Source organism: Danio aesculapii, chromosome 21 (assembly GCF_903798145.1).
Source record: "Danio aesculapii chromosome 21, fDanAes4.1, whole genome shotgun sequence".
Taxonomy (NCBI): Eukaryota; Metazoa; Chordata; class Actinopteri; order Cypriniformes; family Danionidae; genus Danio; species Danio aesculapii.
Genome location: NC_079455.1, coordinates 39,643,110 through 39,787,288, shown reverse-complemented (window position 1 = coordinate 39,787,288; position 144,179 = coordinate 39,643,110). Strand labels below are relative to the sequence as shown.

The following is a 144,179-nucleotide window of genomic DNA, read 5'->3' as shown; positions in this document are numbered from 1 at the left end:
TCACGAAAGAGGAAGTTAAGAAGCTGTTCTTTTATACTGCATGGATGCTATGAGGATAAACAAGAGGCCAAGACCTTAAGTATGGTGAGAATGAATGAATGACAGCTTCTAAAATTGTCTGAGAGGCATCCCCTTTTCGCCCAGTAGGCCTACCTTGTGATTTATCTGCTAATTTAAGCTATTTTTAAAAGATAAATATAAATGTATTAAAACTATTACGATTCTTCTCGGAGGTCCAGCTTCCAGCACCTAGACTGTAGCTCTGCACAAGACGTTTGGCCATACCAATACAGTTTGTAATGCTTCTAAACGAGTACTCCAATCACTATCAGTGTAAGAACACCAAGTCTGATTCCCATTTTTGCTTTAATAAGAATATTTGGTAAGCAGGGAGATTGTTATCTAGAATATTGTATATATAGTAAGTTAAACCCTTTGTAGATACATATCTGGCTTTGTGCAACCTGTCTTTCAATAGAGATTTGTCAGGTATGTTAGGGAATGACTCCACTGTTTGACTTCTAATCCAATCTCTTATTTGCAAGTATTTAAAAAAAAATAGTGCTTAGGTAAATCAAACAATTCACATAACTGAAGATAGCAAATGTGCCATTTACATAAAGATCGCCAATTGTTTTAATTCCTTTCTTAATCCAGTTTTGCAAATATGCGTCTGCGACTATTGCAATTTCAACGCTGAAACAACATATTGTGCATCAATAGCCCAAACTGTTTATTTTTCACTATGACTGGCTCATGCCACAGAATGAAAGTCCTACTGGTTTGGAACGGCACCTATTTTTAGCTGAACTGTCCCTTTAAGTAAACATTGGTGTTGGGTTTGTTTGGAACGTCTTTTATGTGTGTTGTCTTTTATTTTCTGTGTGTTAAGCCTTTAAAAGGAGAGTGATGACACGTTGCCTAACTATAGGAATGCTGTGTCAACATTACTTGGGTTTCTCTGCGAGATGAGAGAGCCCGCTGGCTGCTGTTTTGCTGTCTAAGCTCTTGTCGCTGCAGATTGGGTGGAAGATACTGTACACAGGCAAACACACACTAATACACACTCAAAGCATTTCTTGTTGTAATATTTTCTTTCCTTCTATAACAAACAAACATTCAGTGTTTGGATATAAGGAGTAAGAGTTTGTTTGTCTGTGTAATACTTTTATTCAGCAAATATTCACTAAATTAATCAAAAAATGACAGTAAAGACATTTATAATGTTACAAAGATTGCGGTTTTAAATAGATAATGTTGTTTCAAATTATTTATTGACAACTAATCCTGAATAAAATCATGTACTGGTTTTATTTATTAGAATATATTAGAGCTTTCTTTAAATATATATGAATTATTATTATTATTATTATTATTATTATTATTATTATTATTATTAATATATTATTATGAATGCATTCAGTAAAATTCATAAATTGACTACTCAACATTTTTCTGAAGTCCAGTTACTTGCAACTTGCATTAAAATATGTAACAAGAAATAGGTTGACACTGAATCTACAAATAAACTTAACAAAAATATGGTATAGTTCACGTCTGTTAGTATTCTTTTACTTAGTACTATGACTGAAGACCAGGATTACTTATACCAATGAACATAACCATACTAATGCCTCCGTTAAATAGATTATTAATACATTTCCTAGGATTATGACATCATTTTTAAAATTTGAAAGTTGACGCCCAGCTCATTTGCATTTAAAGAGACACAGACAACAACAGTATCTTTTTGTTTCTGTCAAAAACTAGCATTTAGTATAAAATCATCTGTCAGGCATTTTTAGCTGAAACTTAGCTGAAACGAACAAATTCTGGTGATTACAAAAAAGTTGTATTACATCTGGTTAAAGGGGTACAAAAGCAAATATAAAAACACCCCCTGCCAAAAGTCTTGTCGTTGATCCCAGTTGAAAGAGCAACAAAAAATAACTTGACTTCTAGTTGATCATTTGGTAAAGTTGGCAGAAGGTAGATTTTTGCGATGAATCATCTGTTGAACTGCATCCCAATCATCACAAATACTGTGACCTGTTGGAACCCACATGAACACAAGATTCTCACAGAAATCAGTCAAGTTTAGTAAAGGAAAAATCATGGTTTGGGGTTACATTCAGTATGGGGGCGTGCAAGAAGCAAGAGATCTGCATCAACAGCCTGAGATATCAAGACATTTGTGCTCCCCGTTACATTACAAACCACAGGAGAGGGAACATTCTTCAGCAGGATAGCGCTCCTCATACTTCAACCTCCACATTAAAATTCCTGAAAGCAAGGAAGGTTAAGGTGGTCCAGGATTGGCCAGCCCAGTCACCAAACATGAACATTATTGAGCATGTCTGAGGTAAGATAGAGGAGGAGTCATTGAAGATGAATCCAAAGAATCTTGATGAACTCTGGGAGTCCTGCAATAAGGCTTTCTTTGTCATTCCAGATGACTTTATTAATAAGTGATTTGAGTCACTGCAGAGATGTGTGGATGCGGTCCTCCAAGCTCATGGGAGTCATACACAATATTCATCCTTTTTCTTCGGCTCCATGACTTTATATTCTGTACTTGACATTATTTCTGTTAAGTGACAAAACTTGTCTAAGCAAAGTCAGACCTTACTGCCCTAATTAAAGAATTAAAAATCAAGACATGATCATATTTTATTTGGGTCAAATAAGCGTAATCTAGAGGCTTTTGCCTTTCATAAAAGCCACTTCTGATACCAAATGACCAACTAGAAGTTATTATTTGTTGTAGAGGATAGGAGACGAGACTTTTGTCAGGTAGTGTATTATTCACACTTTATTGTATACTGTTCCTTAGATTACAAAACTATTTGACAGATTGCAATGTTAAAATTACTACATGTAAAACAACATTTTTCTTTACAAAAAGTACATTTAGGTGCTGTTCTTGGCGGAAATAGTAGCAAATATTTGTACCTCGGTATTAAGGGTACATAAAAAAAAGTTTGCTGTGTATGTCGGAGCTTGTTTCTGCCAGCTAAACTGGCTGAATGAATGATTTTCTCTATGTAAAGTGCCTGAGAAGTGGAGGGTTGTTAGCTGGTGATTGTCGGCATATGCAGTGTGAATTGGGCTTTCAGTGTAAATAAAAACCTCTGCCAGCATGGCAAGTGTAAACAGATGGTGTGTAATAGAAACTCACTGCAGGACATCGATGCGAGCATGTGGTGAATGAACTGGCCCGAGCCTCCTTTGTCAAATACATCTACAACAGCTCAGCATATGAACATTAGAATCAGTCCCACACAGACACACAACACGTGAAGGAGAGAAACACTGCATTCATCAGTGACAAACGCTGACAACATGGATTCTGCGATGATGTAAACGCTACAAAAAAAATCAGGCAAGAATAAAAAAAATGTATATACCTGTCATGTATTTTGAAATTATGTACTAAAATACAGGGATGGGGAGTATTTATGACATGTGATATTTGCAATGGAGAATCCCTGAGTACTTTTTAAATAATCTCTTAAAACTTAATTTTTTAGGGTAGCTTTTATTTGATTTTTAGATCTATTACTAATATTATTATTTTATGTGTTTTTAATTCTTATTATTATTGCATTTTTTTTTTTGGAGTTCATCCTTGTATCTTTTACTGCTGCACATTTTATATGTCTGTAAAGTGCCTAGAGATGCCACTTGTAAAGGCGCTACATAAAAAAGTATTATTTTATTATAATAAATAGTTTTATTCGTTTATTAAAGTTTATTATTATTATTATTATTATTATTATTATTATTATTATGTCAAATATGTATTTCAAGTACAAAATAGTATTTTGTAATGTGTATTTAATAGGGTTGATAAAAATGCCTTAATATTTTATATCAAAATACATTAGTGTCTTGTATTTTTGTATTGTTAAAATACTGTAACATAGAATTCTACATGATGACAACATAAAAATGCACCCTCTGATTGGTACTTTAGACATTATTGACTCCATTTAAAGAAGAACTGAAAACAATCTGTGAAGAACGAGTATACTGTAGAAATTATAGCAGTTTTGGATGGACTGCTGATGCCAAATGTTTGTCATTAAAACAAACAGCATAAAAAATAAGTAGGAGTAGAGGTAAACGCGGTGATATAAAAGCTATCAAACAGTGACTACGTTTACATGGACATCAGTAATCGAATTATTTGTCTTAATCTGAATAAGACGATAATATGGTTGCGGTGTTTACATGAGTTGCTTTTTGAATGTTCTTTTTATGATCCCGCATTTAGAATTAGACATAAAATAACTGCAGTGAAAATACAAATAAGCACTGAAAATGTAAAATGAACAATAAATGAAAGAAATCAAAATAGTTTCATTGCCAATAGACAGCTCGCTAAAATAACTACCACAGGGTCTGACCAAAGAAATTGACATTTTAATCCACTGGAAAGATTTATCAACCAGCAAAGCACAAACAAAATATATTCTTTCTGTGTACTGAGTGCTCGAATTTTCATTTAGTCCTTCAACTGCACTATACTAGTGTAGGGAATAGTGAATGAGGGTATAGACCAGAGGTAGGGAACTTATGGCTCGGGAGACACATGTGGCTCTTTGACCAAAAATATGTGATTCTCCAGCTCTCTCTCTCTCTCTCTCTTCAATAATAAAGTTTAAAAAACTATAACTGTCACTAGAAATCAGTTTCCTATTGAAAATACAATTATAATTCCCCTTTTATTGTATTTTCTACAGCAAAATGAATAAGAACTCCGTTTACAGTGCAATGACTTTTTAACCAATGTGCTTATGTGATGCTGTTGTTTAACTTAACAACATTGACAACATTAACTTAACAACAACGTGACACCAATAAAGGGCAAGCAACTTACATTTCTATGGAAACCTCGCAAACGTAAATTCAAACAACATTCATTAGTGGTGATGGCAAAAAGAAAAAAATCTATAAATTCCCTTTATTTATACATAGTGATGCGTTATATTTGTTTATTTTTGAGTTATGCATGAATATAAATAAAGGTTTTGTTTATTAATAAATAGAGGTTTTGTTATATACGCACCCCCAATGGCTCTTTAAAAAAATACATTTGATAAAAAAAATCTGAAATGGCTCTTTGCTGAAAAAAAGGGTTCCAGTCCCCTGGTATAGACGGTGATTAAGGACATAGCACTAGCACTAGTTATACGCCATTTTTGAACGAGATGCTAATGGTCTAATCCAGGGGTCACCAAACTTGTTCCTGGAGGGCCGGTGTCCTGCAGATTTTAGCTCCAACCCTAATCAAACACAGCACAAGGCTGGGCTATAATGCTTAAGTATTTTTGCAAGAATAAACCTCAACCACTGACTATTCACAGTTTCATCTTTGGGTAGAGAAAATAACACTAACTTTCCCCTCACACTTCCAATATTATCCAGCTGAGCACAGCCTCTTCATGACTTGATTCAAGGGGCCGCAGGTTTCAACTTTCCCAGGTTTGTGCGGGCAACAACTGGGCGGGGCTTAAGTTTCGTATCGACGTCACGCCGAAACGGCTAAAGACTTATCAAGACGATTCATTTGAAGCACTACAAGTCGACTCATTTATAAATTAACTTACAGATTTGAGCCTCAGCTGGATATTTCACTTCACTTAGAGCTGTGTTACACACACACTACATGGAAGATCATTCTCAAAAACCCATAATAGGGGCTCTTTAATTAGATTTTTCTTTAGTTCGATTATGACCTAAATCGGATTAAATGAATCAAAAAATGCTGTTTACATGGTAGACTCTTAATCAGAGTATTGTCTAAATCGTATTAAAATTGGATTATTGGTGTCTATGTAAACGTATACTCAAAGTTTACTTCGCAGAGTCAGTTTAATAGTAAAAGTATTAATCCAATAGAACTACTGAAAAAAATTGTCATTTTCCTTTGTAAAAGTATTTTGTTGTATTTTTAAAATACAAAACAAGCTAATCAAATTTTTACTAGGTATACTTGAAACACCCAAGCAGGTGTGTTGAGGCAAGTTGGAGCTAAACCCTGGAGGGACACTGGCCCTCCAGGACCGAGATTGGTGACCCCTGGTCTAATCCAATAAAATAACTGATGCTAAGCTAAGCTAAAAGTGCTCCTGGTTGATCCAGAGAATGGTATGAATTCATACGATCTGATGGATGAATATAGTCTGGATACCCAGTCATTTTCTTATGGTGGTCACTTCTGGTCCGGAACACCACAAGTGTAACAAGGTGGATTAAAACACGCTAAATTTAATGAAAGAGGTGATAATCACTCTTAAAAGTTCAAGTACATAGTGTGGAGGATATCATATGGCCTTGAGGCAATCAGATGTAAAACACAATATTTATGAGTATTTTAAGTTGTAAATCGGTCAGATTTGACCCGAACACGACAGGAAGATTAAAGTATCAACATGATAAATTTAACTTTTAGCTTGTTTTGTTTTTTTTCAATGAACATTGATTCCTCAAAAAGCAAACAGATACTCCTCATACACAAACCGATGAACTCATGCTGTCTAGACTGTGGATGTGCACGCTTTCACAATGGTCTCGTCAACTCCTGTTTAATCAGTCTGGTTTAGTCTTGTCCATCATATACTTTTCACACACGATGCAGACGTCTCCACACACACTAGCTGCTGACCTGTTTTTTCTGAATGAGCTCATGGTTGTGATGTCATCATAATCTAATCACAGTCATCTCTGAACTGGTTCTTACAGTTTTAATGAACTGATCTGACTGAACTGTGCTGGAAGGTTCGTTTCGCTCTGGACATCTGATCGTACATGTATAGAGTGAGTTTGTGACCTGAAGCTGTGTGTGTGTGTTTGTAGAGAGTGTTGTCCAGGACCTTGCTGTTCTGACCTGCGTCCTCTCAGTCCGTCCAGAGACAACAAATGCAGCGGAGGAGTCAAACTACGCATTAAAAACAGGTATGGCATTCTCTGTTTGGACATGACTACACATACATACTGTATATAAACACATACATACAGTACATACACACACACACACACACACACACACACACACACACACACACAGACGTGTTGTAAAGGTATGAGAATTTTATGGTATGAAAACGGCATTAGTATTGAAAACGGTCACAGTATTTGATAATACACAGTAATTTGTCATTTCTATTATAATTATCAGCTACGATGACACACACACACACACACGCGCACACACACACACACACACACACACACACACACACACACACACACATAATAAAACAATATATAATTTTAAATAAACATTTTAAATATGACTTTTTACTATTATTTGTTGCTTAAATCTGCTTAAAAATAAATCATAAATTTAAATGTTTATATATCATAAAAAATAAGTGTGTATTAACAAACACAACATTATATTTTTTATTATACAATTCTAGATGAGTTATATGAAATGAAAGGAGAATTATAATTTTACACATACCATTTTTATAATGCAATAATTTATATTTATAATAGTTTATTTTTAACAAAAATGTTTTCATGGATTTAGTTTTAGATTATTCTAATAACCCTGATCTGCACGTGTTTTTTTTTATATTGAGATACAAGTTAAATACTAGAAATCACCATGTTGCTTTTATTAAGTTTAATTTCAATTTATAACTTTCATTTTTTTTGTGCTTTTGGTTAATTATATTATTTTAAAGCATTATTTGAACTGTAGTAACTTGCTGAAATAAAACATTTATATTAATATATAAATATAATATTATGTAATTTAAATAACTATTTAAAATAAAATAGTTTCGATTTAAATTAAAATTTTAAACTTATTAATTTGTGCTTTTGGCTATTTTAGTTTTTTTATAACATTAGTCTGAAGTAGTACTTGCTGAAATATAATATAATAAATATTATATTATATTATATTATATTATATTATATTATATTATATTATATTATATTATATTATATTATATTATATAAAATAATACAATATAATATAATATAGAAATATTAGTTAAAAGTTTTGACTTCAATTTAAGTTTTAAACTTTATTTATTTGTGCTTTTCATTAATTAATTCATTTTCTTTTCGGATTAGTCCCTTTATTAATCAGGGATTGCCACAGCAGAATGAACCGCCAACTTATACAGCATATGTTTTATGCAGCAGATGCCCTTCAACCCATCACTGGGAAATTTTTGTGCTTTTAGTTACTTTATTTTATTTCCGTACATTATTTGAACTGTAGTAACTTGCTGAAATAATATAATATAATAAACAATAATACAATATAATATAATAAACAATAATATAATATAATAAACAATAATATAATATAATATAATAAACAATAATATAATATAATATAATATAATAGACAATAATATAATAGACAATAATATAATATAATATAATATAATAGACAATAATAGACAATAATATAATATAATATAATATAATATAATAGACAATAATAGACAATAATATAATATAATATAATATAATATAATATAATATAATATAATATAATATAATATAATATAATATAATATAATAGACAATAATATAATATAATATAATATAATATAATATAATATAATATAATATAATATAATATAATATAATATAATATAATATAATAGACAATAATAGACAATAATATAATATAATATAATATAATATAATATAATATAATATAATATAATATAATAGACAATAATAGACAATAATATAATATAATATAATATAATATAATATAATATAATATAATAGACAATAATATAATAGACAATAATATAATATAATATAATATAATATAATATAATATAATATAATATAATATAATATAATAGACAATAATAGACAATAATATAATATAATATAATATAATATAATATAATATAATATAATATAATATAATATAATATAATAGACAATAATAGACAATAATATAATATAATATAATATAATATAATATAATATAATATAATATAATATAATATAATATAATATAATATAATAGACAATAATAGACAATAATATAATATAATATAATATAATATAATATAATATAATATAATATAATATAATATAATATAATATAATATAATATAATATAATAGACAATAATAGACAATAATATAATATAATATAATATAATATAATATAATATAATATAATATAATATAATATAATATAATATAATATAATAGACAATAATAGACAATAATATAATATAATATAATATAATATAATATAATATAATATAATATAATATAATATAATAGACAATAATATAATATAATATAATATAATATAATATAATATAATATAATATAATATAATATAATAGACAATAATATAACATAATATAATATAATATAATAGACAATAATATAATATAATATAACATAATATAATAGACAATAATATAATATAATATAACATAACATAATATAATAAAATATAACATAACATAATATAATATACATAAATTCACATAAATTGTTTTGAGGTTTGTTTTTTGTTTTTATTTTACTATAATAACTCTTATCATTCGTCAAAGGTGATTCATAGGAAACGACTTTTATTTTTCATCTTGAGTGGGAAACAGGAAATGAATGTGCCTGTAACAGGAAGAGGAAGTGCTGAAGTAGATTTGGCTTTATTGGTCATGTTAGGGGTGACTCTCAGTGCATCCCGTCTCCGTTTACACTAAATCCACTATTACTGACTTGTTTACAGGCCGTTTAAGGGGATTTTCGGAGAAAGGCAAGATTATGCTGTTGTCTCGCATGCCAAAATGAACTTTATCCTTTTTTTCCCTGGATTCTCTTTTTCTTTTCCTCTCTGTTTCTGTGTAAATAAAACTGGAGTGCTGTGTACAGACGCTGTAAATAGCAAGATGACCCCGTCTCAAATAGCACTTTCAGCCCAATAAGGCTGTGATGGAAAGGTCACAAGACGTCCAGGAGCTTGGTTTTGGATGTAAAATGTCAAATTTAAAAAAGGAACAAGGCATATCTTTTCTTTTCTTTTTTTTTTCATTGAGGTCTCAGTGACTTTCTTTAAATATGTGAAAAGAAATAAGAAAAATTGTATTAATTAAAGGTTACATTAATTTCTTTCGGCTTATGCCACACTTACACTATAGATTGAGCATGCGAAATTCTGTCGTATGGCGCAGTGAAAATGAGTGGGATTAAACAAGACGATTGGATATAAAAAAGCAAGCGATTAGCCCATATTTTAAATTCCTGTACAGAGAGGTCATGTTTGATCTTTGATTGGTCTCACGCAGTGACGTGATGCGATTTCGCTGGTCAGAGTTCACCAAGCTTGAACTTTACAACGCAACGAACTGCAAAACTTGACGCATGAGCTTGCGTTTCCAGTCTGCCACATTCACGTGCGTATGACTGGAAGTCTGTGGGGAGAACAATGCAGTGTGACCGCAGCTTTAGTCCATAATATATCAGGGGTCGCCACTGCAGAATGAACCGCCAACTATTCCAGCATATGTTTTATGCAGCGGATTAAAGTATTACAATTATTATTTATTAATTTATTTATTATTGTTTATGATGTTACGGACTATTTCAAATAATATTAGAGTGATTTGTGAAGGATCGTGTGTGAAACAGAAAACTATTGATAGAGTAATGCACCCTGATCTTACGAGGAAACGTAATTATTTTACGTTTTGTCAGTTTAGTGGCTAATTCAGTCATACTAAGGTCAGTCGTAGGAAAATGTACGAACTTTAAAAGGAGGTGTGCCACCCAACCCCGCCTCTAAACCCAACCATGAGCAAATCCTACTAAATGTTATGAATGAGATCGTGTATTCATACAAAATAGCCACTAAATCAAAGAGTTACAAATTGCTGTGTGATCATGAGTAATGATGCTGGAAATCCAGGCGTCATATAAAATCTAATTTTAAATATATTTAAATAAAAAACATTCATTCATTCATTAATTTTCAAATAAAAGCTAGTTTATATGTAAACATAGCATTATAGTGCACAAAAAGTAGGATTTATTTTGTATTTTTTTTTTTTTTATATTTATATAAAATTATATTACATTTTTGAATATACTACAATAGAGACCATTTAAATTGTAACACTATTTCACAATTTTACAAAATAACAATTAATGAAATAAATGAATTGTTGAGCATATAAGATCATTGAAATGTTGTATATGTAAAAATGTAATAATAATGTAATATTCTTAGCATTCAGTGGACTTCCGACAGATGGTGTGCTGATTACCTCGGAGACACACACACACACTGATATCCTGCACAATATTTCCCACCCTTCTCATATAAACACTAGTCTTAATGTGATTCCATGTTTTGTTGCCAAGTTCAAACCTCCAGACAAGCTTTATAAAATGACCCTAGACTGATTCAGATGTTCAACTTACCTTTGGTGTCTGAATATGTGGCTGCAGACATCGTAATGCAAGACCTGAAAGTACAAATATATACAGTTGAAGTCTGAATTATTGGCAGAATTATTATTATTATAAAAAATTTAAAATATACAGGGGGGGGGGGGGATTTTTTTCCCCAATTTCTGTTTAACAGAAAGAAGATTTTTTCCAACACGTTTCTGAACATGATAGTTTTAATAACTCATTTCTAATAACTGATTTCTTTTATCTTTGTCATGACAGTAAATAATACTGTACTAGATAGTTTTCAAGATACTAGTATTCAGCTTAGTGACATTTCAAGGCTTAACTAGGTTAATTAGGCAAGGTAAGTTAATTAGGCAAGTCATTGTATTACAGTGGTTTGTTTTGTAGACAATCGAAAATAATACTATTTAAGGGGGCTAATAATATTGACCTTAAAATGGTTTAAAAAAAAATAAAAAACTGCTTTTATTCTAGCTGAAATAAAACAAGAACGACTTTCTCCAGAAGAAAAAATATTATAGGAAATACTGTGAAAATGTCTGCTCTAGTAAACATCATTGGGGAAACAGTTGACTTGATCAATAGGAGTTTTACAGACAGTGATGTTTTTATAGCATTTAAGAATATGCATATGAATAAAACAAAGAAGAAACCAACACAAAGGCCCAGCAGTTAATATCAGATGTGTATGTGCTATCGTACAGTTATTTACAGTAGGTATTTATGGAATGATTACAGGAAATGAGTCTAAAATGTCTCAGGATTTCAGCTTTTTCTTTCTCGCTCTCAATTTCTTCGTAATGCTGAAATTGATTCTTCTTGTTGGATGTTAATAACACCTAGTTCACTGGCAGTTCATCTGTCTTGTGTGTTTTTCATCCATGTTCCTGAATTGTGAACATTCCGATGTTATTCGCACACTCAGAGGTAGGATTTCCCATAATCCCCCAGTGACACACATTAATAACATAAACCTGTCTCCTGGATAGCCTCAGTCTGATCTTGTTCACTCCAAGAGCTCTGATCTGCACTGGTGGGTTTTTATTAGTCAGATGTTGGATTGCTTTTTTTAAATTCAGTTTAAATTAAAAGTTTTTTTGTTGTTTTTATTATTTGTTTTTGCTCCAATTTAAGTTATTTATCTTTTTAAACAACTTTTTTTCTTTCCAAAAGCAGGAATTTGTACATATTTCTAGACCAATATTCACCATAAACATATTACAGCTAATACTTTGTACCAAATAACATGTGACAGAGACCTGTCATGCAAATCCAATATACAGTCCAAAAGTTTAGGGGTTTTTTTTCATATGAGACAAGGATTTGTTTCTCAATTTTTATTTATTTTTAATTTTTTCATTTTAACATACAGTGCTCAGCATAATTGAGTACACAAAATGAATATGTTTATCCATTTCTCAGTGAATATAGGCAATGTATTTTGGTGCATTTAAACAAAACAGATATACTTAATTTCAGAATTTCATATATTTAATATACAGAATTTCAAAGCGCAGCCTTGGGCTGGAGGGGGTCCGGTTAGGGGACCACAGGATTTCATCTCTGTTATTGGCAGACGATGTTGTTCTGTTGGCTTAATCGAACATGGACCTTCAGCATGCACTGGGGCGGTTTGCTGCCGAGTGCGACGCGGCTGGGATGAGAATCAGCACCTCCAAGTCCGAGGCCATGGTGCTCCACCGGAAAAAGGTGGTTTGCCATCTCCAGGTTCAAGTTATCAAGTATCAAGTATCTTGGGGTTTTGTTTACGAGTGAGGGAAGGATGGAACGTAAGATTGACAGGCGGATTGGTGCAGCGGCAGCAGTAATGTGGTCAATACCAGTCCGTTGTGGTAAAGAAAAACCTGAGCCGAAAGGCAAAGCTTTCGATTTACCGATCAATGTGAGCTTTGGGTCATGACTGAAAGGACAAGATCTCGGATACAAGCGGCCGAAATAAGTTACCTTCGAAGGGTGGCGGGTCGCACTCTTATGGATAAGGTGAGGAGCTCTGACACCCGGGAGGAGCTCGGAGTAGAGCCGCTGCTCCTCCACATAAAGAAATGTCATATGGATAATATACATACATCCATACATATATATGTATATACATATATACACACACACACACACACACACATATATTTGTATATACATATATACATATATATATATACATATATACATATTTATATATACACACACACACACACACACACACACACACATACATACATTTGAAAGTAGAAGTATATATATGTGTGTGTGTGTGTGCGTGTGTGTGTGTGCGTGTGTGTGTGTGTGTGTGTATATATATATGTATATATATATATACACACACACACACCACACACACACACACACATACATACATATACTTCTACTTTCAATTATTTCTTACGTAATAATATATACGGTCCCATCCATTGTGATGCAACCCACACTATCTATAAAAACACACAGTCACTCCAGACAGATTTAGTGTCCACATCTCAGAGTTCACCATTCAGACACCCCCATCCCGTCTAATCCAATTCTCCAATTTCAGTTTCCTTTCAGATCAAACAGATTATTGTAGTGGGTGAGATAAGGTTTCGGCAGCGGGACACACCCTCTGCAGTCTGGCCTAGCCGGAGAGGCGACGGCAGGGCCTGAGAGAGAGACCCGTTTGGGATTCTTCTTTCTTTTTTCTTTTTGTGGGTCAGACCTTTAGATTTCCTGAGAGTCGGGTTACGTGGTGTGAACATCTCTCCTGGGAATGATGGGATGCTGTTATTGTTCTCAGGTGTCAATACTCTGTGATGAATCTGAGCAATATGTCAACACCACGCTCGTGTCAACTGGATTTAATCAGTTTCCTTCATCTGTCCAACACAATAAAAGTTGTTTTGAAGAAAGTGGTAGCCAGTGGCATCCATAGTAGGAAAAGTAAAACGTATGGAAGTCAAGCATTCTTTAAAACATCTTCTATTGCATCCAACAAAAAAGAAACAGCGGGGAGTGACTACAGTAAATAACCAAATGACTAAATTTATTTACAACAACAATGATAGAAGTTACTGTTGTCACGATACTGAAATTCGATACTAATCGGTACTGACATTTTAAAATTGTCCATTACCTCTAACATTTGAGTGCTGTTCAGCGTGTTCCTACGGCGCTGATTTGCCATTGTGCTCAACAGAAATGACTGTGATTGGCCGTGAAGGTCATCAGTTCAGCAAACTCACCACTGTTTACTGAGTGTAACCACAGATAAAGGGACACTGGAACATTTTAAAGCTGCAAAGATCAACGCTGTTCTGTTTATAAGCTGACACACAAGCGATCTGCTGATGAATCGACTGATCTTCACAGAATACACACAGCTTACTTTCCCTAAGCTGCTAAAATACCACATTTAATTTGTGGTTAGGTGGAAAATTGCTCAGATTACATTTTAGAGCAGCTGTTATGTTTTTGTTTTGTTTAAAATGCATTAAATTTATGGTTGTCTATAATAGAGGTTTATTTGGTGCAGAGTAACACCAAATTGATACTTTCATTTATTTATATCATAAAGGTTTTGTGTTTGTTGTATATTGTCGCTAGTTTTACTCGAGCTGTGTAGGAACTTGCTTTATGGCCCGTTTCCACTGAGTGGTACGGTACGGTATGCTTTTAGCCAAAGTGAACTGTATCGTACCACGTTTTGGTCACCCTTTGCAAAGAGTACCAAAAGGCGGAGCTAGCAGCTGAATGCTATTGGTTTACAGAGATACGTCATTCGCTCGCGCAAAAAGCCAGAATGAAAACAAAGGAATCGCCATGTTTTGAATACACAGCCGAGAGAGAACACCATAATAATATATACATATAATAACGAGCCATGGTCGACCCGGGCTCAAACAAACCTTGTCGTCGTCTTAATGAACAGCCACAAAGCCAAGAAAATTCTAGTGTGTGGTTTCTCTTTCTAGCTTGAGCTAGCTTGCGCGTCTATATTTGAAATAACAAACTTCTTGAGCAGATGATAATAACGTGTGCTTGATTATTGATGTGGTTTTCAAACTCGATCCCTTCAGAAACTGACAAACACGAGAGTGATGCGCAAAAAAAACAAAGGAGAAGACGGAAAAAAAAGAGCAAATAAATTTTTCAAACTGCCATGTTTAACTATTATCATCACCTTTTGGATTATTATGAACTCGTAATGATGGAATTACTGTCTAACAGAGACTACATGTGCTTCTGAAGATTACAGACACAGGTGAGAGGTTTGCTCTGACTGCGGGCTATATTTCGTGTTGTTTTTGAACCGCAATAAGGACTAAATGTGTCCTGTAATAGGTAACATCGGAGATTGTAACGGTCTGTATGTGTTCATATATGTTGAATTTATTTATTTGTTTTATATAATTGCTGACGTTACAGTAGGCTGTTTCACACTGTCATTGATCTGCAGTTATAATCAAATCCTATTCATAGAAAAGTTAATAATAAACATTATACAGAAGTATTTGTGTACAAAGCATCTGTTTTGTGAGAAGTGCATCTCGTATATGTGAACGAACTGTACAGCTTTAATGTTCACATTTTCCTGAGCGAAAATGAAGTCGACTGAAACTTTCTGTCCTACACAATGCCCACCAAAAGAGTATCATTCGTACCCTTTTAGCAGTGGAAACTCCAGCCTGATAAAGGTGACCTGTACCAACCTGTACCATACTGTACCACTCAGTAAAACAGGCCATAAGGGATAAATACACCAACTTTATGACGCTAAAGCAACTTTAGTTTTTGCTTTTTTTGTTTCAGAATATATTATTCAGCTGGTTTATCATCTTGTGATATTTTTTATATTTTTGTGCTGCTGGTCCGTCTTAAGTAATTTTTAAACACTAATTTATTTAAAGGGCACATAGTTTACCTCTTTTTTAATGATTTAATATTAATATTATGGCTCTTCTGAGTGTGCCAGTTTAGGTTCAGTTTAAAACACAATTCAGATTTTTTATTATAATGTGTTAAAAAGTGTCATGTTGGGGGCGTGTCCACAGTTCGCTGATTTAGGGGTGTGTTGCTTCACATGTAAATTAGTTTTGGCTTCCCGCCAACATAACAAGGGGCGGGGCCATGAGCTCACCCGCTCTGCGTTTGCAACAGAGTCTGACAGGCAGACAGAGAAGGAAAGAGAGGATCACCATTCAGCCGTACAACAGTCGTACAACTCTGACACAGACCAAGCAGAGAGTGCAAAATCATTTGTGTCTTTGTACAGTTTTACAGCCAACTGTGTGCTAGTTTCAAGTACCGAGCTTGTACACAGAAACTAATAACCACGCACACTGAATTAACTTTGACTGAGGCACCGGATGCGCCGCTCGAAGCTGCGACACGGCACACCAGACACTCTCTGTGGCGCACCAGAAGCATGAAGTGTCCCAAATCGTCGCGCCACGCATTTTTGAATTCTAAACATAGGTTTCTGCAGCGGTCCACGGCGCCCAGCCGTCGACTTGAGTGTACCCTGATAGAAACCGATGTTTAGAATTCTAAAACGCATGCTAGTTAAGATCACAGGGAACTTCTGGGATCGCGAGAAATGCAAACGGCTGAAGTATAAGGTAGACTCGATGAGAAGTACACATGTTTGCAAACCTACCTAAAGATACAACCAATAATTCATATTAGAGCGATAATGTGGAGAATATTGATCTTGTGTTGAGCCCAATGAGCCTTGCATCTAAAAATAGAGCTAGCGTGTTCCTTTAGTGATATCGATTCGACTCACGCTGAAAATGGACGTGAATCAACAAACTGAGGATATGTTGACGCGCCTGTCAATCAATATTGGTGGGCGGGGGGACCGCACTCCTACGTAAAGTTGCGGTCGGTTTGAAAACAGCTCCAATTGGTCCGCCGTTTTTTATGTTGTTAAATAGAAAAAAAAACACTGGGTGTGCTTATATCACCCCAATATGACGGTCTATACACCATACATGCACATATGTCTGTCCAAACAGCTTGAAAAGTAGATTTTTTACCATAGGTGCCCTTTAAGTCTAACTTCTGTTTTAGTTGTGAGAAAATTACAAATTAATTAAAAATGTAAAGCTGATCAACAGTGTATTCTCTATACAGCACTGAAGTGACGTTATAAGGGCATTAACAGGAATATTAAAAATGTTTTTTTGTAAAAGTAACTCAAAAATACTTTTAACAGTAATGCATTACTTTTTGGTGTAAGTAATCCATAAAGTAATTGAGTTACTTTTTGACAGAAGTAACTATTAACTGTAACTAGCTACTATTTTTCAGTAACTAACACCACTGGTTGTTAGTGTGAAGGGCTCTTTATATCCTGCATGAACACATGGGTGCTGTTACAGCTCTAATATCCCCTGCAGGTCAGAAACACATGAATGGACAATTTTATTTGACTAAAAACGTTATCACTAACAAGTCCCTCCCGACAAAGAAGAAAAAAATTAAATCCAAAAAATAAAACTGAATTCAGGAAGAAAAATAAAGAAATTTGAGCATCAATAAAACCAATGCCATATTGACTCCTATTTATCATTATGGTGGTGGTTGGTGTGAAAAGGTCTTTATCCTGCAGACAGGTGAGAAATACACCTGTAATATCCCCTGCAGGTCAGAAACACATGAAAGCGTCCCCGCGACACACCCTCGCCGTGGCCTTCCTGTTCCCATGCTAGCCTCTGGCCACGGATGGGCTTGTTGACTAGTATGGGATCACACTGACGAACAGAAAGGAAGATGCACACAAAGCTCAGTCTTTGTCCGATGTTGCGAACGCTGCTATCATGTGTTAACGTCCGCTCTCAGCTCTGAGTTATATCACTTTCTTTTCCGACTCCAGGACTCTCTAATATTTCCAAGCCTTTTCCTCCCTATCTCTGAAAATATGTTTGTCCCCAGTGCTGGCGAGGGCAGGATGTTTATTTAAGGTCTTATCGTGTCATTTTAATGATGCTTTAATTGCGCGTCTTAACGATTGTTGCGCGGACAGGCTTCGCATTTGGCTCTTGGTTTTATCTGTGGAGGACAACATGGAGCTGCTCGGGGCCTTTTACCGCAAAAAACTGCGGAGGAAGCAGAAAACGTCTCTTGGACGGTCAGACGGGGCTCTTTGTAAGACTCCGTCAGAGACAAGCGTGAATGGTTTGGCTACTGGACTGATCTCCAGAGTGCTCAGACTTACTGGAAGGTAAAATGATGATTGTGTTGGGAATGATGGGTTAGGGGTAGACTTGAAATCGTGTGTTGTGGGTTTGATAAGGGACATTTAAGTTGAGTATTTGCATTATTAATACGTTGAGCTGAAATTAAGAGATACTTTAAGTAATAATTCACCCAAAAATGTCAATTTTGTCATCATTTATTCACTATTTACACTCAAAAAAAATTATCTTTGTTCAAATTACTCTTTTAAAATGACTAGTAAAAACTAGTAAGTTAACTTAACTCCTCCATGTTGTCCCAACGCAAATCAATTTTTACAGATTTAAACTTTTATGCTGAACACAAGAGAAGATATTTTGAAAAATGTTGAAAAGTGTAACCATTGACTTCCATAGTATTTGTTTTTCCTACTATGGAAGTCAATGGTTTGGTTTTCAGCGTTCTTCAGTGTTCAACAGAATAAAGAAACTCGTAAAGGTTTGAAATCACTTGAGGAAGAGTAAATGGTGAGTAAACTTTGATTTTTGAGGTGAACTGTCCCTTTAAGAGTGAAACTAAAAATCTGGCATGATTTATTGAATGCAGATTTATTAGGAAATTGGTTTTATGTTCTTCTTTGTTACACTGAATAAAATTATTCAAAGATGATTCCTTGTATTTACTCAATTTTTTTACGTTAAGTGGTTGTAAACAATTTATTTGGGCTGAACTTAAACAAACAAATTAAGTTGAACATTATTAAATTTAATTTGTTTAAATTCAACACAAATAAATTGTTTGCAATAGTGCAACACTTTTTTCAGTGTATTCATGTGATTTTGTTCACTCAAAGACAGAATCTGCATATCTTGTTTTCCAGATATGCATTGTCCTTAAAGCATCTGTGAAAACATCAAGCAGAGAAATTAAATTATATTAAATTAAATTCGACTGATTATTGTTTTATCATTTATCAGCTGGAGAAAGGGCTTTGATGAGGATCCTTAAAGTTGAGTTATTGTGCTATTAATATGTTGAGCTCAAATTAAGGGATGTTAAAAAGGGATAGTACACCCATAAATGTCAATTCTGTCATCATTTACTCACCCTTTACACTCTTTATCTTTGCTGTTTGTTCAAACTGCTTATTTAAAATGAGCTGAAACAACACAATTCTTGAGCTTTTTGGAGTGCAACTTAATTGTTTTATGTTTAAATCAACTTAAATTTGTAAAAACTAGTAAGTTAACTTAATTCCTTTATGCTGTCCCAATGCAAATCAATTCTTACAGCATTTTTACAGACTTAAAGTTTTGTGTTGAACACAAGAGAAGATATTTTGAGAAATGTTGAAGATTGTAACCATTGACTTCCATAGTATTTGTTTTTCCTACTATGGAAGGTTTTCAGCTTTCTTTGTTCAACAGAATAAATAAACTCAAAGGTTTTTAATCACTTAAGGGAGAGTAAACAGTAAGTAAACTTTACATTTTTGGGGTGAACTATCCTTTTAAGATTGAAATTAAAATTCAGGCATGATTTATTTCTTTCACTCATCGTCATTTCTTTAGGAAAATATTGTTCTGTTCTTTCTTTTTGTTCATGAGATTTTGTTCACTCAAAGACAGAACCAGCATATCTTGTTTTCCAGATATGCATTGTCCTTAAAGCATCTGTGAAAACATCAAGCAGAGAAATTAAATTATATTAAATTAAATTCGACTGATTATTGTTTTATCATTTATCAGCTGGAGAAAGGGCTTTGATGAGGATCCTTGAAGTTGAGTTATTGTGCTATTAATATGTTGAGCTCAAATTAAGGGATGTTAACTTCAATTTTTTTTTCAGTCTTAGAATAGTCATATTTACATTTAAAGTTTACATAGTTGTTGCTGGTTATGTACACATTTACATGTTGTTGTTTTTAATAAATATTTAGTAAATTCCCAAGTATTTATGCATTTATTAATATTTTGAATTCGATTAAATATTTTTAATTTAAATTATCTGAGGGCTTTGTCATTACTATAGTCATATTGACAAGTTAATTATTTTTGTAGTATTAGTATTTTCGCATATTTATAAATACTTTAAACAAAAACTTACACTTAAATTATATTTTTAGATTATTATTTGTCATGTTTTCTGACATTTTGGCTTACTATAAGCTTTAACTTTATGTTAATCAATATTTATGTTAATTATCACATCACTTTACAATAAGGGTCACATATAGTTAATGTTAGTTTTATGTTAGCATTTATTAAACATTTACTAATGCATAAAATCCGATGCTGTGTTTATTAACATTAATTCACTGTGAGCCAACAAGACCTAACAATTAATGACAATTGGTTTTCACTTACTAAATTGAACCAGGATTAATAAATACTGTCATAAATGTATTGTTGATTGTTTGTTTATGTAAACAAATACATTAACTGTGCTTTCAGTTCAGCGAAAACAACTATTTCTCTCCCTTTGTATTTGTTCAGCTATAGTTTTCCACCCCATATTTTATTTTTAGACTTAAAAATTAAACCTGTCGGCGTGATAGCCCAGTGGTTAGTGCGCTGAGATATGGTGCGGCAGTGCTCCGGAAGTCCCGAGTTCGAATCCCGGCTCGTGGACCTTTCCCAATCCTACCCCCCTCTCTCTCCCACTTTATTTCCTGTCAAATTAAGGCAAAAATGCCAAAAATAAATATATATATAAAAAAACAACATAAAAATATTCAAATGTATGCAAAACATGAATAAAATCATGCCAGTCACGTAATTTAGAACCTTAATCCACAATCTGCATATCATTAAACATTACAGCAAGTATTTTAAATATGCAGCATAATTATCCTCCTCCCTGATTGAAACGTCTGCGTTCCTGTGAATCTAGATAAGTGTTTCAGGATCCGAGTTTCCTGTTTACCCTCCAAGCATCAGAAGGTGATCAAGGGTGTTTTCTGTCATCTGCAGTTCTTTTACTTTCAGATCTCGTTGGAGTCATTATGACAGATCTTGTCCAAATCTGAAGGAGTTGGTCTTTTAAAGAAGGGTGTGTTAAAGCGGCTGGAAAGACACTTCAATGGGAGTTTATCATATAGGCCAGATGTTTCGCAGATGCAGGGTTTGATCTCGGTCTCAGTAGAGGAGGGTCAGAGTTTAAGAGAGTGGGTTATTGAGGAAACAAGCCTACATGGAGGAAAAGACACTTCATTGTTTGAGAAATGAGATCTGTCATTTGTATCTGTGGAGGAAAAACTGCAGCTCCACAAACAGTGCAGAGTCATTTGCTTATTTTAACATTTGCATTTTATAATATTAATAATGGGGTGTCACGGTGGCTCAGTGGTTAGCACTGTCACCTCACAGCAAGAAGGTCGCTGGTTTGAGTCCCGGCTGGGCTAGTTGGCATTTCTGTGTGGAGTTTGCATGTTCTCCCTGCGTTCGGGTGGGTTTCCTCCGGGTGCTTCGGTTTCCCCCACAGTCCAAACACATGCGCTATAGGCGAATTGGATTAACTAAATTGACCATAGTGTATGTGTGTGCGTGAATGTGAGTGTGTATGGGTGTTTTCCGGTACTGGGTTGCAGCTAGAAGGGCATCCGCTATGTAAAACATTTGCTAAAATAATCGACTCTGGCGATCCTTAGTAAATAAGAGATTAAGCTGAAGGAAAATGAAGGAATGAAAAATATTAATTGAGTATGTATTGTTTAAAGTGATCATTTTAGAATAACGGTAATGCTGTAAAATGATGGACCGTTTTTTTTACTTGAACTACGTAAGAACCACAATCTCTATTTCAACATTTACTAATCCATTAGTAAAAATCCAAAGTTGCGCCTGGCAATATTAGTTAATGTATCATTAGTTAACGTGAACTTAAAATAAACTTTATTTTCATTAACGTTAACAGAGATGGCTAAATACAGTAATGAATTTATTGTTAATTATTTGTTCATGTCGGTAAATGCATTAACTGATGGAACATTTTAAAGTGTTACCGTTAAAACATTGTTTAAATTTGCATTTAATAATAATAATAATAATAATAATAATAATAATAATTGCAATTGTTAATCTAATGGCAATTTGTAACTTGACTCAGTGGCTAATTCCTATTCATTTGTTCAGACTCATTCATACATTTAACTTAACGACTTATTTTACAACACTGGACGTTTGAGGCAGTACCAACATTTGACATGTGGATCAGAGTTGGGAAAGATTTTACATTTAGAGAAGATTTGTTTTATTAAAGAAAAGAAAGATCATGTTTTTTTCCAGCATTTATTCATTTGTTTGGCAAATCTGCAGATTGTGTTGGAGCTACGGCTGCAACGATAATAGATTTTGGTTGTACAATTAGTCTGAGGAGTAATCATGGTTATAACGATTATTATACATGCATTCATTAATTTCAAAACACTACATTTTAACATAACGGTATTTATTGCTGCTCAGTAAACAATGAATACAGCACAAAAATAAAAACACAAATAATAAAAAACAAAAACCAGTCAATTTCTCTTTGGACTTAAAGATATGTGAAAAAAGTTTTTGGCATTTAAACATAAGTAATAATTTTACACTAAAAATAAATGACAGGACAATAATTAATAATTAAATGAAAATAAAAATAAATACAAGTATCATAAATCGAAGTATCATATTAGCCAAGTATTTCTCTTTTAAAGAGAACAAATGTAGTCAAAGTTTGCTGAACCTCTGTTTGAAAGGCACTTTTGATCAACTATCTTATGAACTTATTTGGTATTTTCATTTTGTATTTGTTTTCTCTTTGCAGTATGTGAATATTCTGATTGCTTCAGTTTTTGTCACGTGACTCGCGGTGCGCTTGCGGCATTCTTTCAACTAGGTTCACCTGGAAAGTGTGAGTGCTTGATGCCCCTCGCATGTCACATGCATGCACGTCGCTCCCAATATGCGCACACAAGCTGTGCGCCTCCATTGGAATTAACAAACTTGTGTGTGTATTAGCCTCGGTGTACACGCTTGAAACTTAAAGCTAACGCACAGTCAGCATAACTTTGAGTACTGTAGTTGCTGCAGTTTCTTTCCATGCAGAAACACGGTGATGAGAAGCTTTTATGATTAACCATGACGAATTAAAGAGCGGTTAATAGTGAAATCGGCTAATTGTTGCATGGCTAGTTGGCACATCACAGTTGCTGTATTTTTTTTTATTCAATTTAATATTTTATTTGGACATTATGGCTTGTTTTTATGCTGTTACTGTATCATGTATGTTGGTAACCACCAGTTTGTAAAAATAAATGTTATATTTTATTTAAGCAATGATAAAAAAAAAATTAATAATGATTAGCTCCTCCACCAATGAGGATTAAGGTTAGGGGTGGGCATTGGTGCCAAACCTCCTTTTAAAAATCGTAAGTTTTCATACAAATAAAATCATATGACTTTGTACAAGTTAGCAACTTTCTGACAATACGCAAAACAGTTACGTTTCCTCGTGAGATCGTACTGAATAGCAAACATAGAGCTTGAAAATAATTAAATAAACTGCATTTTAAGCTTTTAAACTGAACACATTATGCAACATTGTAAACAAATTGTAACAAAATTTTAACAAATTGTAACTACTTCTACTACAACTACAACACTCAAAATCTATTTTGCTGCTTGTTCAAACTACTTGATTAAAATAAGCCTGAAACAACACCATTCTTGAGGTTTTTTTTTGGGACATCCTGATTGTTTTATGTTCAATGCACTTAAATTTGTCAAAACTAATAAGTTAACTTAATTCCTTCATGTTGTCCCAACACAAATCAATTATGTGGAACAGTGTACTACAACGACTACGACTACTCCTGCTACCCCCCCCCCCCTATTACTACTACTACAAATTATAATAATAAAATACAATGCAGGCTTTGTTTATGATAAAATTGTTTATGTTTAGCTTTTTTATTTTACAATGATATATTACAATATTTTGTATATATAATTTAATCATAAATATTATTATTATTAGCAGTATAGTCATAGTAGTTCTAAAGTTAACTTTACCTCTACAATACTTCTATCACTGCATTTCTACAGGTTATACCCAAAGTTGTAGGACAGGGCAATAGTTGAAGAGCAGCAGAGAGAGGAATGTGCTGCATTTGCCCAGTCAGCTGACTGAACATGATCTTTAGTCTCATTCTGGCTTTGTCTTTCTGGCCACTGAACTCACACCATCATTAAAGCCCTTAGTAGGTCACTTCAGTCAGCAGACTGATCGGGCACAGACTGGCATTGTGTGTGTGTGTGTGTGTGTGTATGTGTGTGTGTGTGTCACAGACAGTCTGCTGATCGTTAAATGAAAAACATTCATTATGTTCCACGCCGTATGAAACCAAAAATGTTTTTGTTTTAGACAATGCCGGCATTCTTGCCATGTTTCAAAAACACACTTCAGCACTCTGTGCCAGAAATAAAATGGCAACAAAACAAAAAAAATCTACTTCAGCCTTCCCAAACTTTTATTTCACATTCTCAGGAATTGATGTTTATAAATGTTTATAACAGAATTGAAATCCTCAGTCCAAATATTGTCTGAGTTGAGATTGTCGGTGGGGTTAGCTTAGGAAGTATCTATTTACTGATGTTTACACTGCCAGATTCTGCTTATAATGCAGTGCCACATTCCTCTGGGATGTTTTGAGTTCTCTGTGGCCTTGACTACAACACACAATGCATGATTTATGTTTACATTAAACTACTGTCACTTCACATTTCACTTTGTACATTTGTTTCTTATTTACCAATGATATAATACTAATCATTTCTGTTTCATATTTATTCATATTATTGTTGTGTAGTCATACTGATGTACATCACTGAAATCATTTAAAAAAAAATTAATAACTCAAATAATATTATTAAATTTTTTAAATAATGCATTACTTTACCTGTTACTTACAAAAGTAATATTAATATGTAACTTGAGTTTCTTGTAAAGCCTTACCTCAACACTGATCACTATATTAGATCGGTGAAACAGCATTAAGATGACACATTATGACTTCAATACAACCAGGCTCCTCCTCTTGGACTGGATATATTTAAATTCCAGATGCTGCATGTTCAATACCATCAGAAAACTTGGTACTTTATCTGCAGACCTTTTAATGCTTGAACAGCAACACTAAAGCAACGTTGAAAATATCATAATAGTACGAAATATAATATGGCCCCTTTAATTGTCTTTCACAGACGGAGTGAGCCTGGATCTCGACCTCATTCTTGGCATTCTACGAAGCTGGGCGACGGCCCTCAAGACTCAGACAGCATGATGCAGGTCACCCAGGGCGGTGTGGGAGCCCCCTGGCACCAGAGCTACCACTCCAGGTCAGAGCAATACACATGCACACCTACTCTACTCTACAAAGGCAAAGTACAGTAACTATACCAACATTAAAACTAAGAAAAACACCTAACTAAATTTTACACGTGTTAAGGGTAGATAAAAAGTTTTTGTTTTTAACTCTATTTGGAGTTGGGCAGTACTGTGGTCTAGTCATGCATTGTTACAAAAGTAAACCAAAGAAATACACTCTCAACCCTGAATTATTATCCGTCTGTTTTTCAGTCTCATAAGGATAGCATGTCAGCTTACTGAGATACAATAGTGAAGATGACATTTTTAACAGTTCCCCCAGCAATGCAACTCAGGGTTCAGCCAAGTCTGCTTAGCAATAATCCACTGACAACAATGAAGTCATTTACTCAAAGAGAGAGAGAATATTATGTGTCCTTAAAGGGGGACATCATGCTCATTTTGGGCAAAACCACAATAATCTTGAGTACCTAGAGTGTAGTACTGCATCTGTCATTACTTTAAAAAATCTTTTGCAACAGACAGACAGTTTTGCAATTGTGTCCTGAAGAAAAAATAACCACCAATCATTTTGAAACTAGATGTATTCAATGTTCAGACTTCTGTTCTGAAGTTGTTGATTTTTTAGTCGGTCTCTCCAGGATTATGCGATCACTGAATTTTTTTTTTTTTGTAAATGCCACATCACAACATGGATTCACCCCAAACAAAGGCCATGAACACACAAGTAACCCTCGCTAAGCCATGATTTCACACACATCATGATCGTAGGTGGCAGTATATACCTTTACGCTGGTCTGTAACTCTGCATTTAACCAGAAGAAGACACAGCATGTTAAATATGAGTAAACTTACAAGAAAAATTGAGGTGAGTGAAATTAGTTAAATAGAGATTAAATTACAGTACATCCTCAAGAGCAAATATTAAAATTTGTAAAAAATAAGGAAATTGCTGAAATCATTCTCTTTTTCACAAGGCCACTCAAAAACCGAACTTGTAATTCAGCAATAAATATTTGACCTTAAAAATATAAAACTCCAAACGATTGCCTAAACAAGATTACTGCACTATAGGCTAGACTACGTACAATGAAACTACCAATTTAATGCTAAAAACAAATTAAACCAGAATAATATATAATACCGCTCTCGTAATACTCATTTGTCGTTTTATTACTTATGTCCTTGACCAGCAAAACAGTCCGCTGGCCAGTACTTTTGGTTTGGTTTTCAGAGCAGCTGCGAACTCCAGTAATAAACAGCGCTCATCAGTGCAACGTGCGGGGTTGGACAGTTTAATTTTTGTGCAGAGGGGGACTTTAAATTTGATTGACAAACTTACAATAGCTAAAGTGTTGTGTTAATCATCAACATTAAATTACATTCATATTACGCCTTAAAACTGTTACATGTTTTTAATGCATTTTTTTTTTTGCTGCTATCTCCGTGGTCTCTGGCCAGGGGGAGGCTAAGCCTTCCCCAGCCTTACGCACGCTCCGCCTATGATGCTGGAGTCTATTTAACTGAATGTATTTTAATTACATTACAATGTCAATGCTGTACAAATTGAAAAAGTGACATTAACCGTTCACCGGAAATGTATCGGTATGGGAAGAAACACTAGTTGTGCATACACCTTATATATTATTTATATATATATATATATATATATATATATATATTTTTTTTTTTTTTTTTTTTTTTTTTTTTTTTTTTTTAAATAGGTTTTGGAAATGAGACATCAGAAATAGGACATCTCTTCTTTGACTAATCAACAGCTTAAAAAAAAAGTCCATAAACATGACCATTAGTACTGTAGATATGAATGCTGATTATCTTGGTTCAGACGTGACTGTGTTGTCCTTGGTTTGGGAGTTTCCTGTTGTGTGCATTCATGGCATAAGCAGAGGACATATTTTATTTTGTTGCCCAAACATTCAAAATCCTTGTGAGCATGTTATCTCGGTCATTATCGCTGTATTTAGACCAGAACGTTCAGGGGCCTTCAGTGATGACACTGGAAGAAAAACATTTAGAGTGTTTGAAGAGGACCAGAGAGAAAAGCACTGACGCACAGTCTAATGGGGAAAAAAAAAAACATTCTTTCAAATGACACTCCCTCGACGACCCTATAAAAGGTTCCTATGGCAATGGTCACCATAGGCTACACCAATAGCGTGCCACTTTCTTAAAGCTGGTGGTCACTGTCTGATGGCCTGACCTGTGATTGGTTGATCTACTTCTCAGAGGGGTGATTGCAGAGCTGCTGACAATGGCTCAGTGACATCATATTAATTATGCCAGCAGAAATACCAGCACTCTGATGCCAGCTTTCAGAGTCCGGCAATCACATAACCATACAAGGGCAGTTGCCTCAGCAAACCCAGGGCATTACTGTCCCACACTCACAAAAACATAATAGTTCCAACCTTTACAGTACGTAGCAGATTCCCACAATCATTGAGTTTGATATGTTGGTATAGATTAGTCACATTACCAGGGAAGAGAAAACAGAATGTATGAGGAAATTAAATCTATTACATTACATTCACTACAGCTTTATGGATTTCGTATTGTAATAAAAACAGACATGTAAACAGTCCAGACATCAATAACATCAACTGCATCGTTATTCTTATCTTTACCATTTCTGGTGAATAATTGAGTCAGAGGGACAGCAAACTCAAATTGTGAGGTCATTCTAATTTCATAAGCAGTAAACCAATCTTTTTGATGTGCATCCAAGTCTGTTACAACTACTAATTTAGCTCAGACCGCCAATAACTATGGTAGTATATTACTCCATAAAACAATACTATTGCTTTTATGTCTGTTCTTATCTTATTTTTCCCCACTTTAATACAAGCGAGCATATTATTGTGTGCATCGTCTTAAAAATCATTCCATAAGATCTGCGGTAAAAATGCTCAACCATGTTAGATTGATTCGTAGGCGTTTAATTTTACCAACTCATGCATGAGGATCCTAGTTCATTCTGTAATATGCATGTCTTGTTTTTTCCTGCAGTGCTTCCACCACAGACCTATCAGGATTTGAGACGGGATTTCTTAGAAAGAGCCCTGATCAGTATAGTTCCCGGGGCAGCATGGAAAGTCTTGACCACAGTCACCCAGCCTACAGCTCCTGCTATCATCTATCATCCTCCAAATCATCCAGCAGCATCGATCATCTACACAACAAGCGGGATTCTGCATACAGTTCGTTCTCCACCAGCTCCAGTATCCCAGAGTACCTTGCAGCCACTCCATCATTTAACAAGGAAAGGTCATATTCCATGGAGAATGTTCCACAGAGGGAAGGGATGCAGCAGGCTGATATACGCTACGTACGCACTGTGTATGACAACCAACAGGGGGTGTCTGAGGAGCACGAGATCACCTCTGCAGCTCTAATGAGAACCAATGACAGCAGAGCACAGTCTAAAAGTGGCATGAACTGTTATCGTGGCAGCAGTAGTAGTGAAAGCAGTGGGAGTAGTGGAAGCACTTCCAGCTCACAACGGCAGAGTTTTGGGCCAGTCTGGGATCCAACGCACAGCCGGCACTCCTTTGAGAACCTAAAGGGGGCACCAGCTCCCCCATTACGCAGTGACAGCTATGCAGCATTTCGCAATCATGAACGTCCAAATTCTTGGTCGAGTCTTGAGCATGCTCGGTCACAAAGGGCACTTTCAAAGGGTTTCTGGCAGCACTCTAGTGGTTCTGTGGCAACAGGAAAGTCCTCATTTGGAGCTGAAGGTCAGTTGCATACAGTGATTGAAAAAAGTCCAGAAAGTAGCCCCACAACGAAACCCAAGCAAGGCATTCCTCAGCTCGCACAACCTGGCCGCTTCATGTTACCAACTGGCATCTACCCCGTTCCTCCTCCCGAGCCTCATTTTGCACAAATCCCAACCAGCAACCCTAACTCTGGTAGTGTCTACCCAGCCCTGGCCAAGGAGAGCAAGCACAACCATCACTGTGACCACTTGGGAGGACTTGTAAAAGAGGACAGGCTCGCCGTTGAAAACGGATACCAAAGCAATGCTCCCACCCTGAACCCTGTCCAAACACTTGCTTTGGCAGAACCTAGGCTTTCTGATAGAGTTCAAGATGACTCGCAAGTCAAACCTAGTTTTTATAGGTCTCATTTTCAACCACAAATGCAGAAGTCACAGACACCTCATGTTCCCCTGGAAAGGAGAGACCCTTACACCCCTGTGCAACCAAGAGGAGAGAGGCAAAGGTATTCGGTTGATTCGGTTTACGACAACTACAGGCCAGCTCGAAATGAAGAACAAAAGAAAACCAATGAGCAAACAGTCCATCCAGACCCAATACACTCTGGAAAAGTTGTACAGGGACAAGCTGCTCAAATATATGGAGGAAATTTCATCCAGACTCAAGGAAATGACATAGTCAAACCTTCAAGGCACTACAGTGACTCTAGTGCTCTCCGGCAGAGAGGTCAAGACCTGGATAACCCCTTGACCAGACTGGAGAATGCACTAGCAGAGGTTCAGCGATGTGTAAGTCCTGAAAGTACAACTAGCCATTGCAGTTTTCAGAGCGAGCGTAGCATGTCAGTACTGGAGAAAGTCAGTCATTTTGAGAGACAGCAAGTCAAACCTCGCAGTCAGAGCAGCCTGTCCCATTATGGATCCACACCTCGGCTGAACCAACCAGCAAGACCCTCCAGTGCCAAGGGCTCCTTTTCTGGTAAAGAAGATGTGCGCACCATGTTGGAGAGAAGCAACAGCTCAGTAACTGAAAGTTACCGGAGAACTGAGAGCTATGATGGCCATGTTGATATACAGCAGGATTTCCATACAAGACGTGGGAGTAGTGATCAGGTCCAATATCACCAGCAACAAGACCCTACGGTCACTCAGAAGAAGTTTCTTCAAAGGAGTAAGAGCACCTTTCAGCTTGGTGAGGGGAATGGTAAAGGAGATATTCATGATATATTGGGTGCTATTCAAGACACATCTTTTAACAGAGCATACAGAGACAGCCTTAAAGATGCCCAGTCTAAGGTTTTGAGGTCAACTTCTTTCAGAAGGCGTGACTTTGGTGTAAACCCTCCACCAGTGCCAGCCAAGCACATGTCCCTAGAGCGAAAAGGAACCAATACAAGTCCCAAAGCAGTTACAACATCACCACACACTCCAAAAGAACGCCATGTTGTTCCTGTTGAAGCACAAAACAGAACCACTCCTCCTGAACTCCCCAGTGTCCCAGCTGTTGGACCCCCAGTTATGCGGATTTGTGGACGCAAACGGTTCACAATGGAGCAAAAGAAGCGATCATATTCTGAGCCTGAAAATATGCATGAAGTTGGAGTGACTCAGGAAATCAATCAAGTTGAGAGGAGGGTTCAACAGCAGTTTCTGTCAAGTGAGACAAGTGTAGCAGACCGGCGCAGAATGTTTGAGCAGGTGGCAAATCGTAATGCTGACCCTAGATTGTTCTCCTCCAGGCCCGATTTGAAACAAATGCAGCAAGATGCTCTTGTCGAGTACATGGAGCGTAAAACGGGTAGAAGAATAGATGGACGCCCAAACCGCCCACAAAGTGCTTATATACAGTCCACTTCATCTTCTGCAGACTCACGGAGCCTCAGCTCCACCCCAAGTCTGTCCTCTTTGCAGGAGCCAGGATATGATGGGCTCTCTGGTGGTATTCGTAAAGCCTCCACCCTTCCAGCAGGAATGCAAGGCAACTTTTACCCAAATAGGGCCACTCAAATCCACACTAGGCCTGAGGTTTTTGGCCATCAGTCACAAGTCGCATATCCTGAATCTCATAATCCAGGCCCAGCTCTAACCAGACATACCCTTCCGCAGCACCTTGAGGCAGTTTTTGAGAGAGCCACCACAGCCAGAACCTCAGGGAGGTCAGCTTCAGCTGAGGATTTGCTGGAACGCAGTGAAGAACGTCCCATTCCTCAGCACTTCAGATCAAAGTCATCTCCAGTGGAAAACGTCAGTCAGGTAACAATTTATTAGGAAAACTTGACTGTGTAATTGGTTCTAATCACCGCAGAAACATGACTTCAATTCACACAACAACAGTAGTCAACATTTAAAGTGGATCAAAAAGGTTTTCCAAATTATTTTGTAAAACAAGAATAGGTTTTGTTCAATAGTTTTAGAACAATTTTGATGAAAGGTTTTGATCCATTTCAAATGTTGTCTACAGTACATTGAATAGATAAACTTTTATTAATGAAAAATGCAGGATTGAAAATTTTCAGAAGAATCTACATTTTCCACACCCAGACTCACCCAAACTATTAGGGGAACTATGTCTTTTAACAGTCAAGCATGTTCTCAATGATAATCAGTGAATAGATTTCACCCAATTATGGCACTTGGTGGTCTGTCCGTTGAAGGGCAAAGGAGTAGTCCCTTTCCTAGAGATGGGCAGATTATTATTTTTTTGTGCCCACTCCTGGTGCTCCACAGGAAAAGGCCAGTGCTCCTCACTTCCTGTTTGGTGCCACAGAGCCTGGGCTATAGTCCGAGATCTGACAGATGTGCAGCAGATAACTGCAATCCTTCTGTGCCAAAGGGGAGGAGTTGGAGATAATGGACAACCCGTCATGGTTTTGGGTTTGAAATATTTGGAATGGTTAAGAAAGCAATTTATCTAAGAGAATAATTATCCTTTATGTAAACGATAATGTTTCTGGTATGATGATGACCGTGTACAGTAGAAACACAACTATCCTGTGAAATCCCAATCTCCCCCAGCATTGCAAAACTGGAAATTGTTCAAGTGGTACATAAAATACTAACACAATGACTTTATTACTTGACAATACTGTACTTTTACACATTTTGGCCATGAATAAACCATCAAAACCAAGCACAGTCTCTACCTCTGTTCACAGTTTGTGCTAATTGAATACAGCATAGTTCAACTTTGAGGATGTTGTCATGCCATGTCCCTTTTTTATTAACAAATCTTAGTTTATCAGTAGTCATGGCATGCGGTAGAGTTTAAAATTAACAAGAAAATCCCAATGAAAGTCCCAACAACAAAATAATGATTAACTTCCTCTTCCTGGTACACTACTGTTTCTATTCATATTTTTCTGTTGCTATCTCTACCAAAAAGTGCTGCAACACCTGCTGAAATAAAACATTATATGTTCTTGTGTTCTCTTTTTGTTTAGGACTTTTTAGCCAGAGACCTTCAGTTATTTAGGGGTTCCTCCAAGGATTTCTCAGAAAACAGGTTTGTGTGTGTAATTATATATAATAATTCCTTTTTCCAACAAATAAACACTCTTGAGTCGTTTCTCCCTTGAGTCCCACATGCAACCTGCAGATATTATTTTGCAAAACAGGTTTCAGCTACAATTATAAGACAGACGTTTCTAAAGAAGATAGATCAGTAGATCGGTCCTTTAAAGAGCAGGAATTTCTTTGCAAGTTCAGAACTATTTGAAGTGAGTTTTATGGAAATATTTAGCCATAAAAGGTATTAAGGACCAACCCTTAATTGGTCAGTAGCAGTGACAGGAGTCTGACTGCAGCTATTTTTGAATTGTTTTGATTTGTGCACAAATTCCCACAAGGCATTAAAAGACAAATTATTGGCGTTCTGTTTACTTTAAAGAAGACAGGTACTGGAAATTTGACAAATGCACGTTGATGCTTTATAAGCTTTTCATTTCTTTTTATAGGATGTTGGTGAACATGGGACCTAAACAGCCATCAAATTCAACACGTATGGAGAGGAGTTACCAGCTAAACCAAGGTCCAGTACAGCAAAATACACCAGTGTTGAGACGAGAGCGTCAGAGATATTCGGACCGGCCTAGAGCACAAAGTGCATCTGGTCTAGCTGCATCTGTAGGACTCCCTTGCCCTTTAACCTCTCCAGGCACTAACACCAACCTCGAATGGCAAAACAGAGACAGACTGTGTCAACCAAACCTCGACTTGATTGCATTTCCAGAAACTGGCCGACAAAATCAGAAGAGTCCATCCACAGTACCAGGAATGATTCGGCAAAACTCCAGCGACACCAGCACTTCTGAAGACACCCTGAAGGATTTCCCATGTCCGGTCACCACTCCATCACCACCACCTTCATCATCCAGTTCGAAACTTTCCATAAGTCCAGACTCCCCAACAAAACCACTTCTCTCTCTTCGCATCTCAGAGTCTAGCCTTCACAATATGCACAACATAGCTAGGTCTCAAGATGATGATGATGTGTTTATAGCTCCACCTACACCTTCTCCTCCTCCACCACCACCACTGCCTTATAGAGAGATAGAGATTATGGAGGATTTCCCACCTCCTCCACCTCTCACACCTCCAGTCGATGAGGATGTGGGTCTAATGGAGACTTCACAGCATCCATTACAGCCCATCAGGTAAAGCCGGGGGATCAGCTGGGGGGTTAAGGGGCGAATACTCTGGGGTGAGGTGATGGGGTGGACAAAGAGCGGGGGATACTTTCATTCATATTTGAGGGGCATTTTTTATCCAAGAGGCACAAGTTGAGCCCTACCTGTGCACGTGCTTAGTTGTTATATCCCTTTTTGAAGTAGATTAGGGTTTGGCTAATGATTTGTTTGATAGGAATGTTGTTCCAACAAATAGAAAAACAAACACATTCATCACTTACTTCATGGCATTTAATTGTTCAGTCACATGTAAAGGTATACTCCAGGTTTAAAACAAGTTAAACTTAAAACAAGTTCAGCTTAACCAGAAGCATGTGTGACATTTAACTGAATACCACAAAAAGTAATTAACTTGTCTCTAAAACTGAAACAGGTAAAAGAGTAATAAATAATATATAATATACATGAGAATCAGCACCTCCAAGTCCGAGGCCATGGTGCTCCACTTGAAAAAGGTGGTTTGCCATCTCTAGGTTGGAGGAAAGTCCTTACTCCAGGTGGAGGAGTTCAAGTATCTTGGGGTTTTGTTCACGAGTTAGGGAAGGATAGAACGTGAGATTGACAGGCAGATTGGTGCAGTGGCAGCAGTAATGCAGTTGATGTACTGGTCCATTGTGGTAAAGAATGAGCTGAGCCGAAAGGCAAAGCTCTCGATTTACCGGTCAATCTACGTTCCTACTCTCACCTATGGTCATGAGCTTCGGGTCATGAGTGCAAGAACAAGATCTCAGATACAAGCAGCCGAAATGAGTTTCCTTCGCAGGGTGGAAGGGCGCACCCTTATAGATAGGGTGAGGAGCTGTGTCACCCGGGAGGAGTGGGTGGCTCGGGCATCTGTTTCGGATGCCTCCTGAAAGACCCAGGACAGGCTCGAGGGACTATGTCTCTCGGCTGGCCTAGGAAAACCTCGGGGTCCTCCCGGAGGAGCTAGAGCAAGTGTCTGAGGAGAGGAAAGTCTGGGGTTCTCTCCTAAGACTGCTGCCCCCGCGACCCAGCCCCGGAAAAGCAGTTGCCAATGAATAAATGAATGAATGAATGAATATTATACAAAAAGATACAAATATACAAAAAATTATTGATAATATAGATCTAAAATTAATTAAAATAAAATTCACAAAATATTTTTACATTTTACATGTTTTTAGTTTTATTTAGTTTTACTTATTTATATTTAATGTATTTTGTAATATAATTTTACATTTGCATGTTTAAATTATATCTAATTAAAACAAAAATATTTTTCCTTAAGATGTTCTGTTTACAGCATATTTAAACAATATTATATCTAAATATTTAAAATATTTCTGCCAAATAATAATATCTATAGATGTGAAGCTGTTTGGACTTTAAAGCTGAAATATGAAAACTAAGATTTTATAAAATACACATTATTATTCTGTTGTCAAATTTCACTGTCATTCAGACTGAAAAAAGACAAATTTCCAGTCTTTCTGTGGTTTATTTCTTGAAAACAAGATATTTTTATATTTTACATATTGAAATCATATTAACAGTAATATTATCGCTATCCAATTGAACAATTTAAAAAGCATATGAATGCTTACAAGCTGCCCATAATCACTTCCATTTTAAAGAGATAGTTCACCCAAAAATGTACACACTACTGTTTACTCACCCTCAAGTTATTCCAAACCTTTAGGAGTTTCCTTTTTCACAAAAGAACATATTCTGAAAATGTTGGAAATCAGTAACCATTGACTTCCATGGAAGATAAAACAAATACTATGGAAGTCAATGGTTATGATTTCCAACATTTTTCAAAATATCTTCTTTTGTGTTTTAGAGAATAAAGACACTCTCTAAGTAAATGATGACAAAATTGTCCATTTTGAGTGAACTATCGCTTTAAATGCATTACTTTTAATCAAGATGTCTGCTTGTTTAAAAGAGGAGTGGAAATTCATGATTGAGTTTAACTTGCACTAAACACTTCATAATCCAATAATCAATGTAACATGATTTTTCTATCATTCACATTATAGCAGTGATGAGAATCTGACCAATGCAACAGCCCATCCAGAGCCTGAACCACTAACAACCAACAGCTCAACTCCACCAGCGAGTCCTTTGGAGCTTGAAGCCTCTGAGATACTGGGCTCCGACTGTCATCTACTGTCCCGGAGAGAGCGGACACACACGGAGCGGCTCGTGGAGACTTTAGCCAGAGAGCTGGTAAAGCATGACAAATCACTGACCTCACTTCTAGACACCTGGGCTGGTAAAACCACACTGGACCTGATGGAGGACATCTTCCCTTCACACAGGACAAGCAGCAGTCATCTGGACAACAGGTGAGCACAGGGCTATGCAATATGACTATATATTCTGTCTGTTGTTTCATATTATGCTCTGAAAATGCCCAAACTAGAGCCCTAAAGGGTAACATTTAATTTGTAGCACTATGCTATCTGAGAAAAGGAGAATGATGGGGATGTGGTTGAAATGCCTTTGACAGATATTGTCATTTCTTAATAAACAAAACCTCTTTTTTATTGTTGACTATAAAAAAAACTAACTAAAATTAAATGTTTTAGTTAATTAAAATATTTTTTACAGTGTAAATACTGCCACCCGACGGATAGAGGTAATTGCACAAGATATCGGCAAGCAAATCAAGGCAAAGGCAGGTGCAGCTTGACTAGTATATTCAGCATTGAACTCTATTGTGTTGTAAATGGGATTGTTTATAGTGTAATAGGTTCATTATAATATTTTAAATTACAGCAGTAGTTAATACCTTTTAAAGTAATGTTTTTAAATTAATTTTAAATATTTAGAAAATAAATTAGGAAATAACCCCAGCAATTTGCAAAACAGTTTGATATATTTACCTTTGGGCCACAACCTTCTATCAAGTTATTTTTTGGCCCTTCATAATGAAGTGTTTGTTCACCCCTGCTCTATCATTTATTTTTTGTGACATCACAAAATACATTGTTTACGGTAATACTTTTTCAGTTTATTTGCGCGCAATCTTACACAGCATTACAGGGATGCAGACAGAAACATGAATACCAGCATTGTGAGAAAGTTGCAGTCTTGAAACTTTTTGCATTTTATTTAGCAATGTTTTTTATGTTGGACCTGTAATCATTCGTTTTTGAAACATGTTTTATGTTTTAATTCACATATATTTCATATTTCTACATTTTTAATTAAATATTTGCCCTGAAGTTTTAAATAAAGTGAGAAACATGACCACATATGAATGAGTACGTTTGTAAGTATATACAGTGCTCCGAATAATTGAGTACAGCCCATTTTGAAAATGAATATTTTTATCCATTTCTCCGTGAATAAAAGCAAAGTATTATGGTGCGTTTAAACAAAACAGATATATTTATTAAATTAATATTTAAATCAACAAACATAGTTAGAAATTGAAAGAAAATACAAATCAAGCAAAATATTCCAAATCAAGCAAAATATTGCAAAACAATTACAACCAACAAAATTTCAACTAAATTTATTTTTTGCTTCTCTTGATTTTTTCTCTTTTTTAAAATTGTATTTAATATTTTTCTATGACATAAATTTGGGTGTACTAGTTTTAAGACAGTTATCGCAAGTTATTTTGTTAGATAATCTCCAGATTTGGCTTCAGTACCGACCAATCTAATATAGATCTAATCTGTATAGCTTGCTAATAAAAATATGAATTTAAAAGATAAATTTGTGAGGAGTTTACTCATATTTGCTGAGCACTGTAGCACGATCCCTGAAAGGGCATCCGCTACGTAAAACATATGCTGGATAAGTTGGCGGTTCATTCCGCTGTGGCGACCCCTGATTAATAAAGGGACTAAGCCGAAAAGAACATGAATGAATGAATGAATGAATATATATATATATATATATATATATATGTGTGTGTGTGTATGCATGTAAGTATATATACATACATACATATTTATTTATTTATTTATTGTTATCAGGATATGAGATGACTTATTTTGTGCTGGCACCAATCACATGACCCCTGTACTAAAATGTAAACAAATTGAAATATAATAATGAAAGATACATGAACACTTATTAAATCGACAAACCACATACAATTATTTTAACTAAAATGAATGTGAAAAGGGCGACACGGTAGTATGACCGTAGTGTATGGGTGTGTATGGATGTTTCCCAGTGATTGGTTGCAGCTGGAAGGGCATCCGCTGAGTTAAACATATGCTGGATAAGTTGGCAGTTCAGTCCGCTGTGGCGACCCCAGATTAACAAAGGGACTAACCCAAAAGAGAATGAATGAATGAATGTGAAAACTGATATTACAAAAAAAGGTTTTACGAAATATGAATAGAATTAAATATAAATAATTCAGATTAAACTGGCTGATATAAAGCTGATGCACAAACTAGGCTGTGTATTTTACATAAAGCATATTCAAAAGTAAACTTCCTACGCTTCCACACAATTGTTGGTAGGTTTCATTTTCATGTCACTTTTTGTCCTGTGTTAAAGGTACTGTGAAATTAAAATGAAGTTTTTTAGATATTAATATCAGCATATGTTAGTTTTAAGGATATCTGTAAGCTAGTGTGCTTTAAAACAGTGACAAAATTTGCATTTAGAAGATATAGACCTCAAATAAACATCCAAAACTGGTTTCCGAATGGTATTCAACCAAGCAGACAAGGTTATTTAGCAAAACTTAGGCCTGGACAATAAATCATGTTAAATCATTACTTCAAAGTACTCAACAACAAGAATAACACTGTCTATAAATATGCCATTGCTCAAATAAGCTATAAATACACTGAACTTTAGGGTAGAGAAGCCAAATCTGACCATAATTTGAAAGAGTGTTAAGAAAACATGTCTCGTTACTACATTGAAAACAAGGTGCAGCTGCTAGCGTTAGAGACATGAGGAATATCAAACGCATGTGAACTCAAAAATAACTTTTATCTCACCTCGTGTTTCCAGACAAAAGCTGAACTTGTTTAGTTTGGTCAGGTTTTCCCTTAAACTTTCTCCATCGCTACAACGTTTACTCTCTGTTTAATTAGGGGTTTATTCATCAGCGCGGAGCGACACTGACATCTAGTGGTCGATTGATGAATAGACACATTTCTCCACCTCCTGTATGTACACACTTCACATACAGTACTATGAGGGGATTTGGGGAATATATTTTGATCAATCTACAATTCATAAAATACCAATTATCATTAGAAAAAAAGAAAATGATTATTGTTTTTGTTTTATTTTTACAATTTTGTTAGTTTTAGATAATATGGCAAATTATGGATGAACTTTTCCCCCTGTGTAAACCAGGGAATGGCCAACCCTGTTTCTGGAGACCTTCCTGCAGATTTCAGTTGCAAAATACATTCATTCATTCATTTTCTTTTCGACTTAGTTCCTTTATTAATCAGGGGTCGCCACTGCGGAATGAACCGCCAACTTATACAGCATATGTTTTATGCAGTGGATGTATTTCCGGCCGCAACCCAACACTGGGAAACTTCCATACACTCTTGCATTCACACACAAACACTACAGCCAATTAAGTTTAATCAAATCACCTATAGCGCATGTCTTTGGACTGTGGGGGAAACCGGAGCACCCGGAGGAAACCCACGTTAACACGGGGAGAACATGCACACAGAAATGCCTGCTGACCCAGCCGTGGCTCGAACCAGTGACCTTCTTGCTGTGAGGTGATCATGCTACCCACTGTGCCACCGTGACGCCTGTATTAAATACACCTGGCTGTAATTATGGGGTGCTGTTCAGTTCCTGATTAATTGGATTAGTTGTGTGTGATCAGGGTTGGAGCTGGGGTACGTTCTTTGTACTTCGCTTAAATGACCTAAGATGATTTGGCAGATCCTGGATCTTTTGATCTTGATAACTGATCTCTGGCTAATTTGGTTCTTCAAAGATTAAAATGTCTACAGGAAAGGAGATCTTCAGGAACAGGGTTGATCGCCCATGGTGTAAACCTTCAGAATATAAATATCTGGTCTAAATGCTGCTGAAGTGAATATTTATAGCTCAGGGCAAGAAAACAAATCATTTAGAGAAAAGAGCCTTAAAAAATGTAGCATCATTGAAAATATACAGACTCAAACTGATGAAGTGCAACAAATAAACAATAAATATTGTAAGGTTTATTGACACTAGACTGAAAAAACAGTTTCTGCCCTCATTCATTTGCTTTTCGTCCCTTTATTAATCTGGGGTCACCACAGCGGAATGAACCGCCAACTTATCCAGCATATCTTTTACGCAGCGGATGCCTTTCCAGCTGCAACCCATCACTGGGAAACATCCATACACTGAAAAAACTGTTGCAAACAATTTATTTGTGTTGAATTTAAACAAACAAATTAAATTGAGCAATGTTGAACTTAATTTGTTTGTTTAAATTCAGCCCAAATAAATTGTTTTCAACCACTTAACGTAAAAAAATGAGTAAATCCAAGGAATCATCTTTGAATAATTTTTTTCAGTGTACACACTCATTCACTACGGCCAATTTTAGCTTACCCAATTCACCTATACCGCATGTCTTTGGACTTGTGGGGGAAACCGGAGCACCCAGAGGAAACCCACACGAACACAGGAAGAACATGCAAACTCCACACAGAAACGCCAACTGACCCAGCTGAGGCTTGAACCAGCACCCTTCTTGCTGTGAACGTGCTACCCACTGCGCCACCGTGCAGCCCCTGCCCTTAAACATTTTGGGATATTAAATAATGGGAAAAGTGTTATAAATACCATGCTTTTTGAAAATAACACTTAAATACATAGCTTTTTTTGAAGGTGTGCTATCTTCATTTATGGTACCGCTTATATCTAAGATAATCTGGAGTACATTCATTTCTATCATTATTATGCATTCCTTGGTAATCAAACCAATAAATTGCAAACACCATACAGGTAATTAGTGTATACTATAGCTGTAAATCATCAGTCTGTCAGGTTGTGTGTGTGTGTGATTGTTTGATGCGTGTTTCTGCTGAACTGAGTGTGTGTGATTATGTGTGCTCTGTTTGACTCAGGGAATGTGCATTTTACTCAAAGAGAGCAAGATAAACTTATCGCCTGTTGTGTTCGTCCTCCATTAGGGCTCAAGATGGTGCAGATTCTCAAACGCCTCCCAGAAAAATGGAAACCAACCTGGACGATGAAGAAGCTTATTTGAATCAAAAGAAGGTCAGAAATACGTTCTGGAAATATACTGTTTCTCATTTGAGATCTTTTTATATAGTAGCTAAATCAGTGCCGTTAATTCATCCAAAATATATGTTGTGTTTCATTTAAAACATTTTTAGACAGGATTAGATGTATACAGTATTATATAGCTATTATTTTTTATATTTATTTGTAGAAAATATCTGTTTGATGTTTATTTAAGTCAAAAGAAGGTCAGAAACACAAGATATTAATTCATAAATAAAATATTAAAAAGCAAATACAGAAAAGCTAGCAAAAACATTTTGATATATAAATGCGTATATATATATATATATATGTTTAAATATTTATATTATGTATAAAATATTAAAATGGAAATAGAGAAAAGCTAGTATTGAATATTAAATTATCCAAAAAAACAATATATTATATATATATATATATATATATATATATATATATATATATATATATATATATATATATATATAATCTATAAATATATGTTTGTACATTTATTTATGTTTGTATATTTATTTAAAATAATATAATTAAATCAATGTGTATTTATTAATTTTATATAATATTAATTTTATATATATATATATATATGTTTAAATATTTATATTATGTATAAAATATTAAAATGGAAATAGAGAAAAGCTAGTATTGAATATTAAATTATCCAAAAAAACAATATATTATATATATATATATATATATATATATATATATATATATATATATATATATATATATATATAATCTATAAATATATGTTTGTACATTTATTTATGTTTGTATATTTATTTAAAATAATATAATTAAATCAATGTGTATTTATTAATTTTAACAATGTATGTATTTAATGTTAAAATTTTATATTTAATAATATATAATGTAGTATTTTTACATACTATATAGTATATAATATAGTATATATATCATTAACATATTGTATTTGTATATTTGTTCATTTGCTTAAAATATTATAATTAATGTGTATTTAATATGGTTAATTTAGGCATTTAATAATGTTAAAATGTATTTAATAATATACAATCTAGTATTTTTGTAAGATTATACTATATATTTTTATATTATACTTTTGTAACCTGTCACTGTAACCTAGCACAATAATACTGGAATCACATTGCATTTATTAAATGCAATGGCATAAAAACAACCCAATGACACTGAACACAAAGCCACTCTAGATTCTCCAGAAATAATGAGGCTGTAATAATGTTCAGTGTGTGATTGTCATGTCATTGAGTGTCTGTAATGCGCTCTTCGGCCTGCAGGTGGAGTTGCTGCAGGCGCTGCGGGCGAGTGTTCAGTCTCTGCGGGAGGAGAGGGAGTCTCTGGCGGAGCAGCAGCAGGTCTGCGCGGCTCTCGGCGGCTCCACGGAGGCATTGGTTCAGGAAAGATGCAAAAGCAACGAGAAGGAGAAATTCCGCATGTTTGTGGGAGATTTGGAGAAGATCGTAAATCTGCTGCTGTCTCTGAGCGCGAGACTGGCGCGAGTGGAGAACAGTCTGAGCGCGCTGCAGGAGGAGGAGGAGGAGCACGATGACGAGAGGGTGAGCTGCTCAACACGTCGTCAGATCATTAATTATAATCAAAATAATGTTTAAGTATGTTATTTTATATTATTTGGTTTACTAAATATGTATATTTTTAGATTTATGTTTATTTTCCCCTAAAATGATACTGTAATAAAATATCAGACTGAGGAGAGGGCGAGCTCACATCACCATTCATTCATTCATTCATTCATTCATTCATTCATTCATTCATTCTCTTTTGGGTAAGTGAAGTCCCTTTATTATTTTGGGGTCACCACAGCAGAATGAACCGCCAACTTATCCAACATATGTTTTAAGCAGCGGATGCCCTTCCAGCTGCAACCATCACTGTGAAACACTGCACCTCCGCATCGCCCTATATTTTAATTATATTTTTTTATTCATATAAATATTTTAATACGTCTAATAAGTCTTTTTTTCATTAATAATATATTACAGAATAATTTTATCAATTACTCTGTGGATATAGAGAACATTTTTGATGCATTTAAATAAAAGTTTTATTATTAAAATATTATTGAATATTTTTATTATTTTTTTGTGAATAAAATGTATATATTTTGGTGCATTTAAATAAAACAGTTATATAAAGTTCATAAAAATGAGGGTTTAGTCACCGATTATCTTTATAAAAGAAAGAAAATACATTTAAATATAAAGATTTTGACAAAAAAAAAAAAAGCAAACCTCAAAATGTTCTTGATTTTTTTTTTTTTTGTCTTTCTTCAAATTTGATTTAATATTTTCCCCCAACAATCATCAGGTTTTACTCATTTTTGCACCATTATCTAAAATTATTTGGTTAGATTCCAGTTTTGGCTTTAGTACTGACTAATCCAATGTACAGTAAGCACAAACACATACATTAGACATAATCAGAAGGGATATATTTACTTTTTTCTGAATTATTGTTTCAAAATAATATTAAACATCAAATCAATTTGAAAGTTATTTATATGTACATGAGTAAAAGGTTTTTATACGTTCAGTTTTAAACATTAAATATTAAACGTTTTAATAAGAGTGTCAACAAATAAATCTAATCGTAAAAACAATATTATGTTAACTCCTATTGGTTATTTTCTTTCTCTTTATGGCAGTTTATAATGCAATTTCTTGCAGCAATTTATCTTTGAATATAAATTGACTAATTTTGGTTCATAAATATATAAAGAGCTATTGTGAATAAATTTTTATTGTCATTTTAAAGTTACAGCTGCATGAAATACTAACTGTTGCCTTACAAACAACACACATTGCAGGTCTGCAAAACAATCTGCTGTGAAATGTGTACAAACAGTCAGACTGATGTGATCAGATCAGGCACATTATAATTCATCAAACATTTCGGCAGAATGAGGAAATTGATTTTCCCCTTGAGAACAAACAATGATCTGCTTTCTTTTTTTTCTCTAAAGCCCTGCAGAGCAACTTTTACACATCAGACTCAACAAACAAGCACAAAACAAGCATTAAAAGACCATTTTAGAAGAAATTTACATAAAGAAATTCTTTATCTAATAAATAAAGGCTCTTCTGTTTACAGAGGCTACATTTATTCAAGTTTATTTGAGCTTATCACAATAATTATCATTTCAAAGCAGCTTTAAAAAAGCTCGTTATCATTATTTCAATACATTTAAAAATCAGATAAGTTAAGGAGTGTGTATAGGATGGACAGTGTTTAACCATAGTTTACCTGGATATATAGTTTACACTATATATATATATATATATATGTATATATGGCTGATTCCAGCGTTATGGATGTGACATTTGCAGTAAAAACTCAAAACATAAATACACATAGAAAGTATACCATTACATTGACACATGTACCAAGTCACATGTTGACAAGTGTACCACTATATTGACACATCTGTTTATATTTTCCAAAACAATTAACCGCAAAGTTATGGGATCAGAAAAATATCAATCTGTGAACATTTTTTATACTTTAAATGAGGAAAATAAACATGCGATATGGATGTGAGTTCACAGCATACAACAGGATTTGTAGAAATTCTGTCAATTAAACTGCACAACCCAAAAGAAACAATGCTAATCAAACAGATCTGAGTCGGCTCACTGTAGAACAAACATGACTGATTTTATTTTAGTAGACATTTTTGCATTTATGTGGTAAAAGTGTCGTGACGGATGTGACAGCTGTGAAATCGGCACTTGTGTGATTTTGGCAAATTAAATATAATAGTTTGAAACACTGACAGATACATTTATGAATATGTTTAAAGTATTTTTAAAGTTCATTAAAGATGTAGAAACGGTTTCACTATTTTGGTGGATACGTAATTTTTTTCATGGCAAGGTTGACATTTGCATAGAATTGCTAATATATATATATATATATATATACATATATATATATATATATATATATATATATATATATATATATATATATATATATATACACACATACAGTATATGGTGATGTGTATGTGTATAATAGATTTTCAGTGAAGCATATTTGCACTTGTTTAATTAAAAATACACAAATATTACATGCCTAATTAACCTAGTTAAGCCTTTAAATGTCACTTTAAGCTGTATAGAAGTGTCTTGAACAATATCTAGTCAAATATTATTTACTTTTATCATGGCAAAGATAAAATAAATCCGTTATTAGAGATGAGTTATTAAAACTATTATGTTTAGAAATGTGTTGATAAAATCTGCTTTCTGTTAAACGAATATTTCAGGAGTGCTAATAATTCTGATCAACTGTATATATAATATATCAGTCTAATATATCAGTCTTGATGCTTTAAGATTATTATTAATGCTTTATATTTTTAACATGACCATTTGAAAAGTCTCCTTCAACAATGAGCCCAAAGCTGACACTCCTTACTTATTCAATTTCAATCAATAAAGGGCCGTTCCAGATAATTATACATTACATTCACTGCAGAGTAATAAGAAATGCTAATTGAGGGACATCATGTTACAAAATACAGCGTGATTCATTTAGGAATGAGGACATCGATCAAGTTTATCTGTCAATGGCACAATGTCAGTCAAGTTTATCTCTCTGTCTAATGACAAAAGAAAAGATTTAGTGATTTTGAGATCTCATGTTTTAAAAGCAAGTTGTATATTACCAAATGATGTTTAAGATATTTAATCCAGTTATTTACTGTATGTCTAGTGTACTTGTTTTATTCAATTGTGTACCATTTGTAATTTTTGTAGTTTATAAAAGCCCTCCTAGGGACAAGTGTTGCAAATTAGCTTTGGCTACATATTAATATTGTATTTTATAGAGGAATTACATTATAATATTGAATATTCATGTCAAAGACAAATGTCTGGTCTCCTATTAGATAAACCTTTTAATCATAAAACAATTTCATGAAAGCGTTTTGAATAATACCTTAAGTTATATTAAAGGTCCCGTGAAGTGCTTTTAAATGTGAAAGTTAGGTTTTTGCCGGTAGTGGTGTTAGTGAGGCCAACAGGGGGCGCTCAACCTGTGGTCTGTGTGGGTCTTAATGCCCCAGTATAGTAAAGGGGACTCTATACTGCTTAGTGAACGCTGTCTTTCAGATGAGATGTTAAACCGAAGTCCGACTCTCTGTGGTCGTTAAAAATCCCAGGATGTCCTTTGAAAAGGAGTAGTGGTTTAATTCGGCATCCTGGCCAAATTTGCCCACGGGCCTCTGTCCATCATGGCCTCCTAACCATCTGTGACAACCATATCATAATTGACTTCATCACTCTGTCCCCTCTCCACCAATCAGCTGGTGTGTGGTGTGCAGTCTGGCGCAATAGGGTATATGCCGAGCTAGTGTGTTTCCCATACTGATCAACTTCCGGTGACCTGTTATTGTGAGTTTTTTTTCCATTTTATACAGTTCCGTTTACAGCATCGATGTTGTAATGTAGTTCAAATACACATCAGTTAAATAGACTTTGGCATTCATTTAGTTGCTCAAGCGTAAAACCAGACAAAAAGCTGTTTACTCGCACGCGCCCGTCAGAATCGGCAAGCTAGCGCAGAAGCTCTATTGAATATACTGGGGTAAAATAAATGCTCATATTATAAAGACATGGCAGGGAAAATGTAATTTAATGCAGTGCTTCTTGTACAATCTGAGACCCACTTTATATGAGATATCACTTAGCCAGTGGAGATCTCTGATTTTTAAAGAAAACAGACCTTAAACGCGCCGATTTTGCATTGGCATACAATTCACCGGAAACGATTAACCCAGGTTACTGGCAAATTAAAAGTCCTATTAGCGTGCTTCGGCATATAACCCATATTGCTGCTGTCCTGTCATCCAGTTGGATGCTGCACACTGGTGGTGGATGAGGAGATTCCCTCCAATGTGTAAAGCGCTTTGATTGTCTAGAAAAAAGTGCTTTATAAATGTAAGGACTTATTAGTATCAGGGCTTTACATTAACTCCTGCCAACCCGCCAAATACGGGTAGATTTCAGCGGTGAGACAGACACTCCCACTAGCCACTTTGGCTTGTTGAAAACAATTTTTCCAGATAATAATTCTTAAAAGCAGGGTTTGACAATAAGGACGGTCCAATATACATGCAAAGGCGATCTTAGAATTGAGAAGCAACACGACTGACAACAATAATTGCGTTCGCAACTTCACGCGAGCAAAGCAGGTGAATACTGAATGAGAGGATAATCACTCGCGCTAACAGCTGAGGTGATGCGCGCGACTGTTTATAACGCAAGCGTGCTCCCGTTTCCTTTCATGAAGCAACTGTGTCTAGAAACACAACTGATGCGGTCGGTTCTCTTTCAAATAGACTAGTCAAAAAGTGATGGACATGCACACACAGTCTTGCTGCTTTCAAGATTTCCAGAGTTGACTTATTGTAAGCAGCGCCAGTTGCTTTCGCTTTAGCCATTCTTTGAACAGATTATTTATGGGTCTAACATTACCCGTGTGTGTGTGATCATCCTTTCATTATCACACGGTATGTTTTTACCTGCTTTCTTTTGCGTTAATATGGCTTAATTATCATTTTTTACAATAACATTGCTTTAATGGGAGATTAGCTCCTCATTTATGTGTAGTTAACTGCTGATCTGGGACCTTTCGCCAGGACAGATTACTGGGCAGATGTTTTGTTAAATCAAAAGTATAATATACAGCCATATTTTGCTTCTTTTGACACATTTAAAATTTGTGGCTAAGAAATAATTAATTGTTTATGTTTTATGTGGTCAGAGATAAATTTGGTAAATCCTCCATTTTAAGCTCTGAAAATTATGTGAAATAAAAACTAACTGTAATACTATGAAGCCATGACCCATATGCTCATGATTATTGAGCAAGCTCATACACCACACACAAAAATCTAAACCAAGTCATTTTAGCATGGCAAAGTCATATTTATACATATAAAATACATTTTCCCAACAACAAAAGTGTGGCTAGTGAAAATGGCGAGTGGCTAGTAATGTTGGAAAACTACTAGCCACAGTGGCTGGTGATCAAAAAATTTTATGTCAAGCCCTGATTATTATTATTATTATTATTATTATTATTATTAATTACTAGATCTCATTCACTCTTAATGGCAGAGCTGTAATAAAACACTATTGGCTGTTTTTTAAAAGAGGAGGAGCTATCATATGTCCCACCCTCTCTTCATGTTTTAGTTGAGATCACGTCAAACATCTACGGAAGTCCTTAGAGGCCATGCGTTATTGTTTTTCTTGTTTTCTCCTGATCGTGACTCTAATTTTCTTGTGATCTCGATATATCAAAAGTTGTTTTTTCATTATCCCGACTCTTATTACGACTTTTTTCTGCTTTTTCTAGAGGATGTCCTAGACCAGGGGTGGGCAAACTCGGTCCTGGAGGGCCGGTGTCCTGCACAGTTTAGCTCCAACTCTAATCAAACACACCTGCTTATAGATTTCTAGTGATCTTGAAGACGCTGATTAGCATGTTCAGGTGTGTTTGATTAGTGTTGGAGCTAAACTGTGCAGGACACTGGCCCTCCAGGACCGAGTTTGCCCACCCCTGTCCTAGACACACATACAGTAGCTTAATTAAGCATCTTTTTAAAGTAATTATAAATAACTCACCGAATGGAAGCATTAAAGCAAATGCCAGTTGTTATGTTGAGATCACAAGAAAACGAGAGAGAAAAAATATTTGAATGCATGGCCTCAAAGTACTTCTGTACACTTTAGATTTAAAAAAATGCTCAAAATAATGTATTCTCGTCCACTAGTAACGCGCTCATGTGTTTCCGCAGGAGTCTCTGCAGCTAAAGAGGAAGCAGTTGTGCAGTCAGCAGGAAGACGCTCGCGAGCTGAAGGAAAACCTGGACCGGCGCGAGCGAGTTGTCCTGGATATTCTCGCGGGCTACCTGAGCATCCCGCAGCTGCGCGACTACCAGCGCTTCATCCGCATGATGCCAGCTCTCCTGATCCGACAGCGCCACCTAGACGAGCTCATCCGCCAGGGGGAGGAGCAAACGCAGAGACTAGAAGAGTCCCTCCCCTTTCAGCACCACCCAAAGAACGCTGACTCCGCCCCCAAACCGACACACACTCTTAACTCCACCCACCTGCCACGCCCTACCACTGTGACCTCACTCTGACTCCGCCCACTATGGATCAATCACACTGACTATAAGTGCCTTATAAATAATGAAGGAAGTAGCCGTTGGGTTTCCTGCGCATCTACACTACAAATGCACACTATAGCGCGACACTGAAGCACAATGCTAATTCGATGGCAACATTTTCGAGCCCTGAGCACTTTGGAACAGATGAACCACTACGATAAGAAACACACACACACACACACACAAAAAACACTTTTTTCTGTCTTGTTGAAATTTCTGTCGATTAAAATGTGACAGGTGATTATTTATGATGAGTTTAGAAACAGTTTTGTATTGTGTACGTTGCTGTACATATTCCATCCCCATGTTGATTTTAAAATATAGATGGTTAAAAAAGAAACGCTGAATTAGTGTTGCCACGATACTGAAATTCGGTACCGATCGGTACTGAAATTTTAGAAACATCCATTTCCCGCTAACATTTGAGCACTGTTGAGTACATTCTTAAGCAGTGCTGATTTGCCCTTGTGTTCACGTCAACAGAAACGACTGTGATTGGCTGTGAAAGTCATCAGTTCACCAAACTCACCGCTGTTTACTGTGTGTAACAGCAGATATAGAAACACTGGAGCATACTTAAACACCATGAAACCCCCAGTCTCAGCAGGGTGTTTTCACACCTCTAGTTTGAAAAAAGTCAGGATAGTGGGTGAGTCCAGCTTTGTTTAGGTGGGAGTGGCAAATGGCGAAAAAGGGAAGGTTTTGCATGAAAAGGGGAGTTTCATTACGTGCACCACAGCTGATTTTCACAGCGGAAACACAAACAAAGATGCCCATTGCTAATGGAGATTCCTAATGGAGATTCAAAATGGAGATTCCTAATGGAGATTCAAAATGGAGATTCCTAATGGAGATTCCTAATGGAGATTCCTAATGGAGATTAGAAATGGGTACCGAAACTCGGTACTTTATCGGTATCGGTGCTACATTATAAAAGACAGAAGTATCGATAAGCTCTGACGTTAACGGTTCTGCTATAGGTACTCGAGAATTATTGCTGAATAAACATTACTTACAGTAGCATAATTTAACTGACCTTTTCTAATTTGCCATATTCCATATTCGTCTGCACAGTTAATAATCTCACATGAGAAATGCTTGTGTTTCCGGCGAGCGCGTCAATTATAAAAGCTTTCACAGTTCTCGGCTGTGCGCACGCATTCAGCGGAGACTCGCACTAAGCGCACACACGTAGCTCGAGACAGAGACTCATGCGCACACAGCTTGTAAGCTTGCGGAGTGAACTAAAGGGGTTGTGTTTTCTGAGTGGACATCGACAATGTCCGCTGCAACAAACGCAACAAGTTGTTTTCTTGTATAAGCGGAAACGCAAGCATCTGGCTAAGTGAAAGTATCTTTCAAAAGTGCAATGAAAAGTTTTTGACTGCTACTAACAGTAACAATACATCATCCACATCGGTATGCCAATAGTCAATCACCTAAATTAGTAATAGTTAAATAAACACACACTGAATTCATTCTGAGAACTCGGTGACGTCACATTGTATTGGCTGGTACAGACATCCATTCTTCACACTGAATGTTTATTTCTATGGTGCTTTTACAATGTAGATTGTGGAATTTACACAAGGATCTCATGGCCGTGACATAGCTTCAAATTTTATTTTCAAACGGGATGAACGAACTTGCTCTAAACAACTCTAAATTTTCACTTGTCAGCTAAATATATGTGTCCTAGTGGTGTCTTTAGCAACGTGGGACACATTTATATGACTGTCAACGTCTCAAAAACTGCGCTTTGGTGTTTCATGACCCTTTAAAACCATGAAGATCAGTCATCAGCGGATCGCTCGTATGTCAGCTTATAAACACACCAGCTGATCTTCACGACTTTAAAATGCTCCGGTGTCCCTGTATCTGTGTTTACACTCAGTAAACAGCGGTGAGTTAGGTCAACTTGATGACTTTCACAGCCAATCACAGTCATTTCACAATGGCAAATCAGCGCTGTTTAAAAATGCGCTCAAATGTTAGCAGGAAATGAACGTTTTTTTCAATTTCAGTATCGATTGGTCTCGAATTCCAGTATCGTGACAACTACGTTGAATAGATGTTTGTATTTTTGTAAGCGAATACTAGCGAGGGGTGGCTTTCGGGCTTTAACAGGTGCTATTATATGGAAATGGCGGTAAATGATGTTTCACTGGCACTTGAACACAATATCAGTACTTGGTTTCAGTAGCGAGTAGGATGTGAAAATCATTCAAACTGATCATCCCAGCCTGATCTCTCAAGGAAACGTAAGTATTTTACGTTTTGTCAGTTTAGTGGCTAATTCGTACGATTTTAAAAAGGAGGCGTGGCACCTAACCCCACCTCTAACCCCAACCATTATTAGGTGATGAGAAAATCGTACTAAATTGTCCGAATTACATCATACGAATTCATACGAAGTAGCCACTAAATCAAAAAGTTACGAATTGCCGTGAGATTGCGTTGGATAATCCATTGAATATAATTCATGAAGCGGCTGCATGCAGGGTTTTATTACTTCTTTTGTTTTGGTTTGGTGATCGTAACGCTCATGCCCAAACTGTTTTTCCATTATATTTTATTTTCATTTGTGGCTGTTTTCTTTTTAGTTATTATTATTATTATTATTATTATTATTATTATTATTATTATTATTTTGGAGAGCATCTTTCATTTAGAGAAAAAATAATCCCTGTTCAGCTGTATGAAAACACTCAATCGCAGAAATGTTGATATTGGACTGTTTATGTATAAGAGACAGAACTGTTGTTGTTTTTCTTGATGGAGGTAAACAGAGGAGAAGGTTCAGCCATGCTTTACACTGTTTAAAAGTAAAAAGAGCACAATTGGAAGGCAAAATAAATCTATTTTTTAAGTACAACTTCATTGGTGTGGTGTGACGTCATCTGTGTTCATGAGTCAAAGATATAAAATATTTTAAAGTGTCAAAACAATAAAAGTGTAATGGTGTATCGATATATTAGTGCTGATAAACAAATAACAGTGACAAATTCCATACCAAATAAAAGCGCGCATTACATAATTTTTACATTTAATTTCACACAAATTTTCATTTAAAGTGTATTTTATAGATATGTATATACACTTACTGGCCACTTAATTAGGTACACCTTACTAATACCAGGTTGGACCCCCTTCAGAACTGCCTTAATCCTTCGTGGCATAGATTCAACAAGGTACTGGAAATATTCCTCAGAGATTTTGCTCCATATTGACATGACAGCATCACAGTTGCAGCAGATTTGTCTGCTGTACATCCATGATGCCAATCTCCCGTTCCACCACATCCCAAAGGTGCTCTGTTGGATTGAGCTCTGGTGACTGTGGAGGCCATTTGAGTACAGTGAACTCATTGTCATGTTCAAGAAATCAGTCTGAGATGATTCGTGCTTTATGATATGACGCGTTATCCTGCTGGAAGTAGCCATCAGAAGATGGGTACACTGTAGTCAACAATACTCAGGTAAGCTCTGGCATTGACACGATGCTCAATTGGTACCAATGGGCCCAAAGTGTGTCAGGAAACTATCCCCCACATTATTACACCAGCCTGAACCGTTGATACAAGGCAGGATGGATCCATGCTTTCATGTTGTTGACACCAAATTCTGACCCTACCATCCAAATGTCGCAGCAGAAATGGAGACTCATCAGACCAGGCAACGTTTTTCCAATCTTCTATTGTCCAATTTTGGTGAGCCTGTGTGAATTGTAGCCTCAGTTTCCTGTTCTTAACTGACAGGAGTGGTGCCATTCTCCTCTGGCATCAACAAGGTATTTGTGCCCACAGAACTGCCGCTCACTGGATATTTTCTCTTTTTCAGACCATTCTCTGTAAACCCTAGAGATGGTTGTGCATGAAAATCCCAGTAGATCAGCAGTTTCTGAAATACTCAGACCAGCCCGTCTAAAGTTTAAAGTCACTTAAATCCCCTTTCTTCTCCATTCTAATGCTCGGTTTGAACTGCAGCAGATCGTCTTCACCATGTCTACATGCATTGAGTTGATGCCATGTGATTGGCTGACTAGAAAATTGCGTTAACGAGCAGTTGTACAGGTGTACCTAATAAAGTGGCCCGTGAGTTTATATCACAAAATTAAATATTTATATAAATGTAAATATTTGTATATACATGTATACATGTACCATTTAGATTTACATAATAAATATAAACAGTACACAGATATATTACGCTAATACTAACTTTTATTTTGTATCTGATTACTCACCATTAATCATTAAGCAGCATTAAAGTATATAAACATTCATCTAGACTTTCCCACTGTTTATTATTCATATGAATCAATTTAGTTAAATTAAGGCAAACTCAGATATGGGGAATCTGGGAAAACACTTGATGATTGAAGAAGCTTTATCAGTAGTTTATATATATATATATATATATATATATATATATATATATATATATATATATATATATATATATATATATATAAGAAATATGCGGATTGAACTGCCAACTTATCCAGCACGTTTTACGCAGCGGATGTCCTTCCAGCTGCAACCCAGTACTGAAAAAAACACATGTCATTTCCCAATCACACTTATACACTACAGCCAATTTAGTTTATTCAATTCAGCTATAGCGCATGTCTTTGGACTGTGGGGGAAACCGGAGCACCCAAAGTAAGCCTATGCTAACACAGCGAGAACATGCAAACTGGCCCAGCCAGGATGCGAACCAGCGACCTTCTTGCTGAGAGGCGACAGTGCTAACCACTGAGCCGCCATGCCACCTTACGTAAGCATTTAATGACAAACGTACTTGTTTTCATTTGGCATATTTCAGATTCACCAGTTAAATACGTTCAACATCTGAAATATTCCCCTCAAATTCTCAAAGTGAAAGTTATGCAGCATACGAGCAGCTTCAGGGACATTCTCAATGCTCTGCATCTCTGCAAAACCTGTTGCTCAACTTTGTGAACTAAAAGTGGTTACTTCTATTTATTTCATGAGTTCGCACTTAGATATGCTTCACACTATTAGCAGGTTTGGCATATCTGTCCCGGGAGAGAACCCTGTGCTGGATCAGGTAAATCTCGAGAACTACCCCTGGTAAAGGAGGAGACAGGGTAGAAGGGGGAGATTCTTCCAAAACCAAGAAGAAGGAAATAGTGTGAAATCGGTCTATTTATAGTAAACTTGGATCAATCTGATTGGATTATGGCTGATTACAGATGAGAGACCAGCCGCGATTAATCATATCACGTGCTCCTCTGGATAATAGTTTGTAAAACCTCACTTGAATTCATGAGGAGTTTTACATGTAGTTATATGATGTTATAGTTGTCATGACAATCAGAGATACTATATAAGCAAAAGCACAGACTGTTCCTATATAGTTAGTTTTGGGAACCAAATAAGAACATTTTCTAAAGGTTTTTTCTTGGTTTTTTAAAAACTATCCTTTCTAGAAAGCTGCAGGGATTTGTTTTGTGACATTAAAATGGAGATTATCATGAAAAAAACTTCTTTAGATGATCTCTGCTGTTTAGACTGTATAAATTAATAATTGAATGTGTTTGGTAAGTTTAAAAATTAGAGGAGAATTCAGAATCACAATTTTTAGTAAAGAAAAATAAATATGAAAGAATTAACAATGACAGTCCTTTTTAATCTGCCAATCTCTCTATCAAACTGTATGGGGAAACTCAATAAAAGGTAATAATAAACATTTACAAAGCGCTGTAACACTTTCAAAAATCACAATCACTATATATATATATATATAGTTGTCTGTGATGCAGCACGTCCAGAGACTGTTGTGTACACCATGATTCAATTTAATATGTGATATGACTGAAAAGTGGTCATAAAGGAATAATTTAAATTAATAGTGGCTTGAACTCGGAAATAGTATTTCATCTGTTATAACTTAACAAGCGGATATCATAATAATAAGGCAACATATCCTGAGAGATAAAACTCCTAAAAATTCTAAATACTAAATAAATAATGCTAAATTAATTTGAATGTTTTATACAGATTATATACTTTGCTCATCATGCTCATCACTCTTACCTGTTTAAGTGTTAAAATGAACCAAATATGAACATTCTCAGAAGGTTTTCTCCAGGTTTTCCAAAAACTAACCTTTCTAGAAAGTTGCAGGGATTTTTTTTTTTGGCAACATCCTTAAAAACGCACATTGTTATGAAAAAATATATATAATGATATCTTTAGATGATCTCTGCTGTTTAGACTGTATAAATAAATAATTAAATATGTTTGGTAAGTTTGAAAATTAAAGGGAAATTCAGAAATTCACAATTTTTAGCTACAAAAAAAAAAAAATTATGAAACAATGACTTATAAATATAACAAAATAAATCATTTATTATAAATTTAATAATGAAATAGTGATTTGGTGCTTTTTATACCCTAACAAGGCAACCACAAAAATCATAATTGTGTATATATATAGTTTTTAACCTTTATTTAACTAAGTCAGCCAATTGAGAACTCATTTACAATGACGACCTGGTCAAGAGGCAACAAAAACCAAATACGCAGCAGCAGGGACACAATACAATAACAGTTTCACAGGTGCAGATAATAACATATAAAACCAAGGAGAAACTAAAAACAAGCACAGTGATCTTGTACTAGTAACTGAGTTGAATTTTTAAAGGAGGATAGTGGAATAAAAGCTTTAAGGTCTGCTGCAGATGATTCCAAGCATCAGCAGCAGAAAACTGAAGAGTAGTGACTACTCTTAAAGGAAAGTTACTCTTACTCATAAAATGACTAGAGCGCATATGTTTTCTGAAAGTGACTGTAAATATAGTGCAGTTTTCCCAATCAGAGTTTGGTAAATGAACAGAAACCAATGAATTTGTTGACATGATTGAAAAGAAGGCCAATTCAATAAGGGATACAGTTGACATGAGTATTAAATGGCGCACCAGTAACAAAACGAAATGCTGCATGGTAAATAACATCCAGTTTGTGAAAGAGAGTTTTAGAAGCTGCTCTGTAAATTAAATCCCCATAAACCAAAACTGAAAATACTATTAATTTGACTGAAAGCTGCATAAATATATATATATATATATATATATATATATGTATATATTTAAATCCTTTGAATATGTTCGGCGTAAGTCCAGATGATTTATAAAATGGCATGAAATTACTTTTTTCATTTTCCACTCTCGCCTGTTTGTGTTAAAACAGAACATTCAAGAAACGTTCTTCTAACGTACAGGGAACGTTTTGCTAGTGGAAACTTTGCATGCTTTTACAGATCGAGGCCAAAATGCATAAAATTATGTGTGTTTTTGAATGAAAACAACGTTGTGTCAGGATTATTTACTCACACTCAAGCGCTTCTAAACTTTGATGAGGTGAAAAGAAGATATTCTGAAGAATGTTCATCCTAAATTATTATTTAAGTGTTTTTTGCCAGCATTCTTCAGTATTGTGTTCAACAGAAGAAACTCAATCAGGTTTTGACCTGAAGTGGAGGATGAATAAATGATGAGAGAATTGTGGTTTTTGTGTGAACTATCCCTTTAACGTCTACACTAAAAAAATTATGTCTGCAAAATTATTGCAAATAATTTAAATGTGTTGAATTTAAACAAACACATTCAATTTAGCAATGGTCAACTTCATTTGTTTGTTTAAATTCAGCCAAAATAAATAGTTTACAACCACTTAAAACATTTAGTAAATCCAAGAAGTCATCTTTGAATCATTTTTTCAGTCTACAAATGCACTTTGATTATTTTAAATCACAAATAAACCTCATGGGGAATTGTTGGAGAGGTGTGGGATTCCCGTTATGTGAATCTTTCCTCTTGAAGCGCTCCCTTTAGAGAGACGCAGGTCACTTGATATGGTCATTATATGCTCAGTACTTTGATCATTACTGCAACAGGAAACTAAAGAAACTGCCAAACAAACAATGCAACAGTAACCAGATCCCAGATCAGCGTAACGGCTTCGCCATAATGATATGTGCTGCTTTATCAGGCCTACGCAAGCAATCTGAATCATTTAAACAGCCACAGCAAAACAGCACATGGATTGTTCTAGAACTGCACTCAATATTGACTTTTACTGCTTGTTCAAACTACTTATTTAAAATGAGCTGAGTCAACACAACTCTTACAGGTCCCATGAAATTAAAATAAAGTTTTTAAGATGTTACTATTAGTATTGCTTGTTTTGAGGATATCTAATAAGCTAGTGTGCTCCAAAACAGTGACACAATTAGCGTTTAGAAGATCTAAAACTGATACAAACGTGTAAAGCTTGTAGTTTTTCACTTCCACCTAAATCAGAAACTCGTACGAATCAGCCACTAAACTGACAAAACGTAAAATACTTACGTTTTTTCATGAGATCAGGCTGAAACCAGGGGTGTCCAAACTCGGTCCTGGAGGGCCGGTGTCCTGGAGAGTTTAGCTCCAACCCTAATCAAACACACCTGAAGCAGCTAATCAAGCTCTTACTAGATATACGAGAAACTTTCTGGCAGGTGTGTTGAGGCAAGTTGGAGTTAAACTCAGCAGGACACCGGCCCTCCAGGACCGAGTTTGGACACCCCTGACCTAAATGGATCATTTCCTGTACAGCTAAATGGATAATTTCCTGTGTTTCATTCACGTCACCCCATACTGCAGTTTCTCATCACATCATAACCAATCAAATGCTCCAATATCTGACAGTATCCCCCTTCAGGACGCTTCTCGTTTGCTTTTCATTTGATGCACTTGAGCTCAACCACTCAAAACAAAATGCTGTTGGCTGTTTTCTTTAAAGGGGAGGAGCTACACTATGTCCCACCCTCTCTTCATGTTGCGGTTGAGATTACGTCAAACATCAAATAAAAATGCACATTTCAAAGCACTTGAAGGGGACTTTAGTGTTTCTTTGGGAAAACTTAATTGTTTTATGTTCAATCCACTTAAATTTGTAAAAACAATTAACTTCATCTGTTTGTGCTGAGACAACATGAAGGAACTGTGTGAAACCCACAATGGAAAAAAAGCCTCATTGGATCAACTTAAATAAATTACTTTACGTTCTTCGTACACATAAAAGAATAAAGTTTTTCCAAGTTATTTATTACTAAAAATCGTAGTAAATTAAGTGCAAACTAATTCATTTATGTTGTTGTAAACAAGTTTTGACTTTTTACCACATTGTAAAAAGTGATTGCTTGTGGCAAAGTGAGTAAATCCATTGCCTTATATAATAAATATGAATAATTCTCATTATAACTGTTTTTACACACTGAAAAAAATGATGTCTGCAAAACTGTTGCAAACAATTTATTTGTGTTGAATTAAAACAAATTAAATTTAAGAAAATTCAACTTAATTTATTTGTTTTAATTCAGCCCAATTAAATTGTTTACAACCACTTAACGTAAAAAAATTTAGTAAATCCAAGGAATCATCTTTGAATGATTGTTTTCAGTGCAGTACTGTGAGGATTTGGGTAAACATTATTAAAATACAATCATTGGGAAATGTAATAAATAATACAAATATTTTTATTAACTTCTATAAAACGCATATTTTACACATATATATATATATATATATATATATATATATATATATATATATATATATATATATATATATATATATTTTTTTTTTTTTTTTTTTTTTTTTTTTTTTTTGGCATTGGTTGATTTTTATTCGCAGTTTTTTATTTTTGTTTGAAAAATTCCTTTTCATTTCTGAAAACTTCATTTTCCCTTTGCGATTTTTTGGGATTTAAACTTTTGTTTTAGCTCAACAATTTATTTTTGGTTTGCAAAACTTGTTGCAAATATATAAGGCCCTGATTAGACTCCATATTTTAGGAAATTGTCTAAAAATAAGTAAATATCATGTATTACAGAGCAGAAATGCAGCCAACACACACCCAGTGACACGTCTAAACACGGGTAATATAATAAATATAAATCATTCTCATTATAATACTGCTTTTACAATACTGTGGGGGTTGAGTTTAGGGTTGGGGTAACATTAGTGAAATACAATCAATGGGTAATTTAAGAAATAATACAAATATTTTTTGTTAATTCTTTAAAAATTATATTTTACAAATATTTTAGTTTTTTGGGGATTTCAATTTTTGTTTTGCTCAACATTTTATTTTTGGTTTGTAAAACTTTTTTTAATGTTGCAAATATATAAGGCCCTGATTAGACTCCATATTTTAGACAGTAAAATTAATAATTGTCTGAAAAAGTTGCACAAGGATCTGTCTAAAAGAAAGATTTAGTTGATTTGAAGTACATACTAAATCAAAGGTCAAAACGGTTTTACCAAGGTCAACGTCTTTGGCTTTTATTCAAATAATAAAGCTGGAACTTAAAGGTGCATCACAAAGAGTAAATATTATGTATTACAGAGCAGAAACTTTTTTTATGTTGCAAATATATAAGGCCCTGATTAGACTCCATATTTTAGACAGTCAAATCAGAAATTGTCTAAAAATGTTGCACAAGGATCTGTCTGCCCTCAAAATATTTTCTTGATTTTAGCACATTGATACCGAATCAAAGGTCAATACTATTTTACCAAGGTCAACGTCTTTGGCTTTTATTTAAACAGCAAAGCTGGAACTTAAAGGTGCATCATAAAGAGTAAATATTATGTATTACAGAGCAGAAATGCAGCCAAAACACACCCAGTGACACGTCCAAACACGTCTGCAAACCCAACGATATGTGCAGAGCGCTAGAAATGCTTCAGTGTGAAAGAAAGAAATCCAGAAAAGCTCCAGCAATGAGATCATGCTAAACTCTCCTCCCAAACACTGTTCCTCTATCTCTCAGAACTAACAGAACTAAAAAAACAGGTTTAGCCCAGCAATGCAAATCAACTCAAACATGAACACAACCAACATTCATTCTCACATCTACTGTAAACTCGCTCCAGAAATACACAGAAAGAGTTACACAAGAGGTCTGTGGGTTACGGTTGTTGCTTCTCCTCAAGAGCTGGAATGCTCTTACAAATTAGGTGGAATTTGGAGGAGCTTTACTTCATCTCCGTCCAGCATTTTAAGATAAGAGGAGAAGATTGAGTTAAATATTAACCAGTCTAAACCAGATTATCTGCGGTTTCCATCATGAATGCTAGAAAGAATGTTAAAATGGCAACGTGTGAGCTGACAGACACCAACTACATAGCTTAAATTTGAATGAAAACTGAACGAGACTGAAATCAGCACACGTAAAGAACATTTTTTCCTAGATTAAGCACAGAGGGGGCACTGAAATCCTCCTAGACCTGCAAAGCTCAAGGGGGAAAACAATTACAGTGCACTGAAAATCATTCATCCCTGCAGAGGAAATGAACAACTTAAGAACTGAAACAACAGAGGAACAAAAAATGACTGTGTTTGTATGAGGCGAAACACATTAATAAGACTTGGTGGGTATATAATGGTATAGTCCACTCAAAAATCTCATGTAATCTCCTTCACACTAATTTTTGTGCATTCAATTAAAGCCAATGGGGTCCAAAACAACACTGGAACCCATTGGCTTCCATTGTATTGACAAACATGTCTTCCACTCGAGAAAGAGGAATGAAATGAGAGTAAATAATGACAGAAGCTTCATTTCAGCTCCATTAGTGAAATATCCTCCCTTTGTAGCTCAAAAGAGGCAGTTGATATTGCCTCAGATGGAGAACAGTAACCCCAAAATAATATTAGTAATAATAATTATAATAAAAATATTAGGGCTGACGCAATAAACCAATTGGAATGTATTTATTTACTGAAATTTGTCAAAAGATTCTACAATTTTTTTACATTGCAATTCTCTCTGGAATCGATTCTGTGCATCGTTTTTAACAAAAGATAGGGCTCTAGGCTAGTTTTAACAGTAGATGGCGTTTTATATTACTTTTTAACAGTAGATGGCATTTTATGCTAGCTTTTAAAAATCAGATGGTGCTCTATATTAGTTTTTAATAGTAGATGGTTCTCTATGTTATTTATTAACAGTAGATGGCGCTCTATGTTAGTTTTTAACAGTAGATGGCGCTCTATGTTAGTTTTTAACAGTAGATGGCGCTCTATGTTAGATTTTAACAGTAGATGGCGCTCTATGTTAGATTTTAACAGTAGATGGCGCTCTATGTTAGTTTTTAACAGTAGATGGCGCTCTATGTTAGCTTTTAACAGTAGACGGCGCTCTATGTTAGTTTTTAACAGTAGATGGCGCTCTATGTTAGTCTTTAACAGTAGATGGCGCTCTATGTTAGTTTTTAACAGTAGATGGCACTCTATGTTAGTCTTTAACAGTAGATGGCGCTCTGTTAGATTTAAAAAATCAGATGGTGCTCTATGTTAGTTTTTAACAGTAGATGGTGCTCTAGGGCTTCGTCCAAAACCGCATACTTCCATACTATATAGTACGCTAAAATCAGTAAGCGAGCAGAGTAGTATGTCCGAATTCATAGAATTCGAAAATCAGTATGTGGGAAGTACCCGGAAGGCTTACTACTTTTGAGATTCTGAAGTGCGCATCCCATGCACGCTGCGCTATCCCATGATGCCCCGCGAGAGAATTCATGAATGGGAGTGAAGCGATGCAACTGACGCAGGTAGGTAATTTGACCATGACAAAATGGCGGATGTAGTACGTCCGAATCCCATTCATACTTCTCACATTCATACTGTATAGAACGTACTTTTACATTTTACGTACTTTAGTACGTTTAAATTCAAATGCAGTACCTACTGAGTAGTAGGCGGTTTCGGATGGAGCCTAATTTTTTTTTTTAAAGCAGATGGCACTGTAGGCTAGTTTTAAAAATCAGAGGGTGCTCTAGACTAGTTTTTGAACAGCAGATGACGCTGTAGGCTAGTTTTTAACAGCATATGGCACTCTATGTTAGTTTTTAACAGTAGATGGCGCTCTATGCTTTTTTTTTTTTAACAACAGATGGTGCTCTAGGCTCGTGTTAAAAAGCAGATGGCGCTCTAGGCTAGCTTTTAATAGCAGATGGTACTCTATGATAGTTCTTTAACAGCAAAATGGCGCTCTAGGCTAGTTTTTGACAGCAGATAGTACTCTATGATAGTTCTTTAACAGCAAATGGCGCTCTAGGCTAGTTTTTTGACAACAGATGGTGTTCTAGACTAGTCTTAAACAACAGATTGTGCTCTTTGCTAGTTTTTGTTTTTACAGCAAATGGTGCTTTAGGCTAATTTTTAACAGCATATGACACTGTAAACTAGGTTTTTAACAGCAGTGTTCTTGGCTAGTTTTTGAGAGCAGATGGCCCTCTAGTATAGTTAAGTGCAGATGGTACTCTAGGCTTGCTTTTAAGAGCAGATGGTGCTCTAGGATAGTTTTTAACAGAAAATTGCACTCTATACTTGTTTTTAAAGGCAAATAGCACTCTGATAGTTTATAAAAAGCTGATGGCTCTCTAGGCTAGTTTTTAACAGCATACTGTGCTCTAGGATAGTTTTTAACAGCAGATGGCGCTCTATACTAGTTTTAAACAGCAGACGTCGCTCTATGTTAGTTTTTAACAGTAGATGGCACGCTATGCTTTTCTTAAACAGCAGATGGCGCTCTATGCTAGTTTTTGACAACAGATGGTGCTCTACAGTATTTTTTAACAGCAGACAGTGCTCTATGTTAGTTTTTAACAGCAGATGGCGCTCTATACTAGTTTTAAACAGCAGACGTCGCTCTATGTTAGTTTTTAAACAGCAGATGGCGCTCTAGGTTAGTTTTTAACAGCAGATTGTGCTCTATGCTAGTTTTTAACAGCAGATGGCTCTCTAGGCTAATTTTTAAACAGCAGATGGCGCTCTATGCTAGTCTTTAACAACAGACGGCGCTCTAGGCTACCTTTTAACAACAAATGGCACTCTATGATAGTTTTTAACAGCAGATGAAGCTCTATGATTGTTTTTAACAGCAGATGGTACTCCTAGATTGTTTTTAACAGCAGACAGTGCTCTAGGCTAGTTTTAACAACAAATGGTGATTTTGGCTAGGTTTTTAACAGCATATGGCACTCTATGCTAGTTTTTAACAGCAGATTGTGCTTTATGCTAGTTTTTAAACAACAGACGGCACTCTAGGCTAGTTTTTAAGAGCAGACAGCACTCTAGGCTAGTTTGTAACAACAGATGCTACTCTAGGCTAGTTTAATACAATCAAGTGTTAACAAATAAGAGTGATTGTTCATTTGTAAGTGATCAGATATACTTGTTGCACCTCAAAATGTAAACACATCACTATATGAACACTGGTAATTCACTTAAACCATTTCTAACTTTGTTAATGATTATTTTAAAGCACACAGCACTATTATTTGGTAAAAACTAAGCTCAGAATTGATTCGAGTGTATCGCAATGCATCCAGAAAAATGAACTCAGAATTATTTCTCAATTCGGAGTCATTGATTTATTGTCTCAACCCCACTATATGTAATATATTTACATGTATAATAATATTTATACAAAAACACTTAAACACGGTGTTGAAATATGTACAAAGAACACAACTGAAAACATAAACTTTGTACCATTCTATGCAAGTAACTTAATTTTAATTTAAAAAAAAGAAGTGACAGTGCTTTTTCACCCAAAAAAACAGACGTGCCACCATCATGAGCCTCTAAAGGGCTTCTGAAGAAGATGAGACCCTTAAGTGAGACTTGTGTTTGAACAGTGCAGCAATAGACGAATGTCTTTTGACGTTCACCTTGGTGGTGGCAGGTCTTGCTGGCAGCAGAGCTGAGAATCCTGGACTCCCACTGATGCGCTTCTGTGGGGCGCCCAGAAGTTCTAAGATGTCCCGGTTTTCATCTTTGCCTAAATATTGCCAAGGTCTCTTCCCACTGCTGTCCCGTATCCTCACATCAGCTCTGTATTTTTGCACCAGAAGTCGAATAAGCTTCTTGTGACCATGAATGGCCGCCAGGTGAAGTGGCGTATATCCACATAATGTTTTGGCATTGACGTCTAAAGTCATCCCAGACTTCTCAACACCATAGGACAGCGTATTTAGGACACGATGATCTCCGTGCTTCGCGATCCAATGAAGAACGGTGAAGCCAGATATGAAGTCTCGTTTGCAGAGAAGGCTGGGGTCATCTCTGAAAAGAGAGTAGATGTTGGTCCACGAGCCTGAAGCTGCTTTTACAAACCATGCATGTTCTCTGGAGTCAAGAGGGATGGAGGAAAGCTTGTTATTGAAGGATGCATCATGCATGGAGTTTCCCAAGCTATGTGTGGATCCAGCAGGCGATGAGAAAGCTCGAGGACTGTATCCTCGGTTGGGGCTTGAAGAAACTAGATTCCCCATGCTTAAAGTTGAGGAGAGCAGCTGGAGACGGTTTTGTCGTGCGGAAAGGTTGTCCTCTGGGAATGGCTGATCTAGATCTTCTCCAAGACTCCGACACATTCGGCTCCGCAAACGAGACGTCATCCGTCGGACAATAGGTCCACGGTGGGTTTCTGGAGAACTGCTTCTGGTGGACGTCCTCGAACCCTCATCATCAAGATAACCCGTAGATCGATGTATGGTCGGGATGTTGTAATTCGGTTGATGAAGCTGTGACAGTAATCTTGCCTCCTGATTGCGACGCAAAAAAGAGCGTACATCATTTTCATCTCCGACCTCTTGATTGCCAGACCACTTCTCACATCCAAAACACTCCGTCCAACCAGAGTCAGCAGACGGGGAGGGAATCGAAACACTGTCTCGGCTTGAGGACAAACTGGATGGATGATTGAGCTGTAAATATGTTGCACTTTTAGGAGGATCATCCACAGACACACCAGGATCAAACTCATCCTGCTCTTCAATCGGAAACCCAATGTTTGGTCGCAGTAGGCTATCATTGCTTCGGCTCAAAGTCGGGTTTATGTGTTGAGAAACAGGACGATCTGCTAGACAGGGGGATGATTTAAATATAAGAGACTGTCCAAGTGTTGAATGCAGAGGCCAAGCGTTGGTGTGTGAGTTTGTGTTGATGCTTTTTTCAATCAAAGGCGATGGTTTTACTTCATAGTACGCACAATGCGTAGGAGTGACAAAGGACTGCTCGCATCCATCTGCTTCCCTTAATTGTCTCTGTTTGGCAGGGTAAACACTGCTATGTTCCAGCTCCCATGTTGCCTTTGAGTCCCATGGCTGTTCATAGCTCTGGCCGCTCCCAACAGAACGACTGTCAGATGGGGTTGGTTTCAAAGTACAGGTGTTGTTAACCTGCTTTGCGCAGGAAGTGGAATCAACAGGTAGCTCCCTCACAGCAGTTTTTGCAGCTTGTTCATATTTAGCAGTACATATGTTATTATTGTTATTGTTGACGATACCAGCGGCTGGCAGGATGTCGACACGAGCTGGGACTGTCAATACAGCGAGTTTACAGTCTCTTTCACTCGGTCTCTGAAGCTCCGGGCTCTTGGCGATATCTCCGAGATGCACGCTGTATTTTTTCCTCAGCACAATATGAGAAACCCCCTCCTCCTGCCGCACAGTCGCCACGGAGTTCACAAACCTCTTGAATAGCTCGCGGTTCTGCTCTCGCTCCTCCACCTCCCGCAAAAAGCGCTTGAAGTGGGCTAATAAATCCGTGTTTCGCACCTTTCCGCCGTTGTTGATGATGAAGCGCAGCACGGACTCCTGTGTGAAGTCGGTAGCCATGCTCTCTCTCTCTCCGCGTGTGTGTGAATGTGTGTTATCGCAGGATCAAACTGAAGGAGCTGACAAGCGGTTTCGCCTGTTCAGATTGTAACTCCGCCCACGGGTTTCAGTTCCACCTGCATACCTGCGCGCTGAGCTGAGCTTACCTGTCAACATCCCATCCATCCATCCATCCTTCCATCCATCCATCCATCCATCCATCCATCCATCCATCCATCTATCTATCTATCTATCTATCTATCTATCTATCTATCTATCTATCTATCTATCTATCTATCTATCTATCTATCTATCCATCTATCTATCTATCTATCTATCTATCTATCTATCTATCTATCTATCTATCTATCTATCTATGCGTCCGTCCGTCCCTCTGTCCCTCTATCCATCCATCCATCCATCCATCCCTCCATCCCTCCCTCCCTCCCTCTATCTATCTCTCTATCTATTAATTTATCCATCCATCCGTCCGTCCGTCCATCCGTCTGTCTGTCCGTCCGTCCGTCCGTCCGTCCATCCGTCCGTCCATCCCTCCCTCCCTCTATCTATCTCTCTATCTATTTATTTATCCGTCCGTCCGTCCGTCCATCCGTCTGTCTGTCCGTCCGTCCGTCCATCTGTCCATTCATCCATCCATCCATCCATCCATCCATCCATCCATCTATTTATTTTAAATCAAGTTATAAAATGCAAATTCAATCTATTTGAACCACTTGTTTGGTTAAGAAAAACTGAAAGCTGGTTTCCCCCACAGTCCAAAGACATGCGCTGAAGGTAAATTGGGTAAGCTAAATTTTCTATGTGTGTGAATGAGAGTGTATGGGTTTCCCAGTACTGGGTTGCAGCTGGAAGGGTATCCACTGCTTAAAACATATGCTGGAATAGTTGGCGGTTCATTCCGCTGTGGCAATCAGAGAATAAGCTGAAGGAAAATTTTTATTTATCTATCTATCTATCTATCTATCTATCTATCTATCTATCTATCTATCTATCTATCTATCTATCTATCTATCTATCTATCTATCTATCTATCATATCCGGCAGTATATGTTATCTATCTATCTATCTATCTATCTATCTATCTATCTATCTATCTATCTATCTATCTATCTATCTATCTATCTATCTATCTATCTATCTATCTATCTATCTATCTATCCGTCAGTCTATCTATCTATCTATCTATCTATCTATCTATCTATCTATCTATCTATCTATCTATCTATCTATCTATCTATCTATCTATCTATCTATCTATCTATCTATCCGTCAGTCTATCTATCCGTCAGTCTATCTATCTATCTATCTATCTATCTATCTATCTATCTATCTATCTATCTATCTATCTATCTATCTATCTATCTATCTATCTATCTATCTATCTATCTATCTATCTATCTATCTATCATATCCGGCAGTATGTTATCCATCCATCCATCCATCCATCCATCCATCCATCCATCCATCCATCCATCCATCCATCTATCTATCTATCTATCTATCTATCTATCTATCTATCTATCTATCTATCTATCTATCTATCTATCTATCTATAAAATCCTATTGTAATTTAGTACTTTTGAACCATACTGATGTACAACAACTACAATAATGAACAATGACTCTATTGTGCTAAAGCCTGCTATAATATTTAATAGTTTCAGTTCACTATAGTTGATACTACATCACGCTGGAGCATTCATTAGCTAAGTGTTGTACAATACAATAATATAAACACCACTTTACTATAGTATGGTTCAAAAACACTAATAATCACTATACATTTCTTTAGTATTCTGTCATGTGGGGAAGATTGTTTAATAATGACTATGACTATACTGCTTTAAATATGAAATATAATTAGTAAATGGCTCAAATACACTGTATAAAATAACCTACTGTAAAATATTATGAAAACTCCCATAAAATGTTGTTTTAAATGGACTTTCAATAACAAATTGTCACACTAAGTGGATTTTATTTAAATTAATGGCATATTAGGAAAACATTACACATGCTAAAACGATTGTTTTAATTGATGTAGCAAACTGTTTAAGTAGACTTTGTATGGATCAGAGATTTCTCTTTGGGTCCAAGAAATAAAACAACGTGTAATACACCTAGTGTATTAAAAGGTGTCCTGTTTAATTCTATTACTTACAGAGCAAAAATAATGACCATCATACATTTTACCATGCTTTAGGTACAGAGGATAACCTACTAAAACATCAGTGTTTCATTGTACATAAATATCTCTGTTGTGCTCAATGATGATGGATCTTTATTGTAATAAATATTGAGATATTCTGTTACACAAGTTTTCTGAAACACTAAAGCACTTTTAACACATTCCTAAATACGAATCCATCGTCTGCCCGCTTTAGATAGCAAATACACATTTCCTCCAGCAGCTCATTCATCCTCCATTAACATCAGCACGTATATCACATACAGAAGAGATGACGCAATAGTTTGACCTTTGACTCACGCATGATCTCTCATCACCTTTTTTCTTGGTTGTTAATGAGCGCAAACAGCATCTAAAAAATAGCAGATAGTAGTTTATCGAGTTTTTGAATTATACTATAGTATTATAGTGTATAGTATTTACCTTTTTAGCAAATGCTATAGTTTGTTGTAGCATTTACTCAAGTGAACTATAGTAATAAATTCTGTAGTATTCTTTAGTTTTAACTAGAGTAAACTGTGGACTTTATAGTAGATTATATAACATATATTAACATACTATAGCATGAAAACGACAGTATTGGGTCATTTGTTTATATTAATATAGTTGTTGTGTTACCATAACAACCAAAGTAGTTTACAATCGTCAATAACACTATTTACTTTATATTCATTTATTTTCTTTTCGGCTTAGTCCCTTTATTATCGCCACCGGGGAATGAACCACCAACTTATCCAGCATGTTTTACGCAGCGGATGCCCTTCCAGCTGTGACCAATCACTGGAAAACACCCATATATACTCGTTCATACACATACACTACAGCCCTTACTTTAAATGACTAAAGTATTTTTGTTTCAGATTGCGCTGTACCTGACCATGTTCCTTTATGGTTAAATATTAGTGAATAAGTTTAATTGTCTAAACCCTGCTTTCCCATTTTAGACCCTGGTCCGTACACCCTGATCAGTGCCTAGTGAACAAGGGAGCGGATTGAAACGCACCCTCAAATTTCACCAGAAACCCGCATAAAAATCAATATAGAAATTTAAGGTAAATAATAAACATTTGGACTTAACTATAGTAAAGTGTACTAATACAATAGATTAATTTAGTGCTCAGCATAATTGAGTACACCCCTCACAAATCTCTTTTAAATTCATATTTTCTATAGGATGCTCTACAATAATATATTTGTACATATATTTTTGTAGATTAGACAGTACCAAAGCCAAAACTGAACTCTGTGTGTGTGTGTGTGTGTTTTATATTTCCCAAATGATGTTTAACAGAGCAAAGATCAAAACAAAAATTTTCACAGTATGTCTGATAATATTTTTTCTTCTGGAGAAAGCTTTTTTTTAATTTGGCCTGGAATAAAAACAGTTTTAAACTTTTTAAAAGCCCCTTTAAGCTAATATTTTCTCGATAGTCTCCAGAACAAACCATCATTATACAATAATTTGCCTTATAATATATAAATTACCCTAACCTGCCTAGTTATCCTAATTAACCTAGTTAAGCCTTTAAATGTCATGTTAAGCTATATATATAAGTGTCTAGAAAAGTATCTAATCAAATATTATTTACTGTCATCATGGCAAAGATAAAATAAATCAGTTATTAAAAATGAGCAATTAAAACTATTATGTTTAGAAATGTGTTGAAAAAAATCTGCTCTCCGTTAAACAGAAATCGGGGAAAAAATAATTCAGAGGGGCTAGTAAATCTGACTTTAACTGTGTGTGTGTGTGTGCTTGCGTGCATGCATGTATGTATACATATATATATATATAAAAACTTAAGATCCCAATCCATAAAATAGTACACGCAAATTAATGTTTGTTAAAAATATAACAGGAAAAACCAAATGTAAAGAAAAATTAAAATGTAACATTTTAGCTGAAATTTGGCTGTTGTAATATATTTTTTGCAATAACTCAATTGAATTTAGATGTATTATTATTCTCTTCCTAAAGATGTTCAGCGACCAAACTCTTATTTGATTTTTATTTGTTTTGTTTAAATGGATCAAACTTGATTGGCCATATTCACAGAGAAATAGATAACAGATATTCATTTTCAAGAGGATGTCGCTACTCATTTATGCTGAGCACTGTGTGCAGTTGTAGAAAACAGTACATTACTGATTCATTTGATTACATTACTGCATTTTTACTACTATAGACTTACAACAACAGATGAATTCCAGTGCTTTACTATTCACTATCTGACAAAAGTCTTGTCACTTATCCAAGTGTTAGGAACAGCAAATAATAACTTGACTTCTAGTTGGTCATTTGGTATCAGAAGTGGCTTATATGAAAGGCAAATGCCTCTAGATTACACTTATTTTACCAAAATAAAATATGATCATGACTTGATTTTTAATTATTTAATTAGGACAGTAAGGTCTGACTTTGCTCAGACAAAAGTCTTGTAATTTAACAGAAATAATGTCCAGTGTAAAATATAAAGTCATGGTGCAGTGGAAAAAGAGTTAATATTGTGTATAACTCCCATGAGCTTGGAGGACTGCATCCATACATCTCTGCAATGACTCAAATCACTTATTAATAAAGTCATCTGGAATGACAAAGAAAGCGTTCTTGCAGGACTCCCAGAGTTCATCAAGACTCTTTGGATTCATCTTCAATGCCTCCTCCATCTTACCCCAGACATGATCAATAATGTTCATATCTGGTGACTGGGCTGGCCAATCCTTTGATGTGGAGGCTGAAGTATGAGAAGGAGCGCTATCCTGCTAAAGAATGTTCCCTCTCCAGTGGTTTGTAATGTAATGGGCAGCACAAATGTCTTGATACCTCAGGCTGTTGATGTTGCCCCCATACTGAATGTAAACCCAAACCATGATTTTTCTGTCACCAAACTTGACTGATTTCTGTGAAAATTTTTGGTCCATGCAGGTTCCAGTAGGTCTTCAGCAGTAATTGTGATGATTGGGATGCAGTTACAGATGATTCATCAGAAAGATCTACCTTCTGCCACTTTTCCAACTGATCAACTAGAAGTCAAGTTATTATCTGTTGCTCCTACAACTTGGATCAACGACAAGACTTTTGTCAGGGAGTGTAGAATATTTGAGTTATTATTGTATTATAATGGATACCTTTGTACACAAACTCAGAAAAACACACCACCAGACACGATTCAGTAGAGATGTTCATTTATTTGAGCATTGGGAGGTTTTTCAGCAGCGGGCCTGTCGAGCATCAGCACCTCAGAGCAGCAGAGAAAGAGAAAGATTTCTGCAGGATAGTAAATGATCAGCAAAGGAATGGTAAAGGTCAAAAAAGCGTGTTAGTTCAGACTCGTATGCATGTTAATCTACTCAATATAACGGTTACATTACTAGGCTTAGAACAAGCAACAAACAGTTCATCTAACAGTGTGATCTAACGCCACAGATAACACTAGCTCATTGTTAATGCTCAATATAAGGAAGTGATAGGGATAATATCACCCTTCAAACGCTCACACACACATTCAATCACAAGCAATTGAACTCAGCCATGAACGAGAGTGTATATTTGTACAAAAACTAATATACATCTTTAGAAATGACACACTCTTTCAATCATGGCCGTGTTTATGCATATATACGCGCAGATAAGTGAGCATATATATGTATATAGCACATTAAAATATATCAAAAGTCTTAAGAGCACTCGAGTAGAGTCAAAATAAACAGAGTGAAGGTTATAGATGAAGTGAAAGATAAAAGTACACATAAAAAAAGACAAACAGGAACGATACAAGCGTCACAGATGGATGGAGGGAAAGATATTCCTACTTTTTTTGCACTCGTTTTTTCATTTATATATAGATTTTTTTGTTTTTGTCTGCTTTTTTTGGTTTCATGAAGTGTCATCATGCACAGGATATGTTTGTGTTAGTATTTCTGTCTTATCTTTCTGCTGCTCTGAGGTGCAGTGATGGCCGAGGCTGCTGCGGTTGTGTGATCGTTTGGCTGTTTTCTTCTTCCTCTAGGTTTCTCTGACAGGCTGGAGAGGCGGGCAGGGAGAGGAACCAGCGTTTGGTTGTCCTCCTCCTACTGTTTGCGCCGTGCACAGGAGCGCCCCCTCCTGGGGATTCTCCTCATTGTACAGGCGCTTGATCCCATCGAAGTACTCGTCCACCTCCATTTGCTCCACCTTGCGCTTGGCTGAGCGGCTGTGGGTGCTGTTGGGGTCAGAGGGTGCAGTCGGGGCCAGGGAGACGTGCAGGACTCCCTCGTCCCGAGGCTCCGGTAGGGGACGGCAGATGTACACAGTGTTAGGAGGCAGGGAAGCCGTGTGTGTGGACAGGCAACGTGCGACTAGCTCTCGACAGCAGATCAGCTGAGAACTGTCGATCTGAAAGAGAAGAAAGCTGTATTATATGCTAATGCAAGATGAAATGAAACGTTTGTGTGGTCAGGAAGGAGGCATTAACTGTTTCACTGCAACCATTTTTTGGTTTTGTTTTTAAAGTTGCCAGCATTTTTGATGATTTTCACCTTAATTTGATGCCCCTAAGAATATTTTCTGTTGTGAATATATAAGCAAATTATTTATATTATTAATAAATAACCAAGCTTCTACTTCAAAATAAAAATAAAACATTTATCTTCATGGGTTCATGATTTATCACTACACAAGTTTCATCAAAAATACCTTTTTCCCCCCAAAGAACTGTATTCTCTAAATACATAAACCCACACGCAAACATACACAAAAACACAAATGCACACGCGAAAAACACACACACAAAACACACACACACGAAAGCACACACACACACACACACACACAATAACATACATGCACATACAAAAACACTCACACAAACACACACATAAAAAACACAAAAGCAAACACACTAAAACAACACACAGATGCAGCAAACACAAAACACACACCCGTACAAAAATATGTTCGTGTATAACAGAACAACACAAAAAAACAACAACAAACACACAAAAAAACACACAGATCCACAAAACATAACACAAAACACACAAAAAAGAACAAAAACAGAACATACAAACAAACGCACAGATGCACAAAAACAAAAACCACACAATACACACGTTAGAAAAATGTACACGCGCACAAAAACCAACACAAACACACAACAAAAATACACACACATGCACAAAAACACAAATGTATACAAAAACACACACATGCACACAAACATACATGCACACAAACACACACACAAAAACAAAAACTCAAACACACTCAGATGCACAAAAACATGCGCGCACACACACACACACACACACACACACACGCACACACACACGCACAAAAATAAACACTAAAAACCCCACAAAAACAAAAAACTCAAACACACTCAGATGCACAAAAACGCGCGCACACACGCACAAAAATAAACAGTAAAAAACCCACAAAAACAAAAAAAACACACGCTCAAAAATATACACGCACACACAGACATAAAAACTAGACACAAAAAAAAAAAAAAAAAAAATATATATATATATATATATATATATATATAAACACAGCACTTAATGGCAAATAAATAGAATTTGATAACTAATATAATATATATTTTATATAGTATAAAACACTATAAAATAATTTACTACAAAATACTTATAAAAATTGCATCAGAGTTGCTTTTTATATTGATAATTTTAAAAAATTAAGCATGAGATCATATTTGAATAATAAGTGAAAGATCATGTGACACTGATGACTAGAGTAAAGATGATCAAATCTCAGCTCTCCATCACTGAAATAACTTGTATATTATATTTATTATATAATATACATCAAATACAGAGTTTTCAATATCACTGTTATGCTGCATTTCCTGCACAGCCTTATGACCCAAAACTTTGTTTTTTAATTTTAGTAACATTTATAACCTTATAATCATGATTAGAGGCTTGCCATATTTATCATGAACAGTAATAGGAAGATTGCTCTGTTTTATGACACAACTGTGATCATTAATCATCATTTTTTATTAGAAATATTGCTTTTAATTATTAATGTTTTTTTTAAACTATCTGCTTCACAGAGAAAATCATTCACTCCAAGCATTTTGTTCTGCTGAAACAAAAAAAAGGCTTAACATTGTTGCTCAGAAAAGGTATTTATCAACAATATAACCACAAATGATACCACACATGTATGCTTCAACAGCTTAATAAATCTTAAATCATGTTTTGTTGCCCTATATTAAACAACACTAATGCTCAAAACATCTTAAAACAGTATTAGTTACTGCCGCTTTACATTTAAAGGTACAAGAAATCGGAAACTAAGAGAATTATCTTGCGTATGACACTCATTACAGTAACGTTGAGGACTTTTATTTTTAGTTTGTCTTTAACCTCACTGTGCGCATAGATAAGTGAGTTTGCATTGGAGAAGTGAATGACCGGGCCTCTTCTGAGTTATGATAAGAGTTAAAGAGCCGCCAGAAAAGCAAGCATGTGAGCCGGATTATACACGCTAATGCAGCTCTAGCGTATGGACTACGCAGAGGAGTTCATCAGATGAAAGGAGCCCCTGTAAACGAGGAATAATGAGCTAACTGGATCATCACAAAACACCACTGACACCGACGCTGAGACCCAACCGGCACTGAATCAAGTTTACAGATCGGTGTGGTTTTCCCACATCATGCCTTCTGTTGGACTGATAATATTTCAGAATAGGTCAAATTAAAGAGGTCTTAGTGTAACCGTTAAAACCTTGTGTCGCACCAATGTTGATTTTTCATGGCAGATTATTTACAAGCATTTTATTACTCGCTGGCCACTTTATTAGGTACACCTTACTTGTACTGTGTTGGACCCGCTTTTACCTTCAGAACTCCCCTTAATCCTTCGTGGGATAGATTCAACAAGGTACTGGAAATATTCCCCAGAGATTTTGGTCCATATTGACATGAAAGCATCACGCAGTTGCTGCAGATTTGTCACCTGCACATCCATGATGTGAATCTCCCATTCCACCACATCCCAAAGGTGCTCTATTGGATTGAGCTCTGCTGACTGTGGAGGCCATTTAAGTTCTGTGAACTCATTTTCATGTTCAAGAAACCAGTCTGAGATGATTCGTGCTTTATGATATGACGCGTTATCCTGCTGGAACTAGCAATCAGGAGATGGGTACACTGTGGTCATAAAGAGATGGACATGGTCAGCAACAATACTCAGGTAGGCTGTGGTGTTGACACGATTCTCAATTGGTACTAAAGTGCCCAAAGTGTGCCAGGAAATTATTCCCCACACCATTACACCACCACCACCACCCTGAACTGTTGATACAAGGCTGGATGGATCCATGCTTTCATGTTGTTGATGGCAAATTCTGACTATACCATCTAAATGTCGCTGCAGAAATCGAGACTCATCAGACCAGGCAACGTTTCTCCAATCTTCTATTGTCTAATTTTGGTGAGCCTGTGTGAATTGTAGCCTCAGTTTCCTGTTCTTAGCTGACAGGAGTGGCACCCGGTGTGGTCTTCTGCTGCTGTAGCCCATCTGCCTCAAGGTTGGACGTGTTGTGTGTTCAGAGATGCTCTTCTGCAGACCTCGGTTGTATCGAGTGGTTATTTGAGTTACTGTTGCCTTTCTATCAGCTGGAACCAGTCTGGCCATTCTCCTCTGACCTCCAGCATCAACAAGGGATTTGCGCCCACAGAACTGGCGCTCACTGGATATTTTCTCTTTTTCTGACCATTCTCTGTAAACCCTAGAAATGGTTATGCATGAAAATCCCAGTAGATCAGTAGTTTCTGAAATACTCAGACCAGCCCATCTGGCACCAACAACCATGCCACATTCAAAGTCACTTAAATCACCTTTCTTCTCCATTCTGGTGCTTGGTTTGAACTGCAGCAGATCGTCTTGACCATTTCTACAAGCATTGAGTTGTTGCCATGTGATGGGCTGATTAGAAATTTGCATTAACAAGCAGTAGGACGGGTGTACCTAATAAAGTGGTTGGTGAGTGTATATTATTAGGGTTGCGTATCTTTTGGGGTTATCTTTTGAGCCACAAACTGGCTCAAAAGAATTCCTTTTTCAAATATTTCCCAAATTATGTTTAACAGAGCAAAGAATTTTTCACAGTATTTCCTATTATATTTTTTCTTCTAGAGAAAGTCTTATTTGTTTTATTTCGGCTAGAATAAAAGCAGTTTTTATTTATTTAATACCATTCTAAGGTCAATATTATTAGCCCCCGTAAGCAATATTTTTACAATGACTTGCCTAATTACCCTAAATTGCCTAATTTACCAAATTAAGCTTTTAAGTCACTTTAAGCTGAATCCTATAAATATTGAAAAATATCTAGCCAAATATTATTTACTGTCATCATGGCAAAGATAAAATAAATCAGTTATTACAAATGAGTTATTAAAACTATCATGTTTAGAAATGTGTTGAAAAAGAATGTTCTTGCGGTAAAATAGAAATTAGGGGAAAAAATATAGAGGGGCTAATATTTCTGACTTCGACTGCATCTCTTTGGGGTGGACTAAAATCTGCATTGAATTAAATGTGCATTGGACATTGTTCAAATTAAAAATCTGTAGAATGTGAAAAGATCAATGTTTACACTCAAATTCACTTCACCATTCATCAAACTCTTAATCATACTACAATCAAACACAATTTTTTAAATCTAACTTCAGTTCTCACCTGCAATCTGTGCAGCAGGTCGACAGTGAGAGCGAGCCAATCAGGGCAGAGTTTCTCCAGCTCCAGCGTGATGAGGCCGAGGGACAGCAAAGAGCCGCGCACCTGCAGCAGTGCATTGTGGGCCAGACAGTGGAAGAGTTGCTGGGTGAGCAGAGCCACGTGCTGCGATGGGTTCAGACCCGACAGCGCCGCGCTCAGACGCCCTGACTTACAGCTCAAAACCATCGTATGGAACTGCAGAGGGGGAAAATGAATAAAATAAATAAAAAAAAAATCAATATATTCTTTAAGATCTCAGCACTTAACCGGATGAATTGGCAGCCCTTCAGCACCCACGTGGAGAGCCAGGCTATTAACAGCCACCTCAATATGCCAACAAACAGGATATGTCCTCAACACCGACGTCAGACAGTAGATTTAGGCCATCTTAATTTATTTCTCCTCCTACACGCACCAACATCTATCAGACAGTTTTGTTATAATCTCTTTAACAAATTTAGTCTGATGGGATTTGTTTGGAATAAATGCCATACTCAAATTAAGGTGATGTTCCAATGTCTGTGCATTTTCTCTAATTGGTAAAAGTGCAAATACTATAAAATACGGGGCTAGATTAAGCAATCTGTCCTCCTTAATATATTGTGCCTTATTTTTTTTATCCAATAAGACACTTCTGGTCCATGTTGGAATCATATTTCAATACTAATGTACCATCATTTCGTTCAGTAGTGGACTGAGGCCCATCTTAGTTAAATTAACCACACTAACAGAGCAATCGCAGCTTTAAATCGAGTTTATTTTAATCAAATTAACCCTGCCAAGTGTGGCAACATCCAGAGTTAATGCAAATTTCAACATTTATTAAAATCAAAAGACTATAGAATCCACAAGACGTGCCACTCACGTGTTTGAATGGAGAAAAGTGTAACGTCATTATGGCATCTACTAGTACAGGAGCCAATCGTTGATCGATATAGACTGACGTATCTCCGGGATCAACAAACACACTGGAATCTCAGCGAATACTTGCTTCCACATTATCCACGTTAAGCTTGAAATCTGTACATTTAAATAAACCCACTACACATGAAAATAAAAGTTTTTTGGTTTTGTAATCTGTATGAAACAAATGCGAGGTAAAGTCTGCCTTGTCAAATGCACATCACATGACAGCAAACACAAAGAGTCGCTGTTATTTCTGGAGGAGATTCGCCATCAAGACCAAGTTGTGGATTAATTCAGAAGAGCAGCGCAATTGGTGATAATGTTTGGAACAGCCATAAATAAGGTTGGTGTCGTGATCTCGTTCCCTTCAAGTGCGTATGCGCATTATCTCGGGCAACCTGAAAAATGCCAATTTTGTTTGATTTGAATGTTTAGAAACAAAATTAGATGGTTGTTGTTTAATTTTAATGGGGGTTCCAAATATGTAATGCCACCGTAAGCTTAGCAAACAGTTTTGGAGAATTTGATGTTTCCCCATTCAGACAGAATGCCGAGCATACTGTCCGAGAGACATTTCAAAGATGGCCACTGAATGAAATGACTTGCCTTGAAGGCACTTAGTCAAAATGCGAAAATTTTATCTGCAACTATTTAGTGAACCTGAGCTAACATGAACTAATGGCTGTGTTTTTATTAACTAACAATTACTAAAATTAATATTGCCTGTATTAAATGAATTGCCCATTATTAGTTTGTTTTAGTTAATCTACCAATAATGACTCCTTACAGTAAAATGTTACCAGAATTACATAACGCATACTGAGTTAAAATACAAAAAAATTACTTATTAAACATATTTGTCAACTCATAGACCAGGACTGCATATAGCATACTAAACAATGCAGAGAAATTAACAATCAATTGACTTGTTTTTGATGTAAAATGTATTTATTTTATGGTGTTTACACAATCGAAATGTTTCATTTTCTTTATAAATTAGACATTTAGAGAAACAGAAACTGTGTGAAAACTCTATGAATATGACAAAGCAGGAATAGCAATATCTATAAAGATCTGGACAGTTTGGTGGCAACTTGAATATTTATGCAAAATGCTTTTCTTGGATTTCTTAGTCGTCTTTCCTGTCCAAATACATAAAGATTCTAAAATCAAGAAGCATTTTTAAGAGAAGCAAAAATATGGTCTTGCTTTAAAAGATAATATGACACATTTTAATATGAGATTTTCCTTAAAACAAGCAAAATAATCTGTTAATGGGGTGAGCAAAAAAATAACCATTATTTTGCTTAACGCATTGATAGATTATTTTGCTTGTTTTAGGAAAAAACTCACTTCATTTTGACATATTTCTTAAAACAAAAGCTTATTATTTGCTTGGCCCTTCTGTGTGTCTGGAGTTGCTTCATAATTTAAGAATTTCTAGATATTTGGACTAGAAACAAGACAGAAATCTAAGTAAGTGTGTAATGTGTCAGGGTTGATCACCCGTGATCGGGTCACTTGCGAAAAGCATGTGAAAACTAGGCCTAATTGAGAGGAAGTGCACTCACGATGTAAAGGAAGTCCAATGCAGTGGCAGAGTGCAGGTCCCAGTTCAGCTTATCCAGAACAATCCTCTCCATCCGCAAGATTTCAGATGGAGAACAGCCACATTTGCTGCTGGACGCCAGCTCTCTCAGAGAAGGGATCCGCTGCAAAACACACAAATAAAAAAAAAAGTTAATAATTATGAGCACAGAAATTACACAAACTGGAATAAGAAAAATGTTCAAATCTAATAGCTAAATGAGGAAAACTTTAAAATAATTGAGTCACTAGGTATAAGCCAAATCACATGCTGAGATCTAGCCAAAAATGACTTTAAAGGGCAGCCAGAAAATAACTGGATTAAATATTTGTCCAGCTTTTAAGTGAAGAAATCTCAGTGGTTATATTCCTGGAGATTATTTTTCACTGTCCTTTCATGAAGTACATGAAGGAAATGTTTTTTCAGCCTTTAGCCTTGGTTAAAGGACACTTTTTTTTCCTTTTCTGATTTTAGACTTTAAGGACATTTATCAGCTTCTCTTCCTGACGTCAGAGAAGTTCAGTCCATGGTCACCGTTTCCCAAAGCAGAATTTAACTAAGACTATATAAATACACACTGCCTATGAATCAGCTCTTAAAACACCACATATAGTTTCCGGCAAAACTGTTAGCCATCATGTCAATGTTTTGTTCATTTTTAAACATATCCCAAGTCTTTTTCATCTTTTCTATGATGACAGTACAACATATTTTTGTAGACATTGTTTTGTAAAGATACTAGGGCCAGACTAGTATCCAGCTAGCCAAATTTTGAGGTTCAATTCTTGCCATTAACAAACCATTTACAATTACATTTAGCTCAATATGCTAATTGTTAATAAGGTAGTAGTTTGGTTAAGGTATTAGCTAAGATTAGGGATGTAGACTGTGTACTTTTAAAGTACTAATAAACAAGGCCAGACAGAATTTCAGATCAGATTTTCTTTTTTTAAATCTGTAAATTTATGTGGATAATATTATTATGAGTACAGTAACTAAAAATTATAACTTTTATTTAATGTTTACAATGCAAAGCCAATTAGAACCACTTGTTTGGCAAAGAATGCAAGTCTTTTATATAATATATCACCTAAAAGATAGAAAATATTCCTTTACAAACTGTATTGTACACAAATCCTATACAAATTTGCATATGATTCAATAATACTACTGAAATTAATATAAAAATGGAATAAATATATAGTTACACACATTTACATAAGTAAATAACTAGGCTCAATAATGGGCTAAAAATCTCTAGGTGCAGATTCTATGTAGGTCTACTAATAAACAATCAGTATCTTAATAGTAAGCAGGTAATAAACCACTAGTTAATAGTAAGAATTAGTCCATATACTAAAGGTGTTGATTCAGGTATCGCTGATACTTTCCCCTCTCTCTCTGTTCCCCATGTATTCCTGTCTCCACTACACTGTCCTAATAAAATAAATGTTAAAAACTCTAAAAATAAATCAATACTAGTATTCAGCTTTTAAATGCCATTTAAAGGCTTATTTGGGTTAACCAGGCAAGGTAGGGTTATATCAAGGGAAGTCTTAGAGAACAGTGATGTGAATATTTCTTAAGGGGCTGATTATATTGATAAATGTTTTTTAAAATGATGAAAAAAGGAAATACTGTGAAAATGTCCTCGCTCTGTTAAAAAAGATTTGTTAAAAGCTGTACATTGATCAGCATAATAATACTGTGTTCACCTCATCTTCCTCACTGGTCTTAGCAGCCAGGAAAAAGCAAGAGATGGCGATGCAGCGCAGGTACTTTGGGCGGGCCTGAAAAAGAAAGAGACACTGATCAGTGATAGTACTGCAATACTCATCTCGTGCAATGCTTATTATCATGCACGCAGTTTGCCACAATGTTTAAGGGCAAATGTTTCACATTGTACTTCCTGTGTTTATTTCCTGATCACTCAGATAGCAAAACATAAGAACTAATCTGATATGCACTAAAAACATCTAAAAATACATCACAGTGCAGTTTCACTTTCTTTCAAAAACAGAGACCTAGAATTGTCTATGCAACTCAGAAGTTATCATTTTAAATGACTAAAACTTGAATAATTAAGACTAAGATGAAGTGGTTTTTAATTATAGTTTTCAATAACTTTTGAAATATACAATGCTCAGCATTTAAGTACACCCCTCACAAATCGTTTCAATTCATATTATTAATAGGAAGCTATACAATATTATATTTGTATAAAAAAATAAAAAAATAAAAAAGAGGAGAGCAAAAAATGTGAAAAATTTTGTAGGCTGAAATATATTAATTTAATTGTATTATCTTTTAATTTCCAAACATCTTTGGTGGCTAAAATATTATTTTAATAAATATATCTGTTTAATAAATCTGTTTTGTTTAAATGCACCAAAATACATTGCCTATATTCACTGAGAAATGGATAAAAATAATCATTTTCAAAATGGGCTGTACTCAATTATTCAGAGCACTGTATAAGGTCCAAATATTTGTGCAAATTACTTGGTGTAAGAGATATATTTATGCAAAAATTAAAAAGGCATGCTTATTTTGACCTGTACTTATTATGTACTTATAAAGAAGAGTGGTCATAATTTTATATTATTTAAAAATTATTTAAAAACATACTGCATATCAGTCATTTCTGCAAAGACAATAGCACGAAAGGGAGAAAATCAAAACAACAGTCAGTGTTGTATAATAAAACATCCTGACTAAAAATGTTCCCTACTTTTCCAAAGTGTACCATTGCATAGCAAAGTCTGAAAACAGATCAAAAATAATGTTGTTCATGGAACTCAAGTTAACAGTCTCAAAAACATTATCCAAATCATGATGCAAAACCTGTATTCATGTTTATGATTACGATTTTAATCGTGCACTTAAAAGCACGAATGAGTACTGTAACTATCTGGCAGAATGCATTACTTATGCCTTTCTTTGTTTATTATTCCTTTTAAACCTAGTCTTATTCATATTAATTTATTGTTATTTTTATCTCTTACTTATTTTGGGATAATTTTTATTTGATCAATCCTCTTATGCAGTGTTGGGGATAACGCATTACAAGTAAAGAGAGTTACGTAATAATAGTACTTTTCTAAATAACAAGTAAAGTAACGCACCACTTTTAAAAATGAATAATATTTGATTTACTTTAAAAAAATAAATGAGAGTTACTTTTTAATTAACAGTTAATTCGCTTTTAAAAAATAAATTGCTGAATTAAAAATGAACGTAGTCACGTTAAATCCTGCATGCAATTAGAGAATGTAGGAACAAACAGAAACCAAGATAACAGAGTCTTACACTTCTGCGATAGAAATAGGAAAAAGATGATTATCTGAATGGACAGTGATTTTGCTTCACTAATAAGACAAAAAGTAGCATTGCTTTAAACATTCATTAATCTGTACATACAGCATGTATAGCTATGGGGTCAGGAAGTTCTCCAAAGACTATCCTACATTAATGAGTTTTTTTTTTTAAGGTAAACGAAGGTTATACAGTGTGTTGTTAATTGTAGAGCTCCTCTATTTAAAAAAATTAAATTAATTAATTAAAAAAATAATAATAAAAAAAAAAAAAACTGCATGTTCTGAAAGAGATCAAGCCTCAGCCAGATCAGAAAAAGTAATGCAGAAGTAACTCAAAAGTGCATTAAAAAAAGTATCAAATGTATCAAAAATATCAAAAGTAATGCATTATTTGCCAATTATTAATATAATATTAATTATATTTTTTAAATATCAAAAGTAATGCATTATTTACCATGAAAAGTAACTAAATAATGCAACTAGTTGCTTTTCGGGGGAGCAACTCAATATTGTAATGCATTACTTTCAAAATTTACCTTCCCCAAACACCACTCTTATGTATTTAAAGCATTATGAATTATCATAGTGTGTGAAATGTGCTACATACATAAATTTGAATTGAATATTTATGCATATACGAAATGCACAATGCATAAATTATCATTCATAAAACATAAAATGCATAAATGTAACACCTGATTAATTCATGCATTATTAGGCGCTGTTATGCGAAGCAACCCAATTTTAAATATTGTATGCAATTTATCATATGATGCACAAAAGCTAAATTATTATACAAATTGCTTATAAAAAGAAATGTTATTATATAAAGAGCCTATCGTGGGCTGCAATCAAGCCAGTCAACGCACGGCTATAACCTGTTGAGGACAGCTGGATTATACAAAATGTCATAAAACCACAATCATTGACTGGGGCAGAAGACCTTGACCTGCCAGACGGTTTTAAAGATTACCTTAATGGTGGAGAGGAAGCGATCCAGGATGCCGATGGCCAGGCACAGGGTCTCTGGATAGAGTTTGAGCTGGGAATGCACATCTCTCAACCAGCGGACGGCCTCATCACGCTTTTCAGGGGAAATATCTGTATCCTGATAAAATACAACACATTTAATGAGACACAAAACATACAGGTCTAAATATGTTTTAGTTCAATGTGAAATTACCCAATTAGAGCAAACACAGTAGATTTAGAGTTGATGTCAAAATTGTAAGCCATCCTGTGAATTTGTTTTCAAATATTTCCCAAATGACGTCTAACAGAGCAAGGAAGTTTCACAGTATTTCCTATAATATCAGTATTATTTGTTTTATTTCAGCTATAAAAGCAGCTTTTAATCTTTAAAAAAAACATTTTAAGGTCAAAATTATTAGCCCCTTTAAGCAATGTATATTTTTTCGATAGTCTACAGAACAAACCATCGTTATACAATAATTTGCCTAATTACCCTCACTTGCCTAATTAACCTAGTTAAGCCTTTAAATGTCACTTAGCTGAATACTAGTGTCTTAAAAAAAATTGTCAAATATTATGTCCTGTCATCATGGCAAAGATAAAATAAATCAGTTATTAAAAATGAGTTATTAAACTATTATGTTTAGAAATGTTGAAAAAAATCTTCTCTCCGTTAAACAGAAACTGGGGAAGAATATACAGCGGGGCTAATAATTCAAGAGGGCTAATAATTCTGACTTCAACTGTATATACTTTGATATTTAAATGCAATTCTGAAAATATCCACAAGGTTATTACAGTTACTACAATTAAAACAATTTTAATATATTCTTGTTACTTGAAATAAAACACAAAAAGCTGTTTTAGTTAAGTTACGTTACAAGGAAAGGTTTTCATTTAAAATGACTAAAGCTTAAATTATTTAAACAACTTAATACTAAGAAGTCGTTTTTAATAGGTTAATCAGATCCAAAATAAAAGTTTTACTTGTGCACACACACACACACACACACACACATATCAGAATTGAAGTTGATTTATTAGCCCCCCTGAATATTTAGCCCTCCAGTTTATTTTTTCCCCAGTTTCTGTTTAACAGATTTTTTTTCAACACATGTCTAAATATAATAGTTTTAATAACTAATTTCTAATAACTGATTTATTTTATCTTTGTCATGATGACAGTAAATAATATTTGACCAGATGTTTTTCAAGACACTTCAATACAGCTTAAATTGACATTTAAAGGCTTAACTAGGTTAATTAGGTTAACTAGGCAGGTTAGAGTAATTAGGCAAGTTATTGTATAACGATGGTTTGTTCTGTAGACTATCGAGAAAATATAGCATAAAGGGGCTAATAATTTAGACCTTAAAATGTGGTTTAATAAATTAAAGACTGCTTTTATTCTAGCCGGAAAAAAAAACAAAGAAGCCTTGCTCTGTTAAACATAATTTTTTTTTTTTTTAATTATAATAAAAAAAATAATAAAAACAAAAAGGGGGCTAATAATTCTGACTTCAACTGTGTGTGTGTGTGTGTGTGTGTGTGTATAATATATACATATATATATATATATATATATACATATATATATATATATATATATATATATATATATATATATATATATATATATATATATACACATATATATATATATATATATATATATATATATATATATATATATATAAATAAATTATTATTAAACAATTATTAAAATAATTATTTGGGTAATGTAATGTAAATACAAGCTATTATTTTGGATGCATATAATCTTTTGACAGCACTAGTTTTTAATTACATTTATTTTCAACAACATTTAAAATTTAAGATGTCCAAATATTGGCGCAAAATATTTAGTGTAACATTAAATGACATGCTTATGTTGACCTGCACATATTTAAAGACATAAAAGAATAAATGATCATAATTTAATAATATTTTTTTTTAATTTTAAAAAATAAGTAGACAAACTGAGAAATCCTAATAGTTTGAAAAAGTGCAAAGGTATAATTATTTAAAATGAGAATTACATACAGAACTCTGTGACTACACTGAAATCCTCAAGTAATGTCATCAAATGATGCAAAAATACCTGGCAATTTTTGGCACTATTTAACTGTTGTTTTATTCAATGTTCTAATACACCCTAATTAAAAACGAGAAACGACAAAAAAAACTTTGTAATTGATTTAGAAATGAATTGAAACAATAATATTTTACTGTTAATAATAAAGATTTTACTGTTGTTATATTTAACACAATAAAATGGATGGGTGTGTGTGTGTGTGTGTGTGTATGGCAAACCTCTGACATACAGGTGTCACATATACAGTATGTGTGATAGACAAACACGATCAACAGACATCAGTATCTGGAGATAAAACAGCCTCACAAAACTACAACAATCCCAGTGATTCTCTGTGAAAAAGTTTATGGACTCGAATCGAAAATTCAGGCCTTCATAATGTAAATAATGATGATAAATAGCATAACCATTCATGAAACAAAGTGCCTTACATTTTTTGCATAACTATCTGCCTCCCACAATGTAAACAGTGAAGTTATACTTAACAAACCAGAGATATCAGCTGACTGACTGACCTGGTTGGTAGGTTTCTTTGGCACGTAAACCTTCCATAGTTTGGCTTCCCTAGAAACTGCCTTCTCTAGAAGAGATGACAGTTTCCGGCTTTCCAGGGGTTTGGTGAACTTCATCACAAACCCTGGAAAAGCCTACCTCCCCACTGGATACAGCTACCTGAGTGGAAAAAAAACACATAAAATATATATATGAATCACAAAATATATAATGAAACATAATCTGTCAAAGATTAAAATGAATGATTGAGCTGACTCATTGAGTTATTTAAGCTATTTTAATTTAAAAACAATGTAAAAAATGTAAGGCAAATCAGTGTCGAACATTAGTGTTTTATCCATCCTGCTTGCAAAAAAATAAATACATATAACAATATTTTAACAATCAAAGCTTTTAATAGTTTATACACACAGTGTCCTAGCTATTTCTATTACCATTTGATATTTATAAAGACAAATACTTAAAGTAATCATGATTTCATGTTAAATCAAAAATTGCTAATTATTAGTTTTTTTAATCAAACCTATTATGTGTACTTGCATTTTCACTGATATTTCGTTAACGTTTTTTAATCAGAATTTACTAAAAATTATTAAATAACCTTAATAAAATTACATATAATAATAAATTTACATTTTAATTCAACAGTGAACATCATACTCTGTTTAAAAATAAAACCATTTGATTAAAAACGCTCTCTATTATGTGGGATCATCTGTCTTTTAAACACTGAAGTGATTCAGCATCCAATTCATGTTGTATATATATAGCATATCTGGTGTATATGAGCAAAACATAACTCGTTTATTAAAAACAACGACTTTAAAACGACCAAACCCATACTACCGGCTTGATATGACATGCTAACACTGTGTTGACGCAGTTTGCATAACATACATGTTAGCTCACAAGCTACACAGCAATAGATCAACATTCGTGTGATTTTACTCACCTTAGCCTATACTAAAAATCCTAAATGAGTATGTATGTGTATATTTATAACTATTGTCGTTAGTTAATTCAGGCTAAATGTTTTAAAGTGTTTCTAAAAGCTTTCTGAAATGCTTAGATTCTTACCTCCCCTGCAAGGTTGTGGGAAACGCAGATCATCCGGTCCATTAAACTGAGGTAAAATAGAGGAGCAGATCGGATTCCGTCATTTTTTTAAGCGTCCAGCTTCGCCTCCATGTTTGCCGTAAAATTTGGTGGGGGTATTTAAAAAAACTAAAAGGGATCCTTCCAAACTGATATTAAAAATAAAATGAACGGAATATAGACACGGACGTCTACTTCCGAGGAGGAGACTGAGAAGGGAAGGAGAACCCTCCGCCTACCTCTTCAACCAAAGAGAACGAAAATGTTTTCTTACGAATATTAAGTATTGTGAAAAATTGCTAATGGATAATAATACTAAACAGTGTAAATTTTAAATGTAGATACACTTTCAGGTTTCATGATCAACGACAAATTTTGCGAATTCGGTAACTGTGCCATAAGAGGACTACTTTCTCTGTCGGATGTATTTTAGAGTGTAGATCGTACTGTTCGAACTACTTTCATGTACAGTCCTATTCAGACCCTCAGGATGACACAGAAATATGAGATAATTGATGGATAAATGGATTAAAAGTTCGATTTAAGGCTAATATTTTTGATAATTAATATACCTTTTTATATAATGAGTAAAATATTTTTATATTAAGTATGTATTTATAACACAGGCTTAGATATTTGATCATTAATGTGATAAATGTAACACTACATTTATCTTATTAAAGCCGATTTACCTGATACGGTCATATATTTTAATTAAAATACTATTCTCGTCTTTTATAAGTAAATGTATCATCTCAAATTAATCAGAATCCGTTACTTATGACTTCAGCTAACATAATAATGAATTATAAATAATAAATAACATAACAATAATTAATGTTCCGATTATTCACTCGATTATTAAACAGTTAAAATAAATTATACTTTGAAAATTTTAATGTTATCGCAAAATGAACAGCTGAGAGGAATGCATTTGTACATTTTCTTCTACCCCCTGGCAACCCTGTCAAAACAAAACCCAGCAACAACCAATCGGACCACAGGAAAAGCAGTCGATTCGCTAACCAATAGCCGTCGTTAACATGGAACACAGCAGCCAATCAGCAACCAGAATTTTGGGCGGACTATTTGAACGCTACATCTTCAAGCGATTCTATTGGTCAGTTGGGCTGTCAATATCTTAAGACCCACAGCGCTTTAAAACAATGTCTGAACGCTGCAAGACACGAAATACCTGAAACAATTAACCCAAGATGATGAAATAACACCGAATACACGCATTTAAATACAGAAACGATACTAATATACGTTCTAAAATGTATAAATGTTGATAAACGCGAAGACTTACGTTTCCTACGTGACAGGCCCAGGGGGCGGAGCTACATTCAACATCAACAAAAGGAAGGAGCAGAGAAAACACAGACGAAAGACTCGGATACACAAACACAATATGTCCTTTTAACATTTCTGGTAATGTACTTTTATTTTTCATTAATAATCTCTGCTAACATGTTTGTTTACATTTGTAATGTGCATTTAGATGAATTGTCTGTTAATATGTTCAGCTTGTTTTTCCTTAATTCTGAAAATGGGTTTGATTTTTTTATGGCTGTGGATTAACGTTAGATTTCGATTGAGTATACTGTAACGTTATTTACATGCACGATCAATGCTGTTATCGACCACAATCGTGTGTGTTATTAATTAAAGGACGATTATAGATTCATTTTACTGTACTGACCGAATTCCGTCTTATGTTTTCCATGTATTTGATGTTTACTTCCTAAGCCAGTATTGGTCTAATTTGAAGTCAATCTCTGTATACATTTCAATATATAAAGATAAATCATAACCTGTAACATTTTACTGATATATTACAATGTAATGAACAGATTAATCGTATGTTATATGAGGTTAAAAACACAAACTACAGCAGTGTAAAGATTTAAACCCCTCCCCCTCTGGTTGAGGTATTTTCCAGCTGAAGGATCAACTGAGCTCCGCTGGATGACATTCACTTTCGATCCCGTTTTGACCTTGTTTTTTCAGTAAAAGCGTTTTAAGTTAAAAAGTGTACATATATTTGTTCATCTCAGTCGGAATTTGACGGATTTATTTGTTTGGATCCGCTGTAAGAAGGCGTTAACCAGAGAAACCCGACACCGAGGCTCAGCTGAGCGGAGGGGGCAGGGCAAAACCTTGACCCACTGCCCAGGGTGAGCTGAATTTACTCACTTTGTTTTTTTATGCCTTTTTAAGGTGTTTTGAAGAGTTGAAACACAAACAAACAGTAAAAATGGAGGCCTTCAAACTGATGAAGGAGCTAAAGAGCAATTTGGATCTGGAGGTTCAATATCTACCGAAAGAAACGGGTCTCCGTTTGATCGAATCCACCCAAGAGGTAAACAAGTCTCACTAACTTCTGTAGAGAAAAATACACGTATAAACTTTATTAAAACATAACAATGTACATAAATTCATGTCAATTTGTAAAACTGCTTTCAAACAATGTAAAAAAAACTTAATATTAGCTCTCAAATGTACAATTGACAAAACATTCAACTGAAAAAAATGTTATTTCTCTTCATTAACACAGAACAGTAACGGAGTTTCAGCAAAATGTCGAGATGCTCGAGTTGAGGATCTCTGGAGCTTGACCAGTTTCTTCGGTTACAGCACTCAGACCTTTGTACTAGCCGTCAACCTGCTGGACAGGTTTCTAGCTATGATGAAGGTAATCAGTTAATGATAAATTAAACCATCTGAGTTTGAATTGCATTAAAGGATAGTTAACCCAAAAATAAAAACGTACTCACTATTTTCTCTCTCTCAAGTGTATTCCAGCTTTCTTCAAAATATCTTTATTTGTGTATAACAAATGAAAAATTCAAATAGGTTTTAAACAAGTGAAGCTTGAGTAAATGATGACAGGCTTCATTTTTGGGTGAACTATTCCTTTAAGACTCGCATACATAAACAAAAAAAAGCTCAATTGCAATATTGTGCATGCTAGGCAAGTAGGTAGCAATGTTACCTTGTAAAGAAACACTACGCACCTGAGCACATACAGTCCTGTAGTCCACCAGTGTTGTTTTGATCGTCAATTAATTGCACATGCATGATGTCACAATTTTTGTAACTTATGAAAGTGCATAAACAGCCAAAATGCATGCAATTTTCAGTTTTTAGTTGAAAACTGTGTGGTGTAAACGTAGCACAATGAATAAAATGACATTTTCTGCTGTATAAACTAATCATTTTGTGATTTAAATACAGGTTCAGCCCAAATATCTGGCCTGCATCAGCATTGGCTGCCTCCACATCGCCGTGCGAGTGACTGAAGGCGAGTGCAATGTTTCGTCCAGCCATGAGCTCATCCGCATCAGCCAGTGCAAGTTCACCGTCTCAGACCTCAGCCGAATGGAGAAGATCATTTCAGAAAAACTCAACTTCCAGTTCAAAGCCGTCACAGCCTTAACCTTCCTGCATTTGTACCATGCCATTGCACTTTCACACACGTCCAACAGGTAAGAACGACTGGAAATATAAAACATACTGTATATACCAGATAAACGAACAGTTCAGCATAGGAAACTTGTGAAGCTTGATAAACAGAATCTGCCAAGTGCACTTTGAGCGTTTCACAGTATATGGGTCACAGTTAAGGCCGGCGTCATGAACTAGGAGATTATCTTCTGACTAGACACGACAGCTTGTTAAAATGACACAGTTCAGCTGACAATCTCTCTCAAACTAAATACAATCTGAAATCTTTTCACCCCTGCAGAAAAGACATCCTGAATCTTGACAAACTGGAAGCCCAGCTGAAAGCCTGCCTATGCAGAATTGTTTTCTCCAAAGCAAAAGTAAGTAGAGCTTCTTTAAAACAAATAGACTGGATACGTCAAGTTATATGGCAAGTTTGAATTGTGATTGATTTTCTTATTTATTTTTAGCCATCGGTGCTCGCTTTGTCGCTGTTGATGCTTGAGATCGAGGCCTTACAGTCTGTTGACCTGCTAGAAATCGCACACCGCATACAGACACACTTGAAGGTAAAAACTTATAAGTAGGGCATTCTTTTAACTCCCTCTCTCACAATTGCACCTTCCCAAAAACTGAAAAATAAGTTTTGGCTCCAAGTAGAACAGAACTATTTTAATCAAACCACTTTCAAAAGAATCAAGTGATCAAAAAAAATAAAAATTATATATATCTTTGGTTTGAACAGCACTTACATCAATGGCGTAAGAAGAATCTAAAGCACTTGAAGTGTCCAGACGCCAGCAGACTATTGGTTTACACTCGTCAGTCCCATCCAAAATGATGCTGGCGCTGTGCCCTGTACTTATGTAAGTTGGTGTCTAATGCAGCGGTGTCTGTTTGCAGATCTCAAACGCTGACCTGGGACGCTGGCGAGGCCTGGTAGGGCAGTGTATTAGAGAGTACTCCTCTCCAGAATGTGCCAAACCGGACCACAAGAAACTGGTGTGGATCGTCTCTCGAAGAACAGCACAGAATCTGCACAGCAGCTACTGCAGCATACCTGAGCTTCCCACCATTCCTGAGGGCGTGTGGGACGAGAGCGAGAGGTAAACAGATCACCTGTGGTGGAAAGATGCAGGCGTTAGTGTTGAGCACTCATACTGAACAGTCTATAGAAGCGGAAAGGGTAGGAATAATCTGGGTTAACCGCATACAGATGGCTTTAGTCAAGCTTGATGACCACAGAAAATCATTTAGACATGTTATTCAGTTTGTGAAAGCTAAAAGCGTGCATGTTTGCACTGGATGTTCATGAGGCAAGTGTCCAAGTCAAAATGATTTTCTGTGGCAGGCAAACTTGCAGCTTTGCTAGTGTCACTAAAACTAAGAAAACAACAATTTTAGGAAAATGAAAATATACTTCAGATGAAAAACAAAGCCACTACATTGCTGACAAACTACTGAAATTAAAAAATGTGTAGTGACTACATTCACTAGAGCTAAATAGAAATATTAAAGTCTTCTTAAAGGGTTAGTTCAGCTAAAAATGAAAATTACCATTATTATTATCATCGTTTAATCTGTCTTCACTTGTTCAAAACCTATTTAACTTCCTTTCTTCTGTCGAACACAAAATATATTTAGAAAGATGCTTGTAGCTGAGATCCACCGACTACCGTAGTATTTTTTTTCTTTTTACGGAAGTCAATAGGTGCCAGAAAATTAGCATTAATTTTCAGAGATAGTAGTTCAATTTTGAACCATCCCTTTAATAAAAACACATAGCATGGCTAAAAATGTAAGTTTAAATTAAAACTGAAAGTTAATATACAAGTATTTTTACAATATAATACAATGAAGGCATAGAAATAACATTGGAATCAATAATAGTTTTGTAAACTCAAAGAAAATCAGACATTAAAAAATGAAAGTGTCAAAACTTAATAGTCTAGACATCAGGCAATAAGAGCAAACTAACAAACTTGGGAATAATTGCTATAAAATATGTCAATCTTTCCTTTAAAACATCTGGTTTCAGTTCCATCACATGACATAATTTAACCCTTTGCGTTTTACTGACACACACCATTTACGTCACAGCCTCGTCAGCACAGGCTGAAGTTCGTCCTGTATGCCCCACCCTATATCCCACTATCAGGTGTTCAACTGTGTTACTTGATGACCGCGAGTAGTTAGTCATGACACCAGCAACCAACCCAACCATATTTACTCACAAGGAGCAGTAAGTCATTCCTGAGGCTCAGCGACACAGCTGATTACAGGCTGAAAATCCAGACAGGACACACTGCTTTAAGAAGGCTAATAAGTTAGATATGCGCACACGCCAAAGTAGGCGCAGCTGAGGAATGTAAGTAAAGCATAATGTGTGTGTGTTTACCAACACGTCACAGGCTGTGCATCACCTGTGAGTAAGAAAAGGGTGTGAGAGGTGAGGCCGACTAGACAAAGTACAAGACTTTTTGTTTTTGAGAATTTAGATATTTCAATATATACAATAGTCAATATTTGAAGTGGATCAACATCATTTATAAAAGTTGTCCTAAAACTACTGAACACCAGTCTTCAGACAACTTTGAAGACAAAAGTGGATCAGAAAAGTTTAAGTACTGCCATTTTTTCCCCAAGCTATTTGACTTTGAATGTAATGGAAATATAATATAGATTTATTATAAAATATGTCAAATATAATTATTATATCAGAAATAAATAATAGATTATTACTTTAACATCCTGTTGAGCTTCAGAAAAATACAATTAAAGTATATATCAAAATATAACATCTTTAGATTTAAATATTATAAATACAAATTTAAATATAATTTTAAAAGTAAAGCATTTTTTCAAACAGAAATATTAGATGAAACGCATATTTCAGGTAGTAGCAAAGTCATTTGGCATTTTAGTTATTAAAATTACTAATAAAATAATCTAGTATAAATAGAATATATAATACTAAAATAACACAAAAAGTGTCACATTTATATATTAAAATATTACACTTAAATGAAAAAAACATAAGTTTACAAAAGCTTGAACTAAAATTAATAATAAACTAGAAAATCAATTAAATTAAGTCAATTAAATGCTTTAAATATAATTAAAGAAACATTAATCTTGCCTCCAAGCAAACAATGCTAACAGTAGGCATTCCTAAAACAAATAACTCTGAAACCGCTTTATGCAGAAATCCTGATTTCGTGATAAATGATCATGACTACAAACAGTGTTGGGGAAAGTAACTTTTGAAAGTAAAGCATTACAGTATAGAGTTACTCTCCTAAAAAGTAACTAGTTGTGTTACTTATTTACTAAGTAATGCGTTACATTATCTTTGAGTTTCCTTGATCTCCTTCAGAACTTGCAGGGATTTTTTCTTTTGTTTTTTTTAAATAGAGGAGCTCTGCAATTAACAACACACTGTATAACCTACACCTTTATTTACCTTAAAAAAGAATAATAATAATGTAGGATAATATTATCTTCTGAGAACTTCCTGAGCCGTATATACAGATTAATGAAAGTTTCAAGCAATGTGTTTGCTTCTTTTGTACTTTGTCTAATTAGTGAAGTTCAAACCGTTTTCAAGCATAATTCTTTTCTTCCATGTGTTCAAAATAATGAATGCACTCTCTCATCTCAATTTTAATTCATCAGTTTATTCCTTACAAGCTAATTAATTCAACTAAAACGTAACTCACATTACATTTTTAGAAAAGTAACTCCAATATCATAACTTATTATTTTGAATGCATTACTTGTTACTTAGAAAAGTAATATTATTACGTAACTTGCATTACTTGACCCTAACACTGACTACAATGTCATTTGAATAAAACCCAATAAGTTAAAATAACTCAAACCATTTGAGGAAACCAATTGCAACAAACCATTTAAGTTCAAAAACTAATCCTAATGAGTACTGTGAACTTAATCCATTTGAGTAAATGAAGCAATCTGAGCACAGTAAAACCCGATAAATGAAGAGAACTTAAACCAACTGAGTACTGTAAAACCCAATAAATGAAGAGAACTCAAACCAACTAAGTACTGTAAAACCCAATAAATAAAGAGAACTTAAACCAACTGAGTACTGTAAAACCCAATAAATAAAGAGAACTTAAACCAACTGAGTACTGTAAAACCCAATAAATAAAGAGAACTTAAACCAACTGAGTACTGTAAAACCCAATAAATAAAGAGAACTTAAACCAACTGAGTACTGTAAAACCCAAAAATGAAGAGAACTTAAACCAACTGAGTATTGTAAACCCAATAAATGAAGAGAACGCAAACCCACTAAGTACTGTAAAACCCAATAAATGAAGAGAACGCAAACCAACTGAGTACTGTAAAACCCAATAAATGAAGAGAACTCAAAGCAACTGAGTACTGTAAAACCCAATAAATGAAGAGAACTCAAAGCAACTGAGTACTGTAAAACCCAATAAATAAAGAGAACTCAAACCAACTGAGTATTGTAAAACCCAATAAATGAAGAGAACTCAAACCAACTAAGTACTGTAAAACCCAATAAATAAAGAGAACTTAAACCAACTGAGTACTGTAAAACCCAATAAATAAAGAGAACTCAAACCAACAGAGTATTGTAAAACCCAATAAATAAAGAGAACTCAAACCAACTGAGTACTGTAAAACCCAATAAATGAAGAGAACTCAAACCAACTGAGTACTGTAAAACCCAATAAATAAAGAGAACTCAAACCAACTGAGTACTGTAAAACCCAATAAATGAAGAGAACTCAAAGCAACTGAGTACTGTAAAACCCAATAAATGAAGAGAACTCAAACCAACTGAGTACTGTAAAACCCAATAAGCTAAGGCAACTCAAACCATTTGAGGAAGTCAGTTGCTACAAACAATTTGAGTTAAAAAAAACAAATTATAAGAGTACTGTGAACTTCAAGTTGAAGTAATGAGGTATTTAATTAACTCCTTACCTTCAACACTGAGTTCAAAACTCTTTTCAAATGAGTAGAATTAACTTTCAGTAAATTGAGTTAACTACACTCATTTCATTTGATAAAGTTGACTTGGGTTTTACAGTGTACACCTCAACATGTTATGTGAAGCTCTGAGCAATTTGACTTGGTTAAACGTGCTATACGAGTGTTGAAGTTGACTGGGCTTTTCCTGTTTCCACAGTGAGGATTCAAGTGAAGACTTGAGCTCTGGTGAAGAGAGTCTGAGCAGCTCATTGGGCAGTGACGCCGAGGGTCCCTACTTCCCCTCCAACTTCCTATCCCGTGCCCGCAGACTGTAACAACGCTCCAAACCAAAACAGAGAGGAGCACAAACACCAGTGGAGAAGTGGCTGCCAATGATCTGAATGGCCTCCTTGTCATCTTTCGCGATGATGTCACAGACCTCCCCTAGCTGGAAACCTAACGCTGTACAGCGAGGTGCCATTGTGCCTGAAACCAACTAGTCCAAAATATCACAATTGTATCTTTAAAACTCTTCTTTGGCTTCCCAGTAAGCCGGTCCTTATACTGTAAACATCTCTTTTTGATTACTCGTGTTAAGCTAAAGTGAAATAATTCAGCACTGCACAACACAGGCAGCTAAAAAGTTGATCAAAATCAACACAAAAAAAAGAAATGTAGCCGTAGAGTATATAATAGATGGTGCATGTTTGGATTTGTCAACATTCCAGGCGGCTCAATACGACATATCCAAGGTACACTAGACTGTTATAGAACAACTTAGGACTTGTACTTTGGTGCTTTGCACAGTTTTGTAAAATGATTGTAAGCGTGTGACAGTGGGAAAGCTGAACTGCCGCCTCTCTGAGCTCATAGTCAGAGATTTACTGTGGTGTGCATGGTGTTCAAAAAAAGGCGGCTTGTTTATTTCTCGTGTGTATGTTTGAGTGTGATGTTGTTAACCTACTTGCCAATTTAGTATGTTTCACTTTAGCCGATGAAGACAATTACTGTATGTTGAAAATGTGGAAACCACACAAAAAAGCCTAAAAACCTTACAAAATGTAAAAAATGTTGATATAAAAAAATGTACATTTGTATAATGTAAAAAAAACGCATATACGTTCTGTATAGCATCTTGTAGATATTAACTTATTTATTGTTATTTTTGTCATGGTAATATAAAAAACATTTACAATTAAAAAAAAGCTATTTTGAAATTCACTCAACGTCTCTCGTTTTGCTTGGTCTGAATATGAAACTACCGATGGATGAACTATCCCTTTAAGTGTCTCTCTGAACTCTGTACTGTATGCTGAAAATGGAAAGCACACACAGTAGATGCAGTAAATCACCTTAATGCCACTGGATTTTACATCACAGAAGACAATACAGGAGCTTTATCATACCAAGGTTTAGGGGTGTGAGAATGAAAATCTATTCATCAACGCATCACGATTCTCTCTCAAATGATTCTGAATCGATTCTTTAATCAAATTATATTGTGACACTCAAACGTGAATCATTCATTCATTTTCCTTTAGCTTAGTCCCTTCTTTATGAGGGGTTGCCACAGCGGAATGAATCGCCAACTATTCCGGCATATGTTTTATGCAGCAGATGCATTTTCATCCACAACCCAGAACTGGGAAACAACTATACACTCGCATTTACACACACACACTCATACACTATGGCCAATTTAGTTTATTCAATTCCCCTATAGCGCATGTCTTTGGACTGTGGAGGAAACCAGAGCACCTGGAGGAACCCAACACGAGGAGAACATGCAAACTGCACACAGAAAAATGCCAACTGAACCAGCCGGGACTCAAACCAGCAACCTGTGAGGCAACAGTGCTAACCACAGAGCCACCATGCCGCCAATTACAAACCAGAAACAGAAAAATAATAATCGTTGATATGTGCACATGCTGCTGGATTTGATTCATCTGGACAAAGTGATTGACTTTAGGATACTTTTGAAAAGAATAAAAGACAATAATTTTAAAGAACTTGGGCAGGGTGGGATTAAATGTGACATGGACACTGATTACAACAGAATCATACGTCACTATTACAGCAAGTTAAGTTGAAGCTCGAATAAAAGCAAACTACTGTACAGTGTTGCAAACGAATGAAGTAGGATTGTCAAAAGCATGCCGTTTGGCAACGGAATTTTAACAACATCCATTTCCAGATATCATTTCAGCACGTTAATAAACAGATAATCAAAAAGAATAAAAAAAATAACAATTAAACCCTGTGAACATATTAAAAACAGGAATGGAGAATCCTCAGCTGCCAGTCAGCGCCCGCTCTTTTTTTGCTGGTCATTGGGCCTTTGCTGTGTGCTGTGTAAATGCAGACAATCAGATACGAGTCACTTTTAAAAGATAATGTAAGCAGGTCAGCAAAAAAACTAATACAGTCACAAAATCAGAATTGATCATCAAGATCTGCAGTGTAAATGCAGCTTAAAAGAGTGTTTTCTTTGAGCAGGTAAAATAAAGCTACAGTTCATATATCTGACTTGTATTAAAGGACAATATTGTATAGCAATTAATATATGAATATATTTATAAATCATACATGTTAATACAAGAATTCTTGTGTTGCTAAGTGAAATATAAAATTATTTATAGAAAGCATCGTCAATGCACAGTGATATCGAATTAAACTGAATTGATGGCATGATAATCGTAGCCGAACTGTGAGACCAGTGTAGGTTCACACCCCTATCGATTGGTAGCAAACTTAATACTTTTGACAACCCTAGAATGAAGAATTATGAACTAGAGATGCAATGATTAACCGGTTTTACTATTAACCGCACTTTAATTCTTCACAGTTAATTAATCGTAAACGCTTCTCAACATCGTGTTTCTGCATGGAACAAAACTGCAGCAACTAAACAGTTATGCTAACTGTGCGCTAGTTTGTACACTGAGACTATTAACTATGCACACTGGACTAACTATGACTGAGAGGCTAACTCAGGCATGCTTATGCAAGTTCGTTATTTCCAATGGAGGGACACGCATGCGACGCAACGCGCTCACGCTTTTCAGATGCACCTCGTTGAATGACAGAGGGCTTTTGTGACTGTGGGAACTGCTAACAGCTGAAGTCTGAGGAATAAGCAGTACATGAAAAGAACACAGGTTTGCAAACCCACTTAAAGTTACAAATAATGGTGCCGATAAGAGCGATCATGATGTGGTGAATGTTGATCCGCCAGCCGAGATCAACCGAGTGATTTCGGAGAGCTCTGAAAGGCTCGGAGTGGATCTGTTTAATGGCTTGAATCTCGATGTGTTGCATTCACCGTCCGTTCAGCGCAAATGTCTGCTTAAATGTAAAATCTAACACTGTACACATCTTTGCCAAAGAAGCTCGCCTTTACTAAGTTTAAACTGAAACTGCGGCTCATGACAAGGAACGGTATAGCGCCACTGGTGCTATATGGTATATAGTGGGTTGGCCGACTGGCTTCTTTCCACAAACACAAAGAAATGAAAATCAGCGCATACCCAGACTGAGCATTTAAAATGACACAAACCCAAACCAAAACTTTTAAAGAAGTGCAGAAGTGAGACTTTTCTTCCTTTTGTCCTTTCTTTCTGTTTATTAAATTGACATGTATATAAAATAATAGCGCAAAATAAATATTTCTTACTGCAATGCTTCATTTTGGTTTGATGCAAACCATAGATTTTCTGTCATAAAGTAACAGTAGGACTTATAGCAGATAACTCACATTTAAGCACATTCAAGGCAGAATGGTCACGAGAAATGTAGTTCATTGTTAGTATTATTGTCATCTTTGTCATCATTAATATTGAATAACTAGATATTAAAGTTTGAGGACAAACTTTATGGTGGCTTGAAAAGCCGAGTCTGAATTAGCATGTTACTAGCATGAATTAGCAAGTAACTAGCATGATTCTAACATAAATTAGCATGTAACTAGCATGATTCTAGCATGAATTAGCATGTTACTAGCATGTTTCTAGCATGAATTAGCATGATTCTAGCATGAATTAGCATGTTACTAGCATGTTTCTAGCATGAGTTAGCATGTTACTAGCATGTTTCTAGCATGAATTAGCATGTTACTAGCATGATTCTAGCATGAATTAGCATGTTACTAGCATGAATTAGCATGTTACTAGCATGTTTCTAGCATGAATTAGCATGTTACTAGCATGATTCTAGCATGAATTAGCATGTTACTAGCATGATTCTAGCATGAATTAGCATGTTACTAGCATGAATTAGCATGTTATTAGCATGATTCTAGCATGAATTAGCATGTTACTAGCATGATTCTAGCATGGAGAAGCATGTAACTAGCATGATTCTAGCATGAATTAGCATGTTACTAGCATGTTTCTAGCATGAATTAGCATGTTATTAGCATGATTCTAACATGAATTAGCATGTTACTAGCATGATTCTAGCATGAATTAGCATGTTACTAGCATGTTTCTAGCATGAATTAGCATGTTACTAGCATGATTCTAGCATGAATTAGCATGTTACTAGCATGTTTCTAGCATTAATTAGCATGTTACTAGCATGTCTCTAGCATGAATTAGCATGTTATTAGCATGATTCTAGCATGAATTAGCATGTTTCTAGCATGAATTAGCATGTTATTAGCATGATTCTAGCATGAATTAGCATGTTACTAGCATGATTCTAGCATGAATTAGCATGTTACTAGCATGTTTCTAGCATGAATAAGCATGTTACTACCATGACTCTAGCATGAATTAGCATGTTACTAGCATGATTCTAGCATGAATTAGCATGTTATTAGCATGATTCTAGCATTAATTAGCGTGTTACTAGCATGATTCTAGCATGAATTAGCATGTTATTAGCATGATTCTAGCATGAATTAGCATGTTACTAACATGATTCTAGCATGAATTAGCACGTTACTAGCATGATTCTAGCATGAATTAGCATGTTATTAGCATGATTCTAGCATAAATTAGCAAGTTATTAGCATGATTCTAGCATGAATTAGCAAGTTATTAGCATGATTCTAGCATGAATTAGCATGTTACTAGCATAAATTAGCGTGTTACTAGCATGATTCTAGCATGAATTAGCAAGTTATTAGCATGATTCTAGCATGAATTAGCATGTTACTAGCATGAATTAGCATGTTACTAGCATGATTCTAGCATGGATTAGCATGTTACTAGCATGATTCTAGCATGAATTAGCATGTTACTAGCATGATTCTAGCATGAATTAGCATGTTACTAGCATGTTTCTAGCATGAATTAGCATGTTACTAGCATGATTCTAGCATGTTACTAGCATGTTTCTATCATGAATTAGCATGTTACTAGCATGTTTCTAGCATGAATTAGCATGTTGTTAGCATGATTCTAGCATGAATTAGCATGTTTCTAGCATGAATTAGCATGTAACTAGCATGATTCTACCATTAACTAGCATGTTACTAGCATGATTCTAGCATGAATCAGCTTGTTTCTAGCATGAATTAGCATGTTGTTAGCATGATTCTAGCATGAATTAGCATGTTACTAGCATGACTAGCATGTCACTATCGTGTTGCTAGCACCTTTCTAGCAAGATTAGCATGTCAGTAGGATGTTAAAACTGTTAGCGTGTGTTAGAATAGCTAGTCACAGTCTCTGGGACAGTTGCTAGGGTACTGAAATTGGTTGCTAGGGAGTGGCTAGTAAGTTTAAAGGTAATCAGTGATTGGCTGCTGGCTAGACTGAGTTGAATGAGGCCAGACTCTAGTCTGTAGGACAGTCTGATGCAGAGTTATGAGCTCACAAAGGTTGATCCAATGTTAAGTAAATGGGAGTCTTTTACAATGGAAGTCTATGGGACAGTTGCTAGGGTGCTGTAAGTGGTTGCTAGGGAGTGGCTAGTAAGTTAAAAAGTCATCAGTTATTGGCTGCTGGCTAGACTGAGTTAAATGAGTCCAGTTAGAAGTCTGTAGGACAGTCTGATGCAGAGTTATGAGCTCACAAAGTTTGACCCAATGTTAAGTCAATGGGACTTTTGGGATTTTTCTGGGTCGTTTTTCGGAAAACCCAAGGTCGGATCAGTTAGAAAAGATATAGCAACCCGAGTCAGACCAGTTTGAAGGTTTGACGAAAGTTTGAAGTATGTAGCTTGAAAGGCCTAGGAGGAGATACACTTAGAAATTAGTCTCAGAAGAAGAAGAAGAAGAAGAAGAAGAAGTTTAAGATAGATAACAGTATGCTGGCTTTTCAAGCCACCATAATTAATATTCATTCAGTTTGGAATTATTGCACAAATATCAAAAAGTCATCACAGCATTAGTTATAGTCGTTTCTGGATATTGTTGGTCCTAATTGATGTCGTTTTCAAATACAATAAATCCGTTAATATACAAGTTGCAGTGGTGCTCATTCATTTTTGGTGGGTGCTCCTAAAGTTGGGAGCACCTGTGCTACCAAGAAAAAAAAGTTCATTTCAAGCTCTGCATTAGACAGACTCAGTTTTTTTATTTATTTTTATTTATTCATTGTTCTGTCATTTATTTACAGTGTAAAATTATGTTTAAATCTCTTAATCTTAATTCTCTTTGCTATTTGGGCTTATTGGAACCTAATTAGAATAAAACCCAAGTTTCATCTTTTGAAATGATGTACTTTTAGAGAAAAATTATGTCCATATATGTGGACTCGTGGTCCAAATTAACATAAAACACAATAACGTCACCTATGTGTACTAGAATGAAAAACTCTTTATTTCTGCCTTGAACACAGCAATTTTTTTCCTGACTGTTTTTAATGAATTAATAACACACACAAACACACACACGTATGTTTTGACTATCAGTAAAACCACTTTTTTTTGCTCATTTTGGACAGTTCACATAGCGTTTGGGACATTTCATATGCTGCAGGATGACACTGTATGTCTGTAACATAATATAAAACATAAGAGCTAAAATGTGCTGTCCATGTATGTGGCCACTAAGCCCTAGGAGGTTAAAGCTAGTCGGACCCCCTAGTTCTTCATGATTTTTTTGTGATTTTGTGTGATAAAAATGACTGATTTTGTGGAGGTAATTCCCAGAAATTTGTGGACAATGTTAAAAAATGATATGCATTTACCATATTAGGTAGCCGACTATGTTAGGTGTGCAATCTAAAACGATGACAATGACACAAATCATAACAATAAAGCTTTATTTTGGTCTCTTGTTAAGACAAGATCTGAAACGGTAGAGATTAAGCCAAAGGAAGATTGTATTACTCTTATTTTTATCCACGATCTTACTTTTTCTCAGATTTCCCTCCCCAGAGCATCTGACATCATGTCACACACAGGACATGCGTTAGGGCTTTGTCTACCGTAATACCGGAAGTGTTTTTCTCTCGTTAACTGCAGGGAAAGAGTTATACCAGTCATAATACCAGCCATATATGTAAAGTACAAATAATGTCCTTCAATTCGGTCATGTCCAGCGGCCTTCTCCCTTGAACCAATCTCATCTCCAGCTGTCATCTCCATTTGCTCCAACTTTCTTTTGCAGTCTGAAGTGCGTCAAAGGCACAAAACGCCCAAAGATGTCTATCTCATCTTTGCATTGACTTTACATGTAAATTATTTGTGCTTCATCTGCGTCTGCTTACTGCACAAGCTGAACATTCCCCCGCTCCCCATCCCATGTAGCGTAATGATTGTGAGACGTCATTTTTCAAGAGACACTCAAACATCACGTGCGCTGTGTATGCAACATCTAAAAGTCATGTAAAACAATTAATTGCAACCTGAAATAAATATTATTTGATTATATGGTTTGAAATTTGATGTTTTATGAGATTGTTTTCATTTTTTCTGATTATTTTGCCTTTCAAAATTTAGCAGGATCGCGACTTTTTGATGATTTTGCATTGGATTCAGCAATCGAGGAATTGTGAAAAACTAGGGGGTCTGGCTAATTGTCTGTGTCTCTAAACTTAAAGCAACCCCAGCAATAATTTTAAATGTCATTTTATGTAAAGATTTTTGCTTTGAAGTCATTTATTTGTTTAAAAGTATATAAACAAACTAAAAAATGCTCTTTTTGAAACGGTTTTCCCAATGATTTCAATGTTATGTTTGTAAGAGGCTAAATTATTATATGCATTTGTTTACATGACAAAACATGTATTTTTGACTCAAGAAGGTCCATACTGGCTCCAAAGGCAGATACTGATAAGATCAGGGCCTGGTGTGTGGACTTTGGGGGTTTTACGATGTGGTCACATGTTGATTGGTCAGTTTGAATGTCTCAGCATTTGGGCTTTAGTCACATGGTCAAGAAAGATACAAAATAGGTGGTAAAACGCTGCTCTGTCTCTTTTCTTTTCCTGGCCTGTCTTACCTGGTCTGCTTTCCTCCTCTGGTCCTCTCCACCTCTGAATATTCTCTTACTCTACTGCAGTCAGGCTAACTTCTGGGCCTGTTCTCTTTGTCTCTCTCTCCCCCCCCCCTGTGTCTCTCCTTCTACCTCTGGTAACTTTAATTTTACATTTAAGCTGGGTACAATTTATATCATATGTTTATCATTTCATATTTGATCATTTTATACAGTTATTTTGTAACTAATTCAGTTGTAACCATACAGAATTATTGTCATTAAATCATCTCATTTTCAAGTATTTGTGAGTTACTTTTGATTTAACATCAACACTTAACTGTTCCATATTGCAATACAATACAATCACATAATATCAACGCTCTCCCACATTTATAGCTATTAATACTGCCCATTCGGCAGAACTACAGTTCGAACCGCTGTGGTTTTAATTAACCCAATCCTACATGTTCATGCTGAATAATATAATATTTTTAAATAAACCATTTTAAAGAAGGAAATGCTGTTATACATAGATTCGGATCATAAACAAAAGCATAGAAACTCCAATTCTAGTTCAAATGTCAAATTGGAAGGATGTGTTTGCATAGCAGAGGAAGTAGGAAAAAATGTAGATCAAGAATTGTTTTGAAATCAAATGTCGACTCCCAGAATCGGATCAGATCGTGAAGTCCCTAAAGATTCCCACCCACCATGAGTACACTACAACGTCATGATGCTATCAGCTGATTTAAACACGCACAAACAACCAGTCTGAGATTGATGCAATTCTTCCGCGTGTGACGCGAGTGTGACAGTTTCACAAAAAGAAGAACTTGTACTCATGGGAAACCAATAAACAGTGCTTGGTTAAAAACAGCCTCTAGTCAGTTTCATGCGCTAGAAGCAAGATTTCTGTTCCCTCGAAGGAACAGCTGAGCAGCATGCCAAAGAAATACCACAGGATCCATTACACAATGCTCTACATAGTATGATGAAACTCTAAAGGAGAACCTTGGAAAACACAACAGGCATTTTAAGATTTAAGTAAACACAACAAACACAAAACAAAGAACATTGATGCCATAATGCCCCAGACTTCCTTCTACAGCCATTACAGGGTTTCTGCAGGTTTCACAAAGGCAAATTTAAGACTTTTACGAATTTTTTATGGTCGTGATGAAAGAAATTTCAGACTTTTAAAGAACCTTTTTTTACTTTATCATAATTAGCCACATATTTAAAAAAAAAAAAAAAAAGTAAAAACAAGTAAACCTTTGTACAGTTGTGCATGCACAATTTTCAACTCTATCTTAAAAATAAATCTTTAAAAACTATTTAAAAAAAAAAAAAAAAAAAAAAAAGTCCGCACAAAGTTCTGTCCAGGTTAGTGCCCTTACCATATATGGTCTAAAAATACACAGAGAACTTTTAAACAAATATTATTGTAAGGATATTAACTAAATTTTATTGTTAAATAGAGTCTTGTAGAGTTTTTTTTAAGGATTGTTAATTATTGGATGCGAATTGCCCCGATTGGGTAGCTTTACATGGACATAGGAAAATTAAGATCTGTTTACAATTATTTTAAATGTAAAGTGAATTTAAGACTTTTAAAAGCCTACATTTTAGTTCTTGAAATTTAAAACATTTTAAGATCCTTCATTATATGCTATCAAAAGACCACCAGTATCCCCTAATTGGTGCAAATGAATAATCATGTGAACCAATTGTGAGACAAATTTGAGACCATCATGAAGACAACTTTATTAAAATATGAAGACTTATATAAGATTTATATAAAGACTTCTATAGGAAATATTTTTTTTATAATATATCATAATTAGTTATTTCTTAGGCACACATTAAAAGAAATTGTCAAAACAAGCATACTCCAGTTGTATGTATACACATTTTTCAACATAACTTAATCGCTAAACATACCTCTAAAAACTATAATGAACTAGATGTATGCACAACAGTCTGTCCAGGTTAGTGCCCTCACCATATACCAACTAAAAATACAGAGAGAACTTTTAAACAATTATCATTGTAATAGTGATCCTCACATCAACCGATTTACCATTAACCAAAAAGCTGCATTTTTAACCGATGATATTAGTTAAACGATATTTGTTACATATTTGTTAACTCACCGGTGGGTAACACGTGCAACTACAGACATATTTTGTCAAATAATCTTAATGAAGAATATGCTGGTCACATTTTCACATAGCTGAGTTGATGCCAAACCAGCGCTGATGGCCTCTCTCCTGGATCTGCATCATTTGATTTTTGCATAATGATAACTTCACACCAAACTGAGGCTTTTGTTTTATAGCTATGTAAACTATAAAACATGTATGCAAATTAATGCAATAATATATGTAAAAAACAAAACCATTATAGTGTATGCTATAGTAGCCTATATTTCTATATTTTTAAAAAGTCAACATATGCGCCTCGTTGTTTGTCTCCTATCAAACGCAGCGACCGTGCGCACACGAAAAAAAAAAAGCACAGAAGCTCTAAGGTAAAAACATGACAATCTTTAAAATAATAACTTCTTTTTAAAATATTGACAGAGGTATGTGATATAGGAATAACAGCGGAGCATTAATTAAATGCATACTTTCTGTGGAGCGATCGATTTGAGGTAGCCTGCTAGTTTATTTGATGGAAAACTTTAATTGAAAAAAAAACTAGGGATGCACGATATATCGGTGGCCATATCAATATCAGCCGATAAATGCTCATTTTAATCTTATTACTTCGATATCAAAATAAAGCCGATATCTTTAAGCCGATAGATTATGCAATTGTTCAGAACTGCCTGCCTCATGATTGCCTGGGTCAACTTCAGACTTATATTTAATGTGTCAGACACAAAATAGACACGTCAATTAATTTATTAAATAAATTCAAATTAATCTGACCAATTAATGGTTAATATTCTGTTAACCACCGGTAGTTGTCGGCTGGGAAAATTAACCGAATTGAGCATCCCTATATTAAAAGGACGATAATTAAACCATAGTTTAAATAGATTTTTATCGCAATTTCTATTGAGATGTGTTGTTGATTGGACGCATATTGGCCTGATTGGGTAGCTTTACGTGGACAAAGGGTAATTAAGATCCGTTTACAATTATTTCAGACCTACAAGATGAATTTTCTGTGATCTTAAGGCCTATATTTTAGCTTTTGAAATTTAAGACATTTTAAGACTACGGACACTAGGATTGCACGATAGTGGAAAAATCTAACATTGCAATATTTATTTTAATCTGCGATATATTGCGAGATGAATACAACTTCACTAAATGAGTTGAATAATATAACCTTAGATTGATTGGGGTGATGCTGTATAGGAGTGCATAAAATATAATAAACAATCTACAAGCGTCGATATGTTCAATAAAGAAAGAGATACAAATTAAATAAAAATCGTTGTAATGTTTTCCGAGGAGTCAAACTGTATTCAGGTATACAGTAACTGAATAAACAAATGTAAAATAATACCACATAGCATTCATTTTATAAACGGTACAATAAAATGTATCGTTATTAATTTTCAAATGGGACAATTTCATAGGCCTCAATGCTTTTAAAATCCTCACAGTCACAGGCCTAAAAAAAAACTTGCAAAATGAAATTATAATCAATTTAATTAAATAATAATCAACAATTAAATATAAATAAATTATAATCCAGACTCATAATTGTGTTTACTCTTGATATGACTATTGCGTTGATCATATTATGATATCCATGCTAAAATGGTATAATGTGCAGCCCTACTGGACACCCTGCATTAAATGCAATCAAAAGACCACCAGTATCCCCTAATTGGTTTAAACAAGTAATCATTTTGTTATTTACGCACAAAAATATTTGTGCAATTCCTGCAATGCACACACAAACACATACTCGCTACATAAACATTGGCTCAGATTGTTCACTCAAACACATCCCGCCTCTATACAGTATCCAGACATCCGACACCACACAAAAAGTAGGTCACTTGCCTTAGCTGCATTCCTTGTTTGGAGCCAGAGTTTTAGAAGCCCATCCTAGACTTTTTCTTTGGCTGGGAGGCCTGTGAGGAGCTTCTGATTTGGGAAGCTCGCTTGGAAGATGAAACTGGTGACAAAAGGCGAGCCTGAGGGACAGAAAATCCACCATCCGTTGTAGAGTCTTGAGTAGATGTTTGGGAAGTGGGAAGAGAACTAAGGTAAAACTCCTTGCAGCGTTTTAATGGGATGGATAACTTCCGCAATGGGGTGACCTGTGTGGGATGATCTACCGAATCCTTCTCCACTGTAGCATTAGGGGTGCTGGAGGTTGGTTGTTTAACCTGCAAGTAGAGGTACATTGGAGATTAATATATTATTGGGTGATACATGAAAACATTTAATTACAATCTGTAATAATGGATCTTCTGGCAATATATTACAATAATTAGCATTTGTCGCTCTTAGAGGATCTTCACACTTTTTTATGAGCATGATCATCTATTGAAAGTACACATTGTTTTTAATTTTATTTTAAAGATACATTAAGCAGAAACATGTCTTTGTATTACTTGTCATTTTCATGAATTAGCGAAAACAAGACATCAACCCAATTAAATAAGCACAAACACAAAATCATTAATAAGTTAAGTCATTTTCACAGCAAAAATACTTGATGGCATAAAATCATTATTTAAATCTACTTGACATTTTTACCATTCATTCATTAATTTGGGAATGGTAAGATGAATATTTGGAAGTGCTCCAATAGTAAAAATTAGAGCTGCACAATACTGGAAAAAAACTGACATTGCGATGTTTTATCTTGCTGCGATTTTAGGGATGTGACGAGATCTCGTGAGATTAAATCACGACGAGATTTCTCGTGGAGGTGAAAAGTTGTCTCGTGAGTTGTGATGTTATGATGAAGCGTGAGGGTGAAATTAGCACTGAAGATAAGAGGCAGGATTGGATTTAAACTGCAAATTATGTGGCAACCCAACCCAGAGCGGCCTCGGAGTTCTCGGTGAGTGTCAAGTGTGACCCAACCGCCTTTTTTTTTTTTTTTTTTCACTGGAGTTCAGCGGCTGCCGTGTCCAACAGAGACTATAACTGTCCTAATCGTTGTAAACACAAATGGAATTAAGACGTGGAGTATTCTTATTTTAGTTGCATTATTGAAGTGCAGACACGTAAAGACCTGAATCAAACTATTAATATCGTGAAGGACTTTTAGCCGCATTTTGTGACAGGACATACACACATGGCTGACGTATAAAACTTTTTTCCTACTCCTTCAAGTGCAACTAACACTGTATGGCTGTACACTTGTTTACTGTGTAAAAATGCTGTGCTGCAAAATGCCTGCGCAGCGTTAAGCATAGTGCGTAAATATTATCAAGCAATTATCGAACTGTCATTATCGTTTTATCTAAAAATTATAGATTTTGATAATTAATGATATCGAATCATCACCCAGCCCTACTTCAATGTCGTATCCAGTACTTCAGAGTAAGTCAAATTAAAAAAATGTAATATTAAAGAAAACATGAAAAATTAAGTACTAAAAATTACTTAAATGTTTTTTTAAGCTCAATTTGTGAAAAGGAGTTTGATTTCTCATGTGAGGTCAGTCAGTAGAATTTATAGCTAAATATTTTGCAGTGTTTGCATGTCCTTTATGGCATATAATTGATTAAAATAAAAATAAAATGCCATTTATTCAGCTCTGGCTTCTTTTGTTTCGACTTATTTTGTTAACAGATACATTTGTACATGTTATTTAACTGGCAGTGCTTGGGGTTTGTTTGTCTAATTGGCTTGGTTGTTTGTAATATTTGAAAATCCTTAATAAAAAAACTAAAAGTAACTATTTTTGCAACTCTTCACGCTTCAGCTTAAGAAACAATCATAAGGCTAATGACAGTGAACGATTACCTGAAGGGAGGGCTGAGATTTTGAAGATCTCACTAGTTCTTGCTCAAGTCTTCTCAAAGGAGAAATAACCGCTTCTTTCTCAACCGACTGTTGATTTAGAAAACGCCTCAATAAGATGGGGCTCTTGTTGCAGATCTCAGGTCTGGACTTCCACTCCTCGATATCTGTAGCTTGAGATTTTTCCAAAGTTTCCTCATCCGAGCCCAAATACTGACTCGCGGCCGATGACCAACCAGAGAGACTATCCTGGTTGCTAACAGACGAGGCGAAGCTTCCAGAAAGCGATGTGCGAGAGCGACTTCTGGCTTGCTTTTCTCTCCGACGCTTTTGACGAAGATTTGCTATTTTTTTGTCCCGGTTTAAGCCCAGCTTGTCTTCCCACCAGCTTTTCCAATTGCCTTCCCATGATGCCGCCATTCGCTGGCTTACATCGTCAGGCCAATCTTCAGGATCTACAGGATCGGGAATTTGCACCACATTTAAGTGAGGCAGATAAGTGACGCCATGCACAAGCAAGTCTTTCTTCCTCATGACCTCTTGGAGGTCTTTCCTCAATCTTGTCCACTGATCCTCCTCAAGCTTATCTTGCTTAGTAGCTTTTAAGCACTTTATATCAGCAATGTATATCCTTCGAAATTGAGGAAGCCACTTCTTGTCTGCTGAGTTTTTAAAAAGAAATTCGAACCATACGTTCCAAATCAGTTGAAGATCAGGATATTTGCTTTGTTTAAGAGGTTTGGTGGAGCCACTTGGATTAATCCCAGTTGAAATGTTAGGTGGTTCGTTGCTGACATTTTCATTTGCATCCAAATTGTTTAAGGCATCATTATCAACACTGTCGATAACTTGCCGTCCCTCAGTCTCAGAGTTGTTCTCAGAAATGTTGTTGTTGGTTTGCGACTGCAAGTTTTCATCGTCTCCTACTGTTGGTTCCACACTGGCGGTTTGTTCTGGATACTGACCATCGGTCGTGGTTTGATCGGTTTGCAATTTCAATGTTTGGTAAAATATGTCTGCAGTGTCCGTAAGATGAAAAACAGACAGAAAGTCCTTGTTCTGTACAGCGATGAAACCTAAAAAAGAACATAAAAGAAACAAATGACTACAGGAGCTTGATAACCACTGAGTTAATTAGGGATGCACCGATACCATTTTTTGGAAGTATCGACCGATAAAGATCCGATCCCGATAAGGTGCGTTTTTTCTATTTCTATGCATAATACAGTTTCTATAGTTCTGATGATAAACTTAAATAATATATCTCATAGGCCTGCTGTATATGACAGACGGTACAATCCAACTCAAAACATGATGCTTGCTGTAAACTAGGCTACATTATTTAAGCATTCGTTATGACATTGATCTGTTGTGGTCAAGCTTATGTTTCTTTTTTTAATATTAAGATTTTTCTTTGAAATCTGCAATAGGCTACCACTATTGACACGAATCGTTGGTAAAATAATCAGCCTTTTAGCAAAGCCTGATATATTCCTGCAGGTCTGATGCAGACTAAACTGTCTGAGGCCAGTTTTACTTAATAATACCTCGCCAAATCTTGTTGTGAGTGAGACGGAGATATTTCAAAACAAGGTTCGCTTTTATGCTTCAACGCCCAAACATAAACTGGTCTGTTAAATAAAATATTAATATAAATAAAATTACAGTGTAATATTCAGTTTCAGAGTAGCCTATATTAGGCTAAATAATTTTCTGTTAATGGCAATTCATTTGCGCCAGGCAGTCAGTTTCACTTTTATTAATTTACTCAACTACTTTGTAAAGCCTGGCTCATTGTGGTCAAACTATTCACCGCACTGAAAGTTTATTATGTCTGAGAGATTACTGCAAGCTCACTACACATCTATCCCGATATACTGATTTCCAGAGATGGGAAGTAACCAAGTACAAATACTTTGTTACAATACTTAAGTAGATTTTTCTGGTATCAGCACTTTACTATTTATTTTTTTGAGAACTTTTTACTTTTACTTCTTACATTTTTACACAAATATCTGTACTTTCTAGTCCTTACAATTTTTAAACCATGGTCTTTACCCCCACGTTTTGCTCGATCATATCACAGGTAAACAGAGACACATTCCAGTTAAAAAATATGCCGTTTAAATATTTAAGCCTTTTGTACACTTCCGATCATACCGCACTGGTTTTCTCTGGTCTTGTAATCTAATACTGCAAAAAATAGTGCTATTTTTGTAAAGATTGTACATTTAGTACTAATACTATAAAAAATACTTTATAAAAACCTTATGCATTGAGATTTATTTTCTTTATTTCCGATGAGTTCATATTTCCTAATACAGAATTTATGATGTTTTTCAGTTTTTTTATTGACTATATGATTGACCATATAGGCCTATACTGTTGTCTTCAATACGTTTTTTAACAAATATTTTAGAACAAAAATAACTTTACCGGGCAATTTATAAATAAAATATAATGCAAAAGATCCTGAATTTATCATGAGAATAAAAGATTATGCACATGTTTTGTAGGTTGTAGTCATGACTGTGTGATTTCTCAGATCTGAATTGAAATTTGTAAAACAGTCAGTGCATTTCTCAATACAACGCACTACAAACACCATGGATGACCTGCAAAAGCCAGTCTCTTGCTCAAAATTCTTAGTTCATCTGCCAAAATTACATTTCTGTATTAATAAACAAGCCAGTGCCATCAAAATGACATGTCCTTGTGTCATTGTGTGCAGATAAGACTTATTTTAAATTACTTAGTCCTGTTGTCAAGAACAGTGTACTCTGGAGTAGTGTTCTGATGTAAATTATGGCAATATAACAAACAGAAACCGCTGGATGTGATGACGTCAGTAATATGCAAATTGACATATGACAATCTAGCAACATTTGGTGACTTTGAGCAGAGCATAGCGCCTTTTCATTGAAAATAGTTGGCAACAATGAAAACACAATTCTATACTTGCTTTCTATGGGAATATGTTAAACTGTAGGCCTGCAGGATTAATCGATGTTAACCCGATTACGCGATTTGAAGAGGTGCGATTTTCAAATCGCAAAAGCTACGATTATTACTATGGTGAGCAGTGTTTCCTCCAGGATTTTTCCCAGCTGTGGCGGCAGGCCTTTTTTTACACAGATCTAGTAACTACCTGTGGCGGTATTACAATGACAAATGTCGTAAGCTCAGTATTACGAGTCGAGATCGTTTTTATGAATAGCCTACAGCATGCAAATCTCTTTACTTGCACGGCAATTTTCTCTGTTCGTGCACAAAGCTTCTTGCGTGCCCTCAAATACGCGCTGCTCAAGCGCAGTGTTGCCAGATTGGACTGTTTCCCGCCCAATTGGGCGGTTTTGAATTTATTTTTTGCGGGTAAAGTGACATAGGTGGATAGTGAAAATTTGGGTGGTTTTGCAACGGTGCCCGCCAGCCCCGGTCTGCCCTCATAAACCTGTTTTGATCTCCCAAAGAGATGCCATAGCCCCCATTCTTCGCATACATATGCTTAGAACAGTGTATAAGCGCTTGTGATCTCCCTCCCTGACACAACATGAATGAGAAGCTGTAATGTAGCTGTGGCGGGATGAATTTTGGCTTGGCACCCCAAATAAACAAATAAATAAATAAAACAAATAATAAATATATTATTATTATTACACTTTAAGATTTAATTATTATTATTATTATTATTATTTTCCTACAAGTTGACCTACAAATATTGTTGAGTCAATGAACTTACCACTCAATTATTTTCTAAATTAATCCTATAATAAAAATAAACAGGAACATTTGTTCACTTTCACTGTAATAATTAGGTTTGTTTCATGAGCACTTCAGGCCAACCTGTAAGACACCATGTTATGTTATGCTACACAGGTAATACTTAAACTGCCACTTCATACAACCCATATTTAATGCAAATCAAAACCTATTAATCTTCCGCTGTTTTAAATGTTTGCAGGACGTTTCTGACCTGCAGCAGGGCTGTTCAGCCTCTTCTGAGCGATGCGTCTATTGTGTGGCAGCTGAAGGCTCAGGTGGCTTAGACTGTCTTTTGGACACAAAAGCTTTTGAATAGATCCTTGAGTCTGACAGGCATGTTGTCTGCCACCTAAATAACACAAAACAGGAGATGATGAGGGTTGTTGACATGAAGTTGCATTTTCACTGTCACACACATGACAAAAAACCCTAATTAGTACTGCCATTGCTTAAAATGCAGTAAACATCTTGTCTTCCATGGCAAGGATGATATTAATGCACAGCAATTTGCTTTGAGTGAAATCATTTGCCATGAAGGAACATGTTATGCAATACAATATGCAACTGTTGTTAACAAGTCCAAAGCTCTCACCCGTGTACTGCAGTAACATGATTTCCTGCGACCTCTGAGCTCCCAGCAGCAGTTTGCAGCTTTGACTGTGTGATTTTGGAGGTAAAGCGTAGGCGAATATTGGTGGAAAATCCATCATGTGGTCCCATTTCAGCATAGGAATACTGGGAACCCGCTCATCCATGATGTAGGAGGAAAACTGCAGACGAGGAAATGGGAAGTTATTTATTTTTGTATAGAGAAGGCATTAGATAGATGTGCTGATATTCAATAAAAGCCTCAATAAAACAGCTCTTATTTTTCTAAGCTAGTGATCCTCAACATCCTAGGCCGTAATGGATAAATTGGTACCGGGCCACACAAGAACTCATTCATTATTTCTGTTTTATTTATTAATAATCTAAAGTCTAAACGATCTTTTATTTTGAAAAACAACCGTATTTTCTTGGTTATATCTCGTGCACTTGAGCAATAAAATTTAGCCCACATCCTAGCAAAAATAGACGTCTTTGGAAAGTTTTTTTGCGAAGGGTAAAAGGCCCAGTGAAGGACCAACAAAGGAATGAATCCGCAATCCCAATTGTCAACAAATCTGGTGAATCCAGCATATCTGTGAAAAAAAGATCAACTGCTGGAGATCGCAAATGACGGCGGCTTTACGTTTTTTTTCGTGCGCAACTTCGCTTGTTTTTTTTGGATTGCGAGTGAGGCACGCTAGAACTGATTGATCTGCTTTATGCTTATGAAATATATACACATTTGGTAAACTAATTACTTCAGACAAACACAGAACACCCAAACACTGCAGTGCTCTTTAATTTTCTCCACAAATAAGCAATGACTTGTCAGCTCGTCATCCACTGAGAAAACAGTTGATTGTCGCCTAGCAATCTACATAGAACCCACCTACCACCCACCGCCCCACTCGGGCCGCGGTAAAATTGACTGGTCCGCGGTGATTAAAAGGTTGGGGACCACTGCTCTAAAGCCGCCTTGCCACTGCAGACGACATTTGGACACGACTGTCGAAATACGCCCCCTTGTGGCAGTCACACAGAATTTTCAGACCTGACATGCACCATGGGAGAGAAGCTGTTCTCACAGTGTCCGAAATAAAGGAGTGCAAGAGCCTTTATCCTCTGTGCGTTCACAGTGGTTGAATGAATGAATGAATACCAGAAACTCATAGACCGCTAAAAATATTGGAGGGAATGTGAAGACAACATTAAAAAATATATTTTTATTACTTTATTACTTACATTTATGAATAGAATTTTTTTTTATATACAGACTTTTTCTGATTAAAAAAATAACCCAAAAAAATATTATTTCTCATCTTGCGCGCGCGGACCTGCTTGTACAACACTGGAATACACACGAATCACATTCGGTCAGCCAGTCACATACGGTCTAGTCGCAGGAGTTCAAATATTTCAACAGCATACGGAGATGATCGCAACTCCTCGCAGCTCCCGGACTACTCTCCATTGGAAATGAATGACGCTTGTCATTTGTTGTGTGCAGTGGAAAGGAGGCTTAAGCAACATCAGTACATTTGTGCAAGTAGCACTTCTTGTGTGTATTACCACTTCATGTCGAGTCTTAATGCCTTCCTCATTTGTAAGTAACTAATGTTGGGTGAATAAATTAATTACTAGTTGCATCATTATAATTGCGTTTACATTTTCTTTTCCAATTACTTTGTCTGAAAAGTCTTTTAAAAAAATCAATAAGTAATTTATTCACTCATTACTGCTTAACTTATAGACCTCAATGCACAGACAAATGTAGAGAATTGAAAGAGTTCTAAGCAAGTCAAACAGAGTCTATTAAATTTATTTTTTTTCAATAATAAAAAGGTAAACATTATGTATGAAAATAAAACTAAAGTTTCATATGACCACCCCATATTTCATACATACCATGTATTGGCTTAAATTTCTTACTCAATTCTTAGATTTTTAAGCACATGCAATTGTCAGACAAATTGTGAATAAAAAATACATCTATTTTACTGTATCTCTAAATTGATTTATACAGAACTGATTATTTATTTACAGTACTACAGACAAGTACATAAAGTATTAAATTGCCTAAAAATGAAAAGTAATTTCTTACTTGTATAATGGAAAAGTCATTCAATTAGCCTGACTAGTTACTTTCTAACTATGTAAGTTTGTAAGTTGCTTTGCACAGAAGCGTCAGTTAAACCAGTGTTTCTCAACCACGTTCCTGGAAGACCACCAACTCTCAGGGTTTCTGCATGTTTCATCAAGTCAAATTTAAGACCCTTTTAATACCATTATGAATAAAATTTTAGACTTATACAGGGCTAAACACTAATGAATAGTTCTAATGCACAGAAAAAAATCTATGTAATTATTTCTTAACAACATACTTTAATGTGTCAAAACAAAAAAACTCAAGTTGTATACATTTTTTTCAAAATAATATATTATTTTTTTAAATGACAAGTTTAACATTGTTAAAAATATATGCAATGTGGAGGCAATTACATATATAATCAAAAATATATATTTGTTGGCTTTTGGTCCAAATGGATGGAGTATAACTTCTATTCAACCATTCGAGCATTTCTGTTATAAAACCTGAAGTTTTATGTCTATTTATAAATATTATGTCTACTCGCCCTTACTTCTGTAAATAGTTTTGTATGAATGGAAGATAACGTGAGGAGATAAACTGCTCTGTTATAATAATGAGGAACTGTCATTGTTTTTAGTTTTCTCTCAATGATTTTATTAAGATGGACTGTTGTTGATTGGATGGATGTTGGCCTGATTGGGTAACTTTACTTGGACAGAGGAGATGTCTTAAATAATTTTAAACAGAGAGAAGACCTGTTCAAAATTATTTAAGACATACAACACAATATTTCAGTGAATTTAAAACTTTAAGACCTAAAATTTTGTTTTTGAAATTTAAAGAGCCCATATTATGGGTTTTTGAAAATGCCCTTCCCTGTAGTGTGTAACATAGCTCTAAGTAAAGTGAAATATCCAGCTAAGGCTTAAATCTGTAAGTGTACAGTGTTTAAAACTATTGATTCATCTATAAAAGAGTCGACTCATAGTGCTTCAAACGAGTCGTCTTGATAACGAGTCATTAGGTGTTTCGCGATGACGCAGCTACGAAACACAAGTAGTTGGGCGCGCAAACCCGGGAGATTTGAAACCTGCGGCCCCGCCCACTAACAGAAAAAAAGTCACACACACACACACAGAGACACACACAGACACTGGTCGAATGAAGTCACGCTGTGCAGATGGATATTATGGACAGTCTAATCAAAGATGAAACATCAGCAATATAGCCCAGCCTTGAGCAGTTCTGAGTGCTTCTGAAAACTATATGCTTTCAAAGAAGACTTCATCAGTTCGTTAAAGGAAGGATCAGTAAAGACTGATGGATCAGTGCATCATGAATCAGTTTCTACCCCCATTTCACAAGTGTAAGTGCGATTAAAATTATTGCCTCGTTTACTCTAGCTTGCACATGATGTATTTAGTTGTGTTTTGTTACTTGTAACAGCGTGTACTGTATCAGGTTAACTCTTTATATTCTCATATCGCGTGTAAAGCCACGTTGAAAACGCGACGCGTGCCGCTTTGATTACGGATCGTCAGCTGTTTACACACATGCAACGGACAAGTTTCAAAATATTTCAGCTCAATATTATTGTCTCCTCGTGTGTGTAACGCACGGGTATTCGCGGATATAACTGAGCGCCGCTCCTCTATGGACGCGCCGGCCCTGTGTGTGTGTGTGTCTGTGTCTCCTCGTGTGTGTAACGCACGGGTATTCGCGGATATAACTGAGCGCCGCTCCTCTATGGACGCGCCGGCCCTGTGTGTGTGTGTGTCTGTGTCTCCTCGTGTGTGTAACGCACGGGTATTCGCGGATATAACTGAGCGCCGCGCCCTCTCTATTCAGCCACTTCTCTATGGACGCGCCGGCCCTCTGTGTGTGTGTGTGTCTGTGTCTCCTCGTGTGTGTAACGCACGGGTATTCGCGTATATAACTGAGCGCCGCGCCCTCTCTATTCAGCCGCTTCTCTATGGACGCGCAGGCCCTGTGTGTGTGTGTGTGTGTGTGTGTGTGTGTGTGTGTGTGTGTGTGTGTGTGTGAAAAGAGCAAGAAGACTGTGACCTCCTCGCCAGTTCTTGGACTTTTTGCTCAATGAAATAGTCGTCAGTATTTTCTAGTCCATCGTCTGTTTACATTCACCCACTGGCAGCCAAAATCCACTATGAAGCGTGTGTGCACTGTGACTACTTTTATATTGTAGATTAGCAGCTGGGCATTTCACTCTGCCTCGTGCTGAAGCCTGTCAGTGTTGTCGACCAATCGCAGCAGGCTGTCATCGGTCCAATCAGCGCAGATTAGCTTCGCGCTGAGGATGGGTTTGGGAACAAATGAATCGCTGAACGAATCATATGAGAGTCGCTGGGATAATTAGGTAAAAATAAATGCAGATTATAAGACCATCAAAGTGTTTTTTGACCTTGCATGCATATTAGACTGTTGTTGGAGACCCTTACAACCTAAATATGACCCTATTTCATCTATAATATGGGCTCTTTAAGACATTTTAAGACTTTAAGACCCCGATGATACCCTGAACCTTTCCATGTCTCCTTAACCAAACATACCTAATTCAGATCATCAGCTCGTTAGCAGATACTGAAATACCTGTAAAGGGTGTGACTGACACTGCATCCAAAACATGCAGTGTTGATGGTCCTCCAGGAACTAAATGACTAATTGTATATGTAAACAGTATAATGTGTTCAAATTTGTTTTTGCAATCATGAATAGAAAAAATATATATTTATAGGCCTATATAAATTTAAAGAGTTGTTTATCAACATTGGCCAAAATGTCCATATTGGTGCGTCCCTACAGATGACCATACAAGAACGTGTTGGAAAATCTCATGAAAAATCGCTCATGGTGTATTTCAGAAATAATTCAGCTAAAAAAAAATTCAATTCTGTTGTTATTTAGACAAGTTTTTTCTTCTGTTAAACACAAAAAAAGGATATTTAGAAAAATGTAGCTAGCTTGCACCCATTGCCTTTCATTGTAAATGGATTCCTCCTATAATAGTGCCAGTAACTAGCATTTGTCAATATTTCTTTTTTGTTCAACAGACGAAAGAATCTTATAAAACCATAAGAGGGAGCATTTGTTTGTGGTTAACTCCATGCCAGCTTCTATGGCCATTTTTAAGAGAAAAAAATCTATACTGGTGAAGATATAGATTATATTAAGATTTTACCATTTATATTGGCAAAAACTCATACTGCATTTGAATAAACAGTGTTAGGAATAAATAAAATAAATAAATAAATATTTCAAAATAATGAACTGAATAAAATAAATTCCTCACAGAATTAAAACGAACACAATCCAATCAAACATGCTTCATAGTTAAGAGAGAATAAATAAGGTAACTTTCATATTTGTGTTAACTATCCCTTTAACGCAGGGATATCAAAGTTAATTCCTGGAGGGCCGGAGCCCTGCAGAGTTTATTTCCAGCCCTGCCTAAAACACTCAGTTTGATCAGGTGTGTTTAATTAGGGCTGGAACTAAACTGTGCAGAGCTGCGGCCTTCCAGGAACTGAGTTTGACACCTGTGCTTTAATGGGTAATATCTGACTGCACTGATGTCAGACGGTGTTTTTACCTGCGTGTTGATGAGATGGTGATGGGGGTGGAGGTTACCCAGGTATTTGACCAGAATCACTCGCTCTCCCGACAGACAAGCTGGAGTCCTTCCAATGCGGAACAACGTGTGATTACAGTCAGCACTCTGCATGGAGGAAGTGACAAAGATTAACAACAAATTACATAAGTAAATAATATAAAATAAGGGAAGGGACTGAAGGAGGAAATAAAGACAAAACAAAATGTGTAAACAATATTACAATGTTTTTAATACTACTACTAACTAATAATGATCATAAAAGTCCAATCATTATTATCAGTTGTGATTTCAATATAATATGTTATATATTTGATATATAAAACGACTACTACTACTACTATCACTACAACTATTATTATGCAGGTAATATAAAATCATTAGTTCTATATTGATAAACAACAGGTTATTATTGTTAATTGTTATTATCTTATTATTGTTAATGGAATTATTAACAATAAATTAATCATTCTTAACATTATTATATGTTACTAAAACTAATAATAGGACTCAATAATGGTCACACTTTACAATAAGGTTTCATTGGATAATGTTAATGTATTTACTAATATGAACTAATAATGAACAATACATATACCACATTTATTAATGATTCATGTTTGTAAACATTAGTTAATGCACTGTGAGTGAACATGAACTAACAATAAATGACTATTTTTCATTAACTGAACAGACGTCAATAAATACAGCAATAAATGTATTGTTTACTGTTTGTACATGTTAGTAAGTGCTTCAACATAACCTTATTGTAAAGTGCTACCATAATAATGTGAGTAATAGTAATGTTTCTTTTCATTTGTTCCACCACATCCAACCTGTGAAATTTATTCAAATATTGTACATTTATTCATTTAGCAGACGCTTTTATCCAAAGTGAATTGCAAATGAGGACCATTATTCATAATAAACAAAAGCATGAGCAAAAACAAAGATCAGAAGCAAAATGCGAAATAGAGAGGGAGATCTTGTAAATGGCCTTGTTTTTGATTATGGATTAGGTTCACAAAAGAGGATTTATGACTTAATGTCAGCAACAATGGCTATATTATATTCACGGGTGGCAAAACCAGTGCCATTTCCACATGAAAATAACAACATATTAATAAAATACTAACAACTGACCAACTTTGTCCAAAAAATAGAGAAAAAGGGTATCTTTGTAACATACTCCATGTATAAGTATTGAATTTATCACTTACTAATGAAACTTATGGCACAATTTGTGATTGATTGCATTTTTATTGTGGCCAAAAAACTTCTATATAATGCCAAGATGAAGGAATAACTTCTAGTTGGAATGGCTAGAAAACAAATGTATATTAATTCATTAGAAGTTTTACATCTCTTCTCCATCTAGAAAGCATTAGATCAACAAACTAATTTCCAAATGCACTCCTGAGAAAACCTATTTACTGTCAGGAGATCCCAAAAAATCTTTTGAAATGAAATCGGGGTGTCTTTTCTGGGGTATCTACCTTTGATTTCCTTATTGCATGCTGTTGATTATTTTACTTCTCTCTGGTATTCAGATGCGTTTTGTTTTTTCAGGATTCTTGCAATGCTTCCAGAGTCAAATTTAAGGACTTTCAATGAGCATTTTAAAACTTTTCCAGCTCTTTATAGGACTGCCTAATTACACCTTTACGTACTTATACACAAACCATTAGATTTGTTATAGTATAGCACAGAACTCTAAGGAAATTGTTTGATGAAAATATTGAATTACTGCTATTTTAATTGTAATTTATTCACATTCATGTCATCCTTCATCTTATATTGATATTTTAATTTATTGCACTGTTCATTTATAAAGCGGGAATCTTAAACCAATTCTTTGTTTTAGTTTATCTAAACAAGCTAATTATTATTATTATCAATTTAGTAAGACAAATTATTAGGACACCAACACAATCACATTTGCAAGCACTTTAACCACAATCTAAGCAGTTTCAAACCTTGAAGACCTCAGAATAAACTTCAAGCATTTTCAAAGATTTCCAGCAACCGTACAAACCCGTGTTTTGTGTAATAGGAAATAAATATTGTTGTGCAAGAAATGCTTTTTCACATGTATCTGCATTTGAACATTTATTCATTATTTTGTCTGTAAGTTGTGCATGTGTTTGAGTGAGATATTGATCTGTCCAATGCCGAATTCAGACTGCATGATTTTCAAAGTAGTCGCATTACAGATGTTTTCACACTGCATGACTATCTGGGGTAGTATTATGTTGCTGCTGTGTTTACACTGCAAGATGGATCTGTGACAGGGGGTTTCACATTGCATGACTTTACAATAGAAGATTCGCCAACAACTTTGTCTCGGTCCACAAACTACGTCTCACAACCAAACGCATGCGAGAAGTGGCATGGAAACAACGTGAGGTGACTTAGTATATCTTTTGTTATTAACTACATAATGAGAAAGAAGCCTTTAGTGGGGTAGGAAACATATTTATTTTGCTCGCCTGGTTTTGAAGGAAATGAACAATTTCTGCTCAAGTTTTTTTTTCGACGTGGTTGTGATATTGCTCAGATGACAACAGATACGGGTGCTCCTGCCAAATTTACACTAAGTCCTTTTAACTTCTCCCCCAACCGCCCACTGGCCTTCAGATACTCATACTAGTGGATGCTGCTCTCTCACTGGCTGTAGGTAATCGCTAAAGTTATTTTCAATCAGCACTCATTTCACACGGCATGATCTGAATCACTGACAGGTCCAGATATTTAGCACACCAAATATCTGACGGGTGTTGGCAACTCATCGGTGATTCTCTCAGATCGCGTCTTTGATAGTTCACACTGTGATTGTTACTCGCGTGAACAGAGCACAGATTTGCCTTTGATTTCAGGCATTTGTCAGCGATTTCTCAAAACTTGTCGGCGAGTAATGCAGTCTGAACTCGGCATTAAATACACTCTATTTTTAATAAATGATTAATTTAGGAATGATGTAAAATTTATATGTATTTTGATACAGTATTTATTATGCGCTGAATAAGTCTTCTACATATTTAGGGTGACTATTTTACCATCATTCCTGTCACAGCATATGGGAAAAAAGTCGTTGGGCTAATTCTGGCACATTATACATTCCTGTAATTATATAATGTGCATTGTCTCTGTAAAATAATCAAATAATATAACATCCATAAGCAGGCTTTATCCTTTATCCAGTTGTTACCCGTATGTCTGTAAGCTCTGCCCCCGTTCTGTCAGCATAGACCAATACTCTCGGGTGGCAGGAGAAATCACACCATCGCCACGTCGACTTGGCATTGAAGTACAGGTTGGCATTTTCTTCACGAAACTTCTGCAATCTAGAAGAGAACAGAGTTACAACATTCACACGCTGCATCATGTGGAGCGGGTCAGTTCATTTACAAAACTACAGCTTATTCCTACTGCAAAAAAAACAGGTTTGACTGATCATAAACTTCAAGTCAAGAGTGGAAATAGTTCTTTGAAGCCGTTCGAATCATCAACATTTGATTGTACTTGCGTTTACAATAAATTGCTTTTCCCAAATACAGCAGTTCCTTACTCATCTTACATAAAATGACAGGTTGAAATTTGGATTTTTTTTGTATGGTCTGGGTTTTCACGTTTCAGAAAGCACACTTAAAATAACGCAACTGTTATTCATACAAATTCTGCACTGTTTTGCATATCTTATAAAGTCATATGATAATCTGACACTGAATTAACTTTGACTGAGGCACCGGATGCGCCGCTCGAAGCCGCGACACGGCACACTAGACACTCTCTGTGGCGCGGCAGAAACATGAAGTGTCCCGAATCATCGAGCCACGCATTTTTGAATTCTAAACATAGGTTTCTATCAGGGTACACACAACGGCAATTCATGTCTGCAGCGGTCCGCGGCGCCCAGCCGTCGACTTGAGTGTACCCTGATAGAAACCTATGTTTAGAATTCTAAAACCCATGCTAGTTAAGATCACAGGGAGCTTCTGGGATCGCGAGAAATGCAAACGGCTGAAGTATAAGGTAGACTCAATGAGAAGTACACATGTTTGCAAACCTACCTAAAGATACAACCAATAATTCCGATTAGAGTGATAATGTGGAGAATATTGATCTTGTGTTGAGCCCAATGAGCCTTGCATCTAAAAATAGAGCTAGGGTGTTCCTTAAGTGATATCGCTTCGACTCATGCTGAAAATGGCGGACGTGAATCAACAAACTGAGGATATGATGACGCGCCAGTCAATCAATATTGGTGGGCGGGGGGACCGCTCTCCTACGTAAAGTTGCGGTCGGTTTGAAAACCGCTCCAATTGGTCCACCGTTTTTTATGTTGTTAAATTGAAAAAAAGCATTGGGTGTGCTTATATCACCCCAATATGACAGTCTATACACCATACATGCACATATGTCTGTCCAAACAGTTTGAAAAGTAGATTTTTTACCATAGGTGCCCTTTAAGTTAAAATTAAATATTTTTTTAAGTTAAATATTTTCTGACAGTGCCTCCAGGATTTTGCAGGGAAATCATATTTTTTGGGTTGTCACAATACTGGAATTCAATACCAATCAGTACTGAAATTTTAAAAATGTCCATTTCCTGATAACATTTGAGCGCTGTTGAGCTCATTCTTAAACATCGCTGATTTGTCATTTTGTTCACATGCTCAACAGAAATGACTGTGATTGGCCGTGAAGGTCATCAGTTCACCAAACTCACCACTGTTTACTGAGTGTAACCACAGATACAGGGACACTGGAGTGTTTTAAAGCTGTGATGATCAGTCAATTCATCGACGGATCGCTTGTATGTCAGCTTATAAACAGACCAACTGATCTTCACAGCTTTAAAATGCTCCAGTGTGCATGTATCTGTGTTTACACTCAGTAAACCGGTAAGTTCGGTGAACTGATGACCTTCAAGGCCAATCAAGGTCATATATAAATATAGATGTGTGGGTTTGTTTGCAGCCTAAATTGAGATTTGTTATGTTTTTCTCAAAACTTACATAAATTCTTGTGTTTTGCTGTGAAAATAGACAAATTAAAAAAAATATATTCTTTTAATAATCTCAAGATCCTTTGAACTCGCTAAATTCTGGAGGAACTTCCCAGTTTTATTACGGACTTAAACCAAAATTGTTTAGTTAATTAAAATAAAACCAAAAAAAGGACATGAAATCCTCAAACCCAAAATAAGCATAACTAATAATTCACTCAATAAAAGTTCAATCTGAAGTAAAAATTAAACAGAAACATTCAGAGCTAAAACACAACAGCACAAACAAGTACTGAAGATTAAATAAACTAAATTAGGGATGCACGGATATGGATTTTTTGGCCGATATCGATAACCGATAACTCTTCAGACTTGGAGGCCGATATATAGGCCGATAATTATAAATATTTTAAAATGTTATATTTTTATACAGCAAACTTCATAAAAGATTGAACTGCTCTTAAGAACTGAATAGTCTATACTCAAAGCAAAAAAGCTATAATTTCAAAATTGCAAGGTGATTATATCACGATTTCACATAAATCAGCATGCAAAAACTAAATGATTTCCTTTTCTTCATAGCAACTTGACTGTTGCATAAAAATAATAGGTTAAATAACAAAATGGGATTTAATAAACAAGCAAGTTAAATATATTTTAAATAAAATGAAAGAGCTAAGGACTAAAACCAGCTCAAATGTTCTTTAATAAAACGTGATACAGTGATGTACATACGTACAACCATGTCATGTCCAAAAAAGCCTTTTTTAGAGGCGTTTTGACAGTTCATAGCCACCGTACAAGCAAAAAGCTAAATACGGATTGTATTACTTTAAAAAATGCGGCATAAATTCATCCTATTTGGTGTTTTAGATTCTTTTGAACAGGTGCTGCTTGTCAATCAGACAACGCTTCTATGTTCATTTTTGCTGTCAATTACGGAAAAATGATCGATGAAAAGTTTATGATAAACCGCTGTGAACTTCACTCAACTGCGGGCGCAGATTTGCCCTCCGAGTCAGATTTTGATACAACACCTGAGCATTGAGCACAGATGACTTTGACAAACACAGAGCATAATATAAAGACAATGTGCGGAGAGTTGAGAGCCCCTATGCTGGATCCAGTGACTGGCGCACCTATTTCCCCGTGCTGCTGTGAGGGCTGTCAGATCCGTGTGTGTGTGTGTGTGTGTGTGTGTGTGTGTGCGTGTGTGTGCGTGTGTGTGCGTGTGTGTGTGTGTGTGTGTGTGGTGACAGCCCTCACGATCCATTATAGTGCACTGGACAAGACTGAACAAGTTTCGCCCATGCATGCGCGAGGCAGGCAGTTCGGTACAATTACCTAATTTATCAGCTTAAAGTTATCGGCCTAATTTAGACATCGGATCGATAACGATAATCTTAAAAATATCATTTATTGGCCGATAACGATATGGCCTCCAATATATTGTGCATCCCTAAACTAAATGTTCAAATAATTAATAAATACTAAAATAACCCTGATTCATGTGACCATAAATCAACATTAAATAGCTGGGAACATGTTAAACTGGTGAAAAAAATAATAATCTCAGTATATAAAATATGTAGCTATCAAAGTGTTAGAGAATTCCCAACTATAGTAATTGCTTTGAAACTTGAATATAACATGACAAATAAGGTTTTCTGGTCAAGCTGTTCTAATATCTAAAATAAATCTTAATAAAACATTACCATAAGCTCAGGTACTGGGCAAACTCTAAGGAACATTTTGTAGTGGATATGATGAAGATGTTGGAGTTTTGTACACTGAGCTCTAGGCACAAGATAACAGTCAAGCACATATTGTTCTTACACACTTGCGCACGCACGAGCGCGCACACACTCAAACACAAACACTTACCCTTTATTGGGAGTCCACATATACGCTGCTCCTTGCTCATTGGCAACTACAATCTCATTTGGTAAGTGTGGACTGTAAAAGACAACACATTCATAAGTTATTTTATTATCATTTTAACTCCCTTTTTATATTTATCATTTACATTTAACTCATATTTAGCATTAGAGTTGCAATGGCTAAAATGCAGCAAATACAAAAATCCACTGCAAATACAATGTGAATCTTCTTAATAAGCACACTTTAAATAATAAATAATTATCCAGAATATTTTGAAGCTCCTATGATATCAATCCCAAACACATTCATTAACTGAATATCGGCATATGTCTATAGCAGGGGTTCTGCCGGTTTCACCAAGTTAAATTAAGACCTTTTAAAGACATTTTTAAGACCATAATAAATAAAATTTTAGGCGTATACAGGGATAAATGCTAAGGATATTTTTAATATCCCAATTGGAAAAGATTTTACTTGCCCTCTCTAAAAATGATTATAATTTAATGCATTTAATAATACAATCATAATGCTCATATAATAAAAAACATTGGTCAGGTCAGCATCTTCAGCAGTAAATAAATGGAAAGCTTTTAAACAAATGTTACTGTACGGAAAGTAATTAAATGCTATTTTTATATAAAAAAATGTAAAGTTTTGTTGAGATTGGGATTGTTGGTGATGTACGGGTGTTAATGGCCACAATGATATACATGAACAAAGGAAAATTAAAACCTACTAAAAAAGATTTAAGACCTACAACACAATATGTCAGTAGATTTAAGACTTTAAGGCCTAAAATTTAGCTTTTGAGATTTAAGACATAAGACCCCACGAATACCCTGTAAAGGCTGATTTATACGAAAGGATCCTGGATCGTGTGAAATCGTCAATACCCAAATCCAGCTAATTGAGTAATCCACGTACGAAGAGCAGACCCCTGGTCTATTATAATGACTGTTTACATTTATATGCTTAACCAGCATTTCATAACAGTACTCTCAAACAATTTTGTTACTTCTCATATCTATAGTCTATTTGTTTTCATCTTCTTATTTAATATTTAGTAAAACAAGTTTAGTCAAAGCAAAACAAAAGCGTAACATTTTATTTTACATGGAGTTAAAGACGGATCTTTAGATATATTTGATATGTGCACTGTTTAATAATTGTGCACAATACATACATGTAAATGTGTAACTAAAAAAAAACATATAGAGCTGATGTAATTGTTTATAAAAAAATAAAATAAAATAAAAATTCACACAACTGTGGTATACAGAATTTCTTATAAAAACACTGTAATTGTGACCAAATACGGTGCGTTTCATATTTACACTCAATGTGGTTCTTTTCTATTAGGCTTGTGCCGGTATTCGGTAATGCGATAAATCACGGTAATGAATATGCACGATATTGTTATCGCGGGCATTTCAAAATACCGTGAAAAATATTAGATCCGAATTTATATTCTTAGACCGCGCCTTAGCTTATTTTCCATCAACCGCTTGAAGAAACACTGCGTATATGCTGCGCAGAACTGATGCGCACTCTGATGTAAACAATCCCCACATGTAGAAGCCCTGTGTGCGCGGCGCCGCTGCCACCGCGCTATAATCCTCACACGCAGGGGCGGACTTGATATCTGGCAGACCGGGCACTTTACCGGTGGGCCGACGTACTTTTTGGGCCGGGCTGATCATCGTCTTATGATTTGATCGGCCCATAAAAGGCTTAGCAGCCTATCGTTTTTTTCTGCCTTATTGATTGACGCTGCTGTGATCTGTGACTCTCTGAAAGTAGATGCTTTTTTTCCCGGACAGACAGACCGGGCCGGTCCATGTGACACTGTGCAGCCCATTGGCTCTTTTCGGTATTGACATTGGGCTGGCCCAATCACAAACTCCTATTTTGGACTCTGTGTGAGCGTGCGTCGTCTGTGTGGATTTGTCAAAATAGTCGAGAGTCAGAGAGAAGAAACGCAAGGGAGGCGCAGAGAAATCGCGGGAAATACACCGGCGTTTCATTTAGCGATTCTGAAAAGTTCTCTGTTCATTCTAGTGCACGGCTAAAAACGCAAATCACGTGACCACACACTCTCTGCCCAGAGCTGCAGCCACTAGTTCAGCGGGTCGGCATAAACCCCAGGTGAGAGTATAGTGCATGTCAGACAGTTCATCTGCTGGGTGATCTCATCTCACTATAGTTGTTAAATGTGATATTGAATTCATCTTGTTGTCTCTATCTAACAATTCTTATGTCTTTTGAATCACTTGTTCTCAGTTAACTGTTTTGGCTGAGTGCAAAGATAAGCTAATATATTAATTTATGTAACCACATACACTGATTCTGCACATTGACTGATTGCTTACCTTTATCGTTTAAATTTAATGTACGTTATACTGTTATAATGGCCATTATTGGTTATTAAAACTGATATTCTGCAAAAGAGACAGGGTAAATCAAATATCAAAATGAAACAAATTTGACTTATATTTTGTTTTCATTGTTTAGATAGTGAAACAGCAAGCAGGATGAGGTGAAAGAGGTTAAAATGTAACACTGTTCCCTTTGAAGATTTACCCATGCATTAGCAGGCAGTTTTTGTTATGTTTATTATTGAATATAGGCTGAGTGAATAGTGTATTGAATAAGCTAAATTGGCTGTAGTGTATGAGTGTGTGTGAATGAGTGTGTATGGGTGATTTCCAATATTGGCTTGTGGCTGGCAAGGCATCTGCTGCATAAAACATGCTGGAATAGTTGGCAGTTCATTCCACGATTGCTGATCGAAGACTGTTTCCCTTTGCACATTCACTTGGATATAATTGCTCAAGTTTACTTTTATATTGTGTATTGTTTTATTTATATTTATTTGTATTTAAATGTTTGAAGTACTTTTAGTTAATTAAAAAGTTATTAAAGTTACTAAGTTGACGAAACTGAAGTTTTTTTGTGTTTTTTTTACCTGTTTCTCAAGTAAAATTACAATATCGTGATAATACCGTATACCGTGATAAAAGCTCAATCAATTAATCGCAGCATGAAAATGTGATACCGGCACATGCCTATTTTCTATCCTACAATACTTTGTTGTGCTACTATTTAAGTGTGTTCCTTTTTTGCTCTGACAATGCAGCCGTTTTCTATTGTTCTGTTGACTTTGTTATTTGCAAAACAGCACAGTAGAGCTGAGTATAGTGTTAAACAGGAAAAACCCTGTACTGTATTTATTTATCAAAGATTTTGTGCAGCTGTTATTTTTTGTGCAGCTGTTTATTTGTAAACAGGGAGGGAAACCCCTGTGTTTGAGTTATATTTTGCTCAAAAATTGTTTAATAAAGTTTTAATTAAGTCTTTAACTCTCAAGTAACCATTTATGGAAAAATACTATATATATATATATATATATATATATAAATAAATCGTATACCGTCATTCCTCCTAAAAATTCTGGCATATGATTTTTTACAACCTCCAGTTGTAAACATGCACTTTTTTGCATCAAAATTAAATAACGACTAAAAAAATAAACTAAACTCAAGGCAAAAAGTCTGAACATTTTTTTACCTACAACTCAATATTTCAGTAAATGTAAGACTTTTCAAGGTCTAAAACTTAGTTTTGGCAATTTGAAGGCCCCTGTGAAATGCAGATTGATTAGACTTTTTGCCCATATCGTCCAGCCCTAAAAAATACTGATGTTTGTTAGATTTAGCCCACTCCACAATTCACCCATTACTATCTGGCTAGCTTGTGTCCTCTACTCATATGCTAAAGAGTCAATAATGGTTGAACATTCTTGACCATTACCACCAATAAAGCCCAAAAACAGGGCATCAGTATATTGTAAACCGATAGGTTCAAATATTCCTTTCCAGTCATCAAAGAAATAATCTGTTCCTTGTTCTAGTCATCTGGTTCAGGTCCTAATTTTTTCTGGTCATCTGATTGATCACACTTGGCTAGATCATAAATTTGTGTGTATAGACAAAAATTTCTTTAAAGTGATTCATGTTCAACTCAAATGAAATGCGGTGCTGCGAGAACTGTTCGCTCAAGTCTCAAAAAATGTTGTGCGTTTCACCAGCTGAAATCATGTCACGCGCACCCAAAGCGAACCTCCGCCAACTCTGCGATGCAATCTCAGGAATAAATGATATTTTAATATATCTCCATAGGAGCACACATCTATTTTTCACATGTTAAATTATTTGATCACAGATATTACAGACTATCTTGATTTGTGTTTAACAGAAGAGATAAACTGGAGGATAAGTAAACGATGGAAGAATTTTCATTTTGTGGTGAACTATCCCTTTAAGAGTGTCCATTGGGATGGGTTTTGTGAAGCACACATTATTGTAAGAGGTTTCAAACACACCTGACAGTGACGCAGGAGAAGCGCTCTTTTGTCTGGATGACGTCCATCAAACGGGGCTTTCGTTTGTCACAGACAAACCAAACGCCACTGAAATAATCCGACCGCACAGCCACAATAACTGCATAAAAGATGTTATGAAATCAGGGTTTCTGCAGGTTTCACAAAGTCAGGTTTAAGACTTTTGTCTTGAATGTTTTAAGGCCATTATGAACGAAATAGACTTATACAGGGCCCAATTCTTACATTTTTTCTAATTTCCCGGCTAGGCCAATGGAATTTTTTTTACTTGCCTCAAAAAAAAGGTAGTTATTTCTAAGCCATATATTTTTAATAATATCAAAACAAGCAAACTCCAGTTGTAAACATGCACTTTTTTGCATCAAAATTAAATAACGACTAAAAAAATAAACTAAACTCAAGACAAAAAGTCTGAAAAATATTTAACCAACTCAATATTTCAGTAAATGTAAGACTCTTCAAGGTCTAAAACTTACTTTTGCCAATTTTAAGGCCCCTGTGAAATGCAGATTGATTAGACTACTGTTGCGTTACATTTTTTTGTTTTCATAAGTGTGTAGTTACAAATCAGTATTATTGACTATTATCGTGCAATGATTGACTCTTCAAGAACATGATTTATCTGTCCTCACCTGAATTCTCAAAGTTTCCACAACTGATCTGTCTGGCCGATGCATTCAGATCAAAGACAACTGGCTCAGAGGCCATATTAAAAGTCGGAGTCCCGTCATCCTTATACTCCTGCACCACCCTGTGGAAGCCTGAGGAACAGCAGTGAAGGAAAAGCCAATACATTTTTACAGAATAGATTTCAGGCACCGGTATACTTTAAACAGAATCGAAACAAACCTGAAATTACATCATTTTAAACAAAATCCAGCCAAATAAATGTTATTTTTGAGTTCGTTTAATCAGTTTAAAACAAAATGCTTTTAAAAGCAAATGTTTCTGTAGCACTTTGAGACTTTACTTAAAATACAGTGCTTTACTTAAGAAAATAAATATATAATAATACATATAAATATATCAAATATATATAAACATATAATACTATATAGTGCTCAACATACATGAGTACACCCCTCACAAAACACTCATTTAAATTAATATTTTCTTTAGGAATTTAGGAATAATAATATATGTCTGCATATACATTAGATTAGTCAGTACTGAAGCCAAATAACACGATAATGATAATGGTCCAAAATTAGCACACCCAAATTTAGGTTAGGAAAAGAATATTAAATAAAAATGTAAAAAAGAGCCAAATTTAAGAGGAAAAAAGATAAAGATAGATAAAATTTAAATGTATTCTCTTAAATAAATTAAATCTAAAATGATAAACAAAAATATAAAAATAAATAAGTAAATTATATATATATATATATATATATATATATATATATATATATATATATATATATATATATATATATATATATATATAAATAAATTCCCTGATTGTCAATGTTTGGAAAATAAATTCCCTAATTTTCCATGAACAGTGGAAACCCTGTAAATTTTATCACAATGACTACAATAACCCAATAGGAGGCTCTGCATGAAAGGATACGGATTTTGTCCATTAATGCTCCACTGGAATAAATCAGACAACCATCGCTACCCTTCTCGGTTTCATAGAGGGGCAAAAAAGCCAGAGCGCCACCTGTAGCATCTGCAGAGAACTGCTGCTGTTCGCTCTGATAGGTCAGCTCTTCATGAAGGAGCGAGCAAAGCAGGGGCTGAGGAACATCCGTCACTACATCACTGAGGAGACGGTGGATATGACGGACCTTCCTGGAAGATTTCCCAAACTCACACCTAGAAGACCCACAGAGAGAGTTTAGAATTTGGATCAGATATCAAGGTTATTTCAAGGCAAAAACAAACTAAATTTACAACCATTTCTTTAGAAATAACACTGCATCTAAAATTAATAGGTTTATAATAGGCCTGCACGATATAAAATCTGATATTGCGATATGAATAGAATTTCACAAGATAAATGGCTCTATTTGGCAGTTTTCTGGGAATCTAACATTATTCAGGTACAGTAATAACAATGAAAAAAATGCTTTTACTTTGGATGGTCTTATTTCTAATCCAAATATCGAAAAACTCGTGAATCGAGTACAAATGTAGTGTTATTTTAACCTTCAGAACAAAGAACTCAAAATCAGGAGTTTTTCCTTAAAACAAGCATAAGGATCTGCCATTAGGGCAAGTAAAATAATCTTGTTTTCGCTTTGACATGTAGATATTTGGACTAGAAACATGACAATAATTCCAAGAAAAATATATTGCAAAAATTCTGTAGAACTAATTAAATAAAATTAATCTTTGTTACACCTACAAACATCATCATTTTTTGAGCCCAAATGTTTTAAACTCTCTTGAAATGTTTATTCACAGGCCTTAAAAACAAATGCAAATGATAAACTTTCACTATATTACACTTAAACTTAGCAGTGACGCTACAAATCACATGTTCTTTAGCTCCTTCTCAACTATAATTCACACTCAAGATTGCATATCTTGCGATGTGACTATTGCAGATGCGCAGATTGCAATATCAATGCTGAAATTATATACTGTGCAGTCTTAGTTTATAACAATTAAAAGACCTCAACAATAAATAATAATAGTCTTTACAAATTACTTATACTTCCTCCAAAGTCAGATTTAAGAACTTTCCAGGTGCCTTTTCATACATTTTCAACACTTTAGATGTGTGGCAAATTACATATAATACATAAATATACGTAGTACTTCATCACATTATATCAGATGCTAAACATTATTTTATTCTATAGTAAAGTATACCAAGGAAAGCTTTCGATGTCATGTTTGTCTTAAGCTCAACACTAAATTACTGTCGTTTACTCTATTGTCATTTACTCATATTTTAAATGTCATCGTTCATCTTAAACTTAGAATTATTTTCATTACAAAGGGCATATTATTATAACATACCATTTTAGAATAAACCAATACAAAAAAGTGCTTGCAATTTTAAATGCAACCATTTAACTGGGGAATTATTAAAGATACATTTATTTCATTTAACTTTTTTTCCTTTAGTTTTATACACCTGCATTAGAACTGCACGATATTGGAAAAATCTGACATTGTAATATTTAGGTTTATATATATATATATATATATATATATATATATATATATATATTGCAATATGAATCCAGTTTCACCAGATGGCTTAAATATGTTTATTTGGAAGTGAATCATTCCTTTAGATCGACTGGGGTGATTTTGTAAGGGTGTGAATCATTTATAAAAAAATAAACTTGCAAGCAAAAATAATTACAACAGAGCAACACTAAAAAAGTAAAATAAACAGTGCTTTATGGTTTTATAAAGAATCAAAACAGTATTCAGGTGCCGAAAATGGATAATAAACTGTAAAGTGTAAATAAAAGAATGCTGTACAATCTTTATTGTATGTTCAGTAAAACTACCCTTCATTAAAGTTAAATGTTGTACTTTTTTGTGCCTGAATCCTTTAAACACTCTTGAAATGCCTTTAGAGTTGCATGCAAATTTTCATTTGGTTATGGTTATTCTTTGCAATGACTCCACAAATCTCACGTACTCAACTGCTGTGCTGATTAACTATACTCGAACTCAACATAGCATATCCCGCAATGTGATATGGACGCTACAACGAAAAAGCACAGCCCTAACCTGCATTGTCTTGCCAAAATACATTACAAAATGAAACACCATTTTCATAGTTTACTTTTGATTTTACAAATTAAAAATGCTAAACTGAGCATAATCCAACATTAAATTAATCAATAATCAATGCTGGATTCATACTTAATAATCTTACCTCTTATAATTCAAGCCCTTTACAAAGTCTTTTGACCAGCGTAATGACATAACATCCTGATCGACAAACAAAAACAGGAGACAATATATCAAATTATGACAAAAAAGCAATCACTGAGACCACAATAAACACACAAAGACTCTCAAACCTTCGATTGATCAGATTTATAAGTGAAGTTTTCCTCCAGCAAACGTCCCGTTGTGGAGAAAGCATCCATACAGTAATGCTGATAATAATACTTCATCTGAAAATAAACAGTGTAAAGCAGTGTCCCGTGAGTTAAATACCACACTAAAAGATCATGTCACATTTAAACAAAAATGAACAGAACCAATAATAAAGTTACCTGCTCTGGAAAATCAAGAGGATCCACCAGATCAGTGGAGTAGACTTTGGCATCTTGGAAAGTACATTAAAATTAAATAAATTAGTGAATTAATTACTTTACACATGGGTCACCCACAAAACACAGATTTATATTTTACATAAAGCACTTTCATTACTATGTGTCACAAAGTAAACAATCTCCCATCCTCAAGTCTGTTGTTATTTAACTAAAAATTATATTACGAATGTTATTAATTGACATTAAGCTCAAATTAACTATAATAAATGGATATAAATTGCACAAAAAACCTCAAATGACTTAGAAATATTCTCCAAATCTAAAGAGTTATTGGTCTCTGTCAAAAATTCCACATCATGCATGCCAATATTACATGTATATACAGTGCTCAGCCAGGGCTTTCACAATAATCAATATATCGACTTATCGCACAACACTTGTACATGACCTCAATCTTTTTTTTAATTGACGCAATATATAATCGCCCATACAAAAAAAAACAATTCTAGCAACATTTTAGCTGATTGTGCAACATCTCAATCTCTATTGAAGTTGTCAGCGTCAGTATGGTTAAATAAAACACTATAGTATTTACTAGAAATTACTATAGTATATTTTCATGTGGGTGTCTGACAACTGAAAAGATCTGGCAGCAGATATCGCAGCCGCCGTTACTCTTTACCTTGCACATTTTTGTTGACATTTATTATTATTTATTTAGGATATGCGTTTTCACATTCTGATTTCAATGTCTGATTATTAAATAGTTAAAATCACTATAATTAAATTACATATTCTTAAGAATAAAATATGTATACATGTATGTGTTCTTTGGAGTGTACTTGCATTGTGACGATATTATATTGTCATTCTGGAATTATATTATGAGTGGCATAAAAAGGTCTTAAAATGACAATAATATTGGTTATCGCAATATATTTTGGTGCACTATATCGTACAATAGGGCTGGGCGATTAATCAAAATCGACATTCAGAACCTATAATCAATCTAACTTTTCTAGGTCAATTTTTTCAATTAAAAGTTTTCAATTGCTTTCGCAACTTCCCGTGTGGAGTCACGTGACCCTGCTCTGTTAAGGCTGATTTATAATTCTGCATCGAACACACCACTATGGTCCGGCACAGCCTCCAGTAAAATATAACTACATGTCGCATGTTTGCACTACATTGATGATGATCCAGCTGTGCCAGAGATGCCTTTAGATGGCATATTTTCTATTACACTAAACTTATTATTTACATTAAAAAAATGTTTACAGAAGATTCAAGAAATGCAATGTTTAAAATATTATTTACAAGATATACAAGAGTTATTTTACTTAGAAGAGACACTGCTTATTTTCTACTTTTAATATGAAAAACATTGAAAATAATAAAATTTGTTTCCAAAAGTGCAAGTAATTTATTTTCACTTTTTTATAAGAGAAAAAGTGACTGTTGGTTTTAGGCAATGTGTGTTTTAATTTCAGTTGTTCAACGTTGATGTTTGATAAATAATCACAGATAGTAGATAGTGCGCGTTTCCTTTATTTTAAAAATCAAGTAATGCACCTGCATTCAGAAATCTATCACTTGTAATATGTGAGCATATTTACTGTATAAAACCTGTCAGTGAACTATGAGGCCAAATTTTTTTTTTTAATAAATGAATAACATAATCGTTTACTAATCGTAACCGAGATAAAATGTTCAATTAATCGAGATTTGATTTTAGGCCAAATCACCCAGCCCTATCGTACAACAACTAATAGACATCGTGACAGGCCTGTGCTCAGCATAAATAAGTGCACCCCTCACAAATCTATATTTTAAATTAATATTTTCTATAAGATGCTACAGAATATTATATTTGTGCATGTACATTAGATTAGTCAGTACCGAGCCAAATGGCTGGAGGTGATTAACAAAATAATTTCAGATAACGGCCCAAAAATAAGTACACCCAAATTTATGTTAGAGAAAACTATTACAAATAAAAAAAAAAGGAAAAATCAAGAGAAAAAAAAAAACTACCTCAAATGTAGTTGAAACTTTGTAGTATGTCTTTTTTTTCTATACATTTTACTTGAATTTAAAAGTATATTCTTTCTATTTCTAACAATGTTCAGTGACTAATATATTATTTTAATAAATATATCTGTTAAGTAAATCGGTTTTGTTCAAATGCATCAAAATACATGACCTATATTTACTGACAATTCGATAAAAACATTAATTTTCAAAATGAGATGTACTCATTTATGCTGAGCACTGTATATCATTCTTTATTAATATTTTTAAGTGCATGATACATTATGTGAACTGATATTTTAAGCATCAAGTCCATCCAAAGACTAAAACTCAGACCATTAAAAATAAAGACCCTCACCTTTATGTGGTGGCGTAAAAGGGGTGACGGCTGGTTTGAGCTGCACCCATTCCTCACCCCTCACTGTGTGCTGGGATTCAAACCTGTGCCGATTCAATGCCCCCTCACCATCACACTGAAAACACACACAACACACCAGTCAAAACACAAATTCACAACTGCAAAGTGGTGAATGTGAGACATCAGTAGAGCCAGACAGAATATGCGGACATTTCTTGCTATTTCTGCAGATTATTTTGGAGTATCGTAACTAAAAATTTATATATGAAATTTAAAAAAAATGCCTTTTAACTTCTGTTTAATGTTTACAATGCAAATCCATCTAGATCTACTTATTTGGTAAACAAAGCAAGTCTTTCATATAATATCTCTACTAAAAGACAGAAAATAATACTTTAAAAAACTGCATTGTAAATAAATTATTTGAACACTTTCATATCAGTCAATAATATTAGTTGAAAACAATTTAAAACTGAATAAATATAAATTTACACACATTTACACTAGTACATAAATAGACTCAATGGTGGGCTAAAAATCTATGGAAATCTGCACATTCCGTGTGGGCCTAGACATCAGTAATGTAATGTATTTTTTATTTAATGCCATCTCAGCAACCAAGGCTATTTTCAGGGCAAGAACATTTTAATAATAAATATAAAATTTTAAAAGATTTTTTGCGATAATGCATAATAAAAAAAAAAAATTCCAAAAAAATTCCTGGTGTCACTTTCCTAAAAATGTAAAAAAAAATAAATGAATAAATAAATAAACGTCTTCTGGAATCATTAAAAGCAGAACAGTAGACTATCTCTATAGTTATTCAATTTCTTCTATACCATAAAAAATATATATTAGAAACAAAAAAAATGCAGTTAAAAAGTAAATAAAGAAAAACAGAATAACTTTAACTATTATTTTTTATTTATTATTCTTTTAGTTTTATTGAATTTTTTTAATCAATGACCGGCCCTGATCCTCTTCCATAGTTTATAAACCTCTGTGTTCGACTATATTCTATTTTAAAATACCATATTTGTCTAGATTAATGTTATGTTTTGTAATTAAATCTTAATTTAGCTGGCTAATACATTATGTTTATAATCAATATATTACAACATTAACACTATTACAGACGTTATCACATGCAATAGCTAACTTACAACTAATGGTTAATTCTTAATGAGACATTCAACATAGGCAGCAACCCCAAAGCTCTAACAATGCTCATTTATTATATTAAAAAGGCTAACACAAAGCGTGTCGGCCTTTTTAATATAATACATTAGCATTGTTGGAGCTTTGCTGTTGCCGCCTATGTTGAATGTTAAATTTGCACCTTTTGCGTCTTTGGCTGAGCACCCAGATAAGGATGTGCATGCTTTCGTACAGTATTTCATAATTCTTAATGAGAACCATTTATTTTCTCTAATAAAGTTTCTCGTTCTTACTCTTAAAAGTGAATAAAAACACAATAATGCATGAATTACTAATGTATAGATGCTTTGGAATTACTAATAAATATAAACACACAATATTAATTTACATAAATAAAATATAAAAAAGGGAAAAATGCTCGAATTAATGAATGAATATTCTAGAATTTTTTATATTCTTCCTTAAAAAATGAATATGCAATTTAAAAAAAAATCTCAATTAACTCGAACATGCATTACAACTTTACCATAAAACATTATGACCAAAAAAAAATCTACAAATCACCACAAACTACTACTAGACATGCAGAGACGTTTAAAATGTGTGCTCAAATTATATTTGCATTGTAATATGTGCATAAACCATAAATATGGCTATCATATATTTAAATGCAATGTTTAAAATATTATTTACAGGATATATAAGAGTTATTTTATTTAGAAGAGACACTGCTCATTTCCTACTTTTAATATGAAAAACATTGAAAATAATAAAATTTGCTTCTAAAAGTGCAAGTTATTTATTTTCACTTTTTTTATAAGGAAATCGTGACTGTTGGTTTAGGTAATGTGTGTTTTAATTTCAGTTGTTCAACGTTGATGTTCAATAAATAATCACAGATAGTAGATAGTGTGTGTTTGCTTTAATTATTTTAATTAACTAGTACATGCATCAAAATTAGACATGCAGAGACAGTTAAAATGTGTGCTCAAACTATATTTGCATGTTAATATGTGCATAAACCATAAATATGGCAATCATATCTTTAGTATTTATTTACTGTGCTTATTTAATCTAAAATAAAAACAGTAAACTAATACAATCATTTCACACAATATCCACACAGCACAAACAAAAATGAAAGAAAGAAGAAAATAATGGAAATCAAGTTGCAAAATTCATAAAAAGATATAATATTTCTTAATAAAATAAACACTTTGCTTATACTCAATTAAGTCTGTGTGCTGTTGGTGATCCTTTCATCCACTCTAGAGTGATTTTGAGTATTATTTGGCCACAACTTGCTCTCTTTCAGCAAATGGGATGATGTCTGGTGACAAATCTTATTTTGCCACATTCATTTTCTTCTAGGCTTAGTCCCTTTATTAATCTGGTGTCACCACAGCGGAATGAACCACCAACTTATCCAGCACACGTTTAACGCAGCGGATGCCTTACCATCCGCAACCCATCACTGTGAATATTTGCCACATATTTTGGGAAAATGCTTTGAAAGACTTAAAAAATTCAATATACTCTAGGCACTCAACCCTTTCGTTATGTTCGTGGCTGTTTTTGCCCCATTGACTTCCATTATAATCACATTCTTTGATTGCAAAGCCGTGACAGCATAACTTAATTATGCATTTTTGATTGTTACTGGCTTTCCAGTAAATTTTAAGTTTGAAGAGTAACTAACAATGAATTGATTAAATGTCCTGCTAAACATAAAAAGTCTGCTCGAGTATGTACAGCTCTGGCATGCCATTGTAATGATTATTATGATGATGGGGGTGACGTATCTGCTCTGTCTTACCTGCTCAGCATTGACAGGAAACACTCGCTCATATGTTCCCCAGCCACTATAGCAGTGTTTCGGCTTTACATCAGGCGGTCCGTCCAGATAAAAATGAGGAAAAAGCTGATGTGGAAAAGTGCCGTCCATGATGTCCGTGCGGTGGTTCAATCTACCGGCCCAGAAGATCAGACAAGCCCGGGCATGTTCACGCGGAAACCGACGAGCACACGCGGTCCGTCGAGTCCTATGACTGAATCCATTAAATACAACAGTGTCACTTTAAGATAATATTATGTCGAATATGAGTCTCTAATATAGATAAATGTTGGAAATAATAGTCGACAGCGCACGTGTTTATGAAAAACGTGGCTGACGGTTGAGCGTGTGCACGAACGCCAAACAAACCGCGAATAAGCTGCTAACGTCATACACGCGCCACAGCTGGTGCTAGAAGGGATACAGCTGTGTGACTTATGTTACCGAGAATTGTTTATATTATTTAATAAATTATACATTAATTGTATTTTATTAGCGTCTACCCCTACCCCAACCTTAAAACCAACCATTACAGTAATGTTAAAAAGTAATTATATCGAACATTATTCATATTATTTATTAAATTACCCGTTAAATTGTATTTTATTAACGGCTATCCATACCCCAACCTTAAACACTATCGTCACAGTAATGTAAAATATGAATTATTCGTGTACAGTGTCACAAAAATGATGCTATTTTGACGCGAGTATCCGCAGCTGTATCTCTTTTGGACGTTACTGATCACATGTCGAGGGAAGCCAGAAACTACAGGAGAACGTTCAAAACACCCGCCACAAGAGGAGTTTTCAACATAAAAGCTTTTCCAAATAATTCAAAATAAGAGCTCCATGTATTGTACATTAGTAGATGATTACATTTTTGTTTTGTTTTGCAACTAAATTAGATTTGTTTTTATTTAACTTGATGTACTCCATAAAGTTAATTATTACATGTGATAACAGCTTATGTTAATATTAACAGCAGTATTGTTAATATTAAATATATTACAATATACAATATATTATATATATATAAATAGTATTATATTATGACCAGATTTCCTGTTTGTTTATCAATTTTTTTTCAAATATATTTTATTTTAGTAATTTTTTGTATTTGTATATTGCAGTTTATCACTTCACCAATGCAGTATGATGGAGCACTCAATAATGAAGTGTTAAAGCTATAATACAGTGCTAAATAGATATAAAACAGATATTCATTCGTTCATTCATTTTCCTTCAGCTTAGTCCCTTATTTATCAGGAGTCGCCTGAACATATACTATTCCGGCATATGTTTTACCCAGCACATGCCCTTCCAGCCGCAACCCAGTACTGGAAAATACCCATACACTCTCACATTCACACACACACATAAACTACGGCCAATTTAGTTCATCCAATTCATCATAGCGCATGTGTTTGGACTTGAATCAGCGATCTTGTTGCTGTGAGGGGACAGTGCTAACCACTAAGCCACAGTGCCACCTCAATGGATATAAAAAGTGTTAATGCAATAATCAAGTGTTATACTATGATATAATACAGTATAATTGACATTTTCCAACATGTAGAGAGACCAGCTTTCCTGTTTGTTCATCAATTTTTAATTTTTTATGCTATTTTTAGGTGAACTATCAGTTATAGTTCTGCTTGTCCTGTATATGTGGATCTCTGTATGAGACTCAGAGACAGAGAATTAGTTGCTAGTTAGTTACAATCCACTGGCACTTTTGTCCTCAAGCCAGAAACAGCGTCCAAATTCAGCCCAATCCATCCTGCATGTTGTTGTTCCTCGATAAATCACAAAGTAAAAGACACTGGAGGGGGGAAAAGCAACACAAATCCAAAAATAATCAGACAATGGGACTTTTGTTCATTTATTTAAATGATGTGCTGAGAAACCAAATGAGGTTTAAATATAGGAGGAAATAGATTATACAAATTTAGTTTTATAACATATACAGACGAACTCTGCCTTGGTCAACAAGGCTTTATGTAACATTCAACACACACACACACACACACACACACCCACATACAAACACACACAAAGAGAGAATACAGTCCAGGCAGTATATTATGTCCTTTTTTTTCTCAGGGCATTCAAATGTCTCTCTGTTTGTCTTCAGTATAAAAGGTGCTGCTTCTGTCCAAACGAATTCAAGCCATTTGGCTGAAACAACAGACTGTTAGTTCTCCTCGTGGCGCTTCGCATATTAAAATATTTAAATCTAGAACTACTAGGTTCAGAAAGAAGATCAAACCAGAAAAAAACAGTCTAGATTGGGGTTTTTTTCATACAGTCAACATGAAATCATCATATTGTCAAATATAAGCAACTTTTTTCATGATCCTGTTGCGTTTATTTAAAGGGGTGGTCCACTACGATACCATATTTGAAACTTTAGTTGATGTGAAATGTAGCTGTGTGAACATAAACAACATCCCTGAATGTAAGACGTTCAAAGTTCAATGCAAAGGGAGACAGTGGATTTTACACAGTTAGCTTAGCAAAGCCTACAGCGAATGAATTTGGGGACTACAAAAAATACATCCGGGTTAATGAGATTACAAATGCTTCAGGTTACCTGCATTCACCGCGCATACACCCTG

At 35.1% G+C, this 144,179-nt stretch overlaps 4 protein-coding genes and 1 long non-coding RNA gene across 8 annotated transcripts in view; 2 read left to right on the top strand and 3 right to left on the bottom strand.

Moving 5' to 3' along the window:
* The window catches only part of LOC130215275 (uncharacterized), a 46,618-nt gene extending 7,208 nt beyond the window's left edge, over positions 1-39,410 (bottom strand). The window contains exons 1-2 of the long non-coding RNA XR_008835683.1: positions 39,332-39,410; positions 11,433-11,476 (exon numbers count right to left, since the gene is read on the bottom strand). This is a non-coding gene — a long non-coding RNA (uncharacterized LOC130215275). The remainder of the gene's footprint in view (positions 1-11,432; positions 11,477-39,331) is intronic.
* shroom3 (shroom family member 3) overlaps positions 1-52,669 on the top strand; it is a 135,509-nt gene extending 82,840 nt beyond the window's left edge. For 2 of the 3 annotated variants that reach the window (XM_056447195.1, XM_056447197.1), the window contains 9 exons: positions 6,862-6,960; positions 25,841-25,975; positions 28,992-31,956; positions 33,144-33,205; positions 33,657-34,355; positions 36,392-36,700; positions 41,498-41,585; positions 42,872-43,150; positions 49,420-52,669. In XM_056447195.1, the coding sequence (XP_056303170.1) occupies positions 6,862-6,960; positions 25,841-25,975; positions 28,992-31,956; positions 33,144-33,205; positions 33,657-34,355; positions 36,392-36,700; positions 41,498-41,585; positions 42,872-43,150; positions 49,420-49,767 (4,984 nt within the window). In that variant the 3' untranslated portion in view covers positions 49,768-52,669. Of the gene's footprint in view, positions 1-6,861; positions 6,961-18,484; positions 18,643-25,840; positions 25,976-28,991; positions 31,957-33,143; positions 33,206-33,656; positions 34,356-36,391; positions 36,701-41,497; positions 41,586-42,871; positions 43,151-49,419 lie in introns of those variants that run through there. The other variant, XM_056447196.1, reaches the window with a different exon arrangement.
* A 19,180-nt stretch (positions 52,670-71,849) lies between these two features.
* ccni (cyclin I) lies at positions 71,850-88,126 on the bottom strand. The gene is made up of 7 exons (XM_056446252.1): positions 87,882-88,126; positions 86,807-86,963; positions 84,198-84,332; positions 81,623-81,697; positions 79,891-80,031; positions 77,375-77,608; positions 71,850-73,055 (listed from the first exon to the last, which is right to left on the bottom strand). Exons 2-7 carry the CDS (start codon positions 86,918-86,920, stop codon positions 72,687-72,689), a joined length of 1,068 nt encoding a protein of 355 aa, XP_056302227.1. The 5' UTR covers positions 86,921-86,963; positions 87,882-88,126; the 3' UTR covers positions 71,850-72,686.
* A 1,119-nt stretch (positions 88,127-89,245) lies between these two features.
* ccng2 (cyclin G2) lies at positions 89,246-97,535 on the top strand. Its single transcript, XM_056445694.1, has 8 exons — positions 89,246-89,330; positions 90,120-90,261; positions 90,457-90,594; positions 91,137-91,387; positions 91,648-91,726; positions 91,817-91,915; positions 92,250-92,452; positions 96,532-97,535. Exons 2-8 carry the CDS (start codon positions 90,157-90,159, stop codon positions 96,647-96,649), a joined length of 993 nt encoding a protein of 330 aa, XP_056301669.1. The 5' UTR covers positions 89,246-89,330; positions 90,120-90,156; the 3' UTR covers positions 96,650-97,535.
* On the bottom strand, positions 91,794-141,912 carry taf1c (TATA-box binding protein associated factor, RNA polymerase I subunit C). 2 transcript variants are annotated; one of them, XM_056445693.1, is made up of 16 exons: positions 141,542-141,912; positions 138,568-138,682; positions 136,179-136,231; positions 135,981-136,076; positions 135,833-135,888; positions 133,556-133,803; positions 132,615-132,743; positions 131,965-132,082; positions 127,587-127,658; positions 123,903-124,038; positions 120,677-120,802; positions 114,985-115,162; positions 114,604-114,741; positions 110,634-111,706; positions 108,711-109,039; positions 91,794-92,465 (listed from the first exon to the last, which is right to left on the bottom strand). In XM_056445693.1, the coding sequence occupies exons 1-15, from the start codon at positions 141,668-141,670 to the stop codon at positions 108,743-108,745; spliced, it is 2,964 nt and encodes a 987-aa protein (XP_056301668.1). In that variant the 5' UTR covers positions 141,671-141,912; the 3' UTR covers positions 91,794-92,465; positions 108,711-108,742. The 2 variants fall into 2 exon arrangements, with proteins under 2 accessions (XP_056301668.1, XP_056301667.1); XM_056445692.1 differs by having other exon boundaries at positions 91,794-92,470; positions 108,716-109,039.
* Positions 141,913-144,179: the final 2,267 nt, after the last annotated feature.

Coding starts and splice junctions, on each gene's coding strand:
- ccni (XM_056446252.1), bottom strand. CDS start 86,920: ATGAAGTTCACCAAACCCCTGGAAAGCCGGAAACTGTCATCTCTTCTA. Junction 84,333..86,806: donor CAAAGAAACCTACCAACCAG/GTCAGTCAGTCA, acceptor GTATTTTATCAG/GATACAGATATTTCCCCTGA. Junction 80,032..81,622: donor AGACCAGTGAGGAAGATGAG/GTGAACACAGTA, acceptor TGTGTTTTGCAG/CGGATCCCTTCTCTGAGAGA.
- ccng2 (XM_056445694.1), top strand. CDS start 90,157: ATGGAGGCCTTCAAACTGATGAAGGAGCTAAAGAGCAATTTGGATCTG. Junction 90,262..90,456: donor TGATCGAATCCACCCAAGAG/GTAAACAAGTCT, acceptor TCATTAACACAG/AACAGTAACGGAGTTTCAGC. Junction 90,595..91,136: donor GGTTTCTAGCTATGATGAAG/GTAATCAGTTAA, acceptor ATTTAAATACAG/GTTCAGCCCAAATATCTGGC.
- taf1c (XM_056445693.1), bottom strand. CDS start 141,670: ATGGACGGCACTTTTCCACATCAGCTTTTTCCTCATTTTTATCTGGAC. Junction 136,077..136,178: donor CTCTTGATTTTCCAGAGCAG/GTAACTTTATTA, acceptor GTTTATTTTCAG/ATGAAGTATTATTATCAGCA. Junction 109,040..110,633: donor AATCTCAGCCCTCCCTTCAG/GTAATCGTTCAC, acceptor CTCTACTTGCAG/GTTAAACAACCAACCTCCAG.